This window comes from Trachinotus anak, unplaced genomic scaffold, assembly GCF_046630095.1.
Source record: "Trachinotus anak isolate AG129_WGS33_773 ecotype Australia unplaced genomic scaffold, CSIRO_AGI_Tana_v1 ptg000001l, whole genome shotgun sequence".
Taxonomy (NCBI): Eukaryota; Metazoa; Chordata; class Actinopteri; order Carangiformes; family Carangidae; genus Trachinotus; species Trachinotus anak.
The window spans coordinates 20,050,292-20,190,819 of NW_027273852.1; the positions used below are offsets into that span (position 1 = coordinate 20,050,292).

At 40.6% G+C, this 140,528-nt stretch overlaps 1 protein-coding gene and 1 long non-coding RNA gene across 3 annotated transcripts; one reads left to right on the forward strand and one right to left on the reverse strand.

Moving 5' to 3' along the window:
- Positions 1–1,348: 1,348 nt before the first annotated feature.
- On the reverse strand, positions 1,349–118,199 carry LOC139624295 (diacylglycerol kinase beta). Of its 2 annotated transcripts, XM_071483315.1 has the most exons (27): positions 117,838–118,199; positions 98,460–99,038; positions 90,510–90,586; positions 82,155–82,305; positions 79,283–79,345; positions 78,585–78,851; positions 76,262–76,414; positions 75,724–75,773; positions 75,305–75,379; positions 74,567–74,686; positions 74,008–74,125; positions 73,383–73,471; positions 72,550–72,666; positions 70,985–71,083; positions 69,150–69,260; positions 68,965–69,038; positions 65,458–65,532; positions 60,941–61,026; positions 59,944–60,033; positions 56,126–56,286; positions 40,497–40,561; positions 32,022–32,112; positions 26,801–27,002; positions 10,758–10,878; positions 8,491–8,551; positions 6,808–6,941; positions 1,349–6,690 (listed from the first exon to the last, which is right to left on the reverse strand). In XM_071483315.1, exons 2-26 carry the CDS (start codon positions 98,524–98,526, stop codon positions 6,843–6,845), a joined length of 2,682 nt encoding a protein of 893 aa, XP_071339416.1. In that variant the 5' UTR covers positions 98,527–99,038; positions 117,838–118,199; the 3' UTR covers positions 1,349–6,690; positions 6,808–6,842. The 2 variants fall into 2 exon arrangements, with proteins under 2 accessions (XP_071339416.1, XP_071339426.1); XM_071483325.1 differs by lacking the exon at positions 79,283–79,345 and having other exon boundaries at positions 1,349–6,941; positions 117,838–118,196.
- On the forward strand, positions 59,966–67,849 carry LOC139624304 (uncharacterized). Its single transcript, XR_011691645.1, has 3 exons — positions 59,966–60,105; positions 64,564–64,753; positions 65,852–67,849. It is a non-coding gene; the product is annotated as an uncharacterized lncRNA (long non-coding RNA).
- Positions 118,200–140,528: the final 22,329 nt, after the last annotated feature.

Here is a 140,528-nt window from a genome sequence, read left to right on the forward strand (position 1 = left end):
GCACAAATGGTAAAAATATAAACTGGAAGTCTTTGACCTCCAGTAACACGAGTGTGGACTGAATTACAGGCTCTGTCTGCTGCTAGAGGAGTGTGTTCCTCTCTCTTTATCAGTAAAAATAAACATTATCCTAGATTATTCTTGACACTGTAGCCAAACTTACTCTACAGCAGCTGTCTCTTTGCTGCTCACTGTTTACAGCTCATGATTTTTTTTTGGTAAAATAGATTAGATGCAATACTCAATTAGTTCCTCATCTCCAGCTTCTTCTGCAGAACCAGTTGAGGGAACATCAGACATATCTGAACTGTTGATTGATCAGGACGCTTTCTAATAATGGTGTTAAATGAGAAAACTTAATATACCTAAAAATTGCAAAACATTATGTGGCTAATGAGGACAAAATGACCAAATACTTTTGGGCAGCTTCACCAGATGTCTCCCACTCACACAGACTTGCACACATGCATGGCTATGTCAATACAACAAGGCCATTCACACATTTACAGAGGAATGACTGTTAACTTCAAGAAATCAATTGGCGTCCTGAAATAGGATTTTTGAGGGTTATAAGCTGTTGATTGGACAGTGATACAGATGTTTCCTGGCTACTGAGTTACACAATACTTACTATGCAGGATATTTTAAGTTTCACTGGTGTAACCCGATTTAGTAAATCACTAGATTGAAATTTGAGACTTGACCCACAAACTTAGTGATCCACTGGTGCAGCCCAGTCCTGAACAACTGTATGGACTTCTGTGGTCCAGTTCAAATCCGACCAGAACAACACTGCAAGAGTCTGTGGTTATTAAATGTCCCATATTTTATTTTCCACTGTTTTATTTGAAGTGTTGATCTCCATCAGAAGATATAGTTGTGGTTTTAAGAACCAAAAACCATCTCAGTGTAGTTTTACATCTCCTCTCTCAGGCCTCTCTCTGGAGCTCTAGTAACAACAGGTCAGTCAGCCAATCAGAAGAGAGGATCTGAACCTCTCTTCTGATTGGCTGACTGTTTTGAGTTGACTATAATCTGAGTAATCAAATAAAAATATAGCAGATTTCAGGTAAACACTCCGAAACACCAAATCTTGCGAGGATGGACAGTGGGTCTGGGTGGGATGGGGTTTTGTTTTGACATCACAAAGTTCCAGAAGTCCTGACGGCTGGTTTTAAGGCTCAGTTTCTGAATACAGGCTGTGTGCATTTCTCTGTGGACTGAGGCTTTGATACTTTCACAGTATTAATATAGAACCTAGACCTGCTTTATAAACACATGGACATCTACCTTTATACAATATGGGACCTTTAATTTGTGTGATTAAAGAAAGAAAAGGGACAAAATGCATCTTCAACCTCTCATGTTTATTTGGTAAAATGTTTAGTCCATCAAAATGCCAACAGCTAACAAACAGTGAGGGTGACATATTGTAGAGACAGACACAAGTCAGACTGCGGAGGCTGGGCATATTGATTCCTCAACCTCTGTCATCCAATCAGATCCTGAACAATGCGAGGGACGGTCTGCCCTTGACCCTCTGTGGACTGAGAGTCCCCCACCATACTGACCCTGAGGGGGGGGGCAGAGGGCTCATATCACAGACGTAGTTTATAAAAAAAAAGATAATTTGATTAACTGTCTCTTGGTTACATACAGTAGATTTCTCCTACTCAGTAATAGTAATCCCCTGAAGCTGTGCGATGACGCTGCTGTTGTGATATGTAGTATCTGATTTGCGACTCTATGATCTGATGGTTTTATGCACATGTAGATCAACAACACGCTGCCGGGGCTCTCTGCTGCATCTGTGCCTCTGATGTCACTCAATACCGCTAATCAGTCCCAGGATGAGAACTGGATCACACTAGTCAGGACTTTAGAGCCACCTTTGTCTCAGAGGCAAAAAGGGTGGTGGTGGGGGCTGGGGGACGCTGAGATAACTTCACAAAAAAAGCAGATGGAAAAAGATGACTGTGGTGGTTAAATTAATGACAATTGTGTGGTGGTAGCAATAAATAGATATTAAATATTATACAATCACGAATAGTTAAAGGAAAAGTTTGACATATTGGAACATATGCTGATCAACTGTTAAATAGTGGTATTGATCTTCTCATCCAACTCAGCAAGAAAATGAACAAACATATTTCCCCAAACTAAAATACATTAAACACAGTTAATCTGGGTCACGTATTGTATCTCTGGTTCATTTCTCTTCTCTGCTGACGTATTTCATTTCCTCTTGATGTTAAATCCTATAGAGATGTTTCCAGTGTGACCACAGTGTGTGTCATTAGACAGGGAAAAACAGCTGAAACGTCACCGTGAGGCAGATTTAAGTGACGAATCCTCCGAATCTGAGGCCAAGGGCTTCTCTGCTGACTCACACAGGGAGAAATCAAAGAGGCAGAGACACCTCTACCACCAGCAGTAACTCGAGAAGAGCGGCACGGCCATGTGCCACGTTGTGTTTTGTGTTTTAACCTCTCCGTTTCTGCAGCTGGAAATGTGTCTGGTAATGAAACCTCGGCTGAATGTGACAAGCTTATTCTCCCTTTACTGAGAGTTGTCAAACATCATTCTCAGAAATCTCAGAGGAGACGTAAACCAGGCTGGTGGATGTAATAAAGAAAATTACACCTCAGAACAAAGTAGCATCTGAAAGGAAGAAGAAGGCAGCTCGATATATCTGGGTGACCAAAAGGGGATTTATGTTTTAATCTGACTTAATTCAGTTTATCAAATATCTAAACAGGATAAAGAACAAAGCTGGTGATTTTCTATATTTTTCTCATTGTGAACAAATCCCATCAAAAGACCAAACCCACACTGAATTTATGTTACTTTACATGTAAAATGATGATGATGATGATTAAAAACATGTAACAGAGCCTCACTGTTGCCCTGGGCGACACGTTCCTTCGTTGTAGTTTTTGAGTTGAAAAAAAGGAAATTATCATTTTAGCAAATTAAACTAAATGATTTTTGTGTATGACAGGGCAGCAGCCAGAAAACTACAGAGAGACAGAGTAACATGTCACTGGCTTTGGTCTTTATTTTATTGGATTTTGTTGCTTTATCTTTAAAGACGACTTGCTTCAGGAAACTCAAACCGCAGACAAAGATGGACACAGATATCACCTCCTTTGTTTGCTCAGTTCTGTGGCAGTAAATCACATCAGTCCTTTACCATGATGGAAGCAAAACTCTGCTGCTAACTGAGGGGTAGGATGACACAGAAAATGTCTAAACAGTGCGGCTCAGCTGTTGGTGGTCGGGGTTAAAACAAATCCTTTTTGGTCATTTTTAGGACGGCATGTTACCAAAAATGTTGCCACAAACACTCAGCCTCTCTGCGCGGTGTGATGGTTCCTACTTTTCTCTGTTTGTCTGTGTGAACCCTGTGCAAAGCTGCGAGCACAGAGCGGGTCCATTTATTTGTTAAGGCAATTGATTACTTCAGAGGACAGGAATAGACATGAGTTGTGACACAGATTGGAAACAGACGGGCTCTGTGTGGCCGTCCATGTTGCTGCCCTTCGATCCAACACTAAATCACAAATGGATGTTGTCATGGTAGAAATGTGGGAATTTTACTTTCTTCCTTTTTTTTAATGTAATAAGACAGCATCTCTTTTGCCTTTTTCTTAAACATGCTACCAAAAGAAAAAAAAAGAAAACCCAAACAAATAAATATATCAGATAAATTTTTTAAGCAAAGAAATACGTTTGAATTGTCTGATCCACACTCTCCTGTTTTGTTCTCTCTCCTTTTGTTTCAGCAGGCATGCGGTGATGTAAGTTAACTTCAGATAAAATATTATAAACAAATATATACACTTGGTAATATAGCTGTCTAAAACCATTCTTTCATTAAATGTAAATTTACTGTAAACATGCACTCTTTTACAACTGAGGTCTCTCGGCGCCCAGGCTCCATCAGGAGCTACAAGAAAAGGATTATGAAATGCTGTATTTGTCACCTTCTGATATTCCCCCAGTGTTGTGTGTGCCAGTTATGATTAATGGCTTTACACTGGTGTGAAATGAAAGTGAACTATAACTAACCTGAACTACACCCCAGCTGATGTTGATGATGTTTGGACCTGTCCTGTCTGTTTTCATGGGGCCTGGGGGGCGAGAGTATCGAGACTCAGTGTGTTTTAAAGGGAATCAGGGTGTGAAGGCGTCAGCGCCTTACCCTACAGTGGACCTCAGTTTGTACCATCTGAACATCTCACCAGTCTCACTCTGCCCTGCACCAGTGATACACATACTGTACCCCTGCAGGGTGCAAGACAGTTTTCCACAGACGTCTAACTCACATTACATACAGATGATCTGCATCTCAACATTCACACGTTTACATTCTCTGTGAGGTTTTACGCTTTGAAGTCGTCACTGAGCACCAGTCAGACTGGACTGAGATCAAAATGATGTCAACTCAAGGTCGAAGAACTAACTTTATGACAGTGCTTCATTTCAGGGGCTGCATCCTTCAGAGGCTGCATTTGAAGACCTACTCCATCGCCACAGTGCAACCAGGCTGTCACACACATTTTGAAGGCTCCGTGAAATGTGGCCTTTTTTCCTGGCCAACAAAGGCTCCAACTGGTGGACCCTTCGAACTGGGACACAGCTGATGTTCTAGAGCTTGCAACAAAAGCCTGACTGATGCTGGAGTTTTGAAGCCAATATTGATATTTGAGATGATATATCATACATAATGAATAAACTTTGTGGACTAACTATCGAATGGCGATGCAGTTTTTAGCTGTGCACGGCTCACTGCTTTGGTCCAGACTACATTCTGACTTTGGTGGTCCCCTGACGTGCCCTCTGGCCACCAGGACATTCAGATTTGTGGGTTTGGAGTGAAACTGGTTTGCCATGATTGTCCAGACATTCATGTTCCTTTCAGGATGAAGTTGAGTAACTTAAGTGATCTTAACTTTTCATCCAGTGCCACCATCAGGTCAAAAATTCAATTTGCCCAATACTTTGGAAGAAATACCAGCATCAAGAGGACCTCAAGTTGACATTATTTCATCATACATTCTGTAATTTTGATGCTTTCCTTGTCATGTTTCTTCCAGGAGACGTCAGGCTGTTCAACTGCAGTCTGATATAATGTGAATTAGACAGAGTGGGAAGCTGCTTCCTTCAGAGAGCGACGGTAGCAGCTCTGCACAGTGAAGAATACTGATCCAAACCCCTCTACGCTAAAACTTCCACAGTAATAACATTGATATATCAAAAACACATTTGTGTGTGTTACAGTATATTTGAGCTACACCTACTTTCCAGAAATATACATATACTCTGTCTGCACATACCGTATAATATTATTTGCCATATTTGTTGTGGGTACAGTAATATGGATACATTCTTTATAAAACACTGAACTAAGCTCCTGGGTGAACAGTTCGTCTATGATGATAAGTTCCTCCTGTTCAGTCCGTTCCTCCGTCACCATCTCATCTTTATTTGGTAGTTAAACTAATCGTGAATGCTTTAAAGCTGCCCAGTGCCTTCCAGCAGGGGCAGGCTGTGGGATTTGCACTCTGACAGCACACTTGACATTGTGAGTCGATGTTTGACACGGTAATTAGGCGTAGGGTTTCACTAGAGAAAAGATAGACCCTCCTGGAATAGAGGGATAAATTTAGCTCCCCTGTCAATGCTCTGGTAAATAAAAACCCCTGGGGGCCCTGCTCCTGTACCCTTGATGGGGATTTATTTCAATCCTTGACCCAATAGAAGTGCCCTACGCTGCACGGCGGTGCCCAGGAGCTGCTGTCGACTTGATCTGGATGGTGGTGTTTGACTGTACTGACCACAGAGGACAAATTTGTTTTCATAAGAACGCAACGATGAACTACAATGTCTCCAATCTCTACTCTCAATCCAGACCCCGGTCAGTTTCTACAGCAATAACAGGACAGGCACTTCCTCTGCCTGGTGTCATCTACAGAGTCTGTGAATATGGTTTAAAGGATTTTTTTGTAGGCCAGTGATGCTAAAGGGGCTAAAATCATCCCTGTACGTTTCAACCCATTCCAGGCCACTGTTACGCCCCGCTGCCATCAACCCACAAACAAAATGAGTCAATAATGGATGAGGCTTTTCCTGCCCTCTCCTCTCCTCGGCGGTACCGTGTTGTCAGTCTGTGGGGAGGGCCTGGAGCAAGCACTCTTACAAGCAACCGCTGTTTCATTATTCATGCAGGTGTTTTAACCAAGAGGTGACTCTTACTCTATTTACTCAGCAGCCTTGTAAACAGCCATGATTACCACCGCACCGCTCGTCTTCTCTTTCTCATTGTAGTGTGTTTCTCTACTGGCTCATCAGACAACCTGCTTCTTTCACCCTCCATCCCCTCACTATCACGGGGAATCCCAGCAGCCACAGTTGTGTGTGTGCAGCAGGCAGTGCAGTACTGGTATATGGCTAACTTTTTTTTTTGGGCAGGGGCGGCTTGGACTGAGAGACTTGATTCTTGCAAGTGGCTGAGACTAAATCAATGGCTGGGACCTGGAGGTCTGGAGACGAGACCAGAGGATGATGGTTACACAGGAATAGGTCGGTACGGTACGCTGAGAGTCTTCTGATAAGGGTGCCACCACTGCAGGTTCCTCTGGGAGTGAAGTGTCTTGTTGGCATCCTGACCACGTGTCAGATGTGATCCTGTAAATGAAATCCCAACTTTCAAACTCCAGTCTCAGGACAATGGACCAGTTGTCTGATGGAGCTGCCTGTGCAGTGGCAGGCATGTGTGTGTGTGTGTGTATATGTACTGTATACTTGTGTTTTCGTGTTTGAGTGTGCATGCGTGGGTCCTAGTCGCGGCTCCGGTTGCGTTTCTTGAAGAAGAAGAACGGCGTCTTCTGAGGTTGACCCAGTAAAATGGGGACCTGGTTCTTGTGTGTGATCCTGACCTGTAAGAATCAGATAGAGAGGAGCATGATGAAGGTGTTCAGCTTGTACAATGATCTGCTCTCAGTGTCTTTCCTGACAAATTCACCGGGTTGACAGTCATGACTTCCTGGCTTTTCACATCAGACTGTTATAAAATCAGCCACTCTGACCTCGTATGTGACCTACACAACAAAGAGCTCCTTATCATCCACCCCTATGAAGGTTTGCTGAAATGAAAAATGGTTGAAATGCTTTGAGGATGAACAGATAATAGTTGATTTCTTCCTTTCATATGAAGAGTTTATCCGAACTGCGATATTTGAGGTTGTAGGAGGTTGAGGATGGGGGGAGTGCAGAGGAGGCCGATAAACAGAAGAGCAAGGAAATGAGTCAAGTGAGGACAAAATCTGCAACACTAAGCTCGATCCGACTTTATCAGCTGTCAAGGATAAGGAGCTGTCCATTTACATTTACACACCTCCCAACCAACACAGAAATGCCTGGTGTGGTGTTAACAGGTGATCAATCTCCAAATGACATCGGCTCTCCTCTAATACTAACTCTAGCTTCATCCCCACCACAGCAGTGACAATACACAGCAGCCATTTTCCTCTGATGTCACAGTGATGGTGGGAAGCCTTGAACACTTTAATGTGTCAGAATAAATCCTGTGTGAGCCCCACAGTCGAAAAACCCGACTTGTTTACCTTCACTTCTGATAAATGGGCAGATGAATTTGCCAGAATCCCAAAAACACTGTCAGTCGATGTTAGATGAGCAAAGGTGAAGTTTGCAATCAACATAAAAGTCAATGTGCTACTAAAGTTGTCTGATGACAAATCAATCCACTGACTTGTGCAAACATTCAACATGAACTAACATTATAGAGTTTCATGTTGTGAAGTAAAATTAAAGGACCAAGCCGTGAAGGAGCCAGGCCATACCTTAGTATGTATAAAAACCAGCCTCCCATCAGGGAGCGACTGTGGGTGTCTACGTCATCATTTCCAAAGGTTTCTGTCTGTCCAGACCACAACACAACCCCCAGTTTTCCAACTAAAACCGGGTCAGCAAACTCTCTGTTTTTGGGGCTGGAAAACTCTGTGTTTTAAAACAAAAACGATGTAGTGTGCATGTAGCCAGAATTTGAGCCTCCCACCCTGAGGGTGACGACAGAGGAAAATGGACACCTTGTGAATATGGTCTGCAGCCAGTTGCTGTATCTGGGGTCAGTCTGCCAAAGCCTGTGCCTCCTGACTAGCAATGCACCTGACCCCTAACCCCAACCTCACAGGTGGCAGACCCACATGGTTACAGGGGCACATAAAAACCCTCCAGCCAGAGAAGGCTGAGTTCAACAGCAGCACTGTGGAGGGGCTCAGGCAGCTGCTGGGCCTGTGGCTCTGTCTCTTTGTACTCATTCAAAATGTTTCCCCAAAACCTGAACTGAAACCTGGTTAAACAATACTAAAGGTCTGAACATGCAGAGGCCTCAGGGGCTGCATGTATATTTTCAGAGTAGTGACTGTGATTTAAAATGCTACAGTGGTGGTGTGTGTTCAGTCTCACTGTGCAGGGGGGCTGCATCCAGGGCTCGCCATCAATCTGCATGGGCAGCCGCCGGGACGTCCTACGAAGAGAGAGCAGAGGGACGAGCAGGAGAGGTGGGGGGAGGGGAGAGAGAGGGAGAGAGAGAGAGAGAGAAAGAGAGGGAGGGTGAGAGAGGATAGGGTGGGGTTGGAGGTTGTGAAGGTCAGATCACACACACCTCAGAGGCACGAGAAGCCTGTTCACACTGTCCCAGGACAGGGTCAAACACTGCACCCTTTGTTCCCATGAGACCCATTCCCAGACAGGCCCCCACTCTTTAAACTCACAGACCCACTGTACACAGACACAAATACACACACACACACACACGTACACACACACACACACACACACGTACACACACACACACAAACACACACACACACACGCACGCACGCACACACACACACACACACACACACACACACACACACACACACAGAGTCAAAGTTGGTTTAAGACTTTCATGCATGCCTCTGTGGCTACAGAAACACAGTATGGGAGAATGAGTGTGATGAATGCTCTTTTAATTCTGGTCTAGGAAAATATTAGGGGGCAGTTTGTTGAATAAGTGAGAGAACAACCTGTAAATGTCACGTCTTCAGTAACTGTGGATGTTAAATGGACCGAGTCTCGCAAGAGCAACAAGAACATCTGAACTAAAACCACTTTCTTTGAATAAGAAAAGTATTGATACTCAAAGTTTGAGTCTTTGACAATTTTTATTAAATCTGTCTCTCCAGGAAAAGATGTTTCTATATGACTGAACTGCAACAGCACATCAGTTTTATCGGATACAAAATCACTGGCTGGATCATGAATGAAACTGGTGGAGTGGATAGTGGACGGATATAACACACCACTGTTCACATCCAGAGGTTTAGGGAACAAAAGCACTTTGGTTTGGGAAAAATTGTGGTTTTGGTCAAATGTAAGCCAGACCAGGATCTTTCTCAAACCTCAACCAAGTGCTGAGATAGTCTAAACAAAACCAAAACCAGTTTAATAATGCTGTATTCACTACGAGTGGGTATTGTTCTGCAAGATCGGATAACAAACAACATTTCCTCATTAATGTGGTCATAGGAAAAAGGAGACAGAATTTCAAATACGTAATTCCTAATTGTGAACTATATTGTAGAATTAGTTTCTCCATTAAATTGAGGAGCCAATCAAGCTAATGAGTGGCTTCAGATTTATGGTGTGGGGAAAATGCTATCTAACTTAACTTATTTAACTTCATGGATGAATATATATTTTTTTCCTATGGCAGTTGAATTTAGAAGAGGAGACAACATTAACAGAGAGCGAATGACTTTAGTTACTTACAGACTTAACTAACTTAAAGTGGTGCCCTGGTAGTGCACTGATTACCACATAACTGCACCATCCAAGGTTTGATTGTGATCATGTGCCTTTGTTGAGCGCCATAGCTCTGCCTCTGTCTCTGCACTTCCTCTGAATGTTCCCTGAATCTGTCCACTTTCAAATCCACAGTAAAATCTCTGCCTGTGATCAATTAGTTTCTCTACACTTTGATTTATTTTGTTTATGTCTTATCACTGTCCTGTAACTGCTCTATAATTGCATTTCTGGTCCATTATAATCTTTGTCTTTTTGCATTTTATGCATTTTATTTAATTAAATCGATATTTTTAATATCTCATGTTGTTGTCTTGATTGATTTTATTCTTGTTTTTTTTGTTTTTTTAAATGTTGTTGTAATATTTTGCCTTTCTACTCTAGAATAGATACAGCTGATATTTGCCACCACACTGTCATTTAAACAGGCAGCAGCTAAAAAAGAGAAGCTTTCTGCCTGAACATTGTTACTCGTTAGTAATAAAAAAGAGGTGAGGAGATATATGAAATGTGTTTGGCTCAGAGTTTAGTGAATATCTTGCTAATCGAATCAGAAACAGATCATTTCTCATTCTGTGAGTCAGTCCTCTGCTCAGCACTCAGTAAATCATGTTGAAATATATAATTTAACAGGTACGTGTGTTATTGTGTGGATACTGCTGGGACTTCAACATTCAAATGCACAAAAACACTTAGAAGGAATGCATTTTTGATCACATGTGTAGGATAGATGCAGTTTCCAGTTGGATGACCAGAACGAGGAAAGACGGAGGCGAGGGTGGTGACATGAGACCAGACAAATGAAGGGAAGGATGGAGAACAGAGATCAGAAGGGGGAGGGATTAAAAGATGGCAGAAGCAGGAGCGAGGCTGGAGGTTCTGACCTGATGGTGACGTTGGCACACTGAGCCAGTCTGCGTCCTGCACTCTTCAGTCCAGTGTAGATCTGCCCCATCTCTATCGCTCCTTCCAGGCCGACCACCTCCAACAGCTGGTCACTGAAGTCTGGATGGAGACGGTTACAGAGAGAGAGAGACAGAGCAACACAGTTACAGGCCCTCTGCCTCACCAAACTCCAAAACACAGGAAACCACAGGGGATCATTTTTACACTAATGATAATCAGCATGTGTCAAATATGGAAAACAAGATGCTGTCAGAGACAGGGATATGATGATTAAACACTTGATGACCTCTAGAGAATGAAAACTTAGGTATGTATCTGACCTTTGACCTGCTGGTGGAGGGTGTGGGTGAAGCTGACTGAGGCATTAATAGGCACTTGTTAAAGCGTGAGGCTTTACCTCCATTAGTACAATTCATTGCATCTTGCCCTCTGTGTGATGGCCAAGTTTTTCCCAACACTTTGATTGTGGCCACTCAAACAGCTATAAACACACAAAAATGACTTGCACCTTCACAGGTACCTTAAAGTGACAGTTTGGGTTATTTCACAGTTTCAACTGTTGAACAACAAACAAGCGCAACTATGGTGCACACTGTAGGAATATGTTTACTATTTCAACAGTTGAAAAAAATGTAGTTTCAAAAGAAAAGGCTGTTTGACAGCAAAATAAAGTGGTGAAAATATTCAAAATATACGGAGCACTTCAACTAATATTAGCTTTTTTCTGGGGGCATGTTTTTAAGTGGCTAAAATCCATTGGCCCCGTCTTTTAGCTCTGTGTTTGGTCACCACCAGCTCCTGAGGGAAACATCTGGCTCTTCAGCTGCTAAATGGTGCACTATGTTCAGCAGCTGCTCTCTGTCTGTGTGTGTCTGCTGTTTGGTAGAGGACAGTGGCTGTTTAGAGCTTTTCCTGCTGCAGCTGCAAACATCGCGACAGCAGTGAGAGTGAACCACAGCAGTACAGTTGCAGTCTCGACAGATAAACATGAGCTGAAACTCTTTAGAAAGCTCTGTAAAAACTTCAGATTCAGGTGATAATTCTGTGTAGGTTCATGACCAAGAACGACTCCTTCCACATTGTCACAGTTGTTATAAAAATATTGATCGTAGCTGCTTTATGTGCAGAGCAGTAAAGTAAACTCAACCAGCCTAACCGCAACAAGCCTCCCTACCCCCACAGATACGATTCTCTCACATTTTCTATGACTATAGTGGAAAACTGTGACATGCACAACTGTCACTGTCATTTAAAGATACTGTATTTATGTGGTTTTCACCACACACAAACACACTCCCACCTTCAGAAACAAACACAACCGTTCACAGTAATTCTGAGACTGACAAACCTTTTAGCAGACTGCGCCTCCTCATTATCTTCTACTCTATCAATTTCCCTCTGTTCTGTTGCTCTGTTTGGAGAGTGTGATGCATTACAGTCAATATTTACAGACATGATCTTAAAGGTCAGCCATGATGTCACCTGACATTTTGTTTTCAATACACTTTAGCTCCTAAGTAACATGATATGATTGAGAAATGATGTGGTTGAGTGGCCCCCTGCAGCTTCACAGGTTTTACCAATGATTTGAGAAATGAATTAATAGAGAGAATTGTGGGAAATGTTTCACCTCCACAGCCGGTGTGATAATTTGTGAGGTGCTGCCCACTCATACAACTGTGTTGGTGGCAAACCGGTTTACACTAATGAACTGCAGTTGTGTAGGGACAGGAACTGCGCTGGATGAGATGACTGGGCTGACAGACTTTTAATTTGATAGTTATCATTAGTTTAGTTTTTTATGGTTTAAGTTTTTATTGCTTTACTTGGTTTTATCAGTATTTTTTTATGTTTATAGGACAATGTGGTATGGTGCTAGACCCCAAAATAGACCCTGAATTGAGTCAAATGTGAGGCTGCTCTCTAACCTGTTCTCTGTGGCTAATCATGCTGGTTAGTGTGGAGCTGTGAGAGCTGATTAAGTCATTCAGACAGGCAGGCTGGAGCCAGGACAATGCCTAAACATATTCACGTCCTTTCTCATGCACGCAGAACGCACCGGGCTTCCCCGGACTAGCTTTCTGCCTTCACTCCGTACTGAGTCATACACATCTTAAAATGCCAAACTGAGACTGACAGGGACTTGTCTCAAAGTTGCCATCCATTAAATCTGCAACTCTCCAAACTGTGGATGGTTTCTTATGCCAGACAATAAAAAAAAAACTTGATTTAATGGCTCCAGCAGAGTTTGCTTCAATGCAGCAGGAGAAACGAAGTGAGAGGCACCCAGGGAACTGGTCAAACTGTTCCCTGAGGGTCTAAGTCCTCCATCCAGCCCAGACACGCTACAACTGGCGGCGCTGCCTGTTGTGACTGGAGCTGCAGGCTGCAGGTCTGTCTGTCACAGTGTAAACAATGCTAATAATTTCCCAACATCGTCAGACCTCGCTCACCCCGCTTTGTTGGCTTTATTTCAAACTACAAACAGGAAACTGTTGTGTTTTGGTTTTGCTCTGGAGAAGGAGCCTGATGCAACACGAGGGTCAGGACCAGGCTGAGTCATGACTTTTCATGTAATTTAAGACACAAGTACAGAGAGAGTTCAGATTAGTTTCTCTTATCCTATGCTTATTCATTCATTGAACTCTTTGTACAGTGTAACTTTGGGAAACACATTTCATGTTGTTGCCAATCAAATATTGAATTACAGACATATGGTGGATATGTAGTGTGTGTGGGTTCACGTGTATAGAACAGTGATTGTGGACCTGCGTGTGGCATTTGAAGACTGCTGCCGTTTCGTGCCTCAATACAAAAGATGATCAGGGTTTATGAGAGAATAACTATGTGGCTGCTGAGTCACTGGTACTCTTTAATATTTCAGATGACAATTCAAAAGTAAATGTCGGAGCAGAGTAAGGAACAAACATTTTAAAATCACTCAAAGGCTGCACTTCAGTTTTGTCAGTCCCCTGAAGAATTAAATGCTCAGGGCACATGCATTAGTACAGAGGAGCTCCAGAGGAACAGAAATAAAATGCAGCGCACTGTGATTCATTACATAAAAGTGTACACATGAATATAAAAAGGTGAAGAAAACTCTTTTTAAAATGTTAAAATTGTACATTGAAATTAGTGGGATGACGTTTTTATATTTACAGAGGAAGCTCACATTAAGTGGAAGTCTGTTATTTGAAGTGAACTACATTGAGTGCATCTGAGAAGCATCTTCAGTTGTAACATGTATTTAAAAACTGCTACCATACTATTTTACTTTAAGGTATATGTCCATGTGTTTTTGATTATAAAGCAGGTCTAGGTTCTATATTAATACTGTGAAAGTATCAAAGCCTCAGTCCACAGAGAAATGCACACAGCCTGTATTCAGACACTGAGCCTTAAAACCAGCCGTCAGGACTTCTGGAACTTTGTGATGTCACAACAAAGCAGTCACTGCTCTCAGCCATGCCCCAAGCCCCGCCCACCTGGACCCACCATCCAACCTTGCAGGATTTGGTTTCTCTGAGTGTTTACCTGAAATCTGCTGTATTTTTATTAGATCACTCAGAAAACAGTCCGCCAATCAGAAGAGAGGCTCAGAGTCTATGATGTTAAATAAAGGTTTGTTTGTTTGTTTTTTTACAGGAAGATCTATATGTCACAGATAAAACTCTGGACACTGAACTATGTATTTATTTATTTATTTATTTAGAATCAAAAGAGCTGACAAAACACTGGAATCAGCCTAAAGGATTGCGACAGGAGTCATGCTGTCTGTCTCTCTGGTGTCTGATAGAACAGATCATTTCTATCTCAATCAATCCAGCTGTCTACACAGGTATATTCAAGTATATTTTCTTCCAGTGTACGAGCATAATAACAGTGGTTGTGTGTTGTGTCTGAGGGCTTTTCGCTGCACAGCCTGTGTAGATATTGTGTAATTTTTAAATTGTAGACTTAAAACCTAAAATAACAAATTTTTCGGCCAGTTAGCAGCAACATGAACTGGCTATAAACACAACGCTAACACTTAGCAAACAGTTGCTTATTTACACATCCAGCGAAGCAACATTGGACTTGTTTAGAAGTAAGTGATGAATCTGAGTCCAAATGACTCTCCTTCTAGCTCTTCTGGTCTCCACTGACTCCTGAGAAAAGTCCTAAACCCTCAGCTACATGTTCACCAGCTATCAGACACAGAAATAATAAACCAGTGGAGTGAAAAACCAAAACAATTAACTGAAACTCACTAAAGTGCTGCAGAGTGAGGAGATAATTCACTGTAGGTAAATAAAAAAAAAAAAAAAAAAAGAAATATTGTTCAGCTTTAACTGTATGTCTCTCAACATAAAAAAGTCCACAAAACACTGGAATCAAGTTTTTGATTGTAGGTCTAACCTTCCCCAGGTCCCTGTAATCTCCACATTCCTAGAAAAAATACTCAGGACATGATCTCAGTGTCCTAAATGGCAGCTACAGCCCCGATCACATGTGCATTATCCTGTGTCAGATACAGAAATTATGCCTCATCCTTATGCTGGATGCTGCTGCACAGACACATGGAGAATTCACCATATGCATCTTTCTGTCTCTGCAGAGCTTTCCAGGAAATAATCATAATAGGATTGGGCATCCATTAAGAAAAAAACTCGACAGTTGGAGACTAAGGGATCAAGAAGGGAGGGAGGGGGGAGCTGGTGACACAATAGATACACATGACAGATGGGAATTAAAAGGAAGGATGGATGTAAAGATGGATGCAGTCTGTCATTTGCTGCAGTTGACAAGCAGGGAGTGTGTGAGTCTCTGAAAACTGTGACATGGTCTTACACTGTTGTAGGTTTGAAGAAAGAAGAGGTAAAAATTTCCAGTAAGTGCTGACCTATTTTAGGATTATAAAGCAGTGCTATTCATATATGCTTTTCCTGTTGTACTATCAAATATACAAATCCCCCTCCTCCGCACACCCACCTATACACCTCTACTTCCTCCAAGCACCAAAAATGGGCATGCCGTCCTGCCCGTGTCCCGGTGTGAGAGCCTGATGGCAGAGTAGCCCACTGCGCCGGTTCTCACCTCACTGATGAGTCCCGCCTCATCACATCTCTGCGCTTTTGACTCTCAGGCAACCAGAACTGTTACTTCTCAGTGAGGTAGAGCTAAGAATAGAATAGAACAGCCTCTTACATAATGCAGCCACAGTGCATTCTGGGATGGGATGGCAATGGTGTGCCAAGTGAGAATCGTTACTGCTGTGCTGCACTATTTTCTCTGCTGTGCAGGCAAACTGAAGTCACTGAGAATTCATTCATTATTTCAAACAGCATCACGTTTTATACAGTGACTCTGTACACAATATCTGAGACTTAAATATTCACTATCCTTATCAAACACAAGATATATACAGTCTGTTCTTTTTATTGGTTTACTTACATCCTCCGCATTATGTCTGATTAGAATCAAATAATCTCATAACTTTATCTCTTTGAAAAGCATTTTGGTCAATTTCTGTTGTTTTAAAAATGCTTTAGAAATAGTTTATGAATAAACTGAGCTTACTAAAATATAGTTTATTCATAATGAAGCCTAAAGTACATTTATATAGAAGTATGAAACAAAAACTAGCAAGAGAGAGATGAAAATATAAATCAAAGCATGTCTGGCTACATTCTTTATTTTTGGTAATGTTGATAAATTTGACCAAACCCAACAATATGTTAGTGTGTTGTTCAGTAATTTCTGACTTCTCATTGGCTCCTGTTGAAGACATAAATATTTACATACTAGTCAGAAATATATATCTCAAGTTTTGCAACATTTAGAAAAACATTCTGGCACTACTTTGATTTAACTGATTAATTGTTAATGTTTTATGCAAAAAAAACAGAAGAAAAAAGTCTCTGTTTTATTATGATATCAAACTTAGGTTTTGGACTGTTGAATTTTTAAAGATGTCATCTTGGACTCTGGGAAACTTGGAGTTACATTTTTCATTATTTCAGATTAAGCGATATAAAAAAAAAATGTTAGTTGCAGCACTGTGTAAGGTTGTTTTGTCCTGGAAATTATGTTTGAAAAATGGGGGTTGTTTTACATTTGAGGACAAGACATTTATGTATCCACATCATCAGATAGTTTTTGAATGGGGAGTGTTATATTATGGTAGGTTTGTAGCCTTAATGTTAACAGACTTTAATAGGCTTCTTCAGGTCCATTAATAGTTTGTCTTAAGTCCAGTTAAACATGCATGAATTTCTGGCAGGTCGTGTCTCGCTACCACCGAGGAAATAAATTCCTCACAAGTGAAAACAGGTCGAAAGTGTCTCCCTGCAACTTTACAACAGACACAGATGACTTGGACCAGGGGGCTGAATCAAAGAAACCAAAGACCAAGAATTACCTGAATGTCACGATGAGGAGCTTAAAAAGATCTTTAGAAAAGATTATTGTGACTGTTTCAGGAGCCTGAAGATGGAGTGTGATTATGTGACAAGCAGATGAAAGCATCATGTTAATGCTTCAAGGACAATATTTGATGATTCACTTTAACAAGAAACAAGGCTTCGAGCATCAGGACTCTCTTTTCTTGGACTTTCTACAACAGGACAAGTCAGGACAAGTTTTCTCTATCTCCAAAAAAGTAATTTTTCAAACACTGGTGTTTGTCATCGTGTCCATATCACCCTGAATATGACCCTGAGTATAAGGGTCGTCTTATATTCAGGGTAGAAATGGTAATTTCCTACAACAGTTGGGCACGGTAGCTTTTAGCAAACCTTCTTCAAACAGGGGACAAGCTGGGGACAAGTGTCAATCACAGATTAATACACACCAGTGAGTGTTTACCACACCATGACTGTCTGTGGGATTTATACAAAATAAACTAGTGCTCAGGTTCATCCTAATGAAGAACCATGTAAACAACAACAACAATGGAGCCCAAAGGCACAGGGGAATAAGTTATAATAGTTAATAACGATAAAACTACAAAATATGACCAGTTGTATCCTTATCATTTTAAATTCAGCAATGAATTATTTATAACAAGCCTTCAATTAGAAGCTGAAAGATGAATTATAAATTCCCCAGAGAAGAAACTGCAGCTTTCATTGTGCATCAGCTTGAGGTGTTGGGCTATAATTATAAGCAGGCATATTTGTGTATCCGTCCTCCGCCCACTTGCCCTCCCTCCCTCCTTCCCTCCCTCCTCAACCGACCTGTTATTGTCTCAGGGTGGTCGGAGTCATGGCAGATGGTCAAGAGGAACTGCAGCTCACCTTGCCAGCCCCAACGGAGGTAAAGGTACGGGGGAGAGCACTTGGCCGTTTGACAGAGAACACTATGTTACTATGATACGGTACAAAAATACACCACACACACACCATGTTGCTGAATTCTTGCATGGACTGTAAGCACCCAGATGGTGATTTTCTTTTTTGTTGTTTTGTCCAGAAACAATTTGTCCTGAGAATGTTCCAGATGGGAGAAAACAATCATGAGAAAGGACCCATCATAATTTTTAAAGAAATTTCTCATGTCATCTTTTCCATTCCCATCCAGTTTGAAAGTGACTGGCCTTTAAGAGCTGCCATTCATTAACTTTGAGTAAATGTATCACTGGAAGGTCATCCACTCTCCCACAATCCACTGAGACAGAGAGAGAGCAACTCAGCAGCTTCATACAAGATCTATTTCCAGCCTCACAGAGCAGTGGGGGCGAATCAAAGTAATTATAGTCCGCTGCTTCTGTTGTGTGAGAAGAAAACAATATGCAGACTCTAGATGCTATCAGCCTAAAATAGCCTCCTTCATGGTGTGTCACAGCTTGACCATTGTTGGGGAGGGTGGGCATGGGGGACTAGGGAAGGAGGAGCAAGACAAGGCAAGGTGAGGGGAGGGAGCCTGTTGGTGTGATGGGTGGAAGAGGAGAGGAGGAGAAGGTGGACAGAGCGTCGGACAAGGAGGGAAAGAAAACAAATGAGTCATGAAGGGGAGACAGGACATACCTGAAATAGCAGGTTTCTAAAACTGCCAGTGTTGTCCAAGTGATCTGAAACTCAATCACTCACTAAAAATGGATTTACACTACTTTACTAATCACCCATCAGGACAATTAATAAGCTCACACTTGATGGCTATCCACAGTTTGGAGGTATTTACTCAGCATCCACAGCTGCAGCAGCTTCACTCTGTGACTGTTTTATTTTTTTTTTTTTTATTTATTTTGACTGTGACTGTTTATTTGATTACTTTTGTCAGAAAAGAAGTAGTGGAAGGGATTGTAATTTATAAATCTCAAGAACAACTTCAAGTTTACCCCCATATAAAAAAATTTTGGGTTAGCTGTTTGCTGTCTATTGAGGCGTTAGATGGAGTTAGAGTTGTGGAGAGGCAGCTAGCCTTTGCTAAAAGAGGAAGGATTTAAGTCTGTCTGTTTACATGTTGAGTGTAAACAGCTTTGCTACATTCAGGACAGCTAACAAGTATTTATTTTACTTTTTAGATTAATCAGATAATCTATAAAATGACATTAAAGAGTAGAACTTCAATTCCTGCAAAGTCAACCTAAGGTATTCTGTTTGCTATTGTGTGACAAAAACCATCAAATCCTTATATTGGAGGAGCTAGAAACAGCAAATATTTGACATTTTTTCCCTAAAAATGACAAAAATGATTAATAATCAAAATAGTTGCTGATTTTGTGTTGATTGACTAATTTGTCAGTGTCAATTTGACAGTTGTTTTGTAACTACAGTGACTCGGTATCGGAAAGTGGTGGTCGGGACGGGCTGGGGTTAGCTGCTTAATGTGCTAACTTCAATAGAAGAAATGATAGAAACTAAACATTGGTGTTGTTTCCCCCTCTGGAGACAGCTCTTTGTGAGTTAAGGGATGAAGCTTGATGCTGAGCTCCCAACGTTTCTTCTAGATTAGACAGCTGTTAATGCTAAGGTTGGCCATGTAGTGATAGCAAAACTTATAAATAGCTACTTTAACTGAGCCTTCATACACTGTCCACTGGTTTTTAGTATTGTTTGATTTAAATGCCTGATGCTGTGTTACCCCATCTGAAACTTGTAATGCTGCCGTCCTGGGTACAACTCCCTTGAAAAAGAGGCTGCTCACCTCAGTGGGATTTACCAGGTTTAATAAAGTTTCAATAAATAAATAAAAAAGTAGTAGACGTTGCATTTGACACAACCCCAAAATATTGGGAGCTCCTGATTTACAGTAATTGTTACTGAAAGTAATGACATTGTGGTAATGTATCACTGCCAAACCCAGTATACTGCCCAGTCACAGTCCTCACAATGTCAACTGTACAAGTCATGAGTCTCTCTTATTCCCACGTGTCAGTCCCTGGAGCACTGAGTGCAACAGCCACTTTATTTCTGTGCATCCTTTCCAGCTACATCCACTGCAGGAAGTCGAGGAAATCTGATCCAGGGAGGAAATAAACAGGGGAGGGGAGAGATGTTCCAGAGATAAAAGTTGAGGAGGAGCACGGTAATAGGATGGGCTGACACCGGGGCCTTCACACGGGAATCCTGTTCCTGTCAGCAGCTCGTTCCCTCACTGTGATTTCCCCTGCACCTCTGACTGTTATCTGTCTTCACCCAGCTGACAGCAGTGGACTTTTGGCCCCACTTCACTTCAATTCAGACAGGTTGACTTTTTCTCTCCACCTCTGCACATTTGGAAACCTTAAGCTTAATGACCACGCCAGTATTTTCTTTGTCCGACTGACTGAGTGTCTTTACACCATGACAGGCACACTGGATGAGTGTGAGAGGACACAGGGAAACACAGTACAAGATGCAGTGCATTTCTGAGAGCAAATGCTTGTTCAAACATAACAAATGTGAAGAGTTTCTCCCCTCAGCTGATATGTAAATCAAGTGACTGCTTCCTAACTAATTAATTCCTAGTTAATTAATAAAATGCTCAAAAATATCAGAGAGAGAAAGTGTGACAATTTACAGGAGGAGGGAAGAGTGAGTGAGCAATACAGTGCAGTGAAACTAAACTGACTTGTATTATTGTTTTGTTATTAATCCCATAAAAAACCATAACCAACATTGAATTTATCCTAAGTACAGTGGATACAAGAATCACTATTATCACGTTTAATGGGGCTTATTTCTCTAGGCTTGGTGATGCCTGATCAACACAGAACTACTTTCAGAGTTATAATAAAAGTAAACTTCACTGCTTATGTTGCTTATGTTCCAATGCATTTATGGCTCTTGCATGTGTTTTTTGATATTTTTCTTTCTTCAGATAATCCGTGGAACTCTGTAGCACAAAGGTCTGTGGTTACACAGACAATAAAAGTTAGTGGAATAACCTCACTGCTGTTTCTGATAAACATTTTTGAAAGTGAAAATATTTAACCGTGAGAAAAAACTTAATCTCAAAGGTTTATGATTCTAATTCCTGAATATGCAGAGATAAATAACGTAAATGCTAAATAGGTGGACACATATTTAGCATTTCTAAACATTATGTTAAACATTATAAGCATTATATAGACACTTAGTAAATGGTTTATAACACACTCTAATGTAGTTATAATCCTTCCTTCTGTGGCATAATCAGAATACAGATAATACATTTAAAAAAAACTGTACCGTAATAAACAATTATATCTGCTTACATAATGTAGTTGTAAGCAGATATAATTAAAACATATAATAAACCACTTATTAAAGGTTTATACATTGCTTATATGCTAACTAGGTGGACTTGAGTTAAGAGATACTGAGAAAAAGAGGTGTGGAGTAAAATAAGAAAAAACTTGAGAACCTGAGTTTTGTGGTAAGTTTTGAGATCCAACATAGTCTGGAGGTTTGGGGTGAATACACATGGACTGTGGCACTACATGCAAATAAGGCAAGGCAAATATTCACTCAGCATTGTGTTCACAGCAGATTAGCAGGACTTTTCTTTCAGTTTAAGGACTCGTGTTTAAAGCAGGTATAAGCCACCATGTTTAAATTTCAATGACACAAATGATTCAATTACAGTTATAAGTTACTATAGACTGTCTCTGTGTGTCCCAGTCGTTGCTTCTGTCCATGCAAAACAAAAACCAGAGCAGGAACACGGTGACTCAGAGGACTGAAGTTTCAGCGCTGAGGTCACCACTGCCCTGGGCTTCTTTCACTCTCTCTGGGTAACCCTGGCTCATTGCATTATCTGCAGCAAATGGATTTAAAAGCTTCAGTTTATTCTGCCAGAGAAAGCAACTGCCATAAACAATTAGTTGTATGATAAACATGCAGGCACGCATTCACACAGACAGAGGTGCACACACACACACACCACACACACTATGGCACAGAGAGACAGAGGCACATAAATGCAAGCCTAACACAGTTTCTCTGTGAAACTAGAGCACTCGACTCTGAGTCCTGTTTCCAAATAGCATTAGCAGGAGAAGCTAATTTAATAAGGTTAAATCCTGAGGGACAACTCTGGAGAACAAGGATGCCATCACACACGTTCAAACATGCACAACCTTTATGCAGTCACACAACAACATCTGCATGAATGCATTTATGTGTGTGTGCAAAGTAAAAAAACATCAGACTTAGCGGGTCTTACTCTCAGCCGACAAATAAATAATACGGGGGAAATAATGTTGCAATAATTATCAGCATATTTCTTTATATTATGATCTAACTTTCTGTAACTGATGTCTGACCACCATAAAACATAATATATAACAGTATATATGCTGCAATACAAATGCAATGTTGTGAATAAACTTGTGGTGTAGTTGTATTGGACTGGATTAAACAATATTTTTACACCTGAAAAGATCTCAGATCAGAAGTTGATTGTTTTTTCAATTATTTGTTTTGTCTATAAATGTGAGAAAGAATCACAGGGGTAAAATACTTGTTTTGTCCAACCAACAGTCCAAAACCCAAAGACATTCAAATTACACTGATATAAAACAGAGACAAGCAGAAAATAGTCACTTTATAGAAGCTTTTTCTTGATAAATGACTTAAACAATCAATTGTTAAATGTTGATCAATTTAATAAACTTGTATTTTATTACTCAGTGTAACGTAAAGTTTGATGATGATGTTCCTCTAACCTTAACGAAGAACTTATTTTCACCCAAAACACTTTTCCTAAACCTAACAAAGCAGTTTTTGTGTCCACTGCATAAACTTAGGTTTATTATTGTTTCCATGACGACAAAGTTTGGGTATGTCTGTCCATCACCAGCAAACACATGTAAAACTGAAAGTGACTGAATCATCTTCTTTCTTCTAGCACTATCTTTTCTTTCACTATGTCCTCCTCCTCCTGCCGCTTCCTCTCTTCCTGTCTCTGCTTCAGTTGAGCTCTTAGATCTCCATGGAAACAAGGTTTTCAGTCAGCGGAGACGTGGGGACAAAGTGAAGCGAAACGGACAGAAGTGGGATGAATTGAGAAAACATTAGAGAGAGCCTAGAGGGAATTATTTTCTAAATAACAGCTTTAAGCTGTTAGGGCTTAGAAATCTTATTTATCAGCACGTAAAGTGAAAAATGAATCTTCATCAGAGGTGACGCAGAATCTGAATCTGTGAACAAATGAACTGAATGAGGTTAAAATCCCTTTTTTTTAATACAAAAAAGTTACACAATGCAGACTGTTATGTCCTTTTTATAGATGAGTAGTTGACCAGAAGTATTTTCATGTAGTGATTGACATTTGGTGTGAGGTCCCACTTTGGTCTTTGCTGATTGGTTAGAAGCACGAGGCGCCCTCTAAAACTTCAGCGGGGAACATCTCTGTGCTGCTCAGTGGGTCTGGCTTTGGAGTATATCTCAACTAAAAAGGTTTTTAAAAGTTAGATACTGTAGCTTTACATCAATTTTCCCAACTTAAACTTTTCGTGAACTTTGTTGCCTCAATTTTGAGTTTCTCCAACTTTTTCTTTTTTTTTTTTTTTTTCAGTGTATAAGGCGAATTTTAAACAGAAAATTAAAGCATCAGAGACGGGTTGAGCTGCAAAAACACCAGGCTTTGCATTTTCCAAAATGAAACCATAGTTTTGTTGGACCCTGGTAAATGTCCATATCAGTCAGGCTTCACATGCCTGGGTAATGTGTTGGCCACTAACCTGAATGTAAGATATCTCCTGTTCATCTTTCTTAACTCCTGGATATTTTCTCAGATTTAATGAAGCTCTTTGTGACATGTAAACTGACCTTTACGTGCACAGTGGCAGCAGATAAACTCAACACTCAGGTAACGAGCATGCACAGTGTTTATCTACTGGTGTCAGACACTGCTGTCCTGACTGACACGATCGTCAACAGACATTTTTGCTGTGGACTGGATTTTCTTAACAAGCAGCTGTGGTGCTGGGGATCATGTGATTTCTGATTCACATCTGTAATTTGAAAGATGTGACAGTTAATGAGCATCTGCTCCAAAACTGTTGGTGTCTGCCTTATACAGTAATTACAAACTGAAGTATTGAGAACCAAAGGAGCAGCTGTGATAATGATGAGCAGGTGGAAGATATAAAGCAGCAACATCCACACATTGTGTAACATATTAAATGAATGTTTGATTATATAAAACAGACAAATCTTATTGGAAAATAATAGTATATATTTGCTCCATCAAACTTATAAAGTTATAAACTTATCAAGAACCCTGACTTATTTCTAAAAGTTTTGAAACACTTCTTGCTGTTAAGAGCATTAAGAGTGACGAGCAGGTAACACTTTAAACCACATGTAATGGCTCTTGTACAGTCTGCACTTGTTCTATTTTAAAGTGAATCAGGAACAAGCTGCTGCGTCAAGATGCCACTCAACGGTCAGACGCCCTGGAGCGGCTGATTACAGGCAGTTATCCCTGTTTATGTCCATTAACTCTTCGAATGTAACCCTGACTCAATATTACATCGCTCAATATGCAGAGCAGACTTTCCCACACTTTTATTACAGTGTTAACTTCAACAGAAAGGCTGCACTTGGGTTAATGTAAAAACAGATGGCTCAATCAGTCACAGTCAGGTGTGAAGAAAAACTCTCTGTACAAGCAGCAGTTTGATCATCACTGAGCTGAAGTCAGTTTCAAGTGTCTGAGCAGAAATCTCAGAAAGTCTGTTTTGATTTGCACCACTGTGTCAGATTCACCATGCATCACTCAAACAGAGCCTGGCCTCATTCACATGTATAAATCTGAACACAGCCTAAAAAAACGGTCGGACACGTACCGTATCTAACGTACACTTCTCTTCATTTATTCTCCTGCCTCCTCTCTGACACAACGCTGGAGGTCATGTCATGGCGTTTATCTAAAACAGATGTTTGGTGCTTATCATTGTCCGTAAATACAAGCTCTGCCAGCACTTCCTGTCTCCAGGGTGGAGCGGATGACAGAATGGTAAATGTTAGAGCTCAGTGGAGATAGACATACAGACAGACAGGCAGACAGGCAGACAAGTCTGATGTCTTAAAGAGCTATCTAGTGACATCATGACACTGTGACCTTATTGTATACCACTGAACCATTACAGAAAATGGATCAAATTCATTGTCAGCATAACAATAGAGACAGGACAGAAGGACAGGGACCCCTCAAACTGTTTTTTCTTAACCAGTTTACTAATTTATTAAATCTAGAAACTGATGACGTGTTTCTCTCTCTGCAGGTGAATGCGCTCATGTAACCATGCAGTGCCCATTAAAAAAAATCAAAGCTTATGATTGTATTTTTCATGTGTTATTTTATTTTCCAGTAATGACTAATGACCAATTCATGGTTCTCTATGAAAAAAGTGAAAAAGTTTTGTTATGCAGCCAGTGTGATGCACTGTAGAATAAAGACAAAGGCTGTTTTGGAGCAGTGGACACAGAGCACAGGTGTCTCAGGTGGCACTGAGCTCCTGAGACATTTCCCAACGTATTTTGCAAGTTTACTGTGTTTTGTTTGAAGTGCTGATATCTATACGACGATAGATTTGTGGTTTTAAGAACCAAAAACCCTCCCATTGTAGTTTTACATCTCCTCTCTCAGGCTTCTCTCTGGAGCTCTAGTAACAACTAGTCAGTGAGCCAATCAGAAGAGAGGATCTGAGCCTCTCTTCTGAACCTAGACCTGGTTATAATCAAAAACACATGGACATCTACCTTTATACAATATGGGACCTTTAAGTCATCAGTGTATGTGCCCATTTATTCAACACCGTCCTCCTGACTATATCTCAGTTCAGTTTCAGGGCGCCAGTCTAGACAATAGACTCACTCTATACATATAATGCCCAGTGGTGCTCTACTGAAGTTGAATGAAAGGATAAGAAAAAAACATCTCTTACACAAGATGACAGTTTAATCTTTCCGATGTTTTTTTGTAAAATACTTTGGCCTCACTCGAATAAAACTGTAGCTCTCTCATTCAGAGCTGTAAAATTCTATCCCAGTGTTATAAACTACTGTGCAGTGTTTTGGTGTCAAACAACACGTCATCTGTTCCTCCAATTGGACGTCCTGGATCATATTTCATTGTTCCACCGGTACCTTAAACAACACCCCCAACCAACACAGCCGTGTATGCACTTTCAATGCAGGCCTGTTTTCTGTCAGAGTCCCCACTTAGGTTGAACTGATCATAACTCATGCCCGAACTCAGGCCATAACCTGTGATGAGGGGTCACAAGGAGACGGTTCTTCAAAGTAACAAGGAAAAAAACGCTGGAAGACAGTGATAGAGAGCAAGTAGATCTAGTTGCCCACAGGGTTTTGAAGGTTTTATTCAATAAAAGCCTGTTATTTTATATTTATGACTGTAGAGGAAGCAGCCACTAATTAATATACTGCTGAAACCCTTCATGGCCTAGTTTATTGCACTTAATATACATTTATATATTTGAATTATGAAAATCATGAATTGATTTTAAGTTCTATTTTGTTAGTGCTCAGTGTTTTACAGCAGCTTCCTGTAAACAGGTAACTGTTGGGTGAATTCCTGAATGTGTCCTCACTTATCTGCACTGACTCACCTTGCACACAGAACTTCAGCTCTTTAGCATCTGTGACGGTGCTGGCCGGCATCCTCTCAGGAACCTTCTTGCTCATGCGGTTGTAGTTCCTCCTCTTCTTCGTCTCGCCCCATAGGTTGGAGCCACCGTGCATGCTGGGAATGTTGAGGACAGCAATGCCCTCTAAGGAGGTGTTGCTGAGGTCCAAGATGATCCCATCACACTGAACGGAAAATTAGGGTGGGAGACCAGGAAAAAAAAAGAAAAAAGAGGAAAGAAGAAGGAAAAAATGAATGTTGGGAACAGCTAAAGAAAATCTCACACCACAATTTAACTAGAACATCTTCTTTATTACTGACTGACAAAGATGACAAAGTTCTTAACAGCCAATTTCATATGATCCAGCATGTGTTGCCTCCATCTGTGTAGAGATATACTACTGGCAAATGTTTCCTTGAAACTTCATTGCTGTTGTCAGTGTACGAGCTCAGCCGTGTAGGCAGCAATTTCTTTAGCAGATATTTCCAGACTGTGACAAGCCGCACAATAACCACAGAGATGAACAGATAAAAGTCTGGGTGGAAGAATTTTCTCTTCATTTTTGGTCTTTTGTGTTTTACTGAAACCAGTTTACGGGTGATAAATGCAGGATTTACATCCAACAACCAGTCCTCCAACAGTCATAGCCTGGTTAGGTTTAGGAAAGATGGCAATTCGTGTTAAAATAAGTACTTCCTCAACATTAGATGATCTTTGTTGTCACGGTTACAATAATAACAATGAACGGTCATAGATAATAGCAACAACGTAAACTGCTGCTTCCACATGGGAAGCTAACAACGCTCTCCTGTGTCATATTCATCCAACCACCCCAACCTCCTGACGTGGACTTTGTCGCTCTATAAACTACGTCACCGCACTTTTCTCTTTGCTCCTGTCATAATCACTATGACCACTAGATGTCACCTAGCAACAAAACCCAACTATGGGTCATAATAACCTGCTGACAGACGACCTGTGGGCTCGTTTTTTTTTTACAGGAAAGTCTCCATTTTACATGTTATGCTGATGTAAGGGCTGAAAAAGTCATAGCTGCTTTACATTACAAGCTGCAGTGTCATCAGGTAACACAGCTGTACCTGCTTGCACCCACTTTGAGTACCGCTGATTTGTTTATGACCACAAGATTTATTTTGTCCTGATGGATTACTTGTAGAGAAGCCAAGTGTGCAGCTTGCAGAGTGTCTTTATTGACAGCAGTAAAATACACTAAGTTGGCCCAACGTCTAATACACTATACAAAGAAATTATCAGATACACTCTTTGCCTATCTCTGAATTACAATGTGTCTAGCCTCATCTGGATTCAAATAATTCTTTAGACACACCAGAGAATGTCAACAACACGTTGCTGTGACTCAGCATGCACTATGCTGAGTCAACGCTACCATAAAAAATGCTGGATTTTATCGCACGACCACAATATGCAGGCAAACCACAGAACCACCAGGTAAAGTGTGTGTGGAGTATGATGTATACTTGTACCTGCACACATACATACTGTATATTCACAGAAACACAATCCAAACACATACACAAACGACTGGAGACACAGTCATCTTTAAATCTCCGTCTTCTTCTTCAATGCAGTTTTATAGAAATATAAGTTCTTCAGATCAAGACGGCGTCAAAACCTTGTAACCTTGACTGTAAATAAAGATGGACATAGTCTTTGTGACGTCACCCACAGGTTTCTCAACAGTGGTTTTGGATCTCAGTGTGTGCTGATCCACAGTCGCCATCTTGGCAGTGCCTGACTCCTCCCTACTCTCGGCTGATCAGTGTGTCTGGAGCCGAGGCTTCAGTCAATGCCGGTTAGTGGTAAGCATATGCTCATCCACCTGTCACTCAAGAAGGCATGCCCTCAATTATGCAGCAACAGGTGAATTAAATAAAAATTCACGCCTGTACAATTGTACGGGAAGGAAATTAGCTATGAAGACCAAAACTGTTTTTTGTACAAGGGGGCTGAGGGCATCTGAATGTGTACTTTCTGTTTCCGAGTTGTCTTTGGGCATATAAAGTTTTCAAGGATTTATTTTGGTTGTCCAAGGCTCAAGAAGTGAAAGTCATGCTCATTTTTAGGAGAACTTACAAAGCTTGGATGAACATAAAATAATCCCTTAAAGGTCCCATATTCTACATTTTACCAGTGTTATATTTGAAGTGTTGATATCCATAAGATATATTTGTGGTTTTAAGAACCAAAAACCATCTGAATGTAGTTTTACATCTCCTCTCTCAGGCTTCTCTCTGGAGCTCTAGTAACAACAGGTCCTTTGTGATCCAATTAAAATACAGCAGATTTCATTTAAACACTTAGAGAAACCAAATCCCGCAAAGGTTGGATGGTGGGTCCAGGTGGGCGGGGCTTGGGGCATGGCTGAGAGCAGTGACTGCTTTGTTGTGACATCACAAAGTTCCAGAAGTCCTGACGGCTGGTTTTAAGGCTCAGTCTCTGAATACAGGCTGTGTGCATTTCTCTGTGGACTGAGGCTTTGATACTTTCACAGTATTAATGTAGAACCTAGACCTGCTTTATAATCAGAAATACATGGACATCTAGCTTTAGACTGTATTGGGCCTTTAATAATTGAAGCTAAAACATCTCTATGTATAATTTATTACACTTAAACAATCAAAGTGTCTGTTTCCATCAGAGCTGTGTGGATGTGGTTTGATCAGATTTGATTAACAGTGACCAAACAACTATCTTCACAAATTCAAATGTTGGGCAGAGTCTCTACTCCTTTACTCACTTATACTAATAGTTTACTTAATAGTGAGCAGAAAATAGAGGTTTGCGACATTTTTTCATCTACAAAAGCAGACGCATGTTAGTACGTGACATCAACTTTTTACAAATAAGCCCCACCCACTTCAAACCAGTTTAAAAAACAAATCAAAAATATAGTATTATCATAAAATGGGGATTTTAAAATGGTGCTTTTATGAAGGACTCCATTACTAAGTTTAATAAGGTAATAAGGTCATAGTAATCAAAGCTCAACAATTAACACAGCTGCTTCACGGTAAACGCTTTCAACTCGTCTCCTTATTTGTCCATTTCTCCCCCTCCTTAGTCTGGTGTTTATTTTCTACATCCTGTGGTGCAGATCCTCTCACTGGGTGCCCTCCAAAAGTTTCCTGCTTGTGCAAATCACCTGATCGCCCTCATGAGCTGCAGTCTGCCCACACAGTTGTTCCCCAGTTTCTTATTAGACATGATGTCACTTCACGCGGAAATCACACCCCACTCAGTGGTAAACACGTCAGCATCATCCATGGTGCGTTCACATGAAAGGGTCGGTTTTGCAATCAGTTGCACAGACAGACTCAGAGAGATACAGAAAACTGAGGGCTAAAGAGATTAATCATAATGTGATACTTTCGAAGAGGCTGACAAAGTACAAGGTCCTCTGGATGAAATTCAAATATTTTTTACAAAGTTTCCCACTGACAAGAAGATCATGACAAATTCTGCTTCAAATCAGGAGATAAATAGGTCTATGTGATATAATCAATCAGCACATACAGTATCTGCAGTAAGTTCACATGCCAAGGGAATTTTAGAGGAAGTAAAATAAGTTGTTGAGCACTGCAATTAGAGTTTTTTAAAGTTGAAAGCATCTTTATTGTCCCTTAGAGGGAAATTGATTTGCAGCCAGGCTATACAAAAATGCACAAAGACACGCCTAGCACCAAACACTTATCAGCGTCAACAGACAGTATGACATGATGTCCATGGTGATATGTAAGAGTTCATTCATCAGTGCAGCCGGAACAAAGGAAAACTTACATCTCTTCGTCCTCATAACGGGGACCTTTTACCGACAACCTGAGGGTAACAGTTCAAACTCTGTCTGAAGATGGTGGTCTTGGCTCTCCGGAGGGGAAGAAGACTTCCTTACTACCTGCCTGTTATAAAGGCCTGCAAGCTAAGCTTTCATAACTAACTAAGTGGAGATCAGAAATAGTTTTCCGATGCTTAAAATAAGAGCATATAATACAATACAGTGACTATTTAAATATCAAATTACCTGAAAATACAGGAACATATTAATATTAAAGAATAGTTCCAGTGATGTTCTATATATTATTGTCTGTGTGATACATCTGATTCCTCTGAGCTCCAGTGTTTTCCAAACATGATAAAAAATGCATTAACGAGCCACACTGTTGTCATGGCTAATGTGTTCCTTCATTGTGATGAACATGGGCAACAAAGTTTCCTTTAGATCAGTCTTACAGTACATCATCCTGCTGCTGTAAATACTCACCATAGCAGCAAATGTGTATTCATCCACAGCTGAAAATAGTCCCCAACAACAGTGTCCAACAGTGCCCAGATGTTTCAGGGGATTACTGAGCCTCTTTTAAAAATGAAACTAAATAGCTCAGAGCCTTTCTTTAAATTTACAACTTCACTAAGAACAAATTCTCTTGGGGTTAAGACACATACAGAGAGTAGGGTGAGAAAATATTAAGAGATGGACTAACGGATTGTTGGGCTTTTAACTGGATTCATTAACAATAAAAACAATATAGCGTAACACCAGCCTTAACCACCAGCCTTAACCTTTAGTAAAGTAAGTAAGCTCTATTTTCACTAAGGCAATATCTGTAAAAATGATCAGTAAATAAAAGATGTGTTACCATGTGTAACAATAAGCATACACCGGTTGGTCTGAATGGATGATTTGAACTGGCTGAAGGTATGGAGGGCGCAGGGCATGAACCCTTTGTGACAATATGCAGTTTATTTGCATGTTTCTGGTGGATTCTCCTGGAGTCTCACTGTGCTTTAAGCGCCCAGGCGACAGATTACACAGCGCTGTATGACAGAATGAGGCAATCAGTGACTTTATAGAGCATTAATCTGATGATGTGCTATGAATAGCCCGCCTTATTTAATGGCTAAACTACTTTGGTGTAAATTTCTTCAAAACCTTTTAGAAAAACATGAAATAACTCATAAGCACTCAAAGCCTGTCAGCAGAGAAACAGAAAACTTGAAACAGCTTGTTGTTGTGTAGTGTACGCAAGATGTTTCTTTTTTTTCATCAAATACAGTATATCTCGAGTGTTTGAGGATATTTTCCTCATTTCTGTCAATAACAAAACCAATCACTTTTTGTATCCACTCATCCATTCTGTCTCAGTGACAACAGTCGGTGACTCACCTCGACTTCGATGCATTCGTTGAGCTTCTTGCATGTGGCAGATATGGTCTCAGTGGTGCCAAACTCAAAGTACCAGAGCTTGTTCTTCATTCTGAGGAGAGAGAGGGGGAAACAGAGGACACACACATTTGTGACTAACTTGTTAGAGAATGTTCACAGGCCTAACTTAGCTTGCACGAGTGCAGTGTCATGAGCCACCGGCACGATTTGTTTCGGGTGCAGTGGACACATATTGAAGCTGTCCGGTGCCTTGAGTCATCTCACATTTTGAAAGTGACAGCTCAGGACAGCCAGCAGCCATGTGACCACAGAGGGCAAAGCTCCACTGATGCACCCTAAAGCCTTAATGTAGGAGACACTGGCACTGGCAGCATTGGTGGTTTACATACTGGACCACAGAAAATAAACCCCCACCATCTATCAACATGCCGTCTGCTTTTGTCCCCACTTTCATCAAAGCAATGCACATATTTTCATCTCAGTGCCCTGATGCCAGGAGCTGAAACATCAACATTGCCTCTGGAGGGGACGCGAGTGAAACATCGCTGGTGGAGACTGTAAGGTCAAGGTAAATATTACTGTGAGTCACAACATTGAGCAATGCTTCATTACTGCCCTGCGGACAGGTTTGTCAGAGGTGACCTGATGGAAGCAGTTTTGTTTATATCCTGATGTCATCTGCTGCAGTTGTAGAACTGGAGAGTAGCTGAACGACACAGTCAAGGTGAAATATCTGCTTGACCAATCAGTACATATCAAATACAAACTGATGAGGCACTAATGGGGACAAGGGTAATGAATGGGGACAAGACTGGTTCACTAACTGAAGCGCTGTTCACAGTGAGAGCCCTAATCTGAACCAAAGCTCATGTCAATCCAAAAGTTGCGAAGACATTTCACCAAAAACCATTCATCATCATCAAAGTCAGTCGACTTCCTCCTCCGGGGACCATGAATGTCTGTACAATCATCAAATAGTTGTTGAGATATTTCAGCTTGGACCAAAGTGGTGGACCAGCCAACTAACAGAGATCAGCATCATAGAGCCACATCTGTAAGAGTCATGGTTAACTTAGGCTGTTCTCAAACCTGCATAGTTAAATCTGGTTGAATCAAACTAGTTTGGTACAATTTGACCAGAGCAATTGGACTTGGGTGTGGCTCAAAGCTGCTTTAAAGGAAGAGGTCTGTGGTTTGATTACAAGTGGATTCTGAAGAGGTTCGTTTGTGGTGGGAACATGATCTGACCTCAATCTGACCCAACTGCTTACTCTGCTGTGTGTTTTACATGCTGGGATGTGAATGAGTGAAGTCAGTGGTTGCGAACGGTTAACTGGTGAATGAATCGAGGTCTTACCTGGGCTAACAACAAAGCACATTGCCTCTGTGATATTTGACATGTAGGATCCTCTTCAGGACCTTCTCCCCGTGTTTAACTTTCACTCAAACCCCGCACACATCAAACCAGTCAACATTAAGAACTTTCTCACATAGCTTTTAGCTTTTAGTGTAAAAAATGTCATAACTGTGAAAAAAGGTTGTTATAATTTCCCACAGCCCAAGGGACAGGCTCAGATGTCTTGTTTTGTACGACCAACAGTCCAAAACCCAAACATATTCACGTGAATGACAAGGAAAAGCAAATCTAGAGTCATCCTGAGCTTGGGGCTGGTTCACTAAGATGTGAGGCTAATAATCAATTGCTAAACAGTGTAGAAAATGTTCAGCAGCAGCGTCTCATTTTTAGTCAGTGCTGGGCATCACTTTTCTCTGCATGTGCATGTTCTTGAATGCAAGGCTATGGGACTGTGCAACTGCTGAACCTGCTTATCAGGCAACTGTGTCGGGCTGTAGGGGTGGTAATGGGATTGCACAATGAGGGCGGAATACACTACTCTGTCAAATTGGGACTGTGTTCATAACATTGCAGACTGTCTGTTGTATCTGTTGTGTCCATCCTCTCTGTACTGTATTGTTGGTCTTATATATTCAGTGTTATGATGGAAAGTGACAGCACGTTGGTTCTATTTGTCTATTAGCTCTATTAGCCCAAATTTCCCTCTTTGGGGAAAATAAAGTTAAACTCATCTCATCAGTTAAAATGCTAAAATTAAATGTTGTTTAATGACCAATGAAACTTTAGGCCTGTCAGTTTGTGTGCCCTCTGCACACCAGTGTCAGTACTAGTGTTTCTTTGTGTTAGTGTCTTAGTGTTTCTTTGGTTACAACAACTCCAACAGAGTGAGATTTTTATATCAAATCAATAATTTAACTTTTTGAACCATGAATTTCAGTTTTTGGATCAAGAAGTTCATAAATGATGGTTTGTGTAGTCTACAGCATTTCAATGCCAGATCCATGGGCAAATCATTCAACATTAAAGTAACGTAAATCTAAGTTTTAGATCAGACTCTGATTGGGATTAGGGTGAATGAAAACTTGATCGGGACGTCCCTAATCAAATATTCACATTGGAGAAGCTGGAACCAGCAAAAGTTTGAATTTTTTGCCTAAAAAATGCCTGAAATTATCAAATTATTAATTTGACAATCAACATTAATCGACAGCTCTAATGTGTTGGAAAGATCAAGAATGAGTCTACAAAGTTTCACTTTTTGCGAAGTCTGTGCTCATCAAAAAAAAAAAAAGAAGAAATCTGAGTACCAGCTAAGTGATGCCTCACCCTGCGTTACTCTAGAAAAGACACTTATTTCATCATATGACACGCGGATATGCTGCTGATACTGACAACACAGCTATTGACACAACAGCACTGTATAATGTGGGCACACCAATAACAAGGGTATAAGAAAAAGAAGAGGGCATCGAACATTTAAACAGACCATGGCCTGTTCAAACAGTGCGACATGTTTTCACTCACGCTCTGAGGAGAAAGAAGCTTACAACAGACTTCAAACAAAACATTCAGGTCTTTAATAACAGTTTATTTTACTTTGAGTGTGAGTAAAATGTCTTAAGCTGCTGCACTTGTTCACATGTTTTTCCTCCCTGCTAATTGTCTTTCTGTCCCTTGTTCTCTCTCTTTCACCTTAATGCCTCCCCTGAAACCTCTGCTGCTGTCAAACCAGGGGATTATGAGCATATTTGAGATCACAATTAGGAGCAGTTGCGATTCTCAACGAGGCGAGCTGCCTAACCTCATTAAACTGCTTCCACTTGAGACGGCCTGTAAAAAATGCAATTAACTCATGTTTTTTCCCTCTCTCTTATGAACACAGAGTGCAACAGGGAGACACGCCACTTCCGTAAGCCTTTCCTCCATTATTCCCATGTATCTGCAGAAAAACTAATGCAAAGCTAGAACAAAGGGGATCTTTAAAAAGAGGGTGGGGAGGGGAGTATATTTCCAATCATGGCTTGTAAGGCTAGGTGTGCTGAACCCTGGGGCTTTGACTGGTAAGGAGATGGTAATGGGTTTAGTGTTTAACAGTGTCCTTGCAAGAACTGACAACTGACTCCCCAACAAAGAAAAGTACTTTCTATTCAATTTGAATGAATACCATTAGGAAGTCTTATCTCCTTCAAGCTGTAGCATTTCAAAGAGAATTGGGTGGAATCACATTTCATCTAACAGAGAGCAGAGACTGGCTCTACACTGAAGTGGAAGGAGGAACCTTGTTGTTGTGAAAACATGGTTCAGGTGCTTCAGCAAACCTTGAGGGCTTCAAAAATCTCTAGCTGTATATCTGGCCAACCCTTGCCCAATACTTTGCCTCCCCCTCCCTACAGATAAGCATCTCCTTTAATCCCCAATATGAGCAGTGACCTCATGACCCACCACCTCTTTACTGCCCCTCCTCCACCTCCTCTCTCATACCTGTTGTGAAACCAGGAGGACATGAGGGTGTACTTTGACGTCATGATGAAAAAATAAAGTCCACAATCAACCATGATCCACACAATGAATTGGCCAGTCAGTGGGCTGAGGGCATCTGAATGTGTACTTTCTGTTTCCGAGTTGTCTTTGGGCATATAAAGTTTTCAAGGATTTATTTTGGTTGTCCAAGGCTCAAGAAGTGAAAGTCATGCTCATTTTTAGGAGAACTTACAAAGCTTGGATGAACATAAAATAATCCCTTAAAGGTCCCATATTCTACATTTTACCAGTGTTATATTTGAAGTGTTGATATCCATAAGATATATTTGTGGTTTTAAGAACCAAAAACCATCTGAATGTAGTTTTACATCTCCTCTCTCAGGCTTCTCTCTGGAGCTCTAGTAACAACAGGTCCTTTGTGATCCAATAAAAATACAGCAGATTTCATTTAAACACTCAGAGAAACCAAATCCTCCAAGGTTGGATGGTGGGTCCAGGTGGGCGGAGCTTGGGGCATGGCTGAGAGTGGTGACTGCTTTGTTGTGACATCACAAAGTTCCAGAAGTCCTGACGGCTGGTTTTAAGGCTCAGTCTCTGAATACAGGCTGTGTGCATTTCTCTGTGGACTGAGGCTTTGATACTTTCACAGTAGTAATATAGAACCTAGATCTGATCTATAATCAGAAAACACATGGACATCTACCTTTATATAACATGGGACCTTCCTGTATCATCAGGACAAAAAAAAAGAAAACTTGTTTTTGAATTTTTTGAACAAAAACCAACACTGGAAGCCTGTAGTCACAATATTGTGAAGAGAGAAGTCAACTACAACTCAATAGGAAACATCCCATTACCAAGCTCAAAAACGTGTTTCAGGTTCTGCTAATGGCAAGTGGAAACTAAAGATTAGAAACCTAATAATACATTTAGCACTCACAATCATTTGACTTCCACATTCAGAGGCAATTTTGGATGAATTAGGCAATTATGTGGAGTATTTTGTTCCCAGTCATGCACACAAACCATTTTGAATTTGCAAAAGCTCTGATTTGTGCCTGGCTTTTTCTCCACAGCACCATGGGTAATCACTGTATTCATGTTTGAAATACTGATTAATAAAAGTTCAAGGTAGAAGCTCCATCTATCCCTTACTGTACATGGTGTGTACTGTTTATTTAAAAGGTCTGGAGGTTTATGTCTGAAGGATATCAATGTCATTATATTTAAAATTGCCAAAGAATGTTTAAAGGTTTGAAAAATCCTACATTAATAATTCAATAATAATAATTTGAAAAACTAAAGGCATTAAATTAATCTAATATGAGCTCTTACAAAAGAGCTTTGTCTTAACTTTTGTATTTGGTTTTCTACAGTAGCTATCATGGATCTTTCCCTTGTACACAAGAGATGTTGCTTTTCATTTTCTAGGAGCATTAACAGCAGTTTGTGTGGGATAAATAAAAGAAACCGGGCAGTGAACATGACAGTCACTGGACAGACAAAACAAAACATCCTCACACATCATCACCAGAGCAGCAAAAGGGAAAAACAACACTGGCTGCAGTGTTTTGGACCAAAGGTCAGTAAGGTGGTGACTTCTGATCTCTAGGTAATCCAATCAGGTGATAAGTTTCAGTGACCCGTTCAAGGCAGCTTATGAAAAGAGCTAATGGTGTTTACGTTGACAAACACCAGTGATTAAAGTGTGTTTTACTCTGAAATAAATATCAACTCCAATCGCTTAGTAATGGTCTTTCCACTGCCCCCAAGTTGCCCAAAAATTATTGTGGATTTTAACTTAATCCTCAGATCACTGTCAACAATCAGCCGCTCCTTCGGCTAAAGCCTGGTTTATATTAGGGCATAGGATCAATGCAGAGCTAATGCCGTATCCTACGCAAGTGACCTACACCGTTGTGACAATTCATACGCCGTACCTAACGCTGTGTTGTACCTATGGTGTTGATTCAACAGAGAGGTATAAACCAGGCTCAAGACAAACCTGTCCTGTAACTCAGGCTTAAATCTGTTAATTTGGTTTGTGAGATATCCTATCTTTGCAGAAAAATCCAATGTTGAAGTGTTAAGTTCAACAGGATTTGTTTTGTCTAATTTTCACCTCATTTTAATATAAAAAAAACACAGATAAACATTTAACTTACACGATTCTGAACAAGTGTGACTGCAAACAAACTGCATCTTCAATGTGGAGTTTCATTGTTGACATTGAGAACACATCTATGATTTAAAACAACTTAGCTACTGTGCCTGAAAGCTGAGGGATAACTAAGTAAGTGAACCGTGGAATCACAGAGACTGCATCTTGTATTGTGCTACCAACTACTGGTGATCATGTGAAAAAACTGGGACATAACTTCTAGCCTGCACAAGTGTGGATATGAGGCCATAATGAAGAGGAACAGATGCATTTTCATAAATGATCCTTTCTCTCAATCTTTCCAAATCCAGACTCTACTCTGAAACTCCCCCACTTGGGATGACGTTCACACACACTCACACGTTCACACACAGAAAGACAGCATTGTCCCCAGTGAGAGAAGTCATTAGCACCTGGGCTTTGGGCTCCTGGAGGTCTGGCTACTGTGACCATTAGAAAGCTAGTGGCACTCCACAGGCTGAGGTGTCAGCAGTCACACATCCCTTCTGTCCCAACAGGCCCAGGATGAGAGGGTGACACTGGGAGGTGGGGTGGGGGTGGGTGTATGTGCTCATAGACAAGCGGGGGATGGTGTTATGGTGTGAGTGTGTGAAAGACACACACACAGACACACACACACACACATACACAGATAATGGTGGATTGTGAGTGGCAGGAAGGACAGTAAAGCTCTGAGCTAAGTGCTGCATGTGGCTATGGGCCTCTCTCTCTGGGTCAAAGGTCATTTATCATCTGCTCACCCGTAGAGAAAAAAACAGCTCGATCTTCACACTGACTCCTTTCAATTCAAACTGCTGTAAAGATGGACGGATATTTACTCTGCCAAAACATCAGTCAGACGACAATGAAACAGTTGCAGCTGTCCATCAGCTGTCCGCTGCCCTGTGGACGTCCTGAAGAAGAGAATTCACACTAGAACAATAACCTCCACTGTTGGCTTCCTCTAAATAGTCTACATCAGACTGTTGGTATTATTTGTGTAGGGGTGGGTGTTAATACAGTTCATACAGTTTTGTGAACACTGTCGCTTGGAGCTTATAGTTGGATCAGAGCCACGAGTGGTTCACACAGAGATGGAGCCATCAAAACACAAAAGTGAAGTATGTATTGAAAAAGAAAAGGTTTTGTAGGTTTAACCTCTGTGCGTTGAATATGCCTGCTCCACATTAAATGCTTTACATGTTTTATTTCTGATGGATCAAAGAGAGGGCCCCTGGAGAACAGAGGTATCTTTCTTTTATCTTTTACCACCCTCTCTTCCTTCTGCCTGTGATGCTGGAAACAGGTCTGGGACCAGGGGTGGAAACTAAAGCATTAATTATTGAATTTCAAGGAATAAACAACCCGTTTCTCCTCTTCTCCCTCTTACTCTCCCTGCTCTTCTTTATTTAATTCACATTACACAGTATGCACTAAATAACTGCGCAGTATACATGTTGTTTCCATCATGCAAACAACACGAAACAACATACAAAGCCCCTCAAAGACCCACATGAGGCATTCAAAACAAGACTTTATACTTTGCTGAGAGGTTCAACAAAGTAAAAGTTAATTGTGAACAGAACGTGAAGGGATGGGGGTGGGGGGTCGAATGTAGGCCGGAGGTGTTTTGGTCTAAGATGCTGGTGGTCTAATGTGACATCTACTGACAGTCACATTCGTTGATAGAACCTTTATATCTGACAAAATAACCCTGACAGTGTTATCAGGGTGGTCTCAGATTACATGTCACACTTACATGGCGCTTGTGTCTCGCTGGTGTGTGACGAGGTTGAATTCAACTTTCTGATCCCTGCTATAGGCAGTGCATCATCATCGCTAAGATATTTCCTTTCATCCAGCTCTGGATCGCTGCTGCTCTCTCTGCCGACCTCTCTCTCTCTCTAGTTAGACTGAGGCAGCTTCCAGTGTTATATAACAATTAATTAAACGGCTGGCTATGCTCTCGTCCTGTGGCCTGCCATTCGACGACACCTTCTCTGCTATTAGGATGACGTGAACCTACATTTACATCACAGCTGTCTCCATCTGCCTTCACTCAGCTCTCCTGCACAGTTGACTTTTTATAATTAGTTGAAAACTGAACAGACAATTAAGCATTTATGGCTGGACGATGGAAACTATGGCACCAGCCCAGTTAGAAGTGTCATAGTCCCGTTCAGTTTAATCACAGAAAAGCCACTGCCAGTGTATTGATCCCACCACATAGGCAGGTTTTGTGTCATTATTGATTGCTGACGACTGCAGCTCAGTGAGATATTGAGCTTCCAGATTAAAGTGCGAGGTCACTAGCTGGTTACAAGGTTGCTTGTTAGCTAATGGTATTAAGACAGTGGAGCAGGGAAGATTGACTGTCCTTTTGACTGTCAGAACCACTGCCAGTACCTCGACTGCTCAGTGCCAGTGTGTGTGTGCCTGATTGTAGCTGTTTCCAAAATATGAGCCATCAAGTTACCTGCTGTTGAACTTCTCAGGGTGCTTTTCCCGCATCAGATGAAAGCGATGGGCGATGGAGGCATCCTGAAGGAGAGAACAGAGGAGACAACATTACCTGCAGGACATCAGTAAACCTTACACTTTATCACAGCCTGCTGTACAGCAGTTTGCAAAAGTCTGATGAATTTCCACCCACTCTTCCTGCAGAGTATTTTTAGGCTGTTTTAACATTTCTCCAAAGTTTTTGAGTGATGTTCAGGTCAGGGGACTGTGAGTGCCAAGATCTTCAGATTGTGTTTCTTGTGGAGTCTGAGGTCTGCTTTGGCTCATTGTCTGTGGTGTAGAAGCGAGACTATTCTCAGTTTCTTGACTGACTGCAGGACGTTTGCTGATATTTAGTGACTGTGATATACAGTATGTCTACCTCCATGCTTAACAGTTGGTAAGGTGTTCTTTTCTTCAAATGTTGCTCCTGTTTTTCTCCAAACGAATCTCTGGTGCTTGTGGCCAAAGAGATCAGCTGCAACTTTGACTGCAGTTTAGTTCTAAAGCACATCTCTACACATCTCTAGGTTTACGTCTGGTGTCCACACTACTTTCAAGCTACTTTTGGAGACACTGTTGGACCTATTTTGGTTTGAAAACTCTGTGGTTGAGTTGTAGTCTGGATGGACAGAGACTGAGACCTTTAGAAACGATGACGTAGACACCCACAGTCGCTCCTTGATATGGTCTGATCAGCCTCGGCTACCAGTTCTGAATGCAACATGAGTAACAAATTACAAGTGTTTCTGGCCTTGTTGTCTCTGCTAGCAGCTGTTTTTACAATTTTAATGCTTCCCGGCTCACGCTGCCCAGTGTACATGAATGGTCTCATATATATGCGTTTTCAGGTGGGTTAGTGTGGACAGAGGTTGTTTCTGACATGGTGCTAAAACAGTTGCCTGGACAGAGACCGTTTTCATTTTAAACCCAAAGCATATTTAGTGTGGATGTAGCCTTCATCTGTCCTCAGCACATTTCCAAGACGACTCTGGCTTATCCAGATGTTGCTCTGCAGACTTCAGACTTTTGTGATGATGTTCCAGATAAGGTTTGAGGACTCCTCCATGTCAACCCTGTTCGTGCACAGTGAATGGTGCACCAGCACTCCTGTTGTCAGCTGTACCTTCCTGCAGCTTCTCTGCAGTCAATTAGACGTTTGGCCGAACAGTCCTGCCGTTTTATCTCAAAGTTTCTCGGTCTTCCAGATCTTGTCTTGACTTCCACAGTTTCCCTTATCTGCCATTTCTTAATGACATTTCTGACAGAGGAAATTTCAAGCTGGGAGCTCTTTGATGTCTTTTTATAGCCTCTCCTCTTTTGTGGCATCAATTAGCTTCATTTTCAGATCCTCAGTCAGCTGCTTAGAGGAGCCTGTGTTTGTTGAGTGTTAGCACAAGATTTCAAGAGTCAGAGAATTTATCAGCTCAGGAATTATTATCAGCTGACGATCCTTAATGACACGTCTTGATCTGCTCTCTGACGTCCTGATGAATCAGTTAAAGACTGATGAGTTAGAGAAGTTCTGAGTATTTTAAAAGTAGTTGGGTAACAGGATGAGCATTACCATTTGACGGAAGGCTAATTTAATGCCTGTTAGCTGCAGGGGGGTTGTTTTTGCTTCTTACAAATCAACTACAATGTGTAATTTTCCCAGAGGTGCCCAAAAATCTGCATATATCTGTAGGTGTACATCCAACCTACCTAGATAAACCTGCAGGTTAGAATATCATTTCAACTGTGGACTTCAACATTACAACTACTGGACACATAACTCTACAACAAAGTCCAGTGAAGTCAAGGGAAGCCTCAATGAAGATGTCATTATGCTAATATTCCATTGTGACTGTCTTTCACATTGAAGGGCAACTTTTGTGTTCAAACAGACTTGGCTGATTTAGTTTAATTTTTCATTATTAATTTATCCTTTCTGTCATTTTATAAGCAACAATACCAAATATTTTCTGGCTCCAGTTTCTCCAGTTTGATGATTTGCTGTTTCTCTTTGTCACATATGAAATTAGTGAAATTAGTGAAGTTTTTGGGTGTTGGTTAAATTGCAGCCCTACTACACACTGTATTTATGTGTTGCACTGGATTTTTCCACCTGACATTGGTGTATAGGTAAATACAACTTTAAAATAACCGAATGGTATTTTACCAATATCCACAATAAGACCCAACCAGTGAATTTTTCATTGTCATTGTTGTTGTGACAAAAGTGCCCCTCAGTGTAGTGTAGTGTAGTGCAGTAATTCAGTCTAAACTGGGATCATAGTGTAAAATGACTCAATACATCATTGAGCTAAAGGTCACAAATGGACCTGAGCAGAGCTCAGAACAGATACTTCCCTCCTCTCCCTGTGTGTTTAACTCTTGACCTCTGGAACGTGACCCTGATCAGTCACAAGTCACAGGCACAGTATGACCTCTCATATGGGCAAACAGAAACACCAGCAGGGCACCATGCTATCACTGCGGCATTATCAATGTTCTACATCTTAAACCATGTCGAAATGTTATGATATACTCCTCTGCTCATCTTGATTTATTCATCACAACAATGCTCAACAGTCTCAAGAGCAACTGCAACACCTCCAACCAGGCTCCAGTCTAAACCAAATGTCTGATGAACATATAGACTCATGGATACCCAGCAAAATGCTTCAGAGCATGAAGACAAGCATACACACAACATAAAGCAGTGTTCTGGACACTTAAGCTTTGAGTGGCCGTGATCAATTATAGAGAGACCTGAGGTTGAGCTTGACCAGAGCTGCTTCTGCTCTCCTCAGGCCTGAGGATGTGATCTGTCTTTCCCAGATAAAACCACTGTATTGTTACTGTACATAAAAAATAAGATCAGGACGCATGTGTTTGGAGATTAAATTGACTATATGTCAAAGGAAGACATATGGCTGACGTAGATGTAACCACTGGATGTGATGGAGATGGTGCACGTGGTGAATGGAAAGTGTCACTCTGACTCAGAGTTGAGGACTCACCCTGTGTAACAACATCATCTTGTACCACTTAAAGTACTTAACAGAGACAAGACACGCGACACAACCAGACCTGCTTCCATCAGCTAATGCATGAAGACAATATGAGGAACTCCTAATATAATAATACTTTTAATAATATGACTGGTTGCTACCAGTATTACTGAAGCAGTCTATAGAAATATCTCATTCTATTCTATGAAGTTGTCACATGCAGCGATAACACAAATAGTAGAGGGATAAATTTGCCTTTAATAGTTTATTCAATGAAACTGAGCCTCAATGAGGTAACATAATTCTACTACAGATAACACAAGTAGAAATCTTTCATTTTTCTTGCATCATTATACTATTTATTATATGAAAGCTTCAACTCACTGCACAATATAACATCAGCAGCTCATCCACTGAGGGTATCATTTTGTAATTTTCTTCTTTATTCAGCAACAACACTTAATTTAAGTGGAGGGGAAATTGGTGACTGCACGTCCATAATTTCAGAGATATTAAAGGCTTTAGAATTTTATGAGGTAAATAAATGACGGGGATGAGGTTCAAGCTTTTCACAGTGGCTATATTTAGATTTGGCTCAGGTTCACAAATCAGTGAAAAATGCTTCAGTGTCTGAGCTGCCTCTCACCTGATCTCCTCATTGACTTAGGCTAATATGAGGTAAAGCTATATTAATTCCATAGACCAGTGGTTCCCAACCTTTTCCAACTCAGGGCCCATTTGAAAATCTCAAAAATGTTGGCGGTCCACATTGGACCTGGTAACAATATGGAGGTCAAATAATGCCTCAGAGCACTTTTTATTTGAATGACAAAGACTGAATATTCAGTATTGAACTGAAAATAGAGGAAGCTCTTTTTTTTGACAGATCACTTGTTGATTCACCATCTGTCTCTTGACTCTTTCCTTTTCATTCTTCATGTTACTAACCAGCTCTTCATTTTGATTAGAAATTAGATTTTAACACCCTGATATATTAGAACTCTGCTGATGCTCACATTATTATAAACAATACACATTTTAAAATGAGGGAAAGAAAAATACAGAACATGAAAGTGGTACAACAGCTAAAAATAAATATAGATACATATAAATCACGCAGTGTGATATCTTTACACTTGACACAGTATGCTAATATTACCAACTGCCTCGACAGTAGGTGTTAAACAGTCAGTAGGATACAACAGGCAAATGATGAAGCTGCTGTTTAAGAGCTAACACGTGTTTTCTGCATTTCCACTTTTCTTTGAGGGCATCTCAGGATTTATCTGCTATACTGTCTTTTTGTGATCCTGGTTAATAAAGGACGTGTTAGTTACAGCAAAGTGTTGCATCCTGCAGCTCTGACAGGCAAAAGCATCTGTGGTGACAGGCTGGCACCCTGCCTGCCTGTGCAGGTGTTTCAGTGCTCTGCAACAAGGAGAATGGAAGGTTGCAATAAGACAGGTGGACAGGTGCAATTATACACATCCTCGCCTGTCACCCTCACAAACCGTCCAGTGGTGCTGCCGGCCTGCCACAATGCACCTCCTCAACCAGGTGCTACGGCAATCACACAGCATCAGCAAATATCAGCTCTTAAAATAGAGCTGCATCTGCTGCTTTAACTGGCTGAGAATTTGATACTGGAACCTGGGGAGCAAGGAGACGTCGCAGGGGAGCGGATTCTCTGCAATGAACCCGAGAGACGTGAGACTAACTTTGCCCAAGAGCTCAAACTGCGGAGCTGGTTCTCATTGTGAGGTTACTTGTCGCAGCAACACATACATGTAGGAAACAGGACAGTTCAGAGAGGGGGAGCAGTTTACAAGCTGCCTGAGGATCCTGTGTCACTTTGTGGACAAATCAAGGAGTTGTGTATTTTGATTTTGGTACATTGTGAGCAGAGTGTCCAGCACAGCATGTGGATCAGAGCCAGACAATGACACAATGTGGCCGCAAATGCCTTCCAAAACATGACGGGCTTGTTTCATGTCTGCTCTCGGTCCCCTGCTGCAGGCAATCACTGACCAGCCCCACTTCTGTCCCCCCTGAAAAATCTGGCAGTAACAATATGTGACATTTTGTCGTCGCCTATAGTTGCCTGCCTGATGAAGGTTGTTTTGATCTTGCCGTTTGAAGTTTTGCACATGGTGCATGGAGGCAAGAGGAGGTCCTATTGGATGGCTGATGTGGGAAAAAGAGGAAAGGAAAAAGAGAGAGACAAACAACAAAAAACAACAACAAAAACACTGGCTGGAAAATGTCACCTCAGTGGGACCCACAGCAACCGGTGGAGAAATAGGTTGTCAGTTCACCCCTATTGTGTTTCACTGGCCTCTGGTAAGGTGCTTGGTTAGCTTAATGTCAAAGAGAAATGTCATAGTCAGCCTCAAATATTGATGCTGTTACACTGAGGCGCTCAGGGCAGCATGCATGATACAGAGCTCAACATGCACTGATAGACACTGTTTTCATTTTAATCCAATTAACAGTACCTTGTACTTGTAGTATTGTTTTCTAGTTTCCCATCCTTGTCGCTGTTGTTTATGTTTTTAGGTAACTAGAGCTGATATGTATATAGGGGAAGTTATGAAATGCATGAACAGATGAAGGATCCTAGAGGATGGTAAAGGTGCCATGATGAATGTTTCACCACTGGTAGAACTGCATGATTTTAAGAATGGACCCCTGTTTTGTTTGTATCCTGTGAACTCATTGAGATGTCATGATATACAGTGCTGCCGAGGGACTGATGAAATGTGATAATGCAGCAGTCAGCCAGCAGAGGCAGGGAAGGAGACTGCTAGCTAGCAAACACGGATGTAAACAATGCAGGTTTCAAATGATCTCAAAATGTATTGTGCCGATATTTGTTGATGAAGGAAAAAAATGTCACATCTCAAGGATACACAATGTGTTTTGACATGTAAGTGTAGCTTTTAAGTATTTATTGCAGGGAGGACAGGTCCCGGCTAGACTCAAATCAGGGGATCCCTAAACCACGAGGAAACCCCAACTGTTAATTCAGAGGGAAACTCCACCTTTAACAGCACTGAAAACCAACATGTTCTGCAACCTGAACGACCATCTAGGTTGTTTGCCGCAGCCCTCTGCTCAGTGGAGTGCTTCCTGAATTAGTGCCCCTATTATGTCTCAGATAAACTGTGAAATATCACTGCTGACAAATGAATAACTAACTCTGTTATGGTGTTACAAAGCTATAGTAAAAGTTTGGTTAGGCACCGAAATAACTTGGTTAGGTTCAGGAAACGAATGGGTTTGGGTTAAAACAAGTACTTTGTCAAGGTTAGAAAACCTTTGTCATCATGGCCACAATAATAACCATAAACAACCTCCACCTACATACATGTTGTTGCACTAAAAGGTCACCTGGTGACTGCCACTCGAGGGTGTTGTGACTTAAACGTAAACCTGTCTTGGGGCATAGCTATGGGTCATAACTAGCTGCTGCACTAATGACCTGCAGGGTGTTTTCTCAAACAGATTCTTACTCCGAGTGACTGGATACGACATGAACGCACTGTTTCCTGTAAAAGCTGGAACAGTTATTGAGTTAACGTGAGGGTTCGACATGTGGTGGTTTGGATCACTCCTGGTAAAAGAAACAGCAAGATGGAGGCAGATTAACATTTTAAGAAGCTCCTTTACTTTTCTCCACACTTCACCCACTTCACAACAACACTTCCTGTCTCCCAGTCACATGTTGCTGAACTAACCAATCAGAAGCTAGAAGGACTTAGACTGAAGTGAATAAAAGGTAAACTAGAGGGATGGATTCAGGAGGTCACTGTAGCTGTTTTTTGTGATGCACATGTAAATATTTGAAACTTGCAAGTATGTAAATAATAATCCTGTAAATAAAATAATCAACTGTATAAAACACTGAGTATATATTTATATAGTAAATGAACTCAATTATACAACTAATGAATTAACATCCAAACCTTAAAGTTAGTTATTTCTCTCTGTACTCTTCCCTTTGAAACAGGTGATATCATATACATCTCTGCACCAATCAGGATCTAGAAATATTTGAATCAGATTTTGGAGACAGCTGTTGGGTCGTTTAGTGACTGTCAAAGAGTTAAATTATTAATAATTATTATTTATTATTAATATCTAAAGTTAAAAGATGGTTAAAACATGTGTTTTTAGGGGGTTGAAAGACTGTCAAGGTGTGTGAATGCGTCTGTGTGTCCTCGTGTTTGATCGTGTGTGTGTTTTCGAGCGCTGTTCCTCCCATCTTTAAGACCAGCCAGGTGTCACTCAGCACGGTCATTCATTACCGCGGTAACCTGGCCTGAACCTGGCAGACGCTGACTTCCTGTCACTGATACTTCCCCTGACCTTCAGTCTGTGCCAGCCCTACTCTATCTCCCTAAAACACACACACACACACACACACACACACACACACACACACACACACACAGACCATTTTATATGCACACTTTCTTTCCTTGTGACCTGTTTTCTGAACAAATACTGACACTAAATCTAATACAGCCTTTGTCTCAGTGCTTGCTTGGTTACACACAGGCAGCAATATCACACAGTATTTCTACATCTCTACATACAGTCTCCTGAGTTTAAACCATGAAAAACTCTATAAATATAATAAAGTGTCTTGGTGGGTCCTCCAGGATCTGATCAGTTCATTTTCCTTTAGCTGGAGCAAAAGGATTTAGGTTAAAACAATCCCTCCCTTCATTCTAATGCAGGATGAACAAATAAATAATACAACATGTCTGACTTACTTTAACAGCTAGATGACACCAAAAATGTTATGTATTCCATGTCTGAAAAGGGTTTAAAGCACCATATCTACAACAGGGAGCAGGTGAGGGATCAAATCCTTCATCAGGTATCACAGTGAGTTCAGACAAGCAGCCAGAAAGAAGCCGGCTGCTTCTAGCTTCTCACCGAATCTGTAGCTTTGGGGAAACTTTTATTTTGATCTCATAAATTTACATAATCAGCTGTTTGTGCTGTGCTGTCATCTGATCTGACGTAACTGTTTATTTCTGTGCCAGTTTATAAGTGTTGTTGACTTGTTACTCTGGGATGATAATTTTAACTAAAACCTCTGTCAACTCCCCGTTGCTGCATCGCTTGGTGCTGCTCTCATCTTTACACCTCTGTGTTAACAACTTCTTGCAAGCTTCTTGCAAACTAAAAAGACCTCCCGTCTTCCTGGGTCCTGTCTTTGAACTCTGGTGTTACTTTTAGAAAGAAGAATAAAACTTGAGACCAAGCGATCATTTTTATGTTCAACCACCATGGTACCTGGGATGTGAGACATCATGTCATCATATGGACAGACACATCTTTGTGAACACAACAACTCATTACATGGTACCAACTTCATACTTAGACCAAAGGTACTCCATATGGAGTAGATTATTGGTTCCCAACCTGTGGGCCAGGGCCCAGTTGTGGGCCACCAAGCTATTGCAAGTGTGCCGACAAATCATTTGCAAAACAATACAATGTTGCTGAAAAGACGTAATTATAATAAAACAATAGATATAAATAACATTTTTACAGGCTTTGAAAATTAAACGATCTTTAAAAACATGAAAAATGTTTCAAAACTCCTTTCATTTTTTTCATCATATTAAGGCCTAACACTGTGATAAGCCAGAGGGAGGAACTTTTATGTTGTCGCCTGCCAGCCCACATTGTAAACTACACACACTAAAAGATCACACCCATGGCAAAAACTGGAGACTCAAAGTAGTAAGCTGCTTAGCAAGAGGAAGAATTAAATGAAAAGAGTCAAGAGACAGATGGTGAATCAACAAGTAAAACTGAACTTCCCCTGCTTTCAGTTCAATCCTGAATGTTTGATCATTATCATTAAAATAAAAAGAAGGCGGCATTTTTCAGCCTCTGTATTGCCAATGTTTTTGAGAGTTTCAAGTGGGTCGTGAGTTGAAAAAGGCTGGGAACCACTGGAATAGATGATCTGAGTAAATTATTGAGCACTCACCTCTGCATAAATTATCAAATGATCTCCCAGAACTTGCTGTAACTCCAGAACACTTTAAGCCAACATGATCAAACTGAAACCAGTAGTATGTACTGTTGTAAGAAAACCTTTGCTAATTAATGAGTTAATTGGCTCAATTAGGAGGAGACAGACACAGCAATATCATACTTATAATGGTGATGGTCTGATTAGATTTTGATGTGCTCCGCTGCATACATTTACATATTAATGAAGTAAAACTGATTTTTAAATAAGGCAATCCAAGTGCCAGCTTCTGCCTGCATCACACAATCCTCCTCAGCAGGTGGAGTTTGTCCAGCAAACATTGTTTCTCCAAGGTTAGGAATCAACTTCCCATCCCAACTTTTAAGCCAACATGAATGAAAAGTCCTTTGTAAATAAATAGAAATTTGAACTTCTATCATAACAGGACAAACTCCATGTAAAGGAAGGAAGATGGTGTGATATGACTGAAAGCTCCAGAACAGCCTCTAAATGGACCTCATGTTAGACGCAGCTAGCGACTTATATGTCCATCAGAGAGGCAGAGCACACTCTACACCCCCCTGGCTAAAGCCAAAGTCAGGGATTGTGGCACGCATTAGGAATCAGCCATTAACACTGGGAATCGTTTTGCAGGACACACACACACACAGTCATGTGCATTCAAGTCCATGCGCATACGTACACATTTACACCGTGTGCGCTCATCCACGGCAGCTCCTGCACAGACACACGCTACAGAGAGATCAGCTTCCTCACTGCAACATGAGGCGGCATCTTTAATGGCTGCTGACATGGTGCGATTTCCTTCTCTCAGATTCCTCTCACAGGATTCTTTCCAGGCTGCAGGTCAAGTGAAGGCACTTTAGCAGCTGATACCAACCTGAGTGTGTGCACAGATTAATCAGCTGCCATTATTTGTGAATGAAAAGTTTTATATATTTGAAGATGAATGCTTTAAAAAAGTGTCGTCTGTTATTTTAATATCTGCCACTGAATCAACTTCAGTGCTGGCGTACAGATTTAAAACAAGGCAGGAAATATCTGTGTTGCAATTCATGGGGCTATAAAATGCGACAGTGTAGATTTATATGGAGCCACGTGAAGCTGAAACAGGAGGCAGAGGCTTCACACTTATTCTTATTGCTATCCTCTCTGCTGCCAGCCCCCACAGCGAACCCACTGCTCAGAGCACCTTCACCAGCCAGTTGCTCCTGCCAATAGCACAAACCTCATCTCCTGTAATGATGATACAACTTCAGCCTAATGCTATTTCCCAAATAGAAAAATGTTTGCACTTATAATTTGCAAACAGAAAAACTCATTTTTGCCCCTGAGGATAATACAGTCTTACATCATCTAAACTAAAGACACAGACTGAAACAGCTCTGAGTGCCTTGGCCGAGCCAACCACATGCTCCACACCATGTCATCCACAATTAAGTCAGCGAGATAAAGGACAGATGACTGTGGAAGCTCTTCAGCCTTGCCAGCCTCCCGTCTCCATAGCAACCAAACCCTGAGTAGCAAGGTCTGTGATGGGATGGCAGGAAATGCAAACCCTGTATGGTTAGTAAACCAGATTTTGAGGGTTACTAATGGCTACATCATTGGTGTGAGTCAGAGGTTGGTTTGCTCAGGTGTCGTGTACACCCAGATCCTCGGCCATCTGTCACCGCGGCTCCTGGAGGCACGGCGATCTGTCGCTTTATTTACCAAGCCGAGCTGCGCTGGAGTGTTGTCAGAACCTGAGAGAAACAGCCACAGTTTCACACAGATAACCTTTACATTAACCCATAAAGTTGGTGTTATTCTTCATTTTTCTTATTCTTAACATATCCCATGAAAAGAGCAAAACCACCAATGTGTTAGTCTGTCTCTGAATACTTTCCAACCTCCCTATCCTGTCTGTTTCACTCAGCCCCAGGTCTATTCATCCATTCATACTGAAGATGTACATCTCTAAAATTTTATGTTCATGGCACTAAAATAATCCCTTTAAAAAAAAAAGTCTGACAGTGTGTGTGTTTTTGGACAACAGTAGAGCTCCATGGCACTGACATATACTTTTTATCAGACTTTGGCTACACAGAAAGTACTGAAGTGTTAACTGTTGCTTTCATGGGATGTGTTGGCAATGAGACAGGGTCAAAATCTAGTATATGGTCAAAGCCTGATTCTATAACTGTGATGTCATCTGACAAAATCACCAAACACATAAATTAATGACAAAGACACTTTTGTGATTTCAGCTGGTCCACGGTAAAATGATCCCTTAGAGAGATAGTTAGAAGAGATAAAGTGTCTTTCTTTTTTTTAAGTTATTTTTTCCTTTGCCTTTACTACACACAGAGTGAGAGAGAGAGACAGGAAAACTGGGGAGAGAGAGAGAGGATAAGACACAGCAAAGGGCCACAGGCCAGATTCAAATGCAGGCTGCTGCGGCAAAGACTAAGCCCAAAAGGCACAAGCTCCACCAGGTGAGCCACCAGGGTGGCCCAAAATTAAGCACAGCCACAGAGCACAGCCTCCATCTGGGATCCACAATAGTTTGGCTTTTATTTACTTCCAACTCCAGAACATAACAAAATTTTATTACAGGCAGGTCTTTATGTCTAATTCCCTGTGTTTAATATGTATAATTGGTCATTGGTCACTTGGCTGAGTGGTGGTGGAAATATGATCAGTCAGTCAGTCAGTCAGGGCTGGCCCTGCTGTTGTTTCATGTATCTTTGAGCATAGAGATTATCTGTTGTGGAAGAAGTGTTCAGATCCTTTCACAATAGAAAAGTATCTACTACAATTAAATGTCTCACATTGATAATGTAGAAAGAAGTTTAAAAACTTCAAGCATAAAAGTTCAAGCGTCAAAATGCATTTCAGTTACAAAAATTAAAGTATTTTTTATTCTAATCAGCAGCCATTTGGTGTCATAACTGGCCCAGTGAACACAGGCAGGCAGATTTAATATTTTACCTACATTTATGTAGCTGTAGATAATCTTTGTCCTCATGCTGTTACTGCAACAATTAGGGGATTAAGTCTGATACACATAACTATCAAGCACAGTCTTAAATGTCAAATTACTAATATATCTAATGCTGTATCTATATTTTTTTCATTGATCACTGGTTTCAATTTACATTCTGATGTATTGTTGTCATAGGGTTAGGGTTACCTTATGACTACATTTATAGTTTTTTTCTATAAGAATAACTGAGGAGAATGATCAGACATGCTTTTCCTCTTCTCAGTCTCTGTATCAACTTGTAAGCTAATGTGCGCCACAGACAGATGCAGGTCATCCAGAAATGCTGCTGCCACAGTCCTCACTAACACCAAGAAAGTGGAGCACATCACTCAGGTCCTCAAATCATTGCACTGGCTTCCTGTGTGTCAAAGGATAAATTTTAAAATCTTACTACTTGTCTATAAAGCACTAAATGGTCTTGAGCCCAAACACATCTCCAATCTACTTGTATGATACGAAGCATCCAGACCCTCAGTTCCTTTGGGACAGGAGCCAAGCAAGGTGAAGCAGCTTTTAGTTTCTCTGCTCCTCACCTGTGGAACAAGCTTCCTGAACAACTGAGATCTGCTCAGACTGTCAGCTCATTCAAATCAGGGCTTAAGACATCACTATTTGCTACAGCTTACCAATAAAATCTTTTTAATCTTTGCACATTCCCTTGTTTTTAATGTCTTTTATCATTGCAGTGCTTCTCCTAAAATCACTTATTCACATATTTTTGTTTTATTTATTCAAATTTGTTTGTATTGTTTTTAAATGCCATTTCAATGCCATCTTGATGTTCTATTTTTAATGTATTTCCATGCCCCTGTAAGGCCCTTTGAATTGCCTTGTGTCTGAATGGTGATATATAAATAAACTTGTCTTGCCTATGTTTGTAACAATGACTGTATATAAAGATGGTCGACATGACGTCTCCCTGAGGGTGAAGCTAAAACACCTCAATCACCCCCTGGTGGCTGGCTGCAGTATAAGTCATAAACCCCGCCCCCACCATGTAAGCAGATGGGCCAAAATTAAAAAAAATTAAAGTGCACTTCAAATAAATTCATTCCAAAGATGGTTTCTGTTACTTTAAGTAGCTCTTATCATGCTGATTATGCAACGATGATACACAAACTACTGACTGTGAGAAATGAAACAGAGCAAATGCAGCAATAAGCCTCATTAAACCAAGACGGCCTGTTAAATACTATTGTCTGGCTCCATCTCACACACTGGCAGTGCCACCCAGGGCAAAGAGAAAACACTGTTCCCCCCTCGTGTTTGAGAAGAAGGAGTCATTGTTTGGAGAAAGTCAAAAGTTGACTGAGTTTGTGCTGCAGCTTTGATTAAAAAAAACAGCCAGAGAACGTGCAAAGAAACCAGTGAAATATAGACCAGTGTGTCTTCAGCTTCGTGTGTGCAGTGTCGCACAGTATGTCTACACTGTCAACATATATGCAGATATCAGTGGGAGTGCAGTTGTATAACATCCCTCAACTTCTGCCAAAACCCTCCTCTAACTTCTACCTGCGCACATATGCCTTTAGACTTATGTCACGTCTGTTTATTTATATTCATATGTACTGTACATGTAATGAGCTTAATGATGCTTGAATGTTTAAGAAGAAAAAATAAAAACAGCAGATGGCTGCTGCTTTAGCTGGTATGGGGATGACTCAGCTCAAAGTCTGGCAAAACACCAAGGTTACCAGTCTGGTTCCCAGTACTACACTGAAGTGTTCACTGTGCTTCTAATTACCAGTTAGAAATGATGGTGTTTATTTGCTGTGCAGAAAAAGTAGGGTACGAGATATTTAAGGAAGAATGCAAAGACTGAGCTGATGTAGTTCACTTACATAAATATGAATTGTTGTGAAGAGGATGATGGTTGTAGCTTCAGTCCAGGTGTAGTAAAGTGTAACTGTGTGAATCCCTCTGCGGCTGCCATAAAGAAATACTGAAGCAACACATGTCACTGATTCAGAGTGGGGACACAACCACAAAGTCTCTGCTGTGATTACTTCAAGAAGGCTTTGTTTGTCACCTCTGTACAAACGGCCCTGAGCTTTTATACCAGTATCTCCATCCGGACAAGATAAAAAGGGTTGCTAAGCAACTGAAGCCTGGCAACAATGTTTCTCTCCTCCAATTAAAAGAAGAAACCTGCCCGAGAGGGAGCAGAAATTCACTGATGAATCTACTAATTGCTCATGTCCACATAGACCAGATAATCTTTGTCCCAATGCTGTTACTGTAACAACTATGTCTCAGTCAGATAATTAGGATCAACCACAGTCTTAAAGGCCAAATAACCAATATATCTAATGATGTATTGTATATTTTATCTGGGATATTATACATTTTTTTTCTAGTAAATTAGTTACAGTTTCACATTGACTCTTCTGAGCCTCTGTATCAGCTTGTAAGCTATTGTATGTTTGGAGCTATGACTATGTAAAGATTGACGACATGACAGCCCCAAGAAAGTGAAGCCAAAATATCTTGATCGCGCCCTGGTGGCTGGTTGCAGTACAGGTCATAAACCCTGCCCCCTCCATATAAGCTTGGATTAAAAAATCAATTAAAAAAAATCAATATACAAGTCAAAAAAATCTTTTCTCAGAGATGGTTTCTGTCATTTATGGGGTTTCCCTGTCACACTGGTGTATATTCAAGTGTTCATTTTTCTAATGATTTTGTTTTCATTATTTGATGGTATTGTGTATCCGTGATATTTTGGATTAATTTTCGTACTGGGGGATATATATATATATATATATATATATATATATATATATATATATATATATGTCATTGTCATTGTCATTGTTTTGTACTGATCATTAAAGTTGCTATGATCCAATTGGGAAAAAAAAATCAGCAACTATTTGGACAGTTGATAAACGGTTTGATTCGTCAAAAAAAGACAAACATTTGCTGGTTGAAGATTCTTCAATCTGATGATTTTATGCTGTTTTTATTTGTAATGTTATCATAACCTGAATATATTTATATTGATGGAATAAAAAGAGCAATCTGAATACAGCTTCATGGGCTTGTGGGAAATTATAACTGGAATTCTTTTTACTATTTTCTGACATTTCATAAGCAAAACGATTTACCAAGATAATAATTGATAAGAAAATGTATCATGAGTTACAGCTCTACTGACTATGAAACAGGAATGTTTGGAGTTGGTCGGCACCAAATCACATTAAGGTTTTAGATGTTTTGGCTTTTGTGTAACACCAAATAAGATGTCAGATGTTAAGGACTATTTGTCATAGTTGATTAAGCAAAATATTTAACATATACCTGTTGGTAAATGGATAATTAGTTATTTTGTTTTTCAAAATGTATGTAATATGACATTTTAGTTTCAGGAAAATAATATCCTTATAATACTTTATTTCTTGGTTCTTTTAGTAGCAGATGTGTTAAATAAGTACAAACCATTCTGTGGATTTCTTTCTCGAAAACTTTTCCCAAGAAGTATCCACCACGGTAAGGATACGTTATAATTAAAATCTGTCAGTTGTATGTAATGGTATTGATAATCTCTCTATCAGTTTCCTTACCACTCCAATGGAGAAATAGTTGTTGACGATGCTGTAGGGGACAGGGTCTCCCTTCTCCTCCTTGTCATCGGGGACGATATCTATGTTCCAGCGGTCCAGCACCACCTCTGTGCTGTGCTCGATGTCCCGAAGGAACTTCAGCAAGCTGCCGCCCTCATAACCTGCCGAGGAAAGCCAGAGAGAAAGGTGGAGTGGGTAAAAATATGAGCAAATGGGCTCCATATTTTAGGCAACAGTGTGCCTCCAACTCTGTGGCAACAGTTCAGGGGGTACCGTTTCCTGACCAGAGCCCCAACACCAACTAAAGCCAGGTTGTTTTGCCCAGCAAGTTGTAAGGCTGTACAATCACAGAGAGGATTAACTACAGCTCTTTTACAACAGCCAATCAGACTCTGTACTATTATACTGTACGATTATTCAGCTACGTAATATTCTACAATTTTCTATTGTAGAATAGAAACATAACCTATTGAAACCACTACATTTAACTGGTGAAATGGTGGGTTATGTGGATTAAAACATGAAACACAAAGGTAGTGTTTAGGTTGCCATTTCACACGGGCCTCCCACCTCTCCACCTCTCTCCACCTCTGAACCCAAAACCCGGCCTGGGCCTGTCAGCACCACAGGGAGCCCTCTGGTTTTCCTCCACAGCTTCAGCCAGGCGTCTTAATAATGATCAAAGGTGGAAGTACGTTCCAGGGGTGTCATGAGGGCATGAGGTTTAATGAGTACCATCACACTGGCAGCATCGTGTGTGAAATATGAGCGTGTTTGCATAAACACACTTTCTGACGTACTGGTGCTCTTAAGATATAACAGCAATTTCACAGGGAACAATTTCCCTTACATATGAAAAAAAACATTGTTTATTTCCCACAGAATCCCTCACATTTCATCCTGAATGACTGCGCGCGCTGGAAAACACCCCCCCCCCACACACACACACACACACACACACACACACACACACTGTTCTTTCATTTGTGTGTCAGTTTTCATGTGCACTGTTAACTCATATTTAGACAATACTGCCTCTCCCCTCTCTTTATGACAGCCTCTTTTTCACCCTGCCTTCGATTGTGACCTGTGACAGGTAGTCTGTCAGATTTCACACCATACTCACGTCATTTCTTTTCTTGTACAACCTGTCCCTAAGAGTCTACAGCCATGCTAGCAGATATGTGAGGCTGTGCTTTGGTGCAGCAGCTAAATGCTAATGCAACCAAGTTAATATGCTTCCAAAGACAACTCTAAAAGTAGTTTTGCAGATATTTGGTCATAAACCAAAGTAATAACCACAGTGAAAATCTGAGATGATGATGACACCAGATGAAAAGTCTGAGGATCAAAGTTATTACAATTTCTCCTCAACCTAGTGTCACAGCCATCCATCCAATGGATATGAAGACATTTCACTCCAAATCATCTGTTCATCTCATGGTGGTGTTAAAGGAAAAGTCTGTATGATTCATCCTCTGGGAGCCGTGAATGTCAGTACAAAGTTTGGTGGCAGTTCATCTGATGGGTGTTGAGAGGCAAGGCCAAGCATTACTAGACTCATTAGGATTCATTCTCCACTGACATGTCATTGATGTGTCTACCACATCGGTTCCCAACCTGTGAGCCAGGGCTCAATTGCGGGCCGCAATGGTCTTGAAAGTGGGCCGACAAATCATTTGTAAAACAGTTTTTTGATGAAAAGATGTAATTAATGTAAAGATGTAAAAATTAAAATGATAAATAAAATTTTTTAATGTTTTAAAATGTTTTAAATTATTTTTAAAATCATTTAGAAAGTTGAAGAATGTTTTTTTTTTTTTTTTTTATGTATTAAGGCCTATCACTGTGATGAGCCAATGATAAGAACTTTTATGTTGTTGCTGCAGGACCACATCACAACAACAATAACACTTGTTTGCTATGTCCAAAAAACTGGAGTATCAAAATGGACAGCCTGTTAGCAACAGGAAGAATTAAAAGGAAAGAGATGGATGGTGAATCGACAAGTGATCTCTCTCCATCAAACAAAGAAGAAAAACTGAGCTCCCCCTGCTTCCAGGTCAGTGCTGAAGGTTCAGTCATTCTTAAAAGAAAAAGTGCTCTGAGGTGTTATTTGGCCTCCATATTGTTACAAGGTTGGATGTGGGCTGCCAACATTTTTGAGATTTTCAAGTGGGCCTTGAGTTGGAAAAGGTTGGGAGCCACTGCTCTACCAAATATCATGAAAATACATCCAACTGCTGTCAAAATATTTCTAAAAGACAAATATGTCAACCTGCTGGTGACATGGAAGGAAAAGTCAGGGGATCAGCAAAGCCACAAGGTCCATCCTCTGAGGATCAGAAATGTCTGTACATGACAATCCTTCCAATAGTTGTTGACATATTTTAGTCTGGACTAGAAAATTAATTTGCAACCATTTTGATAATGATATAATCTGTTTAATTATTATTTTTAAAGCCAAAATGAAAAACATCTGCAGGGTCCAGGTTTCTACAAGCATGTACATGATAATTGGACTGGTGGTCGGACAAAATAAGACCCCTGCTAATGTCTCTTTTGGTAGTGGGAAACTGTGATGAGCTCTTTTCATCTTATAGACATAACAAAGTGGCAGGTTAATCAATAATAAAAACAATTATTAGTTACAGCTCTAGTCTGGACAGAAGCAGTGGACCAACTTCCTGACCAATATTGTCATCCCTAGAGCCACAACACTAGCGTGGCTAAAAATTGACTGTTCATGTCCACACACAGTTCTGCTCACTCTCTCTGCCAAAGCAAATATTCATCAAGCTAAATGGCTGCAGAGACTCAAGCTCCTTCACTTCAGTGTTTCTTTCTGGGAAAGATGATCTATTCAACAAAAGTCTCAAAGCCCCCTGGACCTGGCAGCTTATTGACAAAATATCATTCAAAAGCCTGGTTAAGTGCTCTGCTGCTCCTCCAAGCAGCAACAATCAAACAGTCATAACCAGCCACTCTAATTACTGGCCCCAAGAACTGCAACAAATCAATGGCTGGCAGAGGAGTTACAGCACAGGCGCTTTGAATATTAACAGTTTTTAATTTGACACGTAAGATCTCCCGCATTCCTCTTCCTATCTTTCATTTCCTAAAAATGTGAGCTCACACATGCCGGCTCTTTGTATCCTACTATCCCTCTGAGACGCTTCCTGAAACTACACTCACTCTTTAAGCACTGAAATGAAAATGAAATGTGTTGAGACTGATGTGATGTCAGCCACACATTTTATACCTGATCTGTCTTTAATGAGCCAAACTGAACCTCTGAACCTTTACAGTAAATCTGGAATATTTTCCTCCCCCACCTAGAAATCTGTAAATGAATGTTATTCATCTTCATGCTCCTGAACTCCTCACACACACACACACACACACACACACACACACACACACACACACACACACACACACACACACACACACACACACATACTTGTACTTCTATCTTTGTGAGGACACTCATTGACATAATGCATTCCCTAGCCCCTTACCCTAACCCTTACCATCACAACTGAGTGCCTAACCCTAACCCTGACCCTAACCCCAACCTAAACCTAATTCTAACCATAACTCTAAAACCAAGTCTTAACCTTCAACATGTGATTTGAAGGTGTCTCAAAAAGTGAGGACCGGCCAAAATGTCCTCACTTTCCCAAAATGTCCTCACTCTGTTAGTAAAATACTTTTTTTGGTCCTTACTATGTAGCAAGTACAAGTACACACACACACACACACACACACACACACACACACACACACACACACACACACACAACTGAGTGCCTCACCTCCTCCCCAGCGTAAGCAGCGTGCCAGGTCGTTCCCTGTGCCCAGAGGGAGGATGGCCACAGGAGGGTGCCTGGAAAAGTTGGCTTTATCTGTGAGACAAACAGGTTTGTTTGATTGAACAGACCTTCAAACCAGTTTTTAGCTCGACGGATGAATCAAAGGTAAAGTTTCATTTTTTTCGCTTCAGCCTTTGTATCTGCCATTTACATTATATTATACCAGTTATTTACTTTATTAACTTAAAGTAAACTGCTAACATCTGAGAACAAGGTGACATTACTGACATTACTCCAATTTAGTCAGGCACTGGGACAAGAAACATGAGCACACAGATTGTAAAGTTTAGTCAGATTAAAGATTTTAGTGTTTGCTTTCATTTCTCTAAAGGTAACACCTGCACACTGACTCCAAGCCACAAAATGTTTTCCAAAAAAAATGTTCCAACAATTTTCTAAAAATATCAACAATATATCAAAATATCATCAGAAGCTAGGACAAGAATTACTGCCTCACGATTGTACGCCTCCATAACTAGGACTAGTTTCAGATTATATCCCCGTTTATCCAGAGTCATAAAATATGAACCATGTGTGTGAAACTTTTGTCATAATTACTGTGTGAAGTCTTGAGTTATGGCTTAAAAATGGTTTTGTGAGGTCACACTGATGTTGACCTTTGACCTTTGACCACCAAAATATAATCAGTTCATCCTTGCATCCAGGTGAATGTTTGGCCAAAATTTAAAGTAGTTCCCTCAAGGTGTTACTGAGATTTTACAGCGTTTTACAAGAATGGGATGAAACAACCTGACAACATGATGCCTCCAGCCCTGACTGTCGCTGCATCATGTTCAAGGTTATAAAAGATATAAGATCAAAGTTGTAATAAACTGTAATGGTTCAAAAGAACTATTTCAAAAGAAATGTTTGACATAGTAGACACTGTAGTCTGAATCCTATCATGTGGTCATTAGTCCAGAGAATAGAAGTGGTGTACCTATACAGTCGAGGATCCAGCCCACAGTGCCATCACCTCCACAAGCAAGCACCCGGAAATCAGGGACATCATGGAAAAAGTTGAGCCTAAGAAAACAGAAGATCCAGTGGATTTTACCAGCATGTGCAGAAACAAGTGTTTTACAAAGGCTCAATGTGACTGATGGCAAGCAGCAATTTTCTAAGCTCTGAATGATTTAATGCACTGAGGGGCAGAGAGACAGAGAGAAAGACAGAGGAGGGGAGAGAGCGAGGGTTTAATCTATGTGTGCCCTCTCCAGCTGTGTTCGCTCCACTCCTCTCCCCAGAAACCACAGTCACAGGGTGGTCACAGAGTGCCTGCCCTTCAAAGGGACTTTTAATGTGTATTGGGACAAAGGTGTCGACAGTAGCTTTCATCTGTCTCCGTCATGAGACAGCTGCATACAGGGCACCAACCCCTTTCACACTGACCACCTGGCCCTGCACAGTAACAGCCCGCAGACCCTCCCTGCATTTTAAAATGAACAGAACACGGCTTATGAAGCAAGAGTCATAAAGTGTTATAGGTAGAGTGAACAATGTGACGCGGTGGCAGTGGTTAGATGACAGACTCAGTCTTAACTGTTCATTTATCTCTTGTTATATGTTAAATATATGCAACTCATTTTAAACTCATAGATACACATACATTTACAGAATCAAATATGATATAGGGCTAGAGTGATATCATCGGAAATGTGTGTTTGGAAATCAGCTGGCAAAAACTTTGTTTACATTTCCAAAGACTGTGGTTGAGGTCTAATTTCTTCAATGCTCCCTTGTCTTCCTCTTCCTGATCTAATGAAGCAGGTGAGGGAGGTGTAGGTGGAGGCCAGCAGTCCTCTACAACTCCATCACTCACTGCAAGGATTTGATTAGGAATGAAGGATTACCTTATATGTTTCAATCAAATAAAGACGGCCCATCTTCCATTTCACTGGCTTTAAAAGATCATAGATGTATGGTGACGTTATGATGATGGTGGTATGAACAGCACTTGGTCCAAAGTCTCCCATAGGTGCTCACCTGGGTTGAGATCTGGCTGTGTGTGACTGTGAGGGCCACAGCATATGATTCACATCATTTTCATACTCATCAGATCATTCAGTGACCCCTCATGCCCTGTGGATGGAGGCACTATTGTCCCATTTTTCCACTCTTCCCTTTAATTTGTCATCTGTCTGTTATTCATACATCTATGATCTTTTAAAGTCAGTGACATTGAAGTTAGAGCATCTTTATTCGAGTGAAACATAAGGTAATCCTTCATTCCTAATCAAATCCTTGCAGTGAGTTGTGGAGTTGTAGAAGACTGCTGGCCTCCACCTACAACTCCCTAACCTGCTTTATTAGATCATGAAGAGAAAGACGAGGGAGAAACGAAGAAATTAGACTGTGTATAGTCAACAAATCCTATGAAAAAACCAAAACCAATAATGAACTGACCCAACTAACAAGTGCTGCCTGTGTGTCCAAAGTTGATACAGTGTATTTGTCTATGACATAGAGCTTCACTGTTGTGCACAAGCTCATAATAACAGGTCAGTGAGGTCAATGTGGCCTGACTGGGAGATGTTTTCCTTCATTACAAAAAACACAATAAATAAATTTACTTGGATCAGCACCAGATCTGGTACTGAGAATATTCTCCAACAAATGCACTAATTGACCTCTGTTTGAGTCGTGTTGTCAGTGCTCAGCTGTTTCAGGAAATTATCAAACTTAAAAAAAAAAAAACTAAACTAAATATTTGTGTCCCATCTTCAATGAGTTGCATCTTCAGTAGGAACCAATGAGATTGGGGTTGAGTCCTACAGAACCACAGCAAGGTGGAAATAACTATTGGATGTTGGCCACATTCAGACTGACTTTAGTCCTGGTTAAAAAATGTATCCCCCTCATTGATTTGAATGAGAGTTTATCAGTGCAGTAGAGGTACCAATGCAGGAGGCTCCGATAAAAAGATAGATGTCACCTAGCAACAAAACTATGGGTCATAATAACCCGCTGCACAGACGACCTACGAGCTTGTTTTTTACAGGAGGACAGTCTCCCACCTTAATAACCTTCAGCGTTTTTAAATCTTGTGTCAGAGCTGTGATTGGTGTCTGATAAACCCTCATACTAATGGATCTTTAATCCAACTGGACTTCCTGGATTCGATGTCATGTCTCACTGGTTCCTTAAACAACAATAGTGTCAGCTTTATTCCTCTAAGTATAAAGAGTATTAACATGTAGTCCTAAACAGCCTCCTCCTCAGGTTTTGCTCTCTGTTCTCAATGGTCCACTCAGATGAAAGTAGGTGTCAGATTATTTCCGCTCAGACGATATAGAGGCCACGAGGCAGACAGCCCTCTCTCTCAGCCATGCAGAGAAACTACAAACTGGCCGTGTGGACATTTCACAACATGTGTGTCACAACCAACCAAAACCCGTCTGCAATGGTATAAAATTTTAATTAAGCTGCCTAGTCCTGACTGTTTGTGGTCATGCTTTATGTATGGCAGGCTGAGGAGAAACATGCATCAACAAGCAGGCTGACATTAATGGACAGGCTGAAACAATGGCTGGAGGTACAGCGAGCAAGCTGCGCTCCCTCAACAAATTTCTCAGAGTAGAGCTGCCTCTCACCTCAAAGCCTGCTGAGCCTGTTGCTAGGGAGCCCATGGTAACAGTTCTGGAGAGTTCAGCTGAGAGCAGGTTAACCCTCTGCGTGACACATTCAGCCCCATGTGTTTATTTGTGTGCATGTGTTTATATTCACTTGTGCATACTGTAGAGCCTCTCTCGACCTCTCTCAGCAGCACCAGCACCACTCTCCCACTGCTCGGCAATAACAGCATTACATCACCTCTTTGAAGACATGAAAAGGCCCCTGCACCACTCAGACTGGTGCTACTGGAATAATAGACCATGTGCACTTGAAACGACGGGGCTGAGCATGACAAAGGAGCTTCTCAATATTAATTATAGAATTATTGTAAGTCCCAATCACGACATAATGCTCTCAGGAAGGAAGGAAACATCATATTATCCTAGTGATAAGTGATGACACTCTGGGGAAGACTATTCATCAAAAAGCAAAACTTCATTTCAGTGAAAAAAAACTTTGTTAACACGCGCTGTGTCTCAAATTACACACTTCCATACTCACACTTGCTATTTTGAGTACATAAGTGCGTTCACATTGTCAAGCATGGCAACATGCAGTCACATACGCTAAAAAACTTGAGTGTAAGACGATGGACACTTCTCACCCTCAACGTCTGCCATCGTGGTGACATAGTGGAAGGGGAGGGGCCACCGATGAATTTGAAACTTATTATTATATTATTATATTACTTATTATTGAAACTCAGTCACCTGTTGCGATCATCATTTCCTGTGAGTGCATGACAGCAGTGTTTGATTTGGGCTGAAACTACCCTGTTGAACTACGCCAGTGAGTGTACTGTGTACACAGTGTACTGCGTGTGAGTGTACTGACTGAAGTTTCCGATCTGAGACACAGCATCCGTCTCACATCACATCAGCACTGACATCTTTCCTAGAGTCCAGCACCACATCCGACTAACAGTCTTTGTGCTTGTGCCATCTACAGCTTTCTCCCCTAAGACCTGAGTGCGTCATTGGGTCGTTTTTCCTACAATGGGCTCTCGAGGGCAGAAGCTCTGTTTGCCATGACTGAGAGAGAGAGCGAGAGAGCGAGAAAGATGGGAACAGATGAGGGAGGGGGGAGGTACACACAAATGGAAGTGAAAGGATGGTGGAGTGAGAGCTTCACCTTCAAGGTAAAGCATTAGCGCCGCTTGTGCTGCGTAGGGCGTTTTTTGTTCCATGAATGGACACAAAGCGCAACAGCGTTCATTTTTAAGTACAAGCTGTGCTCAGCTCTGACGCATGTGTCTGAATGTGTGTGTCAAGAGGTCAAATGCAGTAATGCAGTGGTCTCATTCCTCTTCACTGACATCGACAGCAGGTTGGTCTGCTGAAGTAGAGGCGGTTTGACAGCAACAATACAACAATAACCAACTTTACCTCTGCTTTATATTCATCATGTTCTCCTGATGCAGCTTCAAATCACTGTAAAATAAATCACTAGCACGTCTGCTTTTCATCTATTAATAAATGACAGCTTTATTTCTTTGTGTCTGGCTCTTCATATCAACTCTTCATCCAGTGAAAGATGCAGTTTGCAGACTTTTTGAAATGCTCTAACAGGCTGTATGTTAACCCAGAAGACCCAAAGGTTTTCTAAAGCCCTAACAAGATGTAATACATGTTTCATCAGGACATGAAACAACACACAACTCAAGCAATAAATCCTGTCCAGATGAGCCTTACAATTAATTTATTGATATTTTATGTAAAAAACACATTTCCCATGTTCTGAAAGATTCCAACACTGATGGCTGAGGCTGTCTAATAAACAGTGTCCCCTCTCCTTTCACTAACATACTGAAAGGCACTGATAAGATGAATGCAGCAGACTTACCCGACCATTGGTCCCCCTTGGTCCAAACTGTACACCTGCCTGGGGTTTAGCAGGTACCTGAACTTCCTCAGTACCCTAGAAGATGAGAAAAACAGGAAATAGAGTGAAACACAGCAGACTCTTGAGGCTAGTACATACTGTGAAGTAACAGTGTCATATTGTACAGTATCATTTTTGAGGCCTTGCAGATTGTGTGTTGGTCAATAGGAAAGAGAAGTGAATTTTGAAAATGCAGCAACTCAATAAAACAAGAATTAGCCACAATGCTGCTGTGGTTTTAAATCCACAAATGGTGAATTCTGTGTCATTTCATGTCATTTTCTGATTGGCTGCTTTGTGTCACCATTCATTCATTCATTCATTCATTCATTCACTGACTGTCTTGTCATTTCAGATTCTGCCACTCCACCTGACCTGCAGTACCCTCAGCTCTTCCAACCTTTCCAGTCACCTGCTTCCCCTCACGCCCACCTGCTCACCTGTTCTCCATTCCCTCATTAGCTCCCTGGTATTTACACCATCCACCTCCACTTGTACTCTGCCAGATCGTCTATTGTGCCATGTCAGCCTTTTTTGTATTTACCTGTCTTTGCCTGCCAGTGTTTGACCTCCTGCATGTTTTTGGACTTTGCCTTTTGCCTGTTGACTTTTTGTTGTTTTAACTGGCGTTCCTGCTTGGCCCATCCTGCTCTTGCCTGTACTACTTTTAAATAAAGGTGAACTGTTTGAACTTTTCACCTATTCTTTGAGTCTTGCATTTAAGTCCTGTGCATGTTTGAAATGTGACAGGTTTGTAGATGTGGTTCATAGCAACAGCTACATTATGAAACATGGAAAATGGAAATTAATGTTCCTAAATTTGTTCCAAAAAAGAAAATGTTCCAATTCTGACACTGTCAGAATTGCAGGCTGTCTTTGGCCATCAAAGCTCCAAACTGCCTGTCAGTTTGATCAGAACCACTATTTTGAATTGACAATCAAAGAATCACCACATTTCTTTCACAACTGTCAACAGTCATTTGTGACGGCCCAAAAATCTCAAAGTGTACAGCAAAAGTCCCATATCATATAAAGGTAGATGTCCATGTGTTTTTGATTATAAAGCAGGTTCTAGGTTCTAGGTTCTAGGTTCTATATTAATACTGTGAAAGTATCAAAGCCTCAGTCCACAGAGAAATGCACACAGCCTGTATTCAGAAACTGAGCCTTAAAACCAGCCGTCAGGACTTCTGGAACTTTGTGATGTCACAACAAAGCAGTCACCACTCTCAGCCATGCCCCAAGCCCCACCCACCTGGACCCACCATCCAACCTTGCAGGATTTGGCTTCTCTGAGTGTTTACCTGAAATCTACTATATTTTAATATGATCATTTAGAAAACAGTCAGCCAATCAGAAGAGAGACTTGGAAACTCTCTTCTGATTGGCTGACTAACCTGTTGTTACTAGAGCTCCAGAGAGACACCTGAGATAGGAGATGTAAAACTACACTGAGATGGTTTTTGGTTCTTAAAACCACAAATATATCTTCTTATGGAACACTTCAAATAAAACACAAGAAAAATGTAAAATATGGGACCTTTAACTACTGTATAGCTATAAGTTATATGTAAGTTCTACATGTCATGGACCTTTAATAATCAATTCTATGGGATGGTGCTGCCAGTGTAAGCATCATCTGACTGACAGCATGTGAAATGGCTCCAGTACAACCTCCACACACATCTTAAATAATCAAATCTTAAGTGTTGCTGTGTGAATTGTGTCTGAATTGGACAGAATTAATTGTTTGAGCTGACATGAGAGAAGTGGACAGTTTTAGTTTGCCTGCTCTTAACTCTTCCATCCATGATCTTTTTTGCTCTCACAAACTGTCAGTGTGTTAGCGAGCTGCACGTCAACACAGCCATTTCCTGTAGCCTTGTTGGAGTTACATAAAACACTCACTGAAGCCTGCACAATTGTCTTCATGCACATCTCATGCAGGTAATTTTATTATCTCCCAATATGATTTTAATATCTGACAGGAGACCAGTCAGTTTATTTCATTTACACTACTTGAATACATTTATATAAGCAAGTGAATAGATTGCTAAACGTTGTGAATTACAAATGTATAATATATACATTGAGATGAAGTGTTGATATATAATAAACAATTATACAGGCAGAAGCTTATGCAACTTCTGGTAAGTTCATCAATCAAACTAAAGATGTTATGAAAAAAAAACTTTCATGCAGACAGAAATAGCAACATAATAGCCTCTGGTTTCCTGTTCAAAATGTTTTTTGTTTTTTTTTTCTTCTTGTAATATCTAATAATAGAAGATAATTTCCTTTCTAATGGTAATAAAGAGCACGTTGCTATGGTAACGTGACAGGCTGCGGCAGAGCAACAGGGTGTGATTGGTCTCTGTTATGAGGGAGGTGGGAAAAATGCAACAATGAAGACATGACATTTATTTACCACTTGTAAAAACCTCTTTATCAATAAATTACAGCGTTCAGAGCGACAGCAGGGAGGTGCACAAACTATGGTGCTCTCTGTGACAGAAATCTGTTTCCAAAAAGTGCTGTCATTTCCTGATAAAGTCCCCAAAGACCTGTAATAAGATCTCTGTATCTGTCACCGCTGGTTGGCACTTAGTCTACATACTGTGTGATCCTGTGGTTCACTTCCTCTCAACACCCACCAGGGTTAGATACCATACTTGATATATAAATTATCTTAAAGGCTCACAATCTATAAATTCTTATTTCCTGTTGTTGACCCACAAAAGGCTTCAGTTAATAAAAAGGGGGGTGGAGGGAATAAAATCAGTGGTTAATCTGAAGTGTTTGTATGAAAGATCATTCCACCCAGAATTACATTTACACAGGAGAAATTTAAATTAAAAGGGAGTAATAAATAATGAATTGTTATATTGCACTTATTCAACCATAATTAAATGTTGAAGAGAAAAAGGAAACTGAAAAAGAAAATTGGATGTTGAAATAAAAAATGGATGTTGTGAAATGCCAAACTGAAAATGGACAGTGAAATTCAAGCTCCTGAAATGGAAAAATGACAAGATTAAAAGAAATTGCCAAATTTAAAAGGTTAAATGCAAAAGCTTAAACTGACTGTTGTTCAATGGAAAAGGAAAACAAAAACATTAAATAAAGTTATAGGGAAGGGAAAAGTAACTATTAAGACATTAAGTTTTATTTTGGTTTTAATGTTTTCATGTTAAATTATCCACTACATTTGAGAGAGAAATTATTGTCACCCAGATTTTGGACCAGATTTCTTTTTAATCATTTCCTTTTTTTTTTTACCAATAAACCCAAAACCTTCTAATAAACCACCACTAATTCCATAATTTATTCTGAAAAATTAAGCACTAATGAACTTTACCATTTCTTAACCTATAAACTGATTTAGTTTATTTTGAGACAAATTCCAAAAATTGTAAAAGAATAGATATTGGAGCAGAACACCTGACCACAGCAGACGGCCCAACTTACCGCTCCCCCTGCCTCCCTCCACTCTTGGGATTGACCAGGACCAGGAGCGGATGAGTACCAGGGAGAGGGGTGATCTAGAGACAAGGAAGGAGAAACAGACTCAGGCATCTGCCAACCAGTTCTGTGTGGTCACTTCAACAACAATGATGGAGGATGGATCGTTGCTGGGTGACGGACTGGCGTACCTGCAGTGCTTGTCCGTCTCCAGGGGAGAATTTGAAAGTCTGATTGGTGTCGTCAGGGCTGGTGCTGGGCGGTGACTCCCCCTCACCACGCTTCACTACAGACTGACGGTCCTGTGAAAGAAGGCAGACTGATGGACTGGCTCAAAAATATTCTCTTCATAAATCAGTGCAAAATCAAAGTTTCAAATGTTTTGCGGGTGCTTGAGTTTTGTTATGATATATGCCATCTGTGAATATGGATATGGACACCAATACCAGTATTAGTGGAGGAAACTGAGACGTCACATCACAAAAAGTGAGCATCATTCCTGAGAGTAAAAATGAGGATGGTGTTTAGTGGTCATAGGCCTGGTATGAGATGTTGGAGGAAAGCTTCTTAAAGGCAATGTGTCATGAGAGCAGGCAGCTCAGTCATCAATCCATCCACTCTCCTGTCCTTATCCAGGTTGTGTTGGTGACAAGCTAAGCTAGATAATCCAAATGCTTATTGATGTTTTCGAGCTCCTCAGGTGCTCCCAGGTGGCACCTGTGATCCCTCCAGTACTATATATGTCTTCCCCAGGTTCTCCTCTCATTTGGACCCTGCGGGTACACCTCCACAGGGAGCTTTCCAGGAGCCATTAACCTTTTAAACCATCCTACCTGTAAGGAACTTCAGTCCTGGTAGCAGTACTAGGTGTGTTTTGGTCTGTCCCAGACTCAGTCTTCACACAAATTATAAATTGCTTGAAAGCTCTAAATCTCCTGTTTCTATCTGTGCAAAGCCTTTTAGGATCCCCATATCTCTGCAACAGCTGCTGACACAGAATTGATTCAGACCAAAGGTTGATTCAGGTCTGGAGACGGTGGAGGGCAAGTACATTTTTATTTTCATGAAACCAGTTTGAGATGATGGGGCATTATCCTGCTGGAAGTAGCCATTAGAAGATGGTAAACTGCATGAACGGCATGAACATGGCCAGAAACTATACTCAGACAGCCTGTAGTGTTTAAACCATGATTGATTGATATTAAGGGGCCAAGAAAACATCCCCCACACCAGTACACCACCACCAGCCTGGACTGTTGACACATGGCAGGTTGAGTCCATGAATTCATGCTGCTGATGCCAAATTCTGACCCCACCATCTGTTGCCTCAGGTTTTTGTTCTTGGGGACAGGAGTAGAACCTGAAATGGTCTTCTGTTGTCCATCAAGGTCCACCCTCAAGGTTGGACATGTTGTTCATTCTCACCACAGTTGTAAAGACTGGTTATCTGACCATTCTCCTCTGACCTCTCTCATCAACAAGGTGATTCCTCCTCAGAGCTGTTGCTAACTGGATGTTTTTTGTTTTTGGCTCCATTCTGAGTAAAAACTCTAGAGACTGTTGTGTGTGAAAATCTCAGGAGATGATCAGTGTCAGAAATATTCAAGCCAGCCTGTCTTGTACCAACAATCATGTCACAGTCTAAGTCACTGAGATCACATTCTGATGTTTGATGTGAACATTAACTGAAGATCCTGTCCTGTATCTGCAGGAGTTTATAGAAACTGGCAAACATACATTTAAAATAATGTTTCTATGAAAGTTTGGATACATGTCATGACATACTGTAAATTCACATATCGGCCACAGTCACTGTTCCCTGTCAACAAGGAATTTATTAACCTTTTTAAAGCCAACAGTGACAACCACAGTTGTGAGAGTGAGGCTGTCTATTGTATGAGCACAACAGTCGGCTCATACACTCTGAAAATTAGATTTTTGGGGGAATAATTTCTTCTGTGGAACAAAGTCTCCATTGTACATGTGTGTCGTCTGGTACATGGACAGCAGAGTGAAGCGTTCTCACCAAGACAACAGGACAGATGTACGAGGGCAGTAGAGTGTGGTCCCTCAAGGCTCCTCCATCACACTCTGGCTTCACATTAGACGCACACTTATTATGGAGCTACAGAGGAGAGGAGAAGCAGAAACATAAGAACTGTGGGCGTGATCCATCTGCGAGGCAGAGTACATCCAATGTTACCGGTCTGAAACACTTCTTACACTTTAGACGTCGTCCCTCTGATAGGATATACAGACTGCTTGACAGTATCAATCACAAATGTATCTATCGAGATCTCTATGCAGAATATTTATAACACTGAAGGACAAATGCCTTGTGATCTTGAGCGTCCTGACAGCAGGACCACTGCTGAGCAAACTCCAAGTCAGTGGTGACATCTAGTGGATGTGAAAAGCAATATCAAGTAAATGTGTGATGGTGTGTGAGAACTTGTTTTGGTAACATTATGGGGACATGAAGTCATTACCCTGTGGGGACTGATCCCTATGATATGAACCATTAAATTTTAGGATCAAAGTCTGGTTAATATTCGGGGTTTGGCTTATAGTAGCTGTGGTTATGGTAAGTCTCTTGGGAATGAATGTACACCCAGGTGGCAGTTTATTAGGAACACCCAGCTAAATCTAGTGCAGTCTGATACAACAGTCCTACATTCATGAAGGTTATAATGCTTACTTTCTGAATTGTGTTGAATTACAGTACACAGAGAGGGGATTATGTCATTTAGCATTATTTATATAATAATAACAATAACAACAACAATAATAATAATAATAATAATAATAATAATATACAATGTTTTTGTATAGCACCTTTTATACAAGTGCATTACATAAACAGACATAAAATGAAATAACATGTTAAAAACATTAACGTAAAATGAGATGGAATAATAATAAAGTAATAACATTAAAAATAATGAAATAAATAATCAAATAAAATATGTTGAAAATGTATTTCATAGAATGCCTAAAATCAACACATATATCAGCATTTCACAGAAGTGCTGAGCAGTGCACAAGTGTGAAGCAAAGTGAAACATTTCAGAGCTAGTTAAAGGCTGAGGTGAAGAGATCGAGTTTAAAGTTTTCTTTTTAAAAAACTTAGTGAGCTGACTTCTTTCATATCTATGGGCACTGTGTTCCATAGGTTTTCCATGTATGTGGGGTGGACAAAATAATACAACACTTCAGTATATATATATACTGTATATATAGCAGTGTAAGGCAATACAGCTCAAAAGCAGAAACTGCAGCCTCCAAAATGATCAGAAAGTTGAATCAACACCTCTCTGAAACAGTCTCATCAAAAACTGAACACGATAACCTAGGATTTGTGGTGGGTCTGTTTGGTGTGTAGCCACATTAATCTAATAAACTGGGAACTGTGTGTGAGTCAGTATAATTTAAAATGGCCAATCTCACTGTGTTTACCTTCATTAATGCGTAATTCATAATGCACCAAAAGAAGGGTAAGCAACAATTTCTATTGGTCAGTACAGAGTCTGGAAAATAGCCACTGCAGGTAAAAGTGTTACCTGGTAAGAGCTACAAAATGCAGCAACTCACAGTGATCTGACACCAGACACAGTGCAGGCCCGTGAGACCCTGGTAACACTTGATGCTTCTGTGACACCGGTCGCACTTGGTAGGAGAGTTACCCTCCATCCACACATGCTGCATAGCCTGGAAGGGAGGGGAGAGAACAGAGATTCAATGTTCAGCCTTATGTAGCATTCAGGAGCTACATTTAATTAGTCTTTCAATCAGGATGTAAACATCTTTTTGGGTTTAGGGAACTTTGTCACAAAATGAATAATGCAGTTATCCACAATACATTCACTACATACATCACTGAACCAGGACTGAATGAGTAATGAGTAATAAAACTCATTATTCATGGTAACATTATTATCTTGATATCTTTGGAAAATGAAACGGCAATACTACTACTACTAATACTACTACTACTACTAATAATAATAATAAAACATTATTATTGTCAAATACGAGTGTAAGGAGATGGAGAGAGAGTCTGTAACCACAACTGTACAAAATCGAACAAAAAGAACTACACTTAATGGAGTGAAAGGGCAACCAGGTGAGGTGACAAGCAAAAGATCCACAAGGCTGAACATCTGCCATTATGATATTATCACATGTGCATTATTAAAATATTATCAGTATTGTTTATCTTAGCACACAACACACAGATGACTTTGTCCTTGCATCGCTTCAACACTGCTGTGATCCACATTTCAGTTGTGAGAGCAGCACCAGTCTATGTTAGCACCAGTGCATGTTAGCAGCACCGGTTCATGTTAGCAGTACCGGGACATGCTAGCAGCACCACTCTGTGCTGGTGCAGAATTAAGTCTTCCATGCATTGTGATTGTACTTACGTTGGTGTGTCTACGTGACTTGGCGTAGGTGCTGATGCAGGCAGCGATGTCTTTGGACACACAGCGTTCATGTACTGTGTACTTGCATACTGAAGGAAAACAACAATGCACTTTACATCACAAACCAGCTTCAACAATGGCTGACATATTCCTCATCTTTTACGTTTAACACCATGTTAAACTTCATATTGGTTTCCTCTCGTCTTAATAAGTGCAACTAAAAACACAGTTTGCAGGGAATTTAATAAAAAGTTCATCACATTACACATCATTTCAGACCATAAGTTGCATTCAAAAGTGACAATGACATCAACCTCTGAGCTGCTCCCTGGCAGAACTCAATCAGTAATGAAATTACACATAATGGAATCATTGATGTTTCTTTAATGATGACTGTGAGGACTTTTTAGTGACAGCACTGACTCAGAGGCACTCAGGCACAACAAATGACTTAAATTTGAGTCAGATGCAGGGAGTAAAAGACAATCAGATAACGATGGAGGGACAGACAAAGAGATAATGACAGAGATGGAGAGAAAGTCAGAGGAGGAGACTAATGGACACGAGGAGATGTAAACAGAGAGAGAAAAGGCAGACAGACTAATAGGCAGCCCAAGAGACTCACAGGAGCAGCAGAGGCCCTGCTTGCGAACTCCAAGCAGCATGGTGTGGCAGTAGTTACAGTAGGCTGGTTTGTTGAAGTGCTTCAGACGCCACACATGCTGCCCATCTTCCTGTACATTCTAGGAAGAGACAACAACAGATGGATGATGCATGGAAACTATTCATTTAATGGGACAGCCTCGTCTTTTATAAACAGATCAATCCAAACCCCTGTTTACTAAAACTGCTCAGTGCTTGAAAGCAGTTTAGGTAAACCTCAAGTACAGTAATAATCTGCAAAATATGGATTTTTTGCCATTTAACCTCTGCTTAGTAGCAACTGACATAACAGTGTTTACAGTGAATGTTTCTGCCCATAAGTAACAAGAAAACACAGAAAATGTGAGAAGCCAGCTCACACCAAGAAAGAGGAGAGTGCTACCTGCTGAACTTCAATTATCGCAGATTCAACAAAAATGCACTGAAACTCATCTCTACTAAAGAAAAAAATCAGAACACCAGTTAAAGAGTGTGAAGAACAACACACGGCACCACACACACAGACAGACACTAATCTGCACCGTATCCATGCCCAGCAGGACCAGTAAAGGGATAGTGGTGAGGCCTCCTCTGATCCACTCCTCCAATGTGACTGTCCCGTCTCGGTCGTAGTCGATCTCCTCCATCATCTCCTTCAGTATCTAAAGAGACGGAGATAAAGGTCAGATGCTCAGACTCAGCACTACAGACTGCAGACTACAGACTACAGTTCCAGAAACAGACAGACATGATCTTGATACAACTACAGGGACTGCATATGGAAATGAGCTTTTAGCTCTGTGCATTGCTGATGTGATAGATGTATTGAGCATTGTCCCTGTTAAATAAACAACATGCATAGTTTGTAATGAGTGTTAATACTGTCAGTTAATGATACACTCAACCAAGAATTTGGTTCAATTCACAAGACATGATGGCCTAATGGTTTGAAACAATGAACGATAACTAACTAAGACTAAGAGTGAAATTCCCCATCAAATCCTCCATGACTGTAAAATTCACCAAACTTGTGCTGTCAGTTTCACAGTTTTTTAGTTTTAGTTGTAGATTTTGTAGCAACAGTTGACTCACATGCTCGCCATGTGTTTTTGTAGCACTTTGCTGTTTCAAGCTCAAGTGTTCGTTTTGTTTGCATCACTCAAGGCTTCAGATATGAGTAAATAATGACACAAGCTTCACAGAGGGGAGTTATGTGCGTGTGTGCGTGTGTGTGTGTGTGTGTGTCTGTGACTTTATTGCAGTTGAGTGTGATTGCTCACCGGTCTCAGTTCTGTTGAGTCCCACTCTAGATACTCTGCTACATGCACCATCTGATTGATGATGCGATCCAGCTCCTACAAAAAGGAGAGAGATGAAACGGGCCTTCCTACCTTCACCTCACACTAAAACAACCCCCTCTCACACATTTCAAACACGGGTGAGAGGTGTGAGAAATGTGAAATTTCCCCTGTGTAACCTATTCGTCTGTTTATGTGATCGCCTCAGCACATGGCTAATATTAAACTGAGCAGAACCACTACAAATGATCTCATGTAAACACAACTGCTGTCACTGCTGTGTTCACGTTACTATTCCTGGAGCTGCTGCTTGCAAAGGGCAACGTGAGAGACAAAGCACAGCGAGGAAGATGAGGAGAAGAGGAGGAGGGAGGGTACAGAAGGAAAGAGAGACCACTCACCGAGCTGTCCAGCACCCCATTGCCGTCTGTGTCATACAGCCGGAACATGACTAGAGGGGAACAAGAGAACAGAGATCCCATGATGACTCAGATGCCATCAGATAATTAGTAGCTCTGTGAAGCTCTAACATTTGCTCCTGAACTCTCTCCTGATGGCCACGGGGTTAAAGCAGTGCAGCATGCTACTTCTGTACCGTTGCATGGGGACCAGTTAGGAGAGATTAGGCTTGTCAGTGTGCACCAATATAGCCTTGGACACTAAGGAAGTCAATTGGGCACAGCAGGGCTTAAGCGTGTCACTGACCTGCCCTGTGAGGGAGGTGTAATAGTTGCTTCTAGAGCCCTGGGGAGGCAGCCAGAGGAGGAGGCAACAGCCTTATTACTCTTGCTGTCAACCTGAGCTGACATGCTACTGAGACAAGCGGCATTAGCGGCCTGAGCGCAAAACACACATTGCAAATGACAGCTGCTCCCACTCCATATTCCTCTGAGAGGAGCTGACCCCCACCGCCCACATCCCACCATCCCTGTCACTCACACTCCAGCTTGTCCTCTGGCGTCCCCCTCTCGAGCAGGGAGAGGTAGCAGACGATGTCCTTGAGGAAGACCACCTGGGGCGACGGCAAAGGGGGGCCCTTCTGGGGCGATGGGCTCCTCCGCAGTGACAAATGCTTCTCAGAGTGGCTCCTCTCTGTCGATGCACAACAACAAGACTTCAAAGTGACTCACAGCACCCGTCACACTCTCCACTCCGACGGTGAAATTAATGGAATGAAGAGAGTAAATTAAACATTTAAGGATTAGTGGAAAGGATTTCGTCATAAGGATTAGTCTGAAAGGGACAGTTTCAGAAAAAAATAAAACTCTGAACCCAGTGTAACAGGCAGAGACAAAACAGAACAGTGGAGAACAGGTTAACAAAACATTATTTACACTACAGACAGAGGCTGGTGATGCCACAGGCTGCTGACCAAAACTATATGACATCATGTGACAGGGATAACAAATCTGTAAAGCTATAACTGGATTAGCAGCACCTGGATGGAGCGAGTCATGTTCAAGTCAAAAAAAAAATACAGCACTGAATGATGAATGTTTAAATGTCAATCAAAACAAACCTCTGACTCTATCCCCTTTACTCACGTTCCTTCTACAGGAGGCCTTTTTCAAACAGGTGTTCAAACTCTCAGCTCACCTTACAATCACCTGGTTTATCTCCAGGGAACAGGACGTATAAACTTTTATTAGATTTCTTTTGTAATCATTGGAATGAGGCCCAGTAAATAAAGGACTGCTAAAGATGTTGGTGAGAAAGACCAGGCCCAGATAAAGGGGCTATTTTATAGGTTTTCTTTGTTGCTGAACATGGTTTCTTGCCGGGAGCGGGTGGTGGTGACTGTCACTTGACAAGAGCTTTGGCCATTGTTGCGTTTACAAGACAATAGGCCCTCTGAACAGCGCTACACCATCAGGGCAGACTTGGGGCTAAAGTGAGCCACTATGGGAAAGTGACACGACAGGCCGGGGCTAGCTGGTTAGTGTTTGTGTTAAATAAAGTCAACACTTGTCTCTCTGTAAGTTTGATTCAGCATCTGCAGATGGACTCACTGCACAGCCCCAAGCTCAGTGTGTGTCAGTCTTTTATACCATGTTTGTGGGTCACATTCTCAGAACAGCAAGTTCTACGTTGTCACGTTTTTTGTACACAAACCAACATCACAGACGATAATACAGAGTTTACCGTGTGTTTGAATACTCTTGGGAACATTGATTAAGGGTTTCACAAGTAGTGAGTTACAGAGGAGAACAGAGGGAAACACAGGGTTTTCTTCCCATTTACTGCATGGTCATCTGTGACAAAGTCCATGACTAATCAAACACAAAATCAGGTTGTAGGGTCTTGAGAGATTCATTGATTATGGAGAGTGCATAAGCAAAAAAAGGAAATTTCCATGACATTAGCATGCTAACTTCAGTAGAAGAAAAACTGTGACAGAGACAAGAGTCTGGAGACAGCTGTTGGTGAGTAAATTAATCTGATTAAGCTGAACTGGTAAGTAAACAGATGTTAATGCTAATGTTAGCTATGTAGCAAAACTAACAAATAGCTCCTTTAAAACTGTCGTTAGTACTGTTGTGTCAATATTCTGTGGAACAATATACTGCAGTGCAAAAATGTGACAATATATATACAACATGGAGGTGAAAAAAGGACAGTAACTATGTTCTATATGAAGTAAATCAGACTAGTTATGGCTTCCAGCACTTTCTAATTTTATCTGCATACATTAAATTCTAGGAGCTACTACTCCACTAATGAAGTGTCAGAGGTCTCAACCACGGCCTGAAAATGCTAATATTTCTGAAAAATGTCCAGAAACCTAAAATCAATTTGGGTAAAGATATTTAAATTGGGGTTTGTGGTCAGCTTTATATCAGCTTTTTTCTTAAAGCTTTTTTTTTTTTTTTTTGCTTGCAGAAAAACTTTTTTTTTAAATTTAAGAGATACTTTCTCTCTTTTGCACACAGTACATATAAACATATAATTAAACTAATAAATTATTCAGTGTCCACAGAGAGTCCACAGTGATGTCTTCAAATATCTTGTTTTGTCCAGAGATTTTCATTTTATAAGGATATAAAACAGAGAGAATCAGCAAAACCTCACAGATAATTTAATGAATTTCGATAATATTTGTATTTGATAAACTTTTTCATGTCAGGGACCTAAACTGACACAAATTAGATCACAGACGCCCATCTGATAAGATTTTTGTTTTAATTTGTTTTATTCCAGAAAGTGTTGGAAACTCATGACCAAATAAATGGTCAAACATTTTGTCACCTGCTGTCAGTCTCACCTGGTGAGAGTTTGGGGGACACCGGCGACCTGGCGGGACCAGCGTTGGGCGTCAGGGCATTGCTGCTGCTGCCCTCTGAGGTTTTGACCTGGGTGCAGGGTGATCGGTGGGGCCCCCCAGGCGTGTGGCCCCCTGTCCCTGAACGCTGTGAGGAGGAGCGAGATGAACAAGGGGAGGTGGTGGCTCCAGAGCCTGTGGTGCTCATCACGCTGGAGTGCTCCGGTGTGTGACGACCCATAGCAGACAGGATGCTTTTCCCATTCATCCCTGAAGAGGGAGTGTGTGTGTGTGTGTGTGTGTGTGTGTGTGTGGGGGGGGGGGGGGGCACCGAACGGGACAGGGTGGATGAAATAAGAGAGAAAAAAGAGAGGGGAGGGGCAAATTAGAAAATAGAAATTATGGAGTGCAGGGGGAGGGGAGGAGACGATAGGTGCACAGAGAGTTGGTTCATTGTGAGGAGCAACATAAAGAAACACTGTTAAACTTCACAACAACTCAAATACACACAGCTCAGGACGCATAGAGGAACAGGAAGCAGGTAAAATCACTACACTGCAGTGGTGTCATCAACTGATCCACAGGCAAAGTTACCACGAGCTCACATCAACACAACAAAAACACACCAACCACCACGGGAGCAGGAGGTTATAGCCAGCAGGACTCTTGTGCCATTGAGGCAACATCACCCTCATGAGTACCTGTAATGGGGGCACAGGCCACTTCGGTTTGAATAGAGATGCCTGCGTCAATGGAGCGGGCATCTGTGGTCAGTCATTGGTTCCAGGCAGAAAGGAAAAACAGCGGCAGATGCAGCAAGAATGAGTGAACATCAGTGAAGAAAGAATACTTTAGATATGCTGTAGTTTCTAAGAACAGGCAATGACCGTTTACAGGAACCAGAAACGTATTAGGAGAAATGTTGAGTTAAGAGAGTACATCAAAATAAAAGCCCTATTTTTGAATCCTGTGTCAGGAGCAGGCCTCACTTATAAAGTATGTTGTGGGACAAGGGATTAAAGAGGCAAATAATATAGTTGTCCAGGCAGAATAAATGGTGGCAATATTGTTCATTTAATCTCTTTGTTCTGACTGAGAGCTTCAGATGTAAAGACCACCTGGTAGATGACAGACAGATAATGGCAAATAAAATAAGTCTACACCACAACAGCCAATAAAAACATTATTGGAAGATCAGATGGGCCTTGTTCATGACATGTTATTGAAGATTACCACCAGGTGGCAGTGCAGGCTCTATCAGCTGTAACACTAAACACACTGAAGCAGCTGCAGACTCCCCACAAATCACTGACCTCTAATTCACTTTTGGACATTCGAGAAGATAAAGTGAATTCATTATAAACAAAACAGTCACTCACTATTCAAGCTTCCTGTTCATGATACATTTGCTTTTTACCTTGAGCAGTAGGTGCGATGTGAGCAATGCTGCTCACCTGCTTGTCTGTGTACTTTGGTCACACCTGGAGGGTCAAAAGGAGCATCCAGTAGAAGCAGATCACAGCAGAATAATCTGCTAGTCCTCAACATGGGGACATCTTTTCTTATTTTGTAAAGTGTGCATATAACGGCGGCAGGAGCATCAGATTACTTTCTCTTCCAACTCTGCTGCTGACCTTTTGTCATATCCTGATAAACTGTCCAGAGCTGAAACAATGAGTCAATTAATGGAACATTAATCAGCCTGCTATGAGAGTCTGATGAATATTGTCAAAGTCAATTAATCATTTTTATAAATGTTCTCAGATTTCAGCTTTTAAAAGTGTGAATCTTTGCTACTTCTCTTTCATAAATTGTCTTGAATTTTTATCTTTGAGTCTTGAACTAATGATTAGTTACAACAAACTTCAGCTCTGGAAAAGTCAAATGAATTTTTTTTTATAGACAAGGGGTTGCTACAAGCTAAGACAACTGAGACACTGAGACCCTCAGGACCAGTGATGCTACCCAAAGTGAAATGCTGTCACTCACATTTAGCCGCTTTACACTTGCTGCCTCTTACTTTTACAAGCATTAAACCACAGAAATAGATTTCTAATTCAACAGTCCATCTGTCTCCTCAGCTGCTCTGCAGTGAGGAGCAGACAGGCAGAACCCAGAGCCAGGGCCCACGCAGCACTCAGGTGGAGGATGGAGGCAGGCAGGGTTTATATACTGCACAGAGCCCGGTGCAGGAGTCGACCTGCAACGACCCACTGATGTCTGTCCTCTGCTCTGGTCAGTGTCTTTTTCAAATCTTCTTCTAACACAGAGACTGAGTCAGTATGGACTTATGTGCAAAGAGACAGTTTGATCAAAGCTGTAATCCATGTGATCTGACAATATTTTAGTTTTGTTTTGTTTTTTGTTTTTTTTTGTCTTTGGTGCTAACTGTGCAACTGTTGTGGTGTTTTATTATTATCAGTATTATCAGTACTGTGATGTTGATGATTTCTGTGATCAGTCTTCTGTTGAGGTTTTTAACTGCTCCAACAACTCTTCCAACCTGAACAACTACAGAGGTCGTTTTTTTTTAACCCTCTGATTCAACCAACAGGAGTGTCTCCTCAAATAAGGACCCTACAGCGGCAGGCGTACCGGGCCTTGTCATTGTTACAATAATAAACACACAGATTGTACCAAGAGCAGTGTACCTACCTTTGTTGCCATGGTTACTACAATAACAGTTATGCCTTGTTAGGTTTAGGAAAAGAATGAACACCGCTCTCCTGTGTCTTATGCATCCATCCACCACAACCTCCTCCTGACATGGACTTTGTCGCTCTATAAACTACGTCACCGCACTTTTCCCTTTGCTCCTGTCATCATTACTACGACCACTAGATGTTGTTTAACAACAAAACCTAACTATGGGTCAGAGTAACTTGCTGACAGACGACCTTTGGGCTTGATTTTTACAGGGGGACAGTCTTGGATGTTCACCCACCAAGAGAACCTCAAAAAAACAAAAAGGCCAACTGATCAAACACTGTGTGACCTCAGCCTCTTCAACACAATGAGATGTATTCTCAAGAGATGGCCACCAACAAAACTAGGGCTGGGTTCTGATAGTTGGTAACATTTTGGATCCGGTTTCAAATTGGTAAATTATCCAACTTCACTAAGCTCTGCAGCCAACGAATCCCTTTTAAAATCTTTTGTTAACGTTCAGTTAATCTTTTTTGCTTCTCTCCCTGATGGGATCACTCTCAACACTGTTGTTAACAACAAACAGGGTGGACTTAAACTTTCCAAAGTCAAACAACTGGAAAATACAATATTTGCTGCATGATAAGTCTTAGGAAACTCACATACCTACTACATCATTTCTTATTTTTTGTCTCAAAAGCTTTACTAGAACAGGCATTGACTAAAGCTGCTCCATTTTCCTTATAATTGAGACCAAATTGTTAAAGCCTGTCTTAGAAAAGTCCAGATAATTAACAGCTAAATACCAGTAAATATTTAGGAAACTATGAGTAAAGCTTCCAGGAAACTGCCTGGAAAATACAGGACCTGTGACATAAAGCTTGGAAGACTTCATGGATGAAACAGCAATGAACACAAGCAGCCTACCCAGTAAGCTGGCTCCTGCTCGAGACTGATCGGGAGAGCAGCCTCCAGTTTTGCTCTTGAAGGAGGTGAAGAGGTGCTGACACAGCTCCTCTGGGATGTCATTCTCCAGGTAAGTGGCCATGAAGAGCTGGAAGCCCTCATAGTCGATGGGCTGCGTGGGAAGGGAAAGAGCAAAAAGGTTAACAGGATTATTGAGGAACAGGTATAAATAAAGTTCACACTAACCATGGATGGATAGTCGGTTTATTACAGCAATGAGAGAGGAGGAAAATGTGATGGTCTTTTCCGTTCAAGTTGATCTGCCCTGAAATGGAAGATTTGGGATGACATGCCAGGTTTTTTTCTTTAAAAAAATGTGACACATGTTCATGACAATAGCTGTGTCCCAATTTAGGGGCTGCATCCTTCGGAGGCTGTATTTGAAGACCAATTATGTTGCAGCTGTGCTACCAGGCTGTTCCATTTCGAAGGCTCCTTCAAACAAGGCTGAGAAATGCGTCCCAGAGCAACAAAAGATCCAACAGGTGAATCCTTCGTGGCCTAACCTGTCCCAAGATTGACAGCGCACTGGTAATGAAGGCAAACAACATAGACAGAGAGCCAGAGGATTACTCTTTTAAATGTAAGTATTTGTTTTCAGATCAGTTCAACAGCTAACAGTAAAACAGTTAGAACCAAGGCTGTTAAAACTTCAAGTTTTTGTGAAAAAAAAAGTTATGTGCTGACAGACCTGTGCTGTGCAACGCAACGCAACGGTAAGGGCAGGCACAGCTGAGGATTCATCCTTTGTGGTCTACAACAGCAACGAAGGGTCACACCTTTGTAGACTACGTCCTCTGAAGGATCGAGACTCTGAACTGGGACACAGCTAATATGGTTTTAAGCCATTTAAATGAAAACATTCTTTGTAGATTTTATAGCATGTCCCCGTTTAAAGGTTAGTAAAATGTCAGAAGCACAAAGTCTGTCACACCAGTCAACTGATCTCTGAGGTTAGCAGGGGCAGGATGGAGGTGCTGGAAGCTGCATCCAGATACAACCCTCAGGTTTAGAGTCTTCATGAGTTAAAACAAAAAAAAACAATGTAAAGAAAGAAATACTGACACCAGCACAAGTTATATCAACATTTCCGAGTTGTAGTGCTGAAAACAGAAAATGTAATGCTTCTACAAACCTCCTGCAAAACCCCCCTCCCTCCCTCAGCTGCCCCTCACACAGCCATGAGGTGGGTGCACAGTAGCACTGGACTCAAGGACCCCATGAACTTTGGCCCTTTCCCCTCTGGCAGGGTGACAGACCATCTGCAGCGGCTAAGGCGGGGTTATGTTATGTTAGTGGACAGAATGTGCATGCAGTCTGCTGACACAGACACCACACAGCATGCAGAGCCCGCCGGGCTGAGGCTTACTTGGTTGAGAACGTCTTGCTTCTGTTTAACAGTTGGAAGAGTGAAGAGGAGAAAGGAGGAAAGAAAGAAAGGAGGAAGGAAGGAGGAAAGAGCGAGGGAGGAGTGGGTAGAAGAAGAGAAGGGGTTAGCTACTTTGTTTGAGGTAACATGTTCAGTGAAGATGCTGGTGGTGGTGGATGGAGTGCAGACTAGGCTGGCTGCTCCTCCTTCCTGCAGGGCCTGTCTGGTTCTTACTGTGCTGCACTCAACCGTGGACACTTAGTCATAGCCTGGAAACCATCTGACACAATTCAGCCCTTAAAAAAGCCAGTCTGAACCAGATTCCAAATTAAAGACTTTCAATTGGGATTAACCTGCAAACACCTGTATTACATCACATGCGATGGTTGTATTGTTTATGCTGGCTCACTGGCATAACTGACTGACACCAACAATAACCAGAGTCATTGATAAAACTCTCAAAAATCTCAATATGCAGCTGCAGTCTGTTGCATGACGACATTAGACAGTAAAATGAGAAGTGGATGCTGCCTGGTGCTCGCCAGTTACAGTGAATGGAGAAGCGCATGCAGAAAGATACAGTAACAACATGGTTTTATTATTTCTGTTCATTATGTTACAATACAAACAACACAAAACTATCAAGAACACCATACATTTGAATTTAAAAAGAATCTCACCAAATTCACTGTGTATTTGTGCAATAAAGAAACAAAGTTTATTGTTTTAAGTAACCCTGATAAATTAGGTTATTCTGAGGGGTCTTAACTTACGCTAAAGGCTTTGTCATATCCTGTGGGAGTTGACTTCAACAACTACAACAACACCAGTAAAATTGTAATGATAACATATCGTTTTTAGCAATATTTTGTTATTTTGTAAAAGTCGTCACTTAGAGCCTTAATATTAGTAGTTACACCAGTTTTTTCTTCCATCTTTGGTCATCTGTTCTCTCTGTTCCGACACAAACATTTCATGACCAGACTTTTATTGTGGAAACTGTTGTAGCTTCATTTATGTTATCTGTGGTTTTATGTTCTGTGTATTTATGTCTTAGGCTATGTAATCAGAGCTGGTTGATTGGGATGGGAGGATTTTATTTCCATGATTTTATAGATTAAAAAAATGAACATTTGAACCTTGGAACAACCGATGCAATTTTCCGCCTCTTTGTTAAGTTATCGTAAGTTTATTTCCCTGTTTTTCTAAAGCCACACTCAACTCAGTCTCATCAATCTGGTCCAAAATGTCTATGCTTTTATTTTCTATTTGTGGTTCTTCCATTTCTCCACCACCTTTAGTATCCAGGTCCCCACATTGGCTCACCAGATACATCATGCTCACCAATTTCAACTCTCATCACCCACTTAATAAATCCAAAATGTCTGAGCCAGAGCATAATCTAATGGCTGATGACTGTTTAATAAACTTTATTTTGCCAGATAAAAAGTGACCTATTACCTGGGATCACCCTAGGGTCCTCTACAACACACAAGGCCTAAATCCTTCTTTTTCCTACATGAATGAATTGTTTTGTATATATTGAACTGTTTGTTTTATATATGATCACATCAGTAACACTAGTGTTTGTCAAATCATTTCTCAGTGTGCATGTGGTCAAGATTTCCTCCCAGATCTAGTGCAAGTAAATGCAAATAACTTAAACAAACGAATAAGACTGTACTACAGTCTAACTCTAACCATTTCCTCAGGGAACATTTGGTTCACACCAAAATAGGACAAAGTAAAGCTGATCCCTTTCGCACGTCAAGACTTAGTGGAAATGTGCTTCTAATATTCTTCTGTTCAACGCTGGAGCTGCTGTAACTGACGCCTGTCATAAAAGAACACACCGTGATGAGGATCCTCCTCCCTTGGCCCTACACTGTTGACCTAACCCAGCCAGGCATCATTCATATCACGCTCCTCTCCTTATTTGGCCATATAAACCATGAGGCTTTAATTTGCTGTGCATCGTTTAGCACAGCAGCTCCAGATAAATATACTTATCCACACTGCTGTAGAAAACACACACACACACACACACACACACACACACACACACACACACACACACACACACACACACACTTAGATGGACTATATATGATAATAAAGCACAAAAAGCTGTTATTATATTTTGTGGATTGCCCTGAGTGTAAGTACACCCAAACGCATTTGTGGAAATTCTCGTCCCTCTGGAAAACATGTTCACCCCTGAGTCTAGCCGGCGATCATCTCCCCCATGAGAGGACTCACACTCAAGGCTGCCAATCTGTGAATATCCCCCGAGGGCAGCCATGACACATTTACATGGTACACTTAATCTTTTTCTCATTTTGGGCAGAGCATGGAGGGGGCTACTGTCCCCAGACCCCAGATTGGCAGAGCAGGTCTCTCCATTTGAAGAATAATGTTATCAGACTGAAAAAATGAGAGTGCCATTTGTGGTAAGCTGCAATCACCTGCGAGTCTGAGAGGGGCTTTAGACCACACATGAACAGAGGGGGATAAGAACATGGGATCCTTGTGCACTCTAGCTTAAGGCTTATCTTTTTTTAAGGTCCCATATTGTATAAAGGTAGATGTCCATGTGTTTTTGATTATAAAGCAGCTCTAGGTTCTATATTAATACTTTGAAAGTATCAAAGCCTCAGTCCACAGAGAAATGCACACAGCCTGTATTCAGAAACTGAGCCTTAAAACCAGCCGTCAGGACTTCTGGAACTTTGTGATGTCACAACAAAGCAGTCACTGCTCTCAGCCATGCCCCAAGCCCCGCCCACCTGGACCCACCATCCAACCTTGCAGGATTTGCTTTCTCAGAGTGTTTACCTGAAATCTGCTATATTTTAATTTGATCACTCAGAAAACAGTCAGATCCTCTCTTCTGATTGGCTGACTGACCTGTTGTTACTAGAGCTCCAGAGAGAAGTCTGAGAGAGGAGATGTAAAACTACACTGAGATGGTTTTTGGTTCTTAAAACCACAAATGTATCTTCTTATGGAGATCAACCATGGATATACAGTATTTTCCGGACTATAAGGCGCACTTAAAAGCCTTTAATTTTCTCAAAAAACGACAGTGCGCCTTGTAATCCGGAGCGCCTTATATATGGATTAATTCTGGTTGTGTTTACTGACCTCGAAGCGATTTTGTGTGGTACACGGCGCTCACGGCGCTCTGTCAAAATGTTTCAGTATGACTTTGGTAAACTACAAAGCTGCACCGCTTGCAGCGTTACGGCTACCGTAGTCAGGAGCGTCGCGGAGTAATACATACTGTGCTTCACCATAATATTACAGTGTGCGTGTATAAGGACCTATAAGGAGTTATTGTGAATACGCTAACGTTTGATTTAGCGGTATCACTGTGTTTTTTTTACGTGTTACAACTGAACAAGGTTGGGAGTTATTGTGAATACGCTCATTAACGTTTGAACAATGTTGAGAGTTATTGTGAACGCGTTTAATAAAGTTTGACTGACTTATCTGACTGTTTTGTTTCGCTTAATGCGCCTTATAGTCCGGTGCGCTTTATATATGAAAAAAGTTTGAAAATAGACCATTTATTGACAGTGCGCCTTATAATCCAGTGCGCCCTATAGTGCGGAAAATACGGTAACTGCTTTCTGCTGGTGGAAGGCACTGTTGGCAATATTTTATAGTGATACAATGAGGACATAAAGGTCAAACAAATGTTTCAGAGAATAGAAAGTGAGGGAAAAAAAACTGAAAAAGCTGCAGATCACACACCAGTCAGCCAAACTAAGAATAAAAAATGGTGTTTGTGCCGCAAGCACAAACACCATTTGGTTATTGAATTGTTTTTAATCAGATTTTCAGCCATTTTCTTTTTTGTTTTGTTTGAATTGTGCAGTCACTATTACAATAGAGCACGTAGTTTGTCCTAACATGCTCTCCTGTGTGTTTTCCACATTTATATCACTTAGAGAAACATAGCTTTACATGTGCTTCCAATCTGCTTCATGTTGACCATTGTGATGATGTAAATTAAATGATTTCATGTGACATCATCAGTTATGCTTCAAAAGCAGAGCCCAGCTAAATGAGATGGTGCTAAGTTAGTTGTGTATAATGGGTATGAAGTCTTTAACTGAGGGGAAACCTCTCTGTGGGTGTTAAGGACGAGCCTCTGTCTCTCTGTCACTCATCAAAGAGAATTATGGCGCTACTGATTGTTTACTGACCTGTTCAGTGGAGAAAACCCAACACTGCTGAGAGATGAAAGTGTCAGTCATTGTTCTCTCTTTTTTTCTGTTGCCCTTAATCAGTTTTTTTCTTGCTCAGAGGAGACAGGATCATAGTTTGGTTTGAAATAAACTAAATAAAATCAGTGAGAGGGAAGAAACCAAGGTCGTAGTCTCTTTTGTCACCAGCAGGCCGAGTAGATTCCACTACAGCTGGCACAATGAACCGGTGACTCATTAGAGGTACATGCACACTCTCTCGCGCGCGCGCACACACACACACACACACACATACTGATAAATGGCAGAAGCTGGGCCTTGGTGGTCATCGTGGCGCCAGGTGACAGTGTAGCCTCAGAGAGCCTACGTGAACATTAATTCAGGTTCCTGTGGCGCCAAATGTCCGGCCAGACTGTTAGTCATGTCAACAGTAACACTGAGGAGGAGCTTACAGCAGAGTGGAGGTGATAATGAAGAGAGGAGGAAGAGGAGGAGGAGGGCTGAAGAGAAAGGAAAATATAATACACAGGTGCAAAGAGGAAGGAAGATTTCACATACCATCATAAACATCATATGAATAGACTATTATTTTATATACCATGACTCCATGCTCTTCAGCTTTTTATTATTAAATATGATTGGGCTGATCACGGTCATCAGTTTGCGCCTCCTACATATAAATATTAATTCCTTCTCACAACATTAATGTGAAATTGATTATGTCAGGCTTTATGAAAAAGTGACATTAACACACGGCTTTCCCCTGACCTCTACACATGTTAAATGTTGTAGATCTAGTCGGCGTTACTTGCTATCTTATGATTATAAATTAATAAACTTGCAATCCATAATTTCTTGAGTGTTATGACTTGCAGTAGAAGTCTTCAGCATGCTGACAGTGGGGTCAATGACTGCAGGTATATGTAGAGATGTGCTGCTAGACAGAATGTGAGGATTTAATGGAGATGGGTTATACCTAAATACATATTATTTTCAGGAGCAGAGGACTCCGGACTTTGCTGTGAAGTTTATTGTTGGAGCAGCTGAGAGCAGTACAGCCCAGCAAGCTGATGTACAGGTGAAAAGACGTCCAGCTGTTTAATAAAACTGGGCTGAACTGAAAAGTATCAGTTTTTAGCATTTGAATAATTATATTTGGTAAATGTTTAACAGCTACAGGATCTCTTGGTAAATATCTGTGCAAAGGGACTAAAAAAGTAAATTCATTCACATACATTGTCGTGTTACTTGAGTTACAAGTGATGCCACCACAGTAATGGCAGCTTGTTTGTTTGCACCTACAACACATTGTTATCTATACATAACAGCACGGTTCATGAGTTCTCACTCTTAATAATCAAACTGATAATCTCATCAAACCGTATGGTGATGATGTCAAACAAAGCTAAAAAAAATACTCAATGTTTATTTGCTGCATAATAATATAAAATATTTGCTTTCCTTCATTAACATCACAAGAAGTTATTACACCTCTATGAAATATAACCTGAACCTTGAAGTAAAAAGAGCAGAGGCCACATATTTATTGAGTGAGGATACTGATTAGTCATCTAGTAGCCAAACTGAGCCAGGATGTGTCTGTTTCAGATCAGCAGGTCTAATTGATTAATTGATCAAACTGTACATTTACTTCATTAATTAGAGCAGCATCACAAAGCCTTCATTTATCCAGTAAGTATCCAGGATACACTACACTCCAGCTAAAACAGCTGGATTTCTCTCATCAGATGCCATTGTACTTGGCTCTGAAAACAAATTCTCCTTTGGTTTGGACCCTGAAACCAGTTCTGAAACACCAGTAAGAATTTAAATATAGTGTTCTGCTATCAAAACTTTGTCCTCACTGATCAATGCAAAAGGTGATGATCAATAAGTCAAACAAAACAAGGTTCATCAGTGTGTTTCAAACTGTTCCTCCTCACTGGCTGACAAAATACCTTTGCACCATGAGACTACAAAGGCAAACTAGAAAATGCAGTCACTAGAGTGCAGACCTCCACCAAGACCGATGTCAAACAACATACACCAGACTTCAGAGGAAAAATTTCAAATTCATAGTAAATAATCCAGATCTGCCCTAAAATTTAATGGATTCTTCCCTGGACAATGTCTCAGCCCTCCACCAAGTTCAGCTCAGTACTTTTAGCACAATCCTACTGACAAACACACCAACAAACAACAAAGAGACAGAGGAGGTAAAAAAACAAAACTGTGAGAAGCTGAATTTGACTTTTAATCTGCTCTCACTACACGGCAAGTAATTTTTATAGTTTACAAGACCTACAAGTGAACCAACAATTCATCTCAGATGCTCGATGTGTAATATTCAGTACAGTAGAGACACAGGAGGTGAAGAGGGATGAGAGTCAAAGCTGTAAGAAGCCAAGAAATTGGAGACAAAGTCCAGACGACAGTATAAAACTGCTGCAGCCGCGACAGTCTCCCGTTCAGCTGGGAGCTGATCTGCTGACGTCAGGCGCCAAAGTTAGTGCTGAGGGTGTGTCTCCATCACAGCCTTTATTCAAAAACGGGGGGGAATGACTAAGCATGTCTGTGATTGGTCTTACACTGAAGCAGAGGAAGCGATAACGTCACTCCATGTGTTTGTATGCGCACACACAGCAGTGCGTGTCACAGTGTGAGTAAGACCGAGGGAGACATCAACCAGAATGTGACAGAAAAAAGGAGGAAGGATAATGGAGTCAGGGACTGCACCTGCTCTGGGTTGTACTTGGAGAGTACTCCTTCACCATGAAACTCCTCCAGCACATCCTTCAGCTTCTTCGTGGAGTCTGAGGAGGGAGGGGAGAAAAATTGTTATTGCACTTATTTGTTATTGCACTTATGAAAACCTTCCCACATTTACACACAGCGAGGACATTTCCTCAAGCACTTTTTATCATCGTAGTCTCTGAGTTGAAATGTCCCTTAGGTTAAAATGCTGCTCAAAACTGAGTGAACATCTCGTTAATGAAATCCCTGATAAATACTCATCCACACAGGAAGTGCTGCATCAGTTCAGCTGAGCCTGTCACTCACCTTGTTAGTTAAAAGGAAAAGGGAGCAATGTGTTTTTCTCACTTGTGGATGCTAAACCCACATTCATTCAACACACACATACAGCATCAGAAAGCTTTTTTTCATTTTTGCCCATCAATCTACATCCAATAATCCATAATGACGAAGTGAAAACATGACAAAAATCAAAAACTGAAAAAAGTATTCAGGTCAGGTGCTTCCTGTTTGCTTTAATCATCCTTGAGATGTTTGTAGAACAGTGGTTCCCAACCAGTGCGCCAGGGCTGCGAAGGTATTACAAGTGGGTCAACAAATCATCGGCAAAACAGTATATAAATAATGTTTTTAAACGTTTTAAGATAAAATGATGTTTAAAAACTTTAATGTTTAAAAAAATAAAAATAAAAATAAAAAACATTTTAAAAAACCCATCTTTTTCCACACATCCATTTTCATTTCTCTCCTATTAAAGTGATAGTTGTGGTTATTTGATGGGGCTGCGTGAGGTCGTCATGTATGGTCAGTGTGTGACCTGCAGCAGATTCAGATCAGTGAGCTGCCAGTGAGGAGAGGCAGCAGGGACACAGCACAGACGCACAACTTCAAATAACCACAACTACATTCACACAACAATCATTTGGCCTCTATGTTGTTATGTGGGCCACCAACATTTGGGATTTTCAAGTGGGCCATGAGATGGAAAAGGTTTGAACCACTGTTTTAAACCTTGAGTCCGTCTGAGTCCAAACTGAACTGAGGGGACACAGCTAAGAAAGGCTAACACGTGTGAATGTCAGGTCCCACAGTGCAAACTAAAACCAAGCTATGAAATCCAAGGAGCTCACTGTAAACCTTTTCTAAAATGTGAGTGTTTCCAGGAGCTCAGTGCTCTCAATAAAAGTTTGGAACCAGGACTCTTCCTCCAGTCTACATCCAACTAAACTCAGTAACCAGTGACAAAGGCACACACAACACAATGCTGAATATTTTTAAATGAGAGATTTCAGTTTTTGATTTTTACTGAATTTGCAAAATTTCTAGAAGCATGTTTTCAGTTTGTCACTGTGGATTACTGAGTGTAGAGTGAAGAGCAAAAATGTCAGTTTCTGATTTAACTGTTAAATCTACAACACAACGACACGGTCTGAAAAACTCACTGAAGCCACTAACTGTGATGATCTGTCAAACACTTACAAGAGACAAATGTAAACATGTACATGGGGCACATCACCACAACACCACCACCACAAGCAGAACCCCCGCAAAGCAGCCGGTCCTGACTCTGTCTCTCCATCATCCCTGAAGCACTGTGCTGATCAGCTGTCTCCAGTGTTCACGGACATCTTCAACACCTCACTGGAGACCTGCCACGTGCCAGCCTGCTTCAAATCCTCCACCATCATCCCTGTCCCCAAAAAACCAAGGCCCACAGGTCTAAATGACTACAGACCCATTACCCTGACCTCTGTGGTCATGAAATCATTTGAGCGCCTTGTCCTGTCCCATCTCAAATCCATCACTGACCCACTCCTGGACCCCCTGCAGTTCGCCTACAGAGCCAACAGGTCTGTAGATGACGCCGTCAACATGGCTCTCCACTTCATCCTCCAGCACCTGGACTCATCAGGGACCTATGCCAGGATCCTGTTTGTGGACTTCAGCTCTGCCTTCAACACCATCATCCCGGCTCTGCTGCAGGACAAGCTCTCCCAGCTGAGCGTGCCTGACTCCACCTGCAGGTGGATCACCGACTTCCTGTCTGACAGGAGGCAGCAGGTGAAGCTAGGAAAGCACGTGTCTGACTCCCAGACCATCAGCACTGGATCCCCGCAAGGCTGCGTTCTTTCTCCTCTGCTCTTCTCCCTGTACACCAACACCTGCACCTCCAGCCATCAGTCTGTCAAGCTCCTGAAGTTTGCAGACGACACCACTCTCATTGGACTCATCTCTGATGGCGATGAGTCTGCCTACAGGTGGGAGACTGAGCGTCTGGTGACCTGGTGCAGGCAGAACAACCTAGAGCTAAACGCTCTGAAGACAGTGGAAATGATAGTGGACTTCAGGAAGAGCCCAGCCCCACCCACCCCCATCTCCCTGTGCGACTCCCCCGTGGCTACCGTGGAGCATTTCCGCTTCTTGGGAACCACCATCACACAGGATCTCAAATGGGAGCTGAACATCAGCTCCCTCATCAAAAAAGCTCAGCAGAGGATGTATTTCCTGAGGCAGTTGAAGAAGTTCAACCTGCCAAGGACTATGATGGTGAACTTCTACACCTCCATCATTGAGTCCATCCTCACCTCCTCCATCACCATCTGGTACGCTGCTGCCACGGAGAGGGACAATAACAGACTGCAGCGTATCATCCACTCTGCGGAGAAGGTGATTGGCTGCAATCTTCCATCCCTCCAGGACCTGTACACCTCAAGGACTCTGAGGCGTGCAGGGAAGATTGTAGCTGACTCCTCCCACCCTGGACACAAACTCTTTGAGACACTCCCCTCTGGCAGGAGGCTGTGGTCCTTCAGGACCAAAACCTCTCGCCACAAAAATAGCTTCTTCCCATCTGCTATTAGCCTTATCAACAAGGCTAGAGAGCCCCACTGTTGCTGATCAATTGCACCAATCACCAGAAAAAATTCCTTGTATGTGAAAACATACTTGGCAATAAAACTGATTCTGATTCTGATTCTGATTCTGATTCTGATTCTGATTCTGATTACCACACACACACACACACTCAAGAGCTGATTTCACCGATCATGTTAGCGCTCATAATCAGCTATGGACGACACTTCATTACTTTTAGTGCTCAGCAGCTTTGCAGCCTGTAATGCTTTCCTGTTTCTGTCCTGCATTAGACGTCCGCAGAGAGAGAGAGAGAGAGAGAGAGAGAGAGAGATAAGTGTGTGATCTCAGGTGAGATGAGAAACGTGATTAGAGAACATCCAGTATGATAAGAACAGGACAGTCCAGTTCACTGCATCAGCTACATGCACAATGTGGTCAGTAAAAAGAAACTCACCATCAGATGCACTCAAGTCACCAGCATTTCTACTGGAAATATAACTAACTTATTTATAACAGTTACATTTTGATATATTTAGTTATTGTTTGGTTTATAAAATGTCCAATATATGAGCAAGAATACCCAAAGTGACCAAGGTGGTGTCTTTAAATGTCTTGTTTTCTTCATCCAACTGTCAAAAATATAATGTTAGAATATAGATTTTCAGTTTAGAGCTAAACCAAGGAATATTTGATATTTTTTCACTGCTTTGTGCTTGACGGAAAATCTAAATCTGATTTTTTATTTAAATATCAGATTTAGATGCAGATTATTTTTTGTTGATCAACAAATCTTTAATCAGCTAATTGAGGAGGTCTAATTACGACCAAAAAAAAAAAGATTCTTTACACTAGTGTTGAAGTCATTTATTAACAAAAAATGTCAAATATTTCCTGGCTCCAGCTTCTCAAAAGTTACGAAGCTGCTTGAAATATATCGTTGTAAACTGGTCTACAGTATTTTTTGAGACATGAAAATATAAATGATTAAATGATAAAGGCTGCAACTAATACATTTTGGCCATCAAATGATCAGAAAAACACTACAAAATGTCACATTTTCCCAGGTGATGTTGTCAAATGTCTTGTCCCAAAACCCAAAGCTGTCCTCACATTTCAGCAGCTGGAACCAGAGAATATTTGACATTTTCGTTTGAAAAAAGTGGCATAAACTCAAAAGAGTTTGAGAGCGATTGACTACTTGATTAACTGCAGCTGTAGAAATGATGAAACCTTCTAAACAAAAAATAATCTACAGATTATTTTATATTTAAATGAACTGTTACAGTTCTGCTGTTAAAAAAAGTAACGTTACAAAACCAAGAATTTCTTGCCATTTCAATCACATCTGTCTGTTCAGCTTCAGCCAATCTGCCAAAGAAGATTATTATTTTCACGATACTGCATAATTAATCCTTTGATAATCTCTTTGATTAATTATTTTGTCTGTAAAAAATCAGAAAATGTGAAAAATATCTATCAAATATTCCAAAAGCCCAGGATGACGTCTTTTGCTTTGTCTTTTCAGTTTAGGGCTGCAACCTATGATTGATTTAATTATTGATGAATCCAATAATGACATTCTCAATTAATAAATTCATTGCTTGATGTATGAAATGTCAGAAAATTGTGATTTCCTAAAACCAGAGGTGATGTTATCGATTTATCTATTCAATTTAATGTCACATAAAAGTAAAAGATTTTTTTTTTTAAAGCAGCGGATCCTCACAAACAACAGGATGGAAGTGAAGAGTTAATCAGTTTCAGAGAATTTTATGGTCGACAGTTTATTAAACTAATCAACTACAATCAGTGCAGCCCTGATTCAGTTTACAGTTATATAAAATAATGAAACACAGCTGTTGATTCATTTCTGTTGAATCAATTAATTGTTTTAGCTGTAATTCATTATATTAGGGCGGTAACTAATGATCATTTTCATCTTCAATTAATCTGCTCATTATTTTCTCTTTAAGTTGACTAATCATTTTGTTAATTTCCCAGAGCAAGAGTTGACATTTATGTTGTTGGTTTTGTCCGAACAGTCAGATATTGAGTTTATTATCACATAATGACACAAAGAAAACCATTGTATCCTGACATTTGAGAAGACCCGGTAAAATGGAATTCAAATGATTTATCAATTACTAGAATGTCTGTGACTGATTAGTCAATTAATTGTCTCATTGCTATTTGATTATATGGCTTATTAATGACACTGACCCTTCAGCCTGATCGTGCTGCTCCCTCTACAGCCAGTGTCCTTCATTAAGTCCTTGATTGATTGGCTGCTGATACACAAGCCTTCCTGTCTGTGCACTCCTCTCCATGCTCTCCAAATGAGACCTCTCCGGCCTGCAGGGGCCTCCCCTGTGTGCACATTTGTCATGTTTCCATTACAGTCCTTCTCTTGTGCAGCTCCACTCATAAACTAGAAACCCTGCAGACCACAGCAGCAGCAGCATGAATGGGGTGAAGGTTAGCCCTGATTATTCTTGTGTCCTCTCCTGTCCAGGGTCTCAACATGTGCGCTGTAGTGTGACCTGTGTGCAGGTGGCTCCTGCGGCTGCTACCATACACACTGTGCTGCTCTGACAAGTTCATAAAGTTTACAAAATAAACTGAAAAACTAAAAACCTTTCTGGCTTCATAAAAACACATAAATGAGGGGATTATTCTGAAATAATCTGAGCTCCATGTGCATTGACGTAACATGACAGAAGCCTACATGACCAAAACAAAAACAATAATAATGTGATTTTTGTTGCAGCCTGTACCAAACAAGCATGTTCCTTTATGTCTGGAGAATATGATTTGTAGCACCACAATGCTTCATCTATGGTACGCTGTGACACATTTCACCCTTTACATTTAAATTGCATCACTAGCAATTTGGACACTTTTTGCCATTTTGATAATACTTCAACAATTAACTGTTCAGCTCTACTTTTTAGTAATAGGTATCAGTATTTGAATATATATGTGTGTAGTTGGTGTGTGTTATGTGCGTAACTGTCATCTGTCATCAGAAAAAGGTCTCCAGAAGACATAATTCTCCCTCATACATACAATTAAGTTACATATAGATCCATTACATGTGTGCACCCACACTCATTAGGCAGAGTCAAGACAGCAGCCATTTACTGTATCAGATGTCAGTATTTAGAATCTCCCCTCTGGTCAGTGACCTTCAGTCAAGCAGTGAATCTGACATAATAAGCTGTTGTGATTTTGCTTCATGTGGGTTTATTAAAGAATGACTTATGCATGATTGAGTAACTCCTCCACAGACTAGCCTGCGTGAGAGAGTACGAGTCTATTCATCATCCACAGTGAACAAGAAGGCAGATGCTCTTTTGACTAACAAATGCGGTCACAAGCAAGGGAGGAAAGAGATAGCCACGAGGCTCATCCAGCAGGCTAATGAGTGGCATTCAGAAAAATAATGTGACAACAAACATCCAGGCTGAAATCCTGGTCCGCTCTCAGCTCTCCTTCTGATTTTAGAAATGATTATGTCTGTAAAAAGGTGGAGTCTCAGGAGTAAACAAATGTCACTGAGTAGACTGATGATCATGGTAAATCTACTGAATACATGCTGAAGAGAGCTATGTGATTTAAATTGAGTGCAGAAAATGAAAAATATTACAATCATTCAAGTCTTTGTCTTAATTAGCTGATCACAGATGGATGATTAACGACGTGTTAGGACCAAGAGAAACTGGAAAAAACACGAGGAGGTGAAAACTAAAAAGAACCAGTAAAAGAAAATCAGGAAATGTTATTCTTAAATTTTTCGAAATGACTTGGAGGTATATACAGTAAATTAAAATTTAAATCAATGCATTATTCATTTGCGTATTCAAAAATGCTTCATATATCTTATTAGGTACATTTGTTGCTTCTGGGACTGTATACCTGCTTAACCCTCTGGAGTCTGTGTAGACACTGGTAGCACAGTAACACAGCTGTATTTATATATCATATAGAGATAAACTGAGAAAACCAGTGAAGTGCTGATGCAGGGCTTATTCATTTCTGTAGACCATAAACCTTTTCTTCTGACATAGGAATTTGTATTATTAATATTTTCAGTAATTTACAGTGTCACATGTTGTAATGATAAAGGTACAAAAGTGAGCTAAGATTAAAAAAATCACTTTAAATGTAAATTAACGTCATAGATTTATTTCTTGAATGTTTACTGTTTCTGTATCTCCTAAACCCATATTTAAAGCTAAAATGCTGCGTTTGGTATTGAATCAATTAAATTAGTCCCATATCCCATGCTGTGAAAAATACAATGTCCAATAAAAACAAATTAGTTATAGCCTACAAGTTTAACAATGAGAAGCAGACTGACAGGCTGTGTGTGCTATGAGAAAATACATGTATGGTATGTAAAGTGGCAATACTGTGTGGTGCACCTGGGAGAGCGCAGGTCTTCAAGACTTATATTTGTGTCTGACCGGAGGTCCTTGCTCCGTGTCATCTGCTTTCCTCTCTTATACTAATTGTAAAACATAGTACACTGTATTTTTTGTTACCCTTGATATTAAGCAGCATAACGCAGGGAATGGATTCCCTCATTTAGCTGAATAAACAAAACAAAACAAAAATGTACACACAGTGTGCGGCTCAGTGGACGGCAGCCGGTCCACTATCTCTGTGTTTCATTCCTGGCAGCTTCATATTTTCATCAGTTGACACAGTGATAAGTCAGACTTGAGGCTTGATATCATGCATGTGGGGTGAGGCCAGTTTAAAAGGTGCTAAGTGACTAAAAACTAAAACTTAATGGACCTGGACCACAGAGGGTTAAAATTCATTGACACACACTTTTGAATCTGAGTTGCATAGAGCGTTTGGTGTGACTATAACATGAATACCACATTATTTGGTTTTGCAAACAAAGCTTTTGAGCAGCATCACATGCACACACACACACACACACACACACACATGCTACGCAGACATGCAGACATCCAGATGCACACAGAAACTCACCTTCCACTGCACAAACTCCCACACACACACAAACAAAAACAAATCTGGGGACTCAGACACGTTTGTACTCACACTCACTGTACTGCTGCAGCTGGGTAAACTCAGCTGGGCTCAGACATACCCAGCTCCCGTCTCCCATACTGCCTGAAGCCGGGCGGGGGGGGGGGTCCTGTGCTCTGGGAGTGTGTCAGTCCACAAGTGCTGCTAAGGGGGATTGATGGTTATCCTTGGGTCAAGTTGTGTAATAAGACTGAGGTGAAGAGGGTTTGGGATGTCATCTCTGCCTCTTTACAACGAGCACCTTACGAGCCCCCCGGAGGTGGAGAGTTGAAATAACTGAGGCAGCATGAGCAGAAGTGGAGGCAGAAAACTGTCTGGAGCTGAAGGGTAGATGCTTTCACGCCCTGAATATTGAATATTGAATATTGAATTTGCCAAGATATAAAAACAAAAGTATACAAAAATAAATGTATTTAAGTCTACTAGTAGATATGGGAGCGGTGCAGCTCCCAGAGTGGCAGTGAGGAAGATGCCAAGTCAGGTGTACGTCCACAAAGGCGACTGTCTGTCAGAGTGACTGACTCCTCCTCATGACTTGGAGATGGCGTGAGGTTTCTTAGCAGATCTGCAGGAAAAAATCCCTTCGCTGACCTGGAGAGAAAGAGAGGACCAAACAGGAGGAGAGGAGGGAGAGAAAACAGCAAAATACAAGTGAAGGTGATCATCAACATCCTTTGCACTGTATACAAAATATAAAATGTATAAAAAGCTTTATATCAGCAGTCATAACTAAAAAGGCGAAGAGTGGGGGTGGTTGTGGAGGAGGAGGGAGGAGGGAGAGGTGCAGTAAGGGTGACAGTGAAGGATGAGCAAAACGAGATTTACGGCAGAGAGGGAGATGAAGAGTGATGAAGAGTGATGGAGCATGTGAAGACAGAGGAGGAGGGAAACAAGCCGAGGAAAACACTGCTTAGACTGCCATACACTGGCACTGTTGCTTAATGTTTGTAATCCAATATATTTATGTTGTTATTTTTTCTTCATGTCAGAACGCATTTCATTTCTACAGGTGACTGAAACTGAAACAATATAGATCAAAGAAATGTATTATAATATATTAAAAGCATAGAGGACACCTGTTCAAAGAAAATTTCCTTCAGAAAATTTTAATTCATTTGGAAAACTTTTTTCGTTTGTTTGTTTTGTTAATTGTTTTTTTTTTTATTTACTTTTTAAAAAATAATTTTTCCACTAAAGCTGCTCTCATGGGTAATTCACAATAAATTGAATGACAAGAAATGTCAGGGATAAAAATCAGGGATATCAACTTTTTCACCAGGGTGAAAAGGGAACCTAGTGCAGTGTAGACACATTCTGCAGTAAACTGAGTTCTTACAGTCCTTACACTATCTTTCTTGTTTCACTAAACCAGTCAAATAAATGTAGTGAAGTAGAAAGTACAGTATTTACCTCTAAATGTAAAGGAATGAAAGTATAAAGTAGCATAAAATGGATATACTCAGGTACAAGTACAAGTGCCTCAAACAGATACCAACACATGGATTTTAACATATTTCACCCAAACAGGTAAAACTACTGAATTCCTGGGTGAAAACAAAGGAGGTGCCTCTTTTTGGTACATTTCTGTACAACTTATTGTCTCACTGCTCATGACTGGGCACCAGGGTTTGCTAAAATTACATAATATATGACATTTCATATTGGGAATGAGATGACAAGTCCACACTGTAAATGAAAGGGCGCGCTAACAGCCAGCTAACATTAGTTTGCTAAACCGTAACTTAAGGCAAAAATTGGCTAATATTGTAGTTAATCCATATATAATTGACACAGTCTAATTAGGAAACTCTGCAGGTAAGAAAGTAAAGTCTGTTAAACAACCTGGATATTTACTGTAGGTACTGCTACTTACATTCACCTACAGTGTCTCTATTTGCTCGACGCAGGGGGTTGAGCCTTAATCCCGGCCCACACTGGATGTGACTGAGGCAGAAGAGCCGTTAAACTAAGGTCAAGATTAAGAAATGGTACGGTCCACTTTGAAATCATATTACAAGATTCTTCCAGGCATGAATATGAGAAATATATTGTAATATTTATAGTTATAGGTAAGAAGGATATATAAATGTATCAACCCCCACCCCACAAAAAAAACTGTTGTTTTCACCCCTTTGGGAGGGTCCAAGTGTTAATGAGTGCAGTGACACTGATGCAGAGTAGCGTAAGAAAAGACAAGATGCTGCTCATTCTTTTTAAATGAAACTGTTTCAGTGCTGTTATCTCCACTCATGAAATTCAGCAGAACTCTCAGCCAGGATTTCTCTTAGACAAATAAAACCAAAACGACACACTATCAGTGCCTTTCAAAATGTTACTGCCACTGTGTGAGGTTGAAAAAGACAGCAGAGGAACTGGAACACAGGGGTGTTAGAGGGTGAATGAGCAGATAAGTTCAAATGTTATTTATGTGCACTTACACCATGTGGGAAATAGCAAGCATGCAAATAAAATGTTTGAGCACAGAGTTTTGTTATTATTTGCATGATAATAATAATAATTCTCTACAATTGCAATTGCAATTATTTATTTACTCATAAATAAATTTTATGAGCTTGCATGTGCTCAAAATGTCCCAGTTTACACTCAGATATTAAACACAAATATAATGTTGTAAATTAAGGCAGTAGGTGTTTTCAACAGCAGGTATTTGGCACAGGTGTAACTAACCCCAGCATTAATTGTCCCTCTGCAGTCTGGCTTCATGTAAATGAAACAGACCCATCATCAATGTTAACTGTGTTTTTTCTGGCTGTTGTTATTGAGGTAGACTGATAGGACCAGCAAACAATGATACCCTGAGTCTAGTTTCAGTCACTTCTGAAACTAACACATCTTCATTGTAAAGGTGTTAAAAAGAGACCCGGTTGTGATGTGATCTGTCTTGGCTCCGGTGAGAATCCTTTGCTTGTGCATCTGCGTAAACTGGAGATGAGACTTTTGACTGATGCCAGAGAACATGTAGTTCTAAGGAAGAAAAGATGAAAGCACGGGTGACTAACTCCAATTCACCGAGGGAACAACAGCTTATTTTTAGAAACGGCTCCTCGCTGAAAGAAATACGGTCAAAAAACAAGTTTAATTTATTCTTCAAAGCTCAGATTAACATAAAACATTGTGATTCCATTCACTGCTTTACACGAGTCAGTTGGATTTAGTTATAACAAAAGCACTTTTGTAAATATTCATAGTGTTTGGGTCGTTTTGGGGAATTTTTTTTGCAACAGATAAAAAATAATAATAAAAATATGCAGATATGAAGATGCAGGAGAATCAAACATATCTATTTTTTTATGTTGAATGAGGAACCTGATATAAGTAAGAAAAAGTATGTTAATACCATTTCCCCTAAACTACAGTTTCCATAACGTGAGTCATTTTGACGACAGAGTCAGTCTTTTTTTAAACATCTCTCTGTGTGTAGTTTATAATGATTTGACTGTGGTCAGGTTCAATGGAAACCGTTTGCATACAAGAGACAGAGAATAGGAAAGAGTTGTTTGGGCAGACATACCAGACTGGGACAAACTGATGTCATGAAAACAGATCTCTGTAACCAGAAACATGGTTCCACTTTGAAAATGTCACGTATGAGAGGCCAAATGAGCTTGTCAAGAGCTTGTTGATATCTCTTATAGTTTTTGAATGAGGAGTGCATAAAATCACTAATATCACAAAAAGTGTAAAGGCTACAGAGATGAAACTTGGCAGACAGCTGGCCAGCAGTGAAATCCCAAAAGCTTGTTGTGATAGCACCACCATGTGCTTAGTGACTAAACTATTTTGTATGTTGGTTGTTTTTAGCCATTCATAAGTTTGCTCCTATTATGAGTGTTAAGGTTGAAATGAGCTGCATGCCTGAGTCAACAATACAAAAATGATATTATTACGGAATCATTTGCTCAGTTTGCAGGAAATAAGGCGACAGCAGTGGAAACAGTAATCACACTCATTTTCTTCAGGAAAGGTTCTACACACACGTGTGATGTTTGCTGTCTGACCAGCGATGGCCTTTTTATGAACTTCTGGAAAGAGTCCTGAGGATAAGGATATGGCAAACTGCTCAACATGTTCCAGCAGTGAGTTCTCAGATTTGTCGTTGTTGTAGAGTAAGACAGAGCTTTTAAACCCCCCTGTTGATTTTACTATCTCAGTAAAATCAACAAGGTGCCACAGTACTTCCAACACTTCAACACAATGCTGCTCAGATGTTGTGATTGTCCAGTCAGTGCTGTGTTAATTCGTTAGCTTTGTTTACTGAGTTTACTGCAATAGGACATGCAATAACTCAAGCTGATAGACTGTAAATTTTGTTCCAGTTATAGTTTGAATATTCGATCTTTTTCCCCTTGTTTGAATGAATGTTAAGAGTTTCATAATAAAAACTGACATCTATTGCAAAGCCTATTAAACATCCTACAAGTGTTGGTTTTAAGTTAAAAACAGTGGTTGTCTCCAAATGCCCAGAAAATAAATGTAGCTTCTGGACCTCGATGGACAGAGCTCCATGGCAAAGAGGAAAACACTGTCAGGCTCTGGCTACAGTGGCACAAATTGTTAGTGCAGCAGGATCAGTTCATTGTTGGTGTTGAGCTTCTCATGGGATTTGTTCAGAGAAAGACAAGTAAAGAAAACTCTTTAGCCCTCCATTTTCTCCTTTTACACCATCAACCAAGCTTTAAAAGTGAATCAGATGTTTTACCTTACCCCTTCATATCCTCCCCTCTGCTTTATCAGCCGCTCTCTCTTCCCTCCTGGACTACAGGGGAGGCAGCCGGCGGCCTGAACTAATGGGCTGCACGTGTAGTGATGTTACGCACTCAGAGAGAACAAAGGGGAGATCTGTATTTACATACTGTGAGTGCATGACACAGAGAGAGAAGCACATGCCAATCAAGTGTACGGGGCCTCCCCTCTGAGCAGGGAGGGATTCTGTTTTGCTCAGGAGGTTGCCCAGCAACTATGACGTCACTGGGGTGAAGCACCGTGACAGAGATAGACAGAGAGATGGAGGGAGAGAGACATCACCACAGTAACTATGAACAGATGTAGCTACATTACATGCATCAATGCTGTGCATGTGTTTAAGCTTGTCACCACAAACCATATGGATTTTTGTTCAGTTTCTTGAATGAACTATAACCAGTATTTTACACTGAGAGTGGATCAGTTGACTTGTGTTAAAAGGAAGGAGGATTATCACCTGAGTCTGCAGCTCCACTGAGCTTTACACAGCTTTACAGCTCAATGTTCTGCTGTCCAGGAAATTTTACTGTTTTGGCTCATTCTCACTGGGGTCAAAGCAAACAATGTTTACATACAAGTGAATTGCAACAGCAAATACGTTTTGTAGGAAATGTAACTGCAAACAGCTGTTGTTAATTTACATATTACAAATTTTAAACATATCAGTGAAAATGTTTACAGATATATTGCATATTTGTTTTCTGCCAAAATATCTGATTTTGCAGTATAAGATCCACCTGTAGTGACTACAGCATTATTAAACATTTTATGGTTGTGTTTAGACTCTCACAGCAGTTATTTAAGGCACGGTATAGGTTTCTGAAAAGCAGTTTTGAAACCTTAATCCCAGCTGAGTGGAGCAGAGGCTTCGGTGAATGCTGGTTTGTGGCAAGCACAGGCTCAGCTCACCCACCTGTAATTCAAAGAAGTACGCCTCCAATTATGCATAACTTTAAGCCTTAATAAAATTAGTTATAGAGACCAAATCGATCCTAGCATTGTTTAACACAGACCGAGTTCACAGTGACTGCAGACAAATTGCGTTTACTTACATCTAACAAAAACCGCAGTCTTACCTAAACCTTCACCAAAGTGCTTTTGCTGCCTAAACCACGGACGGACTGTGAACAACAATCCTCATTTCTGGTGTGATGTTTGTGTGCTCTGTACCTCAACCACCTCCTGGTGAATAAGTTGTCATTAGTAAATATGACACTTGGCAACTTAAAAAAAAAGTTTGTTTGGTTGTGTAGAAATGTAATTTCCCATAGCATAATTTTCTGTAGTGACGATTGTGCATAGAGGAAATCACCTAAGAGACTGAGTGCCTTCGTACAAATCAATAGCTTGGTCCGGATGAGTTTTGACACTGATTATGAAACAACCACAGGTAATGATTTTGTATTTGAATACTTAAATCAAAACACAATGGTCAACAGAAAATATCAGAGCACTATTCCCCTCTTCATCTGAATCTGGCCATACAAATAAACAGGTAAATAATGTGAAGCCACAGCCATGTGTCCAAACAATTAACAAACAACACAGGCAAAATGAGAAGCAGCAGTAGAATCTCACTGTCCTCTACCTGCTCAGCAGCAAACAGCAGACACACACAGACAGAGAGCAGCTGCTGAACATAGTGCAGCATTTAGCAGCTGAAGAGCCAGATGTTTCCCTGACTTGGTGGAGACCAAACACAGAGCTAAAAGAGAGGGAGCACTGGACTGAGATGTGCCTGGTGGCCCAAGATATACAACTGGTGGAGTTAATTCTCCAGATGGGTGCCATTAAACCACTGCAGAAGAAGAAGGTGCATGACATGATGCAATAAAAAAGCCAGTTAAACCTCTAATGGTGGAAAAATTTAGAAAAAATAATGTAAATATGACATTTATATTAAATTTTCTGAACCTTTCAGCCTCCTTATCAAGAGTCACACATCTCCTCAGTGAACCTTTGATGCTTCATGTATGTTATCATTTATTCACCAAGTCTGTTTTCACTGCACTTTCTATTTACTGATATTTGAAGCGTCGCTGTTTCCTCTCAGGACTTTTGCATAAAAATCGGTGAATGAAAACACACTTAAATATGAGAGGAATATCAATCACTGCATGCAGGACATCCCCCCAAATATCAAAGTATTCCTTCATAGTGTCTCTCCAGCTTCCTCCAACTCATTCTCAATAAAAGTGAGTAAAACAATAGACCTGAGACCAAAGGAAGAGTCAGCTGCATGAGCCTCCTTTGCATTTGCTGCCTCAGTGCCGGCGTTTTAACAAGTGCCAGTGACTCTGAGCCCTTTGGTGTTCAGAAGAAAGAGACGGAGGAAGAGCAAGGGGTCATTTACACCTCCGCAGCACATTATGTTCATTACAGCACTCCATCTGTTTCAGCGGCAGCTTAGGAAACCAGATGCAATGTTTTTTTTAATCTAAAATGACAAGACAGTGTTATAAAAAAGGGCAGTCAATTAATGAAATACTGAAATTTGACTGATACTGAAAAGAGAAACAGGTCAGGGCTGGGCGATATGGCCTACAGGTAATATTGTGATATTTGTAGACTATATCACAATACACAATATATATGTCGAAATTTTGAAATCTTCTCTAAAGCAGATCATAAATGTACAATTTAATCCTTTGATGCATAAGGAGACACCTCTCACACCTCACCGCTGCATTGTGAGAGCTAGAGGTTCAGCTTCCCACCAGTTTTTCACTCGTGACGGTTCCCAGCAAAAAACAGACAGGGAAACATTTGTTGATAGTCATACTGACATGATACCAGCAACATTATATAACTGACACCTTTCACTATTGTCTCAGAGTCTGGACTTTATATGGATGTGCCACGGATCTGAAAAAAATATAAATATTATATTATATTTAACCATTTTAGCAACTGCATGGAGAGACAGAGGAGGCAGCTGGTACGATATAGTCACAGGAGAAACCTAATGTTGGTTATAATATGTGTGTTAGTGAATCTTCTAAATCTATTAAGCTATACATATATATTTGAAATCTAAATCTAAACCCACATATTAACTACATGTTGTTAATATGTGATTTTTTATTGAGTAACTGCAAAGATTGAGATGATTTATTTTAAAATATAAGTTTTAATGTAGCATTGAACTGATGTAGAGTCAACAGTTCTATAACATGTAATTGTGCCCAGTGTTTTCTGTGAATGTTCTGGTTCTAGTTCACTCTCACCACTGTCATTGTGTCATTTTGAGCCCCAGCAGGCAGCTGTTATCAGAGAAAAAGCCCAAAAAACCCACTTTACATAAACTGCTCAGGCAAAATACACATTTTGGCTCCTACATTTTCAGAGAAGCAGCAGCAAAAACTCATTGGCCTCTACCTGCTCAGCAGCAAACAGCAGGCAGACACAGTTAGAGACTGGTTGGTGAACATGGTGGAGCATTTAGCAGCTAAACAGCCAGATATTTCCCTCAGGAGCTGGTGGAGACCAAACATAGAGCTAAAAGAGAGGGAGTACTGGACTGGGATTAACCAGGTGACCAGAAGCATGACTCCAAGAGAATGATAATGCTGCTCCATAACTGCTGGATGTGTCAAAAAGCAACTGCTAAAAACCTCACACAACTTATATGTTTTATTCACAGCTTATTTACTTTGCTCCTCAGTAGCCCCCCCCCCCCCCCCCCCCCCCCCCCCAAAAAAAAAACTGTTATTGTAGGTTTAACTAAGTCACCCATGTGCACATCTTGACATCCTCAGTGAGACGTTCTCAGTAACAGATGGTAGTCATAATTTAAATCAGATAAAGACCACAGGTCATCTATGACAGTTAAACACAAACAGGTTGTTTTAGCCACTGGAACATATGACAAATGTTCCACATGGCAAAAGCTGTTGTTTTTCTGCTGAGAACTCAGAGAAACACAATCTGAATATAAATAATATATTAACTCCTCTAATCTAGAATTCCTGGGACTAAACCTCAGATAGCAGGAAGCTATCTTTCAATCCAGTCCAGTCCAAACCATTCAATCCACTCCAACACACCACTCCAGTCTGCTGTTGTTGCGTCTGCACATTCATCACCAAGAGGTGTTCCAAGACATTAAGCACGAGGAGAGCACAGCACTGCCAAATTAGGATACTGATGATGATTACAGTGATAACAGTGAAGAGGAGGGAAGGTAAACAGAAACACGAGCCCTGACATAATTATGTTCACAGAGGAAAAGAATGGATGGGAGCCTGCAAGAGGACAAAAGCAGAGGTCCACCCTTAAGAATCAGAGAAGTCCATCTTAAAGCTGGCAGAGCACTTCAGTAAACAGCTGGAAGCCGAACGCCATACAAGATGCCTCTAACTGACATCCCTCTGTACAGTGTTGGGCAGGATGCTGTGGGCTAAGCGGGCCCTCTGTACAGGAAGAGTGTGTAGAAGCTCTGATAGCTGCAGCGAAGCTCTCGACACACACACTTGCTCTCCAGCAAAGCGTTTTAACCGTCTGCTGCAGGAAGCCATGGGACTGTGCGACCATATGATTAAATGGATACCAACAGCAGCTTTTCTGTGTCAAACATCAGTCACTTACAGCACCGAGATAATCTTCATGATCCAAGCACCAGCTAAATATAGACATCGCTGCTATAACTGGGTCGGTGGCTCACTGAGCAACTCTAGAAACCTAAGATTCAAGCCCCAGTTCACACCTGCGTCACTCGGTGGCTCCTACAGAAACACTCCACTGTTCAGTTGTATTATCAATAACTGAAGCTTTAATTTATCGGCAGAGTTTTTGGTGCAAATGCTTCAGATTTTGTCGGATTATTCCTCAAATCTGCACTAACACCAGAGTCCAGCTGCATGTTGAACTTCAGTAAACGCCTGTGAAACCAATCTTACATGTGAATATGTATAATGGGGAAACATGCTTAACTCGATTCACACCCTGTAACAGAAAGCGCTGCCATTTCACAGCCTGTCGATACCAAGCAGCGAGTGACAACAGAGAGGTGAAAGATGACAAGATGAAGGTTGAGTCTTGAGGTTGAAGACTCACAAAGGTTTGGAGTACAGTAATTGTCTAATGGGAATGAACAGGCCTGGTGAAGCACACTGTCCAAGTGTTCAACAGCTGTGAACCAGGAATTTATTGTTCTATTTCACATGTACAGAACATCATACATTGCACTGTATATTGGCATTGTACATACTATTTATATTTTATGTTATTAATGTATATTGTATCTCTATTGTATCATATTTACCTCTTCATATTGTATTCATCTCATCTTATTTTATTTCCCTTTGTGCTGATAATCTTTTGTGTTGCTGTGTCAGTTTGAATTTGAATTTCCTCTATGGGGTCAATAATGGTACATCTTAATTTTAATCTGAATCTGAACCTCTTAAACACAGCATCACCAGAGCTTCCTTCTCAAAACAGGCTATGTTAGCTGGTCACACATGCAGAATCCAGACCTTTAAACATTACAGTACATGCATCCGACACATGCATGCAGTGTGGATTTAGCAGTGTGGCTCCTGACTAGAAAGGCACCACACACTTGCAGTGGCTTCTGTCTGCCTTGAGGTGGATTTGCGTGTTCCTGAGACTTGTGTGTGTGGGTGTGTTTGTGTTTGTATTAGTTTACTGTTTGTATTACTTTTTTTTTTCCAGCCATCATCATCGCTGAATGCACATTCACAGCTTTATATAAAAATGAATCAAACAGCTCAAGTGTGTGGGCTGAGGTTTTCATTCTTTCACCCTTGAGAACAAAACAAGGCCAATTCTTGAGTGAAGCACTTGAATCACTTCAATCACCTGAGTCCTGTAGCAGTTCTCTTTCAGGTAAATTAGCGCCTGTAATGGTCCATTAGGCTCTTTGTATTGGTTCAGGATGCTTCAGAAAACACTCACATTTCTTGAACTATAGAAAAAAGACCATTAAGTGATATAATTAAGAAAATGACAATACCATTCAAACAGACCGTTAAAAAGCAAAGTAAGAGTCATAAATCCTTGTAATGTGTAACGTTCCACATAAAAAAAAGAAAAGTGAATTCAGTTCACTGGCCAATCAGATGCAAATTGATCTTAAACCTCGCCCACTCAAACAGCTCAAGGCATGAATGAAAATACTCAGATTTTCTATTTTCCAGTTTTTTATCCGATGGTCTTGGGGAAAAAAAATTCAAATTCTTAATTCTTATTTAATTGAATTTTCTATTTTCTATTTTGAAAAAGAAACTAATATGTGTCACATGGACCGTGTCCATCCTCAGCTGTGACATCACTGTTGGTGAGTGTGTGAGGGCTTCAGACTGTGTTTGACAAATGAGAGGGCACTGTATATATATATACAGGTGGACGATTACAAGATCATGTTGCTATTTTCTGTTTTTAAGTGCTACAGTGTAGGTGGATATATTAGTGTTACTTACATATTTACAGCAGGTGATAGGACATTTGATATTGTGTTTGGGTAAAGAAGTTGAAGAACAACTTGGTGAAAATAAGATGCAGAGAAGAAAAGTGAAACAAGCTCTTACAGGGTAACATCTTGTTAGAGGCTGTGAAAACATTTAATGATGAGTAGTTTGTGTCATGTAAGTAGGAATAGAAAATGAAATCAGTAACAGACTGGGCTGAGATGTGACCTTAAATAAGAATCACCTGCCATGATGTTGTAATCTGTCTTTAAATAAACCCCCATTCATCATTTTCCTGCCTCCTGGATGTGTGAGCACATTGTGTTTTCACATGGTTGGATTTAATTCAGTGGAACATGAGTCAAAGCAAAGACACATTGCAGACTATGTGGCCCTGGGAACTCGTACTGTGATAAAACAGACACATGCGTGGAGCTGGTTGATGACATGTATTTGTCATAAAAGGGAAAATGTCATCTTGCAAACTTCATGTTTCTTTTTTTTAATGATACAGGCTTCCAGTGAAATCTCAGTTTGAAGGGTTGTGGAGTAAAGAGCTCAAAGAGTCAGAGAGCCCTCAGACACTTGCTGATTCCCCGGTGGGACAGCTCTGAGCTCTCATGGACTCAGCGAGCTAAAGTGTGTGACTGGAACTGGGCCAATCTTAAATAACTCTCTTCTCCCCAGGACTCACAACCCTGCTGACAAACTCCTGAAAAACATTTCTGTTTTATCACATTATAGGACAAAGTACAACATATTTAGCCGCAATTCACTCTTCAGGAAGTACAGAGGAGTCGATTACTGTGCAGTTGTTTTGGACTCAACATCTGGACAAGACAGAAGTGTGCATGTTTTGCAATGTTAAATGATGCCCGCCACGGACCTGAGGGTTTTGGAGACTGTTACATCAGCCCCAAAATTACATCCACTATTTGTTTTTAACCTTAATCAAGAGTTTATTATTGTAACCATGACAACGAAGGTCAAGCACTTATTTTAACCTTTTTATTACTTATTTTAACCATGAGCTTTCACTGAACCTAACCAAGTGAATTTTTTGTCATGGTTCATGTAAGGGACAACAGGGAAGAGGCAGTCAGGCAGGCAGGCGCAGTGAAGTGATGTTAATGGACATGATGATGAGGCTTAAGTGCAGGCAGGCGGGTATGGGAACAGGTAACTGGAAGAAAACAGGTCACAGGAAGGCAGAAGCAAAAGTCCACAACATGCACAATACAAATGATACAACAATGTGGCAAAGCATGTAGGGAAGTGAAGAGAAAGTGTACAATTGAGGAGAGACAGTTCAGGAAGTTCCACATAAATGCGGGAGGCCGAGGAAGTGAGACCACGGACGACAGTGACAGAGGGGTAGACTAATGTTTACAAGACCAGGTCAGGAATCATGACGACTTTTCTGTCTAAACGTAACCAAACCAACCAAACAAAACTCCCTCTCTCTGCATCTAATTCAGAATTTTTCCATTACTGTAGCTGTGTCCCAGTTCAGGGGCTGCATCCCTCAGAGGACGAAACAAGGACTGAACTGAAATGAGATGGTCTGACCTACGTAGGATTCTGCTTTGCCTTCACCATTGTGTCTTATAGCGTGACTCCTGTCGCCTTTTTTTTTTAAACAAAAACCTGAGATTTTAAGGGTATTGGTTGTACCATTAGCTCTTGAACTGAATCCAGTACTTACAGATTAAACTTTAAAGTGTAATCCTCAGGCTCTCTGTCGTGTTTTTGCTCAGACAGAATAATTAGGTCCCAAAACTAACCCTTCTCAGACAGTGGACTTTGTCTCTCTGAAGTGGATTTGGACTTTTTTATGTTTTACACAGTTTCCCTCTGCATGAGGTTTACAGTGGGGGGTGATTAAAGGGCAGGGAGGAAGAGCACAGGCCAAAGACAAAGTTCAAGACAAATTTAGAAGCTAATATTGTTTCAGAGAGTGAACTGCATGGGGGCATGTTTAACCTTAGGGGCTGTAGCCTGAGCTTCATCTTTATCCATAAAAGGCCTGCTGCTGATCCCTTGTCAAGACTTGACAAGACACACACATACCGTACAGAAAATCACACACACACACACACACACACACACACACACACACACACACAGACTTTTCCTGCTTCTTCTTCTCCTTGTCTATTGGCCTATTGTCACCTCTCGCCCCTGTTATCACAACTCACTGTTTCCACTTTGTCTGATTTTTTGTTTGTTTTTTTTTTATTCAATCGTCTGCATTAGTTCTTTCCATCTCGAGAGAATGAATCATCTCAGTTTTCACATCTGTTTTCACAGCTTGTAGCACAATGATGAACGTCACATCTTCCTCAGCGCCATTAGTCATCTACTGAAGTTCTGCCACACAGCTATTTGCTACAGCAGGTGTGCATGGTCAAGAAATGAAATGTGCATAATGTGCTGTGATCTGCTGTGGCTGCAGACACACTGCAGCCAACTCACGGACCATCTGAGAGCGCTGTGGATTGATCTGCGATTAGCTCTGCTGCAGGCGAGGCTCACATAGGGCCCTCGCTTTCTGTTCTCTAACCTACTGGGGGTGTAGCCTCACAAATACCAGGAGTATTTATGGAAGGCCTGGGTGTCATGGCAACTGGGGGATTGTGTGTAAAAGCAGAGGGGAATGGAAAGGCCAAGCTACACACAACAACTGATTGCACTGTATTTAAAGGGAAATGCCAACCAATTAGAAAGAATAGATTTACATGCTCTTCCTCTGGCCTGTGGCGCTTCAGAGTCGTGAATGATGAACTCCTTCCCAGAGCCCGTACCCACGGAGCCAGGACTTTTATTCTGCAGTGGCACAGTTTAAAGGCTACACAAACAAATCAGACAAACAAATAAGAAACTTCTGCCTTGACTAATATGTTAACCTTAAAAACACCCTCCAGACATTTGAAGAATAATATGTTTCTTCCAAAAAAGTATTGAAACCCTCTCATTAAATTTACCCTTTCTCCCTCTGAATCCATGAATATACAATTTGTTTTTATTATTGTTGTTCCTGGCTTTTTAGGCCTTTATTTATAGAGAGAGAGAGAGAGAGGGGTGACATGTGGCAAAGGGCCACGGGTTGGATTCGAACTCCCAGGCTGCTGTGGTTAGGACTTAGCCTTAATGGTACACACTCTACCAGGTGAGCCACAGAGGGGCCCCAATATACACATATTTTGATTTCAAAAGTTTAATTGCTGGACACCAGAGGTTTCCTACTTTTTATTTTTATTTCCAGCGTTTGTTCACTGGAGGTTTAAAGTTTCCGCATCACACTTGTGTACGTTGCTTATTGGACTACAACTGTAGTTGTACTGTCACAACATAATGTGAAATGTCTATTATTGAACTCTGCACATACATTGTTCTGCACAGTGAAGAGTATATTTTCAATCAGCTGTTGTTGTACCGTTTGGATTTTATTAAATAACTTTTTTAGCTTGTTGTGACTCAGCCCACTCAAGATGGTGCAGACAACATGTATAACTAAATAGATTAGACATTGTATGTTCTTGCTTTTGTTACACTGTAAATAAATGTCTTTCAGTATATCTGCTGGTGTGTTTACTGTGGCACAAGGAAGAATATCGCCAACCTGTACTCGCAGGAACTTAATCTTTCAACTTTCCAAATTAATAGTAACATTTGAGACTGTACAATATTGCTGCACCTCATGCTGCACTGGTAATATTGCCTATCCTTTTACCCTTTTCAGGCTGGTGAACCCAGGATAACTTTAATTAATTTTAGAGTTGTTTAATATTAACATTATGTCAATTTCTGACAGCCAATAATTATTAAACTACAAATGCCACAACAAGTTCTTGTTGATTCTTGTCTCTGAGTCTGGTCGTCATATGTATTTGAGCAAAACATACATTAAATAAATAAAATAAATATGTTGAAAGCAACAACCGCCTTTATTGTCCGCAGATTTCGGCTGCTATAAACAGTCTACTAGTCATAAATGATAAGATATTTAGTGAATCTCTCCTCAGTGAGTCATCTCCCACCAAGCAGGCAGCGATGCAAATTAGCAAACTCCAAAACATCTCTGTCATCCTGCTCTTGATTTGTGCTTGTTACATTATAGAACAGTGTCTGAAATCCCCCTCTCTGAAGGTGGAACCAGACAGATGCGTCTCGTTGATTGTAACTTTCGGAAACGGTCGATGAGACAGTCACACCCCCTCCACACGTGTCGGCACACGGATCATGTGCAGAGGTGTTAGAGTAAGATATGATTTGAATTTCTCTTCTCTACTTCTGTCATTTACATATGAGGGCAACATCATGAATGCCTTCAAGGAGAAACTACAATTCTCTATGTAGACATAAAAGATACAGTCTTGAATGGGGAGGAGGTGGGATGCAGCCATAATAGCAGGCTTTTTGCTTGGCCTTTGAATATGGACACTAAATCTACTTTTGCTTCAAACATGGTTTAATTGTCATTTGACTTTAATCATCTGAAACAAACTGTGAAACACTATTGAATTTTTCCACTGGCTCAACACTTGAAGGGTTTTATTTTGAAACAGCTGCGGCCATGACAGCTATCTCTGATTTAAATATATGGGATTAAGTCGGATTAAGGATTTTCTGCACTTTCAGCAAGATCCCATGATTTCAGCTCCTGAATTTCCTCCAAAACTATTATCATCCTGAAAAGCAGTCCACCTTTAAAGGGGCTATTTGTACATTTTGCTATTGCTACATAGCCAACATTAGCATTAACAGTCTTGCCAAGAGTTTCAGCCATTGTTGTGTTTACAACACAAGAGGTTATTACACCCTCTGAGCAGCGCTACGTCTTCAGGGCAGCCTGGACACTAAGGTGGCTCGGTATCAGAAGTGATGAGATGGACCAAATAGGCCGGGGCTATCTGATTAGCATGCTTATTTAAGATGAAAAAAAGAAGCGACAGAAACAGCAGCAAAACAAAACAAGTTGCTTTCCACTGCTGGAGACGGCATTTGGCGAGTAAAAGAATGAGGTTTGATGCTGAACTCAAAACCTATAGACTGGTGAGTATTTAATGCTGATGTTGGGTTTGTAGCAATAGCAAAACTTACAAATAGCTCCTTTATTGGTGACCTCATGCTGCACTGGTAAAAAGTCCAACCAATTAAGCCATCACCAATAATCTGACTCAGACTTAACACTCCACTGAAGGCATATCATACAGTATAATGTCACTGCAGGCCTGTTATTATGAGCCAAACAAGAGCACAGCAGTAAGTCTGGTGTGCAGACTCGGCCTGTCCAAAACCTACTGAATGCCCTTTATTCATATAACATATTGGTCCAAACTGAGCCTGTTACTTTAAGATGGAGTTGCATTATGGGTTGTTATCTGCCTTAAAGTTGCAAGGACAGTGAATTTCTGTGAATTGAGCTCTTCAACCCTGAAAGTTTCCAGTAAGCCCAGTTTAACCCACCAGAGTTTTCTGTTGGCTCGTTTTACTGCCACTGAGTAAATCAATGTCCAGTGTCTCGTAAAGTCTTTACAGCAGAAATGGATGGGACAGAGTAAAGTAGCAAAAGTGTATGCTGTCATGAAATTCCATGTTACAACACAGTACATCCAGACACAGCTAAAACCTGAAAATAGATACTGAAAGTGTTCCTCCTCCCGTGGTTCCAACAGTGACTGCTGAGTGTGAGAGAGTGACGCATGTGAAAAACAGAAGGAAGGAGGTTAATGCTGATTCTGTTTTACAAGGTAAAATTAGAGTTATACCAGTAGGCAATCATTTCTCATGTTCCTGATTAAGGGCTTAATCAACATGGAAATTAAAAAACACTTTGGTGATTCAGATCATTTCGTACCTGTGTCAAAACATTTGTTTATCATCATGTTTTTTTGCTAATTTTAATCTAGTCTGTGATGTAAACTTTATAATAATGTGAAAACAGCGAGATAATGTGAAAAAGGTCACTCATAATGATGAACCCACAGAGAATTATCACCTGAATCGGCAGGTCCCCTCAGTTTTACAGAGCTTCATACTGACTTTCTGCTCATTGTTTATTATCAAGACACAACTTTACTGTTCTGGTTCACTCTCACTGTTTATAATGTTATTTTCAGCTGCAGCTATTTTCAGAGAAAAGGCTCTAAACACCACTGTGCACTACCTGATCAGCAGCAAACAGCAGACAGACAGAGAGCAGCTGCTGAACATAGTGCAGCATTTAGCAGCTAAGGGGCCAGATATTTCCCTCAGGAGCTGGTGGAGACCAAACACAGAGCTAAAATAGAGGGAGTAATGGACTGATTCATCAGGTGGAGACATGACTCAAAATGAAAGGTAACTTTGCTCTGTGACGACTGGATGTGTAAATAAGCTTGTTTGCAAACAGGTTTGACATCAGTCTAAAAGACACATCCATATCATGTTCACAAAAACACCAGTTATTGCAGGTTCAACTTAAACAAGCCTCTTTCATTCGGTTGCGCACAAAACCAGGCTGACATAAGCAACGTTTATAAGATGATATAACCTAACTGCAGTCTAGTCATCACATCATCGTTGCAGTGGATTTCTCAGCCTCAACACTGTGTTTTACGACTCAGCTGACAATTACACTTTCAGGTACCTGCGGGGGGAGCTCAGCTGCTAAAAGCTACGGATTCAGTCAGCGATGATAATGACTCAGAACAGTCGGTTCGGCTGGAGGACTCGGCGTTAAAGATTCATGTACAACATACCTCTATTATTTAGTTTTTTTGTGATTTACAGAGGTCGTTTTTAAAAGTGGTTAAACATGTCTGCCTCATTTTGTGTAACTGTTTTTTCTCCAAAAAAAAAAAAAAAAGAGGTGGTGTCTTATAATCAGGGTCATCTTTTATTCAGGTCACTACGGAAATTAAAGGAATCAATTTGAGTGGGTCTGTGCATGCTCTTGTCCTAATCACACAGATCCATGTTCAGACAAGCGAATGTTCACCTCTTAATCCATGTGATAAATTACTGTCTGATGGCCCACGGATCATTATCAGGAGGCTTTTAGCACCGTCTTCACAGACCTCCACTGACCCTCCACCAGCTGGCCCCTCAGTGAGACTGTTAACATGATTTCAACATGACAACCACAGTATGAATACACACGGCGCTGTCACGAAGACATACACCGTACACACAGGTGCTTTCCTGGGACTCAGAACGTGACCTGCATATCAGAGCACTGCTGAATGATCCGCTCCCCTTCTCCCTCCATCCTTACACTCCCTGTCCAGATTCACTCTCTTCTTGTGTGTTTTTCTCTCCCCCTCTCTCATTTTCTCTCTTGATCCTCTCCTCTCCTGATCCTCTCAGCTCTGCCCTCTCTGCTCGCTCCCCGAGCTCTCGCTGACGAATCCCTAATGTTTTCTCTCCGACCAAGAGGATGCTGTCAAGGAATAAATAACCGTCGCATTTGGTGATTGCTTGATGAGATGTAATTAGGCGTGCCAACTGGAGATTAATCACGAGAAGTCAGCCGTCTCATGCTAAAGCGCCACTCTCAAGGAAGCAGCCTGGGATTAAAAGGGAGCGACATTAAGACATGAAACATATACTCAAAAACCAATTCTGTTTAATTACAGCGTTAATATATAAAGTGAGCGCATTAGAATGATATCTCAACCTTTCAGTCCCTCTCCTCTCCTCCTCAGAACAGAGGAAACAAGGTAGAAAATATCTAATGCTTTGTTAAATTGTTCAGTGTCCGACTGGTCTTTGACGTATAATGAGTCTGAGACATTTTGCTTTTAATTCCACATCCTCCCAAACACACATCACATCCAGTGTTGTTTAAGTACCAGACAAGTTCTGATGCCATTTATGACAAAACCTCCCCAAGAAGTGTCATCAGCATAGGTGGTTCAAATGGAGTAAATCCAAAAACTAAAAAAACTTTATGGTTATGGCACATTGGGACACACAAGCGAAAATAAAATTGGACCAAAAAAGACGAAAGAAACAAGTAGGGAAATGTGTCAAAACAAAAACATTTAAGTGCTGAGAATGTCCTGATAGAGACAAGGGTGAAGCAGCAAAGACAGATCGGACAACACTGATAAACAAAAAAACATGATGATCGTCGACATGAAAGAAAAAGAACATGACAGAAATGGGAGAAGGGGGACAGGAGGAGTAATCACAGAGAAAGTCTCCCCTACCTCTGGCCATTGCTGCTCCCACTATAGTCCATGTAACAACCCTGTTTAGTCGTTCAGTGAAGACCCAGCCACCCAAACAGCCAGTCACTCAGTCAGCGTGCCCCAGGATGTGGAGTCGTGGCTGGTCTGGACTGGTGTTTGGTTCCCAGTAAGCAGCAGCAGAAGCCGAGTCGTCCTCTCCACTCAAACGATCACTCGGCTACATGCAGCACGACAGCAGAGGCACTGGAGCCTCGGCAGAGACAGCAGCAACATCCCTCCCATCCACCCTGAATTAATTAAGCTTTTTTCTCCCTCTGCTGCCCTCCCTCTCCCTCTCTCTTCTCTCTCTCAGTCTCTCTGATTCTCATGTGTGCGTGGTTAATGCTCCCTCCCTCCCTCTCTCTCTCTCCTCTCTCTCTCTCTCTCTCTGTTTCTGCTTCCCCCTGTATTCAGTTTCCTCTCTCACTCTCTTCCCTTTTTCTGACTCACTGATCAACAACTACAAACAGGTCTTCTCCTTTTCCTCCTTCATTTCACCTTCTGCAGGGTGAAATCTTTTGTGTGTGTGTGTGTGTGTTTTGCTAAATTCAATAACAAATCAGTGAACAGAAAAATAATTTACATACATTGTTATTTGTACCTTTTAGGTTTGACTTGTTTTGCAGAGAATACTTCAAACTGCAACAAAACTGCAACACTTGTTACTGAGAATAGTTATTTGCTTTTTTCCCTTTAAAAACTCTGAAGTTTGATTTTAATTTTTATGGGGATGGACGGATGGGTCAACAACACATAGAAACAAAGTGCATTGATTGGAACCATGACAACAAAGGTCCTGTTACTTTAAAGTTCCTCTTCAGAAATGTTTTAAAGTATGTAAAAAATGCTCTGCTATGATTAATATTTTGTTTAAAATCAAAAACTGGGGCTGAAGCTCATCTACTCTGACTTCCTCATTGAGAAATCTGGATCAGGCTTTGGCCCCACCCACCACCTGTTTGCTCCAGGTCTCCAGGTGAGACAGTATGAAGATGGTTAGAGGAGGAAACATCAGAGAGACTCAGCCTCATGTTTGAGCCTCAGTCAGACCCAGACTCAGAAGAGGAGTCTGTTGAGACCAGAATCAGAGACCAGCAGATGGATCAGAACAGTTAGCATGGTTAGCATCTTTTATTTGTTTATGTTGTTTGTTAGGTAGTAACTGGCAGTGGCTGACACAGTGTTAGTGGTCATGCTAATGCGAACTCTCACTCCCAGTACTGACAAGGTTATTTAGCCCCGTTCCCCATCCCACACAAGTTCAAAAGGATTGGTTCCATAGGTTAAATGACGTATGAATCTCTGTCTGTCTGAATCTGTTTTAATGAGACTGTCATTGCTTCACTGCGGTTACAAGGTGGAAAGACTCAGTCATGGTGGTGACTGATTATTTCACTTTTATTTCATCAGTAGGGTGTCTTAAATGAAACAGTCACCTGAAACTGAACCAAGTGCGTAAACCTACCCAAACCTCAGCCATAGCGTTGTCACATTGAGTGTTGTTCAGAGGGCCAAATGAATGATGTGGTTCTGCCAACACGGCATCGTAAAAGGCATCAATTTGGGGGCAAGCAACATTTTTTGTCATGTAAGGACTGAGATCATGATTGAATTCGTATATTTTTCCTTGCACCAAATGTCAAAATGAACCAACTTTCTGTCCATCAGTGATGTGCATGAAGAAATGCTGGATATAATTCAAGCTCAGTTCCCAACATTTTTTATACAGGACATTTTTCCAGTAAACTGTGTTTGCCATTCAGAAGAGGACCACTGAGAATAGCCTCAGAGTCTGAAGCTGGAGCAGATCGTGGCAGTGGCCACTAAAAGGCTGCCCGATCATACAACACACACACACACACACACACACACACACTCACACACACTCGGTGGCCACTTTATTTGTTACACCTGTAAACCCTAATGCAATCAACAACTGTTCTGCTGTAAATTCTACCTTTGTGAAGTTTATAATGTTAAGTTTTTTTATGTCATTATTGGCAATGTTTAAAATTCAAATATTTGTTTGTTACTGAGCTCATAGTTAAAGGTGGTGTAGTTCTGAACTACATTATATTGCAAAGTGATTCTAATTGTTTGGCCTTTCCTATTACATACATGAGGAGGGCAGAATATTAGAAACAGCCCAACGCAACACCAAACTTTAACTATAATCTCAGTACTAAAGCACGAAATGACCACCTCTGTGACATTATAGGCATCATGAAAGTCGAAGTTATGGCAGAACGTTTCTGTTGGGTTGTATTAGACTTTACAAGTGTACCTAATAAAATGGCCACTGAGCCTATTAAAGCACCTTCTCATGTCCTGTTCAGAGATGGCCTCCCCTTAAAATTTGCTTTATTGCCATATCTTTAATTCAAGTGTTGCTAATGCATGTTGTAAAAGTTTTACAGTGTATAATATAAATAATACAGAATGTAATACAACAAAAACAAAAGACGATTGCAACCAAATGATCAAAAAGCTTTCGTATCTATAAAGTAAATAACTCTCAAAGAGCAGGAATCAAACTCTCTCTCAGGCCAAGACAGAAATCAACATTTACTTTACTTAAAAAACCAACACTGCAGCAAAAAGCCTGAGGGGAAACCAGCACATAAAACTCTACTGAGCTCCTTCAAAATCTGCCTCCTCTTTTTTGATTTTTATATTTCATCTCTTTCTTTCTGTAGTTCTCCCCATTACTATTACATTATCCCTCTCTCTGTTTCTCTTTCTCACACCCACACACACACACCAAGTACATCCTGCACAGTGTGTCACACAACTCTAAAGGTGTCATTGCAATGTGTCGGCCTGTTGTTGTGCTCCTGGCTATTTCTGTAGTGAAGTCATTGATGAATAAAGCCAATAGAGTCCATCCATCTGTCCTCCCTCCCTTTTCCTCACAGCTCCTCTAACAGCACTAACACACACACACACACACACACACACACACACACTGTAATTTTCTTCTTTTTTTTTTTCTTCGTCTTTCTCTTTCACATGTGGTGGTGAAAGCCTCATTTCACAGAATCCTGCATCGCTTCCTGCTGCTGTAGATGTGAGCTAAAAGAGGCTGATCCCCAGAGAAACAAGAGGAGCGTGCATTATTTTTCTGTTCTCCCCCCTCCCCTTCCCTCCCCTCCCCTCATTCTCATATTTCCATCTTCCTGTCGCCTGGAAGTTAAACCGACCTCTTGTCAGTTTGAGTGAATAAAATTTCTGCTGCTCCTCATTTGTTTGTAACTCTGAATAAAATGAGAACAGCAGTCAAACAAAGCAGAGGAGAGATGGATTGGTATAACAACAAAAGAGGCAATGAGCAGAGAGTGCTCTGTACAGACACAACCCAGAGATGGGGACAATCCAAATGATGGGAACTCTGTGGAAGGGCAAGCTAAAAAACCTACAGGGCATGAACTAATCCTAAAAGGGAAATTGGCTCTCCTGCTGCCTTGGTTCTCCTAAGCAGCCCAGAGGAATGTGATTGTGTTGGAGGAGAAAAACACGATTCGCTCCAAGTTTCTACCACTTCCCAAAGAATGTCTGACATTCACTGATAACTTTCAAGTGCCGGTCGGTGGATTTGAGGCGGCGAAAGGAGGGAGGGAAGGAAGGAGGGCCTGTTGTATGTCACCGATGATGATGTAACTGCAAAGGCAAAGGTCACATGGGATAAAGTCACATTCCGCTAATTGAAACTTGAATATCAGTCGCCAGCAGTGAGAGAAAAGAAGGGGCTTAAACTGCTGCCACAGAAACAAATGGCCCTCAGCTTAATTTGAGAAGCAGACAAACAGGATAAAAATAGCCCAGCGTCGTCTTTGTGATCAAAAGCAGATTGTTTTCATCAGGCCGATGTTTCACTCACATACGACATTTGGGGTAACTCAGTTACAAGTCTGAAAAATCTTGTGATGTTTTATAACCTAGAGATGGGCTCAAAATCATTTTGCCACAAACTCTGTAAAAGTTAACCTCGTTACTGTCTGTATTATTATCACTGAAAACATTTTTGCAGTGCAGAAAGTGCAATGTTTTGTCCAGCACTCAAATCCTACCTATCTATACATTTAGCCGTTACAGAGCAACATTATTATTCATTTCAAATTGTGTTTGCTTTTGTTTTGAAATGCATCTCTTTTCCTACGTTTACACCTGGCGTCCACACTCACTACCAGAGTTTTCCAGCACATAAAACAGAGACTTTTGGAAATGCTGCTAATGAGTGAATGTGACTCATAGTCTAAAGTGCTTTGAGTGGTCAGTAAGACTAGACAAGCACTATATAAATGCAGTCCATTTACTATTTACAATCTGTTTCCTGTTTACAGCAGCTCGTGCATGTATGTGTTCGTTTTCAGGGGTGTTAGTACAGACAGAGATTGTTTCTGATACTTCTGAGCTAAAACGGTTCTCTGGAAGTTTTAGTTTTAATACACAGTTTTAAAATGAAAACATATGAGTACAGACACAGCCTAAGTCCAGTACTCCCTCTCTGTTAACTCTGTTTTTGGTCTCCACCAGCTCCTGAGGGAAACATCTGGCTCTTTAGCAGCTTAATGCTCCACTATGTTGAGCAGGTACTGGACAGCGGGTTTTACAGCTCGATCTCTGATAGCAGCTGCCTGCTGCAGCTGAAAACAACTGCAAAAGTAAACTGAAACAGTGAAGTTGCGGTAAAGCTAAACAATGAGCTGAAACTGACTCTAAAGCTCTGTAAATGAGGGCAGCTGCAGATTCAGGTGACAGTTCTCTGTAGGTTCTTCACTATGAGAGACACCTTTCACATTGTCATGTTGTTTTCACAATGATATTAATTATAGCTGGATTAACAATAGGGAAGCACTGTGGTTTGGTTAAGTATTCTTCCCTTTTTTTGCAGAGTTTGATGTAAAATTGACTCTCTTGGCTGTCTACCGAATATGAAGCCATCACCAGCAGCCAATTAGCTTAGCACGAAGCTCTCTCCAAAGTCAATATAATCTGCCTACAGGCACTTATTAAACCCAGTGATATATATGTTAGAGCTTGTTTATTTAATCTGTACAAAAAAATTAAAAAACTTAAAAATGATCATTTGCCGTTTTATGGGCAGATTTTGTTGCTGTTGGATGCAGCTGACTCATAACTCCTGTACACAGAAAACCGTCAAAGTTTTTTTAGGCTGAAATAATTGTCCTTACAAAGCTAATCACCTCTTTCTGAAATGAAGAAAAGAAACAAATCTGAACAAGAAACCTCCTCTACAGTTTCCCCTGATTGACTGTTTTCTGTTCTTTTTTTCATTTATCAAACCTGAAGTGTGTGGGCTCGGACACAGGTGGCTTTAACCGTCCCAGTGATGAGATGAGAGGAGGGCTCTGGGCTGGTTTTCATCACAGGGAGAAACAGCAGTTGCGACATCAAAAGCATCATACAGTACAAACACTGAGTGGTTTGTGAGTAGATTTAAAGATACAACGCTCAGACTGAAGGTCACATGTCAGTTAGTTTCATGTGACACCTGCTACGAGGGAGAAGAGGCAGCAGAGGATGCATCTACTGCCACAAACGCTGCTTCTTTGTTTTACCTCTGGAGACTCTCAGTAACTGTTGAGGTAGAAACAGCTCCACGTGGGTCTGAACCACACGCTGCCGTTTCCCTTCCTCTGAACGTCACATTTTTCTTCATTACCCCAGAGCAGCACTTTTAATACATCACAACTGTCAATAGGCCAGTTTCCTCAACAGTATTTTTATAGTTTGAGTTGTGGACAGTTGTACACGTGGAAACAAACTGTCTACACACCACCATCCACGTAGGTGGTGTTTCACATACTAACAATGAATATAACAACTGCAAAACAGGAAGTGAGAGGCTGTAATAAATGGACCAAAAACAGATGCAGGGGCTTAAAGAGTTACACAAGCAGTGAGGAGGGACAATAACAGGACAACACTTTTCCGTTCCATTGCTTCAGCTGTTGAGCACAGTCAGCCGGTTTTCACCCAGTAACATGACTGATTGTTTTCATCTTTGACAGTAGATGGAAAATCATAGCAGCAGTAGTCACACTCCTCCCCATCTGTCCGGCCTACTCATCTGAGCTCCATTCATCTGCATCAACACCTCCCCCGAAACGTATGAACCAAAGGCTTGACAAAAAATCAGTCAGGGATGCTCTCCAGAGCCATTGGTAACATTTGTGCACATTTTATATTGGAGCACACTCATGGCTGCTAAGTGGCTGACGACTCAATTACTGAAAAGAGTGGGTTGTGTTTTTTTTTGTATGGTAGCCTTGACATCAAGCATTCATTCCTCCATCAGCTGGCAGTCGTTTCTGAACAGGCACACACACTGAGGATTATTAATACATTTCTCAGATGAAGTGAGCTCATCTAAAAGCATTTTTTGGTTTTCAGGATTTTTGCAGAATAGTTGCAGAAGAGGGAACCTCTGAATTCAGAATGAAAAACTAAACAAAAATTAAGACAACATGGTTTTTGTTTTGTTTTGCTGGTGCCAAAAAATGTGAGAACAACAGCAAAACTGCACATTAGAGTTGTAGTTGATTTTCAGTCTGTTTGTCAGATACACAACAGAAAAGCAGCTGTTATATGTGTTTACAGTGCAGCCGAACAAACTCATGCTGCTTTAATAAAGACGTTCGTCAATAATAATCACACAATGTGATTTCATTCTTCTCCACTGAAGAAAAAATCAACAATGAACAACTGCTGTCAGCACTAACCACCTGCTGGCTGCTTCAATATAAAAGTCACCTCGTTTCACTAGTTAAACTCTTTTATTTTGAAGCAGCAGCTTTAAGAAATGTTCAGTTTGTACTTACAGTACAGATTTGATTCAGTGTAAACAGATCAGGAACAGTGAGTTAGTGTGAGTGATATCAATGAGATAAAGTTACGCTGCACTACATTTGTGTGTTCTGTGAATCCCTCATACTCAGGCTAAATCCAGCACCTGACTCTGCTGCCATTGACCTCTGTTACTCAATATAATTTCACATTCAATAATTTTCTTTTCATCTGTCCTTCTGAGAAAAGTAAACATCTGAGGTTTACTTTGCATATTTTAAGACTAATCACCTTCCACTGCATAAGCTGGTATTAGAAATCTGAGTACGGCAGGGCTACAGCTCCCAGTCACAGCAGTCTGGGTACTTATGACATTGTAACTTGGTTTCATCCGCATCCATAAAACTCTGTCCTCTCTGTCCTAATGTACAATAACTACAGACTCATCTGAACAGTGACACCTCAACTTGCTCATGTGCTGTGTCCCAATTCAGGGGCCGCATCCTTTGGAGGACGTGATCTACGAGGGTGTGTTTGTAGCTGTTGTAGACTGCGAAGGTTGAACGAAGTGAAACGGTCGGGTTTACGGAGGATTTTTGCTTCGTGTCACCAGCTTTGCCTACCCTTAATGATGTGTCCATGGCTCCTGTTGCCAAGCAACCTTGACAATGATAACATTTTTTTCACAAAAAATTAGGGATAGGGCCTGAGGAGTTAACAGTTGTACAGTTAGCTGTTAAACTTAGCTTAAACACAATACTTACATTTAAAATCCTCTGGCTCTCTGTCGGTGGAGTTTTCTGCCGTATAATTTCATTATCGGAGCACAGTGAATCTTGGGATAGTTTGGGCCAGAAAAAGAAGGCGGCATTTCTCGGCTGCATTTGAAGGAGCCTTTGAAATGCGACAGCCTAATCTGTGATGCAGTTGGTGATGATATCAGTCTTCAAAAGCATGCTCCAAAGGATGTGGTGTTATTGTTATGCTGTTATGCTTATGGGAAATGGTGTTTATTAAAAGGCTGCATAAGACAGAAATGCTAAATAAATATCAATATTCGATCATTTTTAAAAAAGGGTTTATAGTTCATAGAATACAAATTTAAACTGGATATTGAGTGAGGTTCTCTTAAACGACACCCAGGAAATTCTGGTTTCACATTGGCTTTAAAAAAAAAACTACTAAATAAAAACATTGAATGACTGTTGAAAAATGAAAAATGGGGTTTGGTTTAATGGAAATCTTCAGGATTATGATTTTAAAGAAACATTTTTGAGGCCAGCCTGCTCTGTCTTCTGGTGGCTGAACTGCTGTAATGTATGCAGCCAATCCAGATACATCACAAGCAGCCAATAATGGGATTCATATCTAGAATATTGAGCAGCCTGGACTTCCTCTAGGGAGAAGGGCCATCAGGACGAGTCTATGCTGAGCCATCACTCTGAGCTCCCACAATAAAATATCTGGATTTGATACACAGGGGAAAGAAATGTATTAGATTGATGAAAAGCCAGTGTAATAATTATTCTATATTCTTAACTGGAACAGTTTCTCCAATACCGCTCAGAAACAAGACGGAGCCTCCAGAGCATCTTGAAATGAAGTCAGCTTTAGCAGAGGGAGGCAAAAACTCCTCAAGGGCTCAGTTTTTATTCACTAATTAACTCAAAGGCTCTGTCAGGGCCGAGTGATGAGGCTGCCTATCCACTGCTCATGGGAGCAAACACTTTCTTCAGTTGCTAATCCATTGCACAGGTTTGATACTTGGGACCAAAAGGGGACAAAGTGAATCACTGAGAATCGATGTATTGATTGGCTTCCGCTTATGTAGACCGAGACATTTTCTAGCCCAATTATATCAGGACATATGGCTTTCCTCTGTCGTCAGGGTGTTAATGCTGCAGCTCCCCCCTGCTCCACAGCAGTGAGATGTAAAGTAAGTGCTGATGTGAACTTCAGCTGACAGATATTATGGAGGTGAGTATGTAGGTCAGTATGCAGGATGACAGCTCGTGTGTGTTGCCATATTGGAATATATTAATGTAGCTGCAGTCAGAGATCTCAGCCATTAACCTGGTGAGTACAACAGTATAATAGCTGATGGAAACAATGGCTGCAAGTACAAAATAAAAAAATTCAGCTGTAGTAGACCAGATTTTATCAACCTATATCTTACTATGAGCAGTATTTTTACATTACCATTTTTCATCTGTTCCATTTCTGGTCGTTAAACAAACTAAAAAGTAAAAAGCAAAACATAATTTTAATTTCAATTCGACTACCACACTAGGTTTATCCTTCAGAGCAGCCTTTACTTTGGTGCAAGCTGCACTGATGCAGAGTTAACAACTGGGAGCAACAGAGGAAGCAGTGTGACGTTGTTATGGAGCCACAAAGCCACAAAGAGAGAGGAGGTCGGGGGCGGATGGACAGGACAACAAAACATTTGACTTTAACATAGGAGACAATGTTCCCTAAACAACCTTATAGGTTGTTTGTGCCCAGTGTTGTGCATGAATGAGCGGACAGAACGTGCTCATGTTTTTGGTGAACGGAGAAATGAATGTATCCATTTGCAACTAATGACACTCACACACGAGAAGGCAGCAGTAATGACCAAAAAGTTGTTTGCCAACTACCAAAGAACTGTGTTTTACAGCAGCACCCAAGGATTCATGGCCCCCTGAACCTGCCCATCCAGGGCCAGGAGGAGGTTCAACTGACAAAGAACAGCTCACAGCAAAAAAACAGTGACGTTAACCTGATCTAGTTCATTTAATCTGTGTGAACTAGCACATCACTGTTTGTGCCTGGGCTACCCTCTGATACAACCAAGCAGCAGAATATATGCCAGAGATAAACTGTTAAATATCACTGCTGAAAAATAAATAACTAACCCTTTTATGCTGTGACAATGCTATGGTAAAGCTCTGGTTAGGTTTAGGCACAAAAACTAACTAACGTTAGGTCATAAATAGAATTATTTGTTTTGTGTCTGCTCATATGCAAATTTATTGTATGTACATATACTGAATTTCCATATATTGACATATATGTCAAGGTCATACAAATATGTATGTTCATAAATGCTCTGATTGTACACACGTGTTATGTACACATATATCCTTCCCAAAGCCTGTTAATACATGTTGATGTTATATACAGGGCAGTGTAAGAGTCTGAGATAGACATGTTTAAAATTAAGGAGAAATTAATAAGAAAAAATACATAAACATAGAGACTTTTTATATGTATGTTGTTATAATAAACTTAGATGAATAAATTAAATATATATTATTCACATACATGGTTGCAACATATTATACCATATGAAACTATATAGATATTTTTACTACATATACATATATATATATATATATATACATATATATACATATATATATATATATATATATATATATGTGTGTGTGTGTGTGTGTGTGTGTGTGTGTGTGTGTGTGTGTGTGTGTGTGTGTGTGTGTGTATATATATATATATATATATAAATACTATGAGTTTTTCATATATGTTATAAAATTATATCTTTGTATATCCAGAGGATGTATATATGTGATAATAATATATCCCCTTATAGATGACATATGTAGCAACACCCCTCTTGATATAGGGACCGAAGTGAAGCGTCTCATCAGAAAATGGTTATGGATCATTACAGATATGAACAAACAAACATATTTTCACACTGAATTTCAAGAACTTGTTGCTCTTTTCACTGTAATTCCATAATAATGTGAAATTATGAAATGCTTCATTAAGTCATAGATTAGAATTATAAAATACACATTTACACAGGCTTCATTCAATAACAAAAATATATGACCAAATAAAATATAATGCATATGTGGTTTCTATAGATATTAAAGTGAAACAATGCAGTGATTTCCCATGCTCATTAATCTTAATCTGGAGCACACACTCTCTTGAAATCATCCCAGATGGCCGACTCGTGTGGGTGGGAGCTGTTGGGATGCAGAGGAGGCGCTGAAGGACACTTATATCAAGGACGGCTTTGATCCTACGAGGTAAATCCCTCTCTGATGCCACTGAGCCACTCCACTTTTCACATGCTGACTGTTAATGAGAAAACACAAGCGGTGTTCCTCAGTCGTGATGGGTTGCACACAGCATGGAGGCAGGAATTTAGCTGCTTATTCAAACGAAGAAATCAGGCATATTAAGTACGGTAATGAATGTGCCACATGCAATATCACACCAGAAAAATATGACTTTATTCTAAGACTTGGACTCCTATGCAACCCTAAAAATACAGATAAAACCTGACCAAACCTTTAGCATTGTATTTACACGTCATAAAAAGGTTAGTTATCTATTCTTCAGCAGTGACTTTTAACAGATCTGTGTTTCCTGCCAATGCAGCTACAGTAATTCAGGTTTCATTTAGGTTGGAGAACTGGTTGGGGAAGTCAGAATAAATCCATAATACTGTATATATTGTATATAGCTGCAGTCAGATATCTCAGCAAATAACTTGGAGAGTACAACAGTATAATAGCTGATGGAAACAATGGCTGCAAGTACAAAATAAATAATTAAATCTGTAATAGACAAGATTTTAGTAATCAAATCAACCAATTTTATCAATCACTGTCTTACTATGAGCACTGTTGTCTCATTGACCATTTGTTCCCTTTATTCCAAAAGTCACATAGCTACAAAGAACTTTTATTTCAATCCAACTAATGCACTAGATTTATTTACTTTATTTATTTATTAATATTATTTTATCTACTTTACTTTAGTGATGCAGAGTTAACAACTGGGAGCAACAGAGGAAACAGTGTGACGTTGTTATGGAGCCACAAAGCCACAAAGAGGGAGGGGGTTGGGATAGAATAGACATTTAAACCAAACGTGATTCTATAAAAATGATAAATTGTATAAGGGACTAGAATAGCCTAATACAGTATGTTGGAGTCCAGCAAAGAGACTTGTGCTCCTTTTGAGAGAAACGTGAAAGAAAGCAAAAGCATTTAAACTTTTAAATTCAGTAATTTATTCAAATTATTTATTCACTATATGTACTGTAACAAAATGTGTTATTTTATCTATTTTGTTTTTATTTATTTTACTTACTGTTGATTGTTGCTCCCTTGTATTGACCCATGTATGTTGATCTGTTACCTCTGACTGAACTAACTTGCCTGTGAGTTTTGAAGTTGTGAGTATCGACCAGGTAAGCTGCTACAAAGCTTATAAAGCTTTATAATGAGTAGCTGTTTGGACAACAACTTCATTGTTCTGGTTCACTCTCACCGCTCTCATAGTGTCTTTTCCAGCTGTAGCAGCAGCTGTATTTAGAGAAGAAGCTGTAAAATCTCACTGTCCTCTACCTGTTCAGCAGCAAACAGACACAGTCAGAGAGCAGCTGCTGAACATAGTGCCGCATTTAGCAGCTAAAAAGCAAGATACTTCTCTCAGGAGCTGATGGAGACCAAACACAGAGCTAAAAATGTAAAAAGTAATTAATGCTTAATTTTTACCCCAACCAGCCAGCAGGAGTTATTTGTGCAGCAACAAGGCACAACCACACTGAAAATAACACTGCTGGGAAAACCATTTTCACAATAGATAACTACTCAGCTTCCTCAATGGGAGAGTCTCCCTGTGTTTTTACAATATGGCATATATGAACTTTGCAAAACAGCTGTTCATATTACAGATGTGTAGTCTTCTCCTGCTGACCTCGGCTTCCCATGCAGCCTCTGAATTATTCAAAAGTTCATTTATTTAATCTTTAATTCAAAAGAAAATGCATAAATTGGATTTAAATATTCAAATGCATTAGACCTCCACAGATGAAGCTGCTTGAATGTGCAATCCACACAATAATAGGAGCCAAGCATGAAGTAAAGGAAGATGGAGTCTTACCTACACTGAAGGAAGCTGGCTGTTTGTTTGATATCTTACTTACTTAATCGAAGTCACTGCCTTATGTCAATTACTTCTCCTACACCTGGTCTGTATTCATATCTGTTTATTCACTGAAATCAATACATGCGTTTTAGAGATGTTTTTGTTGACTGGTGAACTGTCTGCTCATGTGTCCTATTAAAAAAAACATAACATGCTACACTGCAAAGAGATACCTAACTCACAATATCATCACATCAGCACATCATCACAAAGTCAGCAGTTGGCTGACTGAATGGGTCTCAGAAAACACTTGCACAATATAATGCAATGCAACATGATAGATGCAAAATTGTTTAAAAAACTCATATAAACACTGCCACACACTGGTTGAACATTTCTGACTGTTGGCTGTTTAGAATCTACATTTCTTTCAACATAATCAAGTTTTTAGCTGAAGTGATGTTCGTTTTGTCCAATGAAAGCGTTTTCAATTCTGCAACATTTTAAAACATTTAAAACGCATCAGATTCTCCATCTTTCGTCACCAACCCCACTGCTGCTTGATCAGTATCCCCCATACCCCAGTTTTTCACTCTTTATCATAGTAACCAACATTGTGCAGACAACACACAAACCTGGCAACCCTGCATAGCTCTGACCTGTGCAGCTCGGGCTGAATATTACTGTCCAAACCCCACCTGAGTATGAGAGAGTAACTGAGCCTGACCTGAACCCAAGAGACTGTCTGTTTCACAAGCACATACTGCACAATGTCATCAGTATTTCTTCAAACTGACACTGGCCCATTTTAATTAATAGTTCAAAAATCAAATGTTCGTGGTCTATTGTTTGGCCAACATGACCCAACCCAACCCAAAATTGAACATCATTTACAAATTGTTGTCTGAAAATCAGCCCAGGTTCCATTGGGCTCAGGTCGGGAGTTAAAATGGCAAGACTGAAAATTCAGCAAGATTCTATTGTCCATAACTAAATCTACACCCACGGTTGTTAGAATGTTGACTCAGTTTGAGATTCACAGAAGACATTCCTCATGACGAGACATTACATAGTCTAGAGTCCCACTTAGGACACAGAGCATTAACCATATTCTGGATGACCCACCTGCCTGATTATTGTTTCTAATATTTTGTCCACTTAATTTACAAATAAGGAAAAGCAGGAAGTAATCAAACAGTTAGTTTTTTCTCAAGTCTCCCTCAAGGGACTATTTTCAATTTCTTTTAAAGTATCAGTTTCATGTTATTCTGCTACTTTTTCGTCTTTATGGATCAGATCAACTGTCACAGTTCATGTACATTATAACCAGACTATAAACCATCTGCTCATTTTATTAAGAACACTGGACATGAGGCTGGTGGAGGGACAAAGATGGGCTCATGAGATGCTCCAGTGCAGAATATTCACTCAGCATGATACGTTTTTTATCTTTCATCTCACCACAGGCCCGGCAGGTCAAACAGCCCACTGGGAAAACTCCCGCTGCTCCAGATGACCATTACAGCCTCCAGTGCTAGGCCATCTCAACACCTGCACACATGTTGTTCTGCTGCTGGTTTCTGTTTTACTCTTTCCTTCAAAGTCCTTTCAAACATTTATTACAGTCCTCTAAAACACAGTTTTAAGGCCTTTCAAAAGCCATGTGATAAATTATTTGGCAATTCAGAAAAAACTGTCGATCACTCCAGAGCAAAGCCAGAGTAGGATAGAAGTGGGAGACTCAACCACTTTATGAAAGTGCAGACCTGAGAAGTATTGTTCCTCAGGTTTCTCACCTGTAAACCTCACCTTTCCTCATCTCACCCTCTCTGAAGGTGTGAAGGCAGGAGCCGCTCGTTCTCTTTAATGTGAAAATGAAGTGAGATGAGCAGATGCAGGCAGTCGACAGCAGAGGTTTGAGGTTTCTCTGTGACATTAGCAGAACAGCGGACATCTGGGCAGAGAGTAAGGACAGAAGCGGACTGGAGAATGGCACAGAGGTCACTGCTCCGAGATGGAAATGTCATGAGGACCTTTGTGTTCACAACAATTTGACATTCAAATCAGTAATTTGCCATTTTGCCAAATGATGATCCCAGGTGTACAGTACAGACACCAGCAATCACGCAATCACACACAATTATACTGCAGACACACACCAACTGCAGTAGAAAGCAAAAACACAACAACAAACAACAAAGATTATCTATCTACTAATTAGCAACAGCAAATATGTTGAGATTAAAACATGATGCCAGCTGAGAATAGTTTTTTTTACAACATAATAAAGCAGTTTTACTTGCTGTTAAATTCAAAGGAGTTCAGTGGCTACGCTGCACCTTACATCACAGACTTTATTAGATATTAGATATAGTGCATCCGGGAAGTATTCACAGCTCATTTTTGTTATGTTACAGCCTTATTCCAAAAGGGATTTAATTCATTTTTTACCTCAAAATTCTACACACAATACCCCATAATGATAAAGAGAAAAAAGTTTGCTTGAAACTTTTGCAAATTTATTAAAAATAAAAAACAAAAATATAACATGTACATAAGTATTCACAGCCTTTGCTCAATACTTTGTTGAAGTACCTTTGGCAGCAATTACAGCCTCAAGTCTTTTTGAGTATGATGCTACAAGCTTGGCACACCTATTTCTGGGCAGTTTCTCCCATTCTTCTTTGCAGAACCTCTCAAGCTCCATCAGGTTGGATGGGGAGCGTCAGTGCACAGCCATTTTCAGATCTCTCCAGAGATGTTCAATTGGGTTCAAGTCTGGACTCTGGCTGGGCCACTCAAGGACATTTACAGAGTTGTCCTGAAGCCACTCCTTTGTTATCTTGGCTGTGTGCTTAGGGTCGTTGTCCTGTTGGAAGATGAACCTTCGCCCCAGTCCGAGGTTCAGAGCACTCTGGAGCAGGTTATCATCAAGGATGTCTCTGTACATTGCTGCATTCATCTTTCCCTCGACCCTGACTAGTCTCCTAGTTCCTGCTGCCAAAAAACATCCCTACAGCATGATGCTGCCACCACCATGCTTCACTGTAGTGATGGTATTGACCAGGTGATGAGCTGTGCCTGGTTTCCTCCAGAGTTCAGTCTTTGTTTCATCAGACCAGAGAATTTTGTTTCTCATGGTCTGAGAGTCCTTCAGGTGCCTTTTGGCAAACTCCAGGCGGGCTGTCATGTGCCTTTTACTGAGGAGTGGCTTCCATGTGGCCACTCTACCATACAGGCCTGATTGGTGGAGTGCTGCAGAAATGGTTGTCCTTCTGGAAGTTTCTCCTCTTTCCACAGACCAACACTGGAGCACTGTCAGAGTGACTATCGGGTTCTTGGTCACCTCCCTGACTAAGGCCCTTCTGCCCCGATCGCTCAGATTGGCCAGGCGGCCAGCTCTAGGAAGAGTCCTGGTGGTTCCAAACTTCTTCCATTTACAGATGATGGAGGCCACTGTTCTCATTGGGACCTTCAGTGCTGCAGAATTTTTTCTGTACCCTTCCCCAGATCTGTGCCTTGATACAATCCTGTCTCGGAGGTCTACAGACAATTCCTTGGACTTCATGGCTCGCTCTGACATGCACTGTCAACTATGAGACCTTACATAGACAGGTGTGTGCCTTTCCAAATCATGTCAACTGACTTTACCACAGGTGGACTCCAATCAAGTTGTAGAAACATCTGAAGGATGATCATTGGAAATAGGATGCATCTGAGCTCAATTTTGAGTGTCATGGCAAAGGCTGTGAATACTTAAGTACATGTGAATTTTTTTGTTTTTAATATATTTGCATTATGGGGTATTGTGTGTAGAATTTTGAGGTAAAAATAAATTTAATCCATTTTGGAATAAGGCTGTAACATAACAAAATGTGGAAAAAGTGAAGCACTGTGAATACTTTCCAGATGCACTGTATGTGCTCCCTCCCTGTGTATTTCTAAATCTAGGCTAAAGACATTTTATTCACTGGCTCACTAACTGTCGACACGTCCATCATTCTGTTATTTTCCCCACATTGTTTCTTGTGTTTGTTATGTTTATTGTTTTTCTGTACCTGGTATATTTCATATTTTGTGTCATATATTTGTTTTACTTTTTATTTTAATGTCTTTTGCACAGCTCTTTGGTCATCAGTGTTTAAATGTGCTCTACAAATAAATTTGACTTAATATTGTGTCAAAAATATCAAAACTCACTAAGATTTTAATTGTAAATGTATTTCATTTGTTTTGCTAAAACATCTGCTCATAACAACTGTAGCCTTATTTAACTGGTCATGGTTTCGTTTAGTGGCTCACAGCTCTCAGGAAAGATCAGGGAGTAATTCTGTTCTTGCTTAAATACTGAAAAAATTCTACAGTGAATTGAAAGATGAGGCTTTATTAACATTTAACTCATGTTTTACTGTCGGACCCTGTTAACGTCTGTGCTACTGTTGACTTAATATATCATAATTTATGTTTTGCTTTTTACATTTGATATTTAAGGAGTGTTTGTGCTTTTCGTAAGATTTAACTGAATTTGGGGCTGAATGTGAGATTTGATGTTGTTCTGAAAATATACATTTTATAAACATTATTAAAGCTCACTGTATTAATGTTTCTGGAGATACGTTCAGTGTTATTCATGATAGATTATATTTAAATAAACTTGTAAAGATTGAGTAGACAGAAACCTAGAAAAAAAAAGTAAATTACAGCCACCCCCCTGCAGCTCTCACCTCACTCTCTTCATGTTCACGCTTCATAAACTCATGCAACACAAGTACCACAACCGCAGCTATGAGCCTTTGGCTACAGTTAGCAGAAGGCTAAACTATTTGTAACATTCAACCTAGCCACTCCTCAACCCAGCCAAGCTGAAAGGTTACTATGGATATTTTTGCCCTTTGACACCAAAGAATTACTCCCTACCTCAAGACACATTAATACATTATGAATTTATTACATTTAAATTAGAGAATTTTTCTAAATGCCAAAAATTTCCAAATATGTAACTGAACTTTGGTGAATTATTACATATCGTCAGTAGTTTTCCTCTCAGTTGGAGTCTTACTGTACATTACTGTATCTTCTACCATATGCAACTTGATGAGGTTTTATATGCATGACCGTGCAGTGCCCTCTTTCTGAAAACACATCAAGATAAATCACTTTTTCCAACACAACAGAACTAAGAAATAATGAGACTAACGTCGACCCAAACATTAGTGAAACTTGCGAATCAGAAGTGCACAAGCTGTGTCATGAGAGGAAAAAGAGAAGGCCGAATGGGCAATTAGTGGATTAGTGAATCCCAGCTGAATGGTCATCTGATTAGTTTGGCCCTTAAGCCTTATGTGATCATCCTGGAATCATTTTCTTTCATTTCCGCTGCTGGCCATGGATGTATTCCAGCTGCTGGGAGTAAACACTGATGTACTGTTCCTCCATCGCCAAAAAGCTGCGCTCTTAATGTGATGAGCATGCTTTAGTGTACAAGCCCCACTGTGCAAGTCTAGCTAACCAATTACAAAGGAGAAGGCAACCCCAAAGGACACATCTCTGCAAATTGAAGAAACACACAGAAACAGTGACGCTTTCTCCTCATGTGTCATATTATGATTTCCAGCATTCCTGATAAAAAATAAAAAAAATTTTTAAAAAAAGATGCTACATCCAATGATTATTTTACACTGAAAATGAAACAAGCATTGGTTTCTCTCCTCGGTGGAGATACGGCTCACTCTCATTAAAATGCCTCTCTGCTGGTCCTCTGGTGATGAAGGCACATATGGGATGTCCAGTAGGGCTAAATTAGTTTCCTGAGGAACTTAAATAATAGAAACACTCAATCCAAATTATTTGCTTCAGAGCTTCATTTCAATCATGGAACTATGAGCATGAACAGAGAGCTAATGCTGGTCTCCTAGAGTCTCCATGCCCCCCTCTCAGCCTTATATCAAAACTCCTCCAGATTAAATGACAGACCATGTAGTTTGTCCATGTGTGTTTTGTGACTGATTCTTATTCTCAGGTCTCTCATTTTAAAAGATATATAATAAAGATTAATAATAAATAATTAATAATAAAGATTACCAGAAAACTTCAATTCGAAGCCGAGTCCTGTTTAAATGCTGAGTCCCTTTCACTGGTCTGTTGTGGCTGCACACTTTGACAAATAATTGCCAGTCTCAATTAGACACAGGGTTGTTACTAGACTGAACAGTGAAATGTGTGAAATTTAAACAGTAAGTTATCAAATTTGTTCTGCAAATAAAGGTTTAAATAAGTATGATAACCTTTCATCCTTTCTAAGCTAGATCTCTCTCTCTCTCTCTCTCTCTCTCTCTCTCTCTCTGCTAGATCAAATGACTGGTTTATAATATGGTATTTAATTAATTAATAGTTAAATAATTAATAGCCTGGTAATATTTATATGAGTAATATTCACACTGGTTTAAATAATCAATTTGTATTTCCCATCTTTGCTGTGCACAAGTTTAGTATGAATGGAATTAAAGGCCTGTCCCATGTAGATGCCTGTCCCAAATATAAGCCAGTTGAATTCAGTGACTGAAGCAAATAAAAACCTGGGCTATTAATGGGCTCTTAAAATAATCCAGGCTGAAGTCTCCTTCCTAGCTGACTCACAAAAATGAGCCTGAGTTTGTTAAACAAGCCCAACAAACATTCACCAGGTCAGTTTGCAGGCTAGGCTAAGTAAGTTAGATAAGAATGAGCTAATTACCTGTACATTAAACAGCATGTAAACTTACCTGCACATGTCACTTGGGCCTGGTCAGATGTTGCTGTGCTCCGTTCTCCTCAGTAGTACCAACAACACAACGTCTGCCCATGGCGTGTTCGGTCACACCCTGGCTGAGACAAAGAGGACCATTTGTCATACTTCCCCAAAGACCTTTTTCCTCCTTTTAATAATAAAAAACTCAATTAACAATATATATTTTTTTAAATGATTATGCATTATTAGGCATTATTTTTGACAACCAAAGGATGACTAAATGTAATTTCTCGTTGGTCTCCAGGATGAGACGTATAAGGTTTGAAGGAGCTATTTGAAGTTTTGCTATTGCTGGACAGCTAGCATTAGCATTAACAGCTTCTGACTTACCAGCATCGCAGAGAGCTTCAGCCACTGTTGCATTTACCAGAGGTTAAAATACTTCCTCTGAGCAGCACTACCTCTTCAGGGCAGACTGGATGCTACAGTGACTCAGTATTGGAAAGGGACAAGATAGTCCAACAAGGCTGGGGCTAGCCTGTTAGCATGCTAACGTCAGTAGAAGAAGTGATAGAAACAGAAGCAAAACAAACTGGTCGTTTTCCACTGCTGGAGACAGCTCTTGGAGAGTAAAGGAGTAAAGGTGAGTACTGGTGAATTCGCAACGTTTCTTTTATACTGGTAAGTAAACAGTTGTTAATGCTAATGTTGGCTATATAGCAATAGAAGAACAAATAGCTCCTTAAACCTCATACGACCCACTATCAAACTCCATCAACCACCACAAACCAATGATGATGTGCGTGCTGTGAGCAAACATCCCATATCCCATTTGATTTAAATGTGGCCCTGAAAACAGAGTATACACAGAGTAACTTTAGAGTGCTACTAAAGTTTGTGTTTTCACAGCGGAATATGAGGCCCATACAAAACATAGACATGGTGCCCCAACAGAACCATCCTGTTTCAAACACATCAGTGCATCAGTGTTTCTATTGGCAGATCATGTGATTTCACAAATCATATTTGTACAGGCGTCAGTTGAAGTGAATGGTGGACAAAGTGAATATTTGTAGGGCTGCAGTATAATATAAGTGAACCTAAAATGCTTCAGTGCAAGAGTGAGCGAAAGCTGTTTGAGGAATGAGGCAGCACTTTGTGAAATCATGTTACCCTGACAGAAGCATTCCTGCGGCCAGTAAAGTGCTATGCTCATAATTCATATGAATGTTTACTTGTGCACAAACAATATTCCCCTATATTAGTATTAATGTTTGATTAAAATACACAAAAAGAGATGAACACAATCATTCACTAATTAATAGAAAAAGGCTAAGGCACAATGTTTGTTGCTGTGCACATGTAAACTAAATGTGCCACCACCTGTTCTTGTTTTTATGACTTCTCCTGTCATCCCAGTTTTTAATAACTTAAGAACATATTGCATCAACTTTAACCAAACATTCTAGCCATGAAATTTTAAGGAAATTACACAACTGCAAAATAAAGTGTCACCTCATCCGTGGTACTGGCTTGCAGGTTTCGGTGTGGGCTCAGTTAAGGTAGAAAAGAACAAGTTTGTTCATGTGAACATGAAATAAGGCGAAAGACGAAAATAATGGTGCACATTGTCAGATAGTTTCTCCAGGAGAGGTGCACTAGGTTTTTCACAAATTGACAGAAATTGCTGTGTGAAGAATGGAAAAAGAGAGAATTTCAAACCAAGGCTCCTTTCTCAGCTCCACTCAGCTGATCAATCACTGACTGACCTGGGTGTTAATGTTGGATCATCAGTTACGGAAAGGTGGCAGGTGGTTTACGAAGCCATCTGACAGGCGGTTTGTACTGAGTAAACTGACATCTTAGTTTCTCAAGGTCAAGAGAAAATTGAGGGTCTCAATGATTAGGTTCCTCTAATTTTGCTTTTTTGTTATGTATTCAAGTTTTGTTATTTTTATTTTTTAATAATTCAGAATTTTTTTTTCGAAAATTATTTTTTTTTTAAAGAAATAAATAAACTAGTAGATAGACAGTATGCAACCTCTGACAAGGGCTCCCAGTTAATTTACTTTGTTTTAGGAGTCTCAAGACAAAAAGGTTGGGTGTTACTGTCTTTAACAAAAAGAGGCTCCAGTTTCTCCAACTAGCAGAAAAATCTAAATGCAGTTGATTTTTTATCATTTGTTGGAGAAAGCTTTTGGACGGCTCATCTATGAGGGATGACATATTGGTCATTATATAAAACTGTTGTCACCGTGCACGTCACAGGCTAAAGAGACTGAAATAAACCGACAAGAGCAGCAGATAATGGCAGAGCTTGGAGAGAACCCTGGCTCCCTGTAAAGGTAGTAATTGGGTTCCTGTTATTGGTTTTCTTCAACTGAATGAGGTGCACCATAGTGTGCTCACTGCCTACACACCATAGGAATGGGAAGACTTGGCAGTGGCTGCCAAGTCTTCCTCCAGGAAGGCTGTGTCTCAGCAGTTTTTAATTAAAATGCTCCATTTGTGCCACCTATCCCAGCTGCCTGGGAGAGAAAATACAAGAGAATAAATTACTGCATCCATCCTGCTGGCTAAGCTCTACTGTTTCACAGCATTTCATTAGGACTGATATGCCACTTTTAGTGCAACATCTGGGGGCTTGTTAACTGTTATTGACTAAAAACTTTGATGAAATGCTAATTTAAAGAAGAGACAAAAGATGCAAACACTTCTAAATATAGTTGTGGGAATATTAAATAAGAGGTTAGATAATAATTATCTCAGATTGATCATTTCAACCTGATTTAAAAGAAATTACTATTCCTGCAAACCAGTATTTTCCTGGTGTTGAATTCTCATGTCAAATCTTGCACCCGTGGGTGTCATGGGTGCACCCACGCACAAATTCTGGTGTTTAACAGTCATAACACGAGTGCAGCTTGTGTTCACACGCAGGCTGACAGGAAGTATTGTCATTTGCTCAAGTACGTATTGTGAGTTATTGCCTCACTATAGATTGAGATACTGAAAACAGCTTTGGGTTTCACTTTACTGTTATTTCTAAGCATATTTGTGCCAATGAGCTGTACAATGAAGTCACGCTTCAATGCACTCGTGATATATTTAAAGGCACAACCCATATGTAAACTGAAGAGCAACCACTGCCATCAGAACTCCCACACAAGTAAAACCTGCTGTCAGTGCCGAAGGGTCTGACACTTGGTTTCACACATTCTCAAACACTGAACATGTTTTC

What these genes read in the sequence shown, in the direction of transcription:
- LOC139624295 (XM_071483315.1), bottom strand. Translation starts at nt 98,526, where the DNA reads ATGGGAGACGGGAGCTGGGTATGTCTGAGCCCAGCTGAGTTTACCCAG. An exon ending in ACTCAACAGAACTGAGACCG is followed by an intron (nt 74,687 to 75,304) that starts GTGAGCAATCAC and finishes CCGTCTCTTTAG; the next exon opens with ATACTGAAGGAGATGATGGA. An exon ending in CTGCTTACGCTGGGGAGGAG is followed by an intron (nt 56,287 to 59,943) that starts GTGAGGCACTCA and finishes TTTCCTCGGCAG; the next exon opens with GTTATGAGGGCGGCAGCTTG.